Here is a 144,179-nt window from a genome sequence, read left to right on the forward strand (position 1 = left end):
AGTCTTTCACGTGAATAATGTTGAGCAGTTGGAGTGGAGCCATTCCAGTGCATGGCAATAGCAAAAACAGCTCGGAGGCATTGAGCTTCACAGATGTGCTGAATCTTGCTTGGCTGCACTCAGTCCATAGGGTCTGAGCATGCCCTGTCAGAGTTGGGTCAGTGCTCAGTGAAATGAGCCTAATGCCTTGTCTCTTCAGCCAGGGGGCATCATGCTGGGACAAAGCAAAGGGGCGGAAGACTAAAGAAAATAATTTTTTTAAATGAATTGTATTTTGAATAAATGAAAATGACATCATAATTTTTTTTCATTTTCAGATGCTTATATAGTTTTCTAGGTGTTAATATAGAATGCAATTGTAAAATATATTTCATGCTCAAACATGTTAAGTCTTAGTTGTTTGTTGAATTCAGAAGAATAACATCAATACAGCAGACTACTTGTGAACTTTTAATATCTCTCCATCTATGTTTATGGTTGTGTTATAATTTGTTATTTCTCTACAATTGTCAATTGTCCATGTGTCCATGTGCATCGCAGGCAATATGCACTGAATGGAAACCTACTTCTTTAGAAACACAGGCATGTGGCTTTAACATGGAAAGGAATACAAACTGCAAAGTACCAAAAGGAAGCGTAGAGATATGCATGCTGGCAATTATTACACTGAGGGACAGAAAAGAGAATGCTTGAAAACACAATCTAGAGACATTACATTGAATATTAAGAAAAGCAAGTGGGTTCGCCAGAGAGGATGTCCACTGCAGAGATTGAGCGATAAGATCAGTTGTCTGCCAGAGGTAGTTAGCCCTTGATGCATCGCAAGCGCATTTACGTTTGCGATGGTCTGGGAGGCGGCCTTTATCCTGCAGTGGATACGTCATGCCTTATGATGATGCAATGTAAAATGTATTTTGCTTATATTTACTACGACCACCGTTTGACATTTCATTGAATTTCTGTTTGGTGGTGTAAGCGATTAACAATAGCATGATTTGTAGCAGAATCAACATACAAAAATAAAAGAGGATCTCAACAGCTACGATTGCCTATTCTTTGACCAGCACAAGCAAGGCGTGCGGGGAAGCCAACACACACGTGACTCCCTAACAATGTAATGACACCGCTCCCACAAACGAGGCCAGCCAGCGAGCCGTTTGAGCATTAGTCATGCACACATTCTGCGCCCCGAGCATCATCTCCTCTCGCAGGATTTTTTGTTTCTGGAAAGAGAAAAAAAGACAGCTGTGGTGCTGCGCAATGTGTTTGGTGATTTTTTTCTTTCTTGGCAACAATGTAATGTTGCGGTCTGTAGATTTGGTGGCATTTATCAGTCAAACAGAATCAACTTTCGGGGGAAAAAGTTTCTGCCATCCATGAAGGCAACTATTGTAACACCATGATAAAATGTAAAATGAACATGAGTGCTATGGATCATGCAAGCCCAATACTTCTGAGAACCTAGCCAGCTAAGTATACAACTGCATTGTTAATTTCAATATTGACTTAGCTAATTGACTATTCAACCAAATATGGTATTTAGATTTGAGAAAACTATTTTGTTCAAATATTGTAACGGTTATCTTTCCGTACAAAAAAAAAATCGAAACTCTAATCGTGGCTACAGTACTTGCATTACATATGAAAAGCTTGCAATATTGATTAGTGGCAAAGGTTAAAGTAGTTGAGGGATTACATATGGACTTGGTCAATATGGTGCCAAAGGGGCCTGGTCAATATAGACAGGTAATTTGATGTATGTACCCTAAGGGTGACAGAGATTGCCTCAGGTTACACGAAAGAACTTGAATCTGTGCAAACTAACAACTGACGTGAATTATGGGTTTTTGCACGAAAAATGCATTTAAACTATTCAATGGACTATGTTAGCCCAATTGAATTCAATATTGGGTTGGATGTTTTAGTATATCTCTAGGCTTTATCTGCTCTTTAAACATTCTATGCAGTCTTTTCCACTTGCTCATGACACAAACTTTACGTATAATAAAACACATTTTAATATAAAATGTATTTTGAGTGCAGGCGTTTTACTTTGTACAAATTTAAGTCGGTGTCATATTTGGCAGAAACTGTAAATTAGCTTCTTGGGGATGACAAGAGAAACGTTTTCAAACAGTGCATTATCAGTGGATATTGGCTGCTATTACACGTGTATTGTAAACCTGGACACTGACAATGATAATGGAACAACGACTGCAATATACACAACAGACACACGAATGACAGCAATTACGCCGAGGGACAAATAGTGACACATGGATCGGAGAACTAACACAAACTAGAAGCATAATATTGACTGTAAATAAAGGTAAATGGCCATGGGCAGGATACATCATTTGAAGGGATAATGGCCAATAGACGAGACTGGTGACAGAATGGCAGCCAAAGGAGGGGGAAATCATGCACAAAGGGACGTCCACTTTCAGAGGTGAAGCGATGAGATCGGACCAAGTACAGGAGCTCGATGGATCGTGGCATTGTGAGAACGTGAGGGAAGGAATGACTTTGGGAGACCTTCATCCATGGCTCATGGTGGTGACATTTCGTTTCGATAATGAGATGTACTTTTATTGGAGGTGCTACCAATTATTCATTTTAATTGTATTCAACAAATAGCATGTTGTCTTTCTTAACGGTAATGAAATCCCACTCTTTAAATAGGTTACCATAATAATAATAAATCCCAATTACCATTATAACAAATTTAAATAATACATGTTTGCAGCTTGCATGATTACACGCCAAAGTGGTCACCGTATTTACATTTTCAATATGGCCATGCCTATACTAACACAGCCTCTGTTATCATCATCACCATCCCAAAAAGTAAAACCACCGCTTGACGAAGACCGAACCACATTGTCGCCATCTCTCATTGCCTTACAATATTATAATTCACGAGATAATCTCTTTCAATCACCTCTGTGGCGGTCATCCTCTTGGAGGCCCTCTTTTGGTTGCCGCTTCATCCCTACTCTGATCATGCCCACATGTTAAACTTTTTTCACACCGGACATAGCCAACCGTGCTAATCGGTTGGCTACGTACTTAAAAGTCAGTATGGTGTCTCTATATTCCATTTGTTTTCATATCCATGTGCTTCCCTTCCTATCTGTCATTGTTATTTCAAGCATGCACCTCTCCATACTTCTTTTGTTCCATTTCCTTTGTCAGTATCCACGTTTGTAGTCTACATCATGGCAGCCAATTATGCTATTGTTTAAAGCTTTACCCTTGTAATATTCAAAATAAAATGTACATATTCTACTAAATAGTGCATTGTACATTGTGTTGAACACACAATGGCTCTTATTCAAAACAAACATACAGATGGATGAAAGATTAACTGACTTGTATTTAGGGATTGGTTTATTTTGTTTTCATTTGTGGTAAGGCCCATTGAACTCACAAGACCCTTTTCAATGGTGTAGGGGAGGAGGGGTTCAGAGGTTGAGGATGCACACAAATTAAACAATTTGGAAAGGAAATCCACCAAAACTTTTAAACTTATGAACGGCCATTCAGACAGTATTTAATAGTGAATATATATACCATGGGTATCATACAAACAGGTATAAAACGCGTAGCACCTTAAAGCTTAAGACAGCTGTGAAAACATTCAAACTTGGCAAAACAATGCACAATGGCCAACAGATAGCGATATAATTTTTATCATGAATTTATCAGTTACATTTTTAGCGGAAACATGGAACAATGGACCGCTTGAAGGTGGCCAGCGATGGTAAAATTGACAAACCTACATTTTATTGACTATATTATTCCAAAACATAGGTGTTGCATGCGAAAAGATTTTGTAACCATATTGAGTTCTGCATCTGGGTACACGTAGTAGTCCGGTTGGAGGCACAGCGCAGGTTCCTTGGGCTTGGCAGCAAAGTTTATGATTCGCAAGTAGATATGTTCGTGATTGCTTTACAGGTATATGAACATGGTCCAATGATCGTCTCTATCGATAGTCGAGGTAGGGAGGTCAGCTGAGTGGTACATTTGTAGTGACGTCAGGGATGTCACTGTATGGTGCCGGCCCGGAAGGGCCGTGCCGTTCGATGTTCCTACATAGTGGACAGCACCGTGTGGGTGGCTGTGTGTAACACCAGCCCTAGCGTGGACAGCACCGTGTGGGTGGCTGTGTGTAGCACCAGCCCTAGCGTGGACAGCACCGTGTGGGTGGCTGTGTGTAGTACCAGCCCTAGCGTGGACAGCACCGTGTGGGTGGCTGGGTGTAGCACCAGCCCGAGCGTGGACAGCACCGTGAGGGTGGCTGTGTGTAGTACCAGCCCTAGCGTGGACAGCACCGTGTGGGTGGCTGTGTGTAGCACCAGCCCTAGCGTGGACAGCACCGTGTGGGTGGCTGTGTGTAGTACCAGCCCTAGCGTGGACAGCACCGTGTGGGTGGCTGTGTGTAGCACCAGCCCTAGCGTGGACAGCACCGTGAGGGTGGCTGTGTGTAGTACCAGCCCTAGCGGGGACAGCACCGTGTGGGTGGCTGTGTGTAACACCAGCCCTAGCGGGGCTTGGTGAGCACTGGGATAGTGCGGGCACCACGCACAGCGTGTGGTGGGGGCTCCCACGAGGGGGAGGGGTGAGCGTCAGCCCAGGGGCAGGGTTGCCCCGGGCCATGGCACTCTGGTTGACCCCGTAGACACGTGATCGGGAATGTTCACACAGGGGGCCCCAGGTGGGGGACTAGTGGGTGATCATGTGTCCAAGGAGAGCTCTTGAGAGGGATCGGGAGAGAACGAGAAGGTTCAAGAAGGCGGTCGGGGCCGAGGGCGGAGCGGCCCCGACCGTAGAGGGACCGGGGTCTCTCTTCGTTCTACAAGCTGGAAGCTCGGCGTTTCAAGCTGGAAGCGCCTCATCCTATGAGGGACCACGTGGTCGGAGACCCGAGTGAGGGTCCGATCCTTCGTGGCAGTAACTCCCCTGTATCGTGTAGTTAGCTGGGTGATCACCACCCTAGGTTGTATCTGGTAAAGGGGCAGTTACCCCTTTGTGTTAAGGTGTTACAAATACAGGTGTTGCCTCTAAAAGGAACAACGTCTGTGACTCAGTTGGACGCACTGCACATTGATGTGTTCTAAATGGTACATCTAAGACGAATTTCAATGCAGAATGAAACACTGTACTTAGCTTAGACAGCATGGTCACAGGAGCATCGTTATAAAATAGTGTATCAATAACTGTCGTGGAAGTGCTGTGATTCGACCAGAAATCAGACTTATATAAATTAAACAGATTATGTTCATTTATGAACTTGATAATGTGGTCCTTCACACATTTTTATATAATTTTAGGAAGAACAGAGAGTATGGATATCAATCTAGATTAATTTGGATCAACAGGAGTACCACGTTTATGAAAGGGCCTGATGGATACCGTTTTTCAACCTCCAGAAACCTTTGCTTTTAGTAAGAAAAGGTTAAAAATGTTGAATATGTGAGTTAAAGTTTGGCAGATGAATTGGGTTGCCATACTGAGAGCAAAAATGGGGAATCTTATCAGTTCCAGGAGATGAGGATTCTTTAAGGGTAAGGATTTCTTAGCGAAGATCCAATTCAGAGATTCCAGCAAACGAAAAGTGACCCTCGCGATCTGCAGGCATAGCAGTCAAACCATTAGCAAGTGAATTGGTCGTACCATTATGGGGAATGTTTTGTTATGCCAAATGATAATGCTGAGACAAAGTGTGTCTTAAGCCCATTGATCATATTATACCTTGTTTGGAATTGAGGCTTTTGTAGTAGGTAGAAAACAAGACTTTGGCCTACCCTCAATGGATGTTATAACATATGACATTCAATGATTTCTTATGGTTGTACTGTGATTGTGAAAGTAGATTTCAGAAATACTTTGGCTTGGAAATTCTGACCATTATAACATAACGGTTAGATTCCTTTCATATTTCTGCTCCAATTGAGCTGTTAAGCTAACGAAGATCACCCAAAGCCATGCATCTTTCTACGATAGAATTAAAAGATTTGCAATCACGTGGACTCATTTGTAAGTCATATACATGAAGCCGAAGTGGTACATTATATAATGTTGCCGCTCAGGGCACCACTTTTTATGCTGTCTTGATGAGACTTTATGAACTTATATATCCCTTTCTATTATGTTTCGGCCTTTGCTATCTATGCAACGTACATCCTTTTTTATACATTGATAAATGAAAGAAATAAAACTGACCGCAATTTTAAAAGTATGTAATAATACATGATCTGATTAATAGATTTTGAATCCGTCATTTGTGAAGGTTTTGTCCTCGTATATTATCTTACATCAATTTGAAAGCATATTTGAATATGAACTTCCCACACTACTTGCCTTACCATGCTACTTTTTAATGTAACTTTTCGTGAGCCAAATTGATAGAGCAAAATTATTTAATCAGTTTTACTGTTGTCACTGTTTTCATTTGATATTTGCCACTTTAAATACATATAGCTGGGCTCCCTGGTCCTAGTTTGAAGCTCTAAGTGAGGTATCATTCTTTGAATGTAAAATATATCTGCGGGATCTTGTCATTTCTGTGAAGGCATACATTTGTAGTGACATGGAATGGGTCACTACGTAGCATAGCGCGAAGGGGATCTGCAGTTGCAGCAGCCCTGTCTGTCAGCAGGTCATGTGATAAGCCAGAGAGAGGGATGTAGGGCAAAGGTGATAGAGGGGGCACGTGAGGTAAGCCCGGGAACCCACGAGTCGGTTCTAGAAGGGGGGCGTGGCCAGGGCAGAGCGAGGCCACGCTAGGAAGATAAAAGGGAATCCCATCGGGCTGCTCGAGTCTTCATCAACGTCTTCACCTTTTCTCGGCATCGTCAGTCAGGCAGTCTGCCAGCTGTCCTGACTGAGAGTTGTAGTTATCCCTTGTAACCTGTGAAGGCTTTAATAAATAGAGTGCCTCCTACTCCTAGTGTCTCTGAGTGCATCACTACACAATTACCCAGAGTAATGTCTTACTCTTTTGCTCGTTAATCGCAAACTCAAAGCTGAAGTGAAAATTATTCTTGTTTTATAAATGTAAAGTAATTACCAATTTAATAAATGAGTACCTCACCGAGTTCTTTAATTATTTAATAATGTATTAAATCTTGACTTAAAGCTTTCGTGACTGCAGAAATTGATATTCTTTGAGTCTTTTGGTAAAGCCACGTAGATAGAAAAAGAATAAAAAGATTACGGAGAGCTCAGTAGCTCTCCGCTATACTTTTTTCACCTGATGACGATTGCTTGTGTTGCAATCGAAACGTCGTGATATTTTTAAAATTACTTTTCTATCTGCGTGGCTTTACCGAAAGACCCAAAGAATAATAATGTATTGTTTTTATTAAAAAAATGCAGATCATACTGGCCTCTGATCTTATTTTTTCGACGCAATATTCTTTCTATATGTATTGTGGAAAAGCCATAAAAATTCCACTTTTTTGCAGCAATTGTTCCAACAACAACAATAATAATAGGACACTATATTGTTAGACCACTAGTCTACGGTGTATGATGACCATCCAATTTCATTTTTCCCTTATATCACACTATTTCCATTCCGATTTTGCTTTCTGCCTTGGAATTTGTCATTCTGTTCATTTCTACATCTGTTCCTTCATATACCCATCTCACTTGCAACCCACTCCACTACCCAATCACTTCCTCCCCATCCCTTTCCCTTTTTTCCTCTCTCCATGACCCCCCCCCCCTGCCCCTCCTTCCACAATCACACAATCTCTGTCACGTTATATTTTGCTTTTCCCTCACATCATTCACATTTTTATCCTGATACAATTCTTTTGAAACAAACAAGTGTTAAGATTAATTGTATTGGGCCGATATCAAGTTATTATTATTATTTCCAGTGTTTAACGTAGGGAAAACACAAAGGGATGATATTCTTGGTCTTTCGGTAAAGTCACGTAGAAAGGAAACAATAAAATAATAAAAAATATGAAACAATAAAATTCTCACGACGTTTCGACTGCAATACAAGCAATCATCATCAGGTGTGAAAACCACAACAAGAAAATTTGAAAAAGTGGCGGTTATTTACATGCCTGATGATGATTGCTTGTGTTGCAGTCGAAACGTCGTGAAAATTTAATTGTTTTATATTTTTATTATTTTATTGTTTCCCTTCTACGTGACTTTACCGAAAAGAACCAAGAATATGAACCCCTGCTGTCACGAAAGCTTTAAAACAAAGGGATGAATTTCACTTGAAAAAGAGTCTTCTTGTTCTTCTTAATTTCACTGCATTGAGTATATGGTTCATGCACAATTCCAGTGAAATTTACAGAATAAAAAAACCCAACCCGTTAAAAATATTATATGAAACGTACGGATAAAGGCCACACATTAAACACGCATATGTCACCTAGTACCATCAGGTCGAGTACAACCTATGGAGACATCCATGACCCCAGCACCTTCCACATCCTATCCCTCACTGCCTGTCGGAGTTCCGGAAGAGTCGAACTTCACCTTGTCCAGCCACCTCCTCCACGGTCTGCCCCTTATTTAAAACTTTCCATGACAAAAAAACAAGGCTACAAGACAAAGATCCCTCGTACAGCCTTAACATACTATCTTGATTTGAAGCTTTCGTGACTGCAGGAATCCATATCCTTTGGTTCTTTCGGTAAAGTCATCACGTAGGTAGAAAAATAATAGATCACGACGTTTAGATTGCAACACAAGCAATCGTCATCAGGTGGAACAACCACAGTAAGAAAACAACTGCTGAAGTAGGCGAGAGATCTGCCGTGGCACGAGGTTATATAGTAGGCCTCGGCAGTAGGGGGGAGGTGGGGGGGAGAGAGGGGGCGGGGCAGAAAGTGCTGTTATTGAACTTTTGGGGAAAGTGCTGTTAGAGTGCACCTATGAAGACGGGCACAGCGCACGTGGGGGTGGGTGGCCAACACCACGCCCGGCCGCCTTTGTTTCCCCAGCGGCGATGCTTACACACCGCGCTAGGTACTCATTTGAGGCTGAGTCGATCTAGGGTAGACCCAGGACCTGCTCAGATAATCGTCACTGGTGTTGGCCATGAGCGGGAATCAACATCGGGTCGTCGGGTTTGTAGCGCAATGTGCTAACCACTACACTACCGCTCTCCACTATACACAATGGGGCCAGTGTTTTAGGTCTCATTCAAACCATGATGCATACACACTGCATAGCTCTCGTATATAACCCAGTCTAAAATCAGGTTAGGTGAGCCATAGGTGCATGTTGAATTATTTTCTGTACTTTTTTGTTGCGTTGCTAAAAATAATTTCCAAGTCTCAAAAGTACTATCCAGTATGTGAAACATTATTTTGACTTGAAACTAAATATTGTGTTTTTGTAAGAATTTTCGCACAATATGTATGAATTTGATCCAAGACGTTTACATTTTATTGTACAGCAAAAATTAATATACAGTATACATATCTTGGTGTATATATATTTTTTTACAAAGTACAGCAACGTGTACTACAACAACACATTTAATTGTATTTATTCCAGTCAACAAAAAAAAACACCCACGTGAGAACACACCAGTGAAAAATCACTTTACGTTATGTTATTATAACATACATCAGAGGTACAAATTTGCCATCATATCCACACATTAATACAATAATAAATCAAACACTGCAATGAACTCTCGTAGGTTTAATCAATAAAAATATAATGCATGGCAACTTTGTGATGTATGGCACCATTAGTGACCACCTACATTGTGCTCTGTAAAGACAGAAACGGGCTCTTGTCCTTCCCCAAGATCGAGCCACGGTAGAAAGGGAACTGCAGCTCGCACCGAATACAGCCAAATCCATTAAGCTTTCACGGATACATTGACACTAGTTGTTACAACGTTGACATCAGCCTCTGCAATTACTCATCCTGTTTGCTGCATTAAGAGATCAAATATTACATCAAACATGCAAGAGAACAACGTTTATGACATGTGCAGTGATGGTAACATACTAGCCTCTCTCAGCTGATGCATATGTAACAAGCTCAAGTCACTGCATGGCTGCAGGCGTGAGGCTGACAGCGCAAGCAAGCTCTGTAATAATTTATCGCACGCTTGCCACATCTAACACATATCAGCACGATCATTATCTTTATCAGAAACTCTGTCTTAACAGCAATCAATGTACAAGATTGGGCATGCGTTTTATTTTCTATTCCAATTTTCAGTGCTAATTCAGTTTCTAAAGATGTGAAAATGCTATGTTATGTTACCCACAAGGTGGATATGAACAGTATATGCTGACTGTTCAGTATGTGTCACCAGGGAGTAGCTTAGAACTCATCTTATCCGTGGCGATGTGGAGGGCCGCAGGTAGGGGGATATCGCAAGTCCCATTATCCGCAATGTTATCTGCAAATTTACTCCAATTATCCGTGAAAACGCACGTTTAATTAGATGAATTTTGCTGGAGCAACGCCTCTTGCGTAAAATAAAATGCTGATAATCCAGTACAGCATACTGTGTAAGCAATGTTATCTGAGGCGTTGCAACCATTATTATCGTGAAAAAGAAGTTGACTTGGGCTGGAACAACATGGGCACTGCAATGACAATTGATGAACAAACTGAGTGATGGAAGAGCACTCTAGCAAAACCCCCAAAAATCGATGGAAAACCAGAAGATGCAGTGATTAAATGAAGGCACCCAGGAGGGCATGTAACTGGAGGTGATGGTGTCAGCAATGCAACGTTCGAAGAAGAGTGGATTGATGATGGTGGCAGCATCTTAAGAGCATCCACACCTATATGGTGAAGCGTACACATTGATGCAAAATCTTTTCCGTAAATCTAATTTCAAAACGAAAAGAACACCCACAGGTGTAAAGAAATGTCCAGAAATGCGATGGTTGAATTCGGTTGTGTACACGAAGCAATAAACAATGTTGAAATTATAATTGATGGTTCAAACAAATAAGTATGTACTTGACTTAAAGCTGTCGTGACTGCAGGAATTCATATTCTTGGGTCTTTCGGTAATGTCAGGTAGATCGGTTTAAATAATTTTTTTGCTTTGAACCTATCTACGTGACTTTACCGAAAGACCCAAAAATATATACTATCATGTAATAACTTGATTTAATTTGGTTGACGTTTGCTCTTTCAAGGTATCAACATCATTTATTATATAGTACGTTGTCATTTATTTTCCACGTACACCACAGTATTTTAGAGAATAACATGTGTAACTCAACACACCATGGTGACATTAATTTCCACATATAAGTTATTTACAACCAATTTACGAGTTTACAATAAATACGAGAGTACTATTATTTCATTAAAAAAATAACTCTTTCAATGAAGCTATTCACTGGGCTTACGTGGCAGCCAAAAGCACAAACACCAAAGTTCACACTCCTTTCAATACCCAGACTTCAAAATATAAAGATACTGCAGTTTATGGAATAACCAAAAAAAAACAAATGCCCATTACTAATTACAGACAGCTCGTCTAAAAGAAACTATGGCATTGTAGGGATGGGATTGGACTGGGGAAAAGCTTTTTTGAATGACAGTACAGTACAACAATTATATGTTCACTCATGCAGCTTTAATGACTAATGTATAAGTACATGTACAGACTGTTTGTCAATCCACTCCTGGACGAGGGTCTCCCCATGCCGTGCAGGCAGTGAGGGATATTTGACCATACTTCACCACACTGGTCAGTTGTGTGTTGGTGAGAGTGGGGGGTGTACAGAACAACATAGATTTCGGGGCACTGCCGAATTACAAGAGTACAGTATAGGATGGCTTAAATACTGGAAAATAAATGTTTTATGTACTTAATATGAATTCCACAAGAACTGTGTGCATTTTTATATCGGTTCAAAATAGATGATAAAATGTCATTGAAATAATTGGGCATGTACAGTGTATTTTTGACATAAACAGTCTCACTCGAAAAGCATTGCACAGTAAGCATGCCTGAAATAAACATTACTTTGATGGCTTAAATATTTGCTTAAACTGAGCTTAAAGTTCAGAACGGTGGTTGAAAAGATTAATACTTTGTTTCGTTTAAGAATCTGTAAATACTCTTGATTTTTTTCAAATAAGTTGGTTTAAAAATAAAATATTTTGTTACGAACACAATAATTTCCAAAACCTGCCATTTACACATGAAGCAAGTAACAATTGATTGACAAAACATTCACACTATGTGGAATACCTTATCATAAACATAGCATGTGTCTCCCATACAGTCAGGTGAAATTACCTACACATGTTTTTATATACATATATTCTACATTAAAGATAATGGCACTGCAAAGGTCAACTATTTTCAAACCATGCTATAAATATTCCATAATTCACAGTCTCTAAATCACAACCTTGTTATACTCCTGGTTAATTTGAGGGTGATGGAATGTGAACACACCTTTGAACATGGTTTTCTTATTTTATGGAAATGCGTGATTCCAAGCCAAAATTGTGGGAATATATTAAGTTTATTTCATAATTAAGTACCAATTAAAAATTTTCAACAACAGATTGAATTGGTATATTCTGTGCTTTTTCCTTCATATCTTGTATAATGGCAGTACATTTGATCATAAAGTGAAATCCAAACCACCGGGTGCATCTAAAACCTAAGCTTGAAGAATAACCAAACACATGATTAGCTTTTTTTCACATTGAGGGGATTTGTCATCGGTCTGTGATTTATGTATCAACTTTTAATGGAAATATGAAGTTCGACATTTGTTTCATGTAAATTTAAACTTCAATCAAAGCTTCAGAGCCATTTTAAATATGTACAATATGAAAAAAATATCAAACAATACAATTGCGAAATCACGTTAAAAACATGTAGGTTGTATAAGTCAATTTAAAAAGTTAAAGTTATTTCATGTTCGAATGAGCCTATTTACAGGCTAAATTCCCCATTCCTATGACAGGGTTGATATTATCCATACATAATACTGTTGACTTCTCCACAAAGTGGTACAGTACTTATTTAATGATCTCGGATAGCTGATGGGCTGAGTCATTCCCCAACAAGGATTTGAATCTGCAACCGTCTGACTGCGAGCCACTCAATTTGCCCATGAGAAACCTGGTCGTTAACCTTGTGCGTAAATATCTTCAATTGACAATGACTCTGGAGTAATTTGTCTCAAGAACATATACAATTACATTGCTGGAAGTCTAATGTACATCTCTTGTCTCTTGATGCCGAAATGTAGCAACGAATGTGGTTGATGATGCACATCCTGCCTTACAAATGCAGGGTGCAACAATGGGTGCATGGCAATGCTGTCATGGGTCAGGCCATGTATCGTGGGGCACAGAGACCCTATTGGATGGATGTTGAATATGGCTTGGCTGAGCGTGTTGGAAGCTGGGATGAAGTGCAAAGCAGGAGTTGCCACAATGGCTTGGTGCGGTGATAAAATTGCTGCCGGTGCAATAGAAATGCGTGCCACGTTTTGCTGAGGAATTGTGTGCAGTTGTCCCCAAGGCTGCATATGAACGAAGGGTTGAATTTGGTGTATATGCCCATTAGAGATCGGAAACTGTGCTGTATAAATCAATGCCTGATGTTGCAAGAGGGTTTGATTCACGTTGGAAAAGGACGCCGCTATTGTTTGGGGCACGGGCGCCTGGTAGTAAACAGGGTTGTGACAAGGTGCTTTGAGAAATTGCGGCTGGGTATTTGAAGCGATGTTCAGTCTGGGAAACAACTGTTGCTGAAAGTGGAGATGAGCCTCATGTCGCAAATGTCCACATTTTTCTGTTTCTTCAACGGTAAAGGAAATTGTGTCGGCAGAATATAAATGGGCATTCACGCTATGCTCTGCTTCCAGTGCTACCCTGCTATTTGTTTGGGCTATGGGGCGTGAGAATGAGTTGTTTGCCATTGCCAAATTATGTGAGATTGCATTTTGAATGGTTTCCATTTGAGCAGGCTCATTTTCTAAACAAGGGTTGCAACTTCCAACCCTGTTAGTTCCATCAGCAACGTAGGTATTCTTAGCTGGACTTAATTCAAGAGTATTTGTTACCCGGCATATACCAGGCTTGTTTGAAACGGTTGCTTTAGCGTCGGTCACGCTGCCTCTCTGGGACACAATGATGTCTGGATTTAATTCTTTTGTTGTAAGTATACTCGCATCCTGTGGAGTCCCAGTGGTCCTTTCTTGTCCAGCAACGTGTTGGATCAAATACGATTCTCTGGACATATCGAAATCCAAATTGTCTTCACCATGTGAAAGAGTCTGTCCACAATTTTGTCGAGATACATCCGTTAATGTAAATTGTGATTTGAGCATTGAGATTGTACATTTCTCATTTTCATTTGTATTATTGTGGGAATGCACATTTTTTGTCTGAATTGTCTCACAGCTTTCTTTGTCGATGATTTCCTGGCTCTCACAATTTATCTGTGGCACGTGGACAGACACGTTGGCGTTTTCCACGTACGGACTATCCACCTGAATGCTCTTCCTTTCGGACATTTTGTAAACTCCAAAATGGGAATGGGATTTGCTGTCATGAAGATAATGTTGTTTAAACAAGCTTTTCTTATTTATGCCGGTGTTCTTTAGATGATCATGACACAAACCGTTTTTTCTCACTTTTGAGGCAAGCTGTATTTGCGTTGGACACTGACAGGTGTGGCTGATGCTGCAGGGTTCCTGGCAGCCCGAGTTACAAACATAGCTCAAACTCTCAACTGTGGCCGTGCCTTTTTGCTCGGTCCTATTGGCAGTGACGCAACAATGCCGATTACGTTTGCTCCTCCAGAAATGGCTGCCGTAACATTCATTGGCGTCATGGGTTCCGTTTGATGTGTGGTGTTTCCTTCCGTATAAATTATTGCTGCATCGTACAGATGAGTTCGAGTAACTTACAGATTTGTAACTGCTCCTCCAGTTTTCTTGCAGCATTGAGCGAGAGCTGTCATTATGCAGAGAGTAGCTGGAGAATACAGAATGATGCATCATGCCATTGGGCCTCTGACAAATGACATCATCAAATCCTAATGCTGATCTACATGCAGAATCGTTGCATTTAGTTTCCACCTCCATAATGCTGTTATTACAGTTAATCTCAGCATTGTCGGTAGACTCCTTTGAATGAAAACTACAGACTATAGCCGTTTGATTTTGATTTTCAACTTTCTGCTGTGTGTTTTCTTCCAACTGTGATTCTGTTTTACTTACCTTTGATTTCACATAATGCTCCATTGATTTTGTATTCCCATTTCTGTGCTTGTATGCCCAGCATTCTTTAGCAAAACCCGATTCCTTGTCTCTGCTCTCCCCCAGGAATGTGCATTTTCTATCAAATTTTCTTTTAAAATTGTTTTTCAGCTTTGTACTATTCTTTTCTTTCCAAAAACAATCTGAAAGTCCATTTTGTATCAAATTACCTCCCTCATGCCACAAAGGGTGATCTTTGGCGCTGCTCGTTGTCCCGTTTGTCTCAGAGTCCTGTATAACGTATGGCTCCGGATCTAGGCTGTGGTCATGTGTCGTTTCAAGGCAGAGTCCTGTCAGCTGGCACTCCTTGCTGCCCTGTCGAGTGTGTGCTTCAATACTGATGTCTGTCATGACAGATGGATGCCATTGCTGACAATCGAAGGCTTGGCTTAACCTCATTTGTTCAGGAGGAGACTTGAAGGAAAGTGGATTACAGCTGAAAGAGAGAGATGGTTCTGTCTTAGTGAACTGTACAAGTTCTGCTGGCCACTGCAAGGTAGCGGATTCATCCGCATTAGTCACAGGAAAAAACATCTCTGGTACTTTTTTCGACGCTTCTTCCAGAAGGCAGTTCTTGTTGAGGAAACCTTTATCAGTGTCTAAATCCCCTGGGACGCCAGCTTGGCTTTCTGTCGGAGCTTGTTTTCTATGCACATTTTTGTTTCTGGCTGAAGAGTTTGCCTCAGGATCATTATTAAAATCATCTGTTTGTTTGATCGAATTTGAACCACTGCTTAAAATGTTATCTTTAGTTTTGTCTGTCAAATGTTCCTTTATTTTGATAATTTGTTCTGACGACGTCTTGGTAATATTCTTAACAGACAATGTATTCTGTATGTTTGCTGCCGTTGAAGAGCTCAAGACTTGACGCTTCTCTCTACACAGGTGTGCGGTTTCTTTTTGGTAATTTTCCATGGAATGTTTCTTTCTTTCTGAATCTGCAAACGTGTAATCCTCAGTTATATTTAATCTGCTTCCAGTTTTAATATCCGCTTTCACCAGCCCAGGCACTGATGTGAGTCTGCCATTGTTTGCAAGCGTCCTCACACCCCTATTTCCGACGACCTCCTCTGTATCTTCGCTAAACACGGCTGCCGACGATTCCAGTTTAGCGTTCACTTTTCGAGCAAACGAGAACGAGAGGCCGACCCTGTGTGCAGAGACCGCGGGGCAGCGCGTGACAGATCTCAGCAGCGGAGAATTTGGCACCCGCAAGCCCTGAACTGCGCCCTTTGATCCGCTCGCAGAATCATTCGTGGCTGAATCCCCCTTTCCTCCGAGGGCGCGGGTTTCTGCCGTCTCGTCCGTGCAGCCGATCCCTTGTGTGCCCCCAGCAGCTCGCGACTCGCCCTGCAGGACCGTCTCCTCACGTGGTTGTCTGCACTGGGCGGCAGAGTCGCTCCCAGGGATGCTGCAGTTGATAACAGCGGCGGCAGCAACAACGAAATGTCACCACACGTAGACGACGCGCTCTGGTCCATCGTCCGTCTTAACACGACTTGAGTACGCGAGCGATGACTGTGTCTATTTTTGCGCTGTATTTAAGGCAGACAAGCCAGCTTCGTGGAGGGGGGGCATTAATATTGTTGGTTTCAAATGTACAGACGTAAACAAATTATGGTTGAATCGCATAACACGCCGTTTAGAGACTACATGAACACGTATTTAAATAGGACCGTTCTATGTGAAGTCTTCTAACTGTTAATACAATCAAATAACACAGACCTATATTCTGAAGACAAAAAAACCACGTTATCCAATTAGCAATTTAATACAATGTGGATTTATAGAGAATCTAAACATAGCGATATCCGTCGCAAAGATAATTTAATCTGCAAATTGAACCATTCTCCTGTGATGAAAACAGACAATGCAAATGTTAGAAGACCCCTGTGGTTATGCAGGCAATATCTAATTTGAATACATCTGCACGCGAGTGTGTGTGCATACGCATTATGAACACAGCAGTTCAGTCTGCTAAAGCGTCAACTATTTTCTTCCTTCATGGCAGCAAAATAGTTTTATTTGTCATTAAAATTACTTATTTATTTTGTATTTAAACCAACGTGTGTATGAACTCAGAAGGAAAACTATTTAATACTATACTCTTTGGTTCTTTCGGTAAAGTCACGTAGGTATAAAATAAATTAAATTAAATCACGACGTTTCGGGCGCAACACAAGCGTCCGTCATCAGGTGGGACAACCACAGCAAGAAACAATTGCTGAAGTGGGCAAAAGGGCTGCCGTGACAAGAGGCTATATAGGTAAGAGAGGGGGGAGGAGCCAGGGAGGAGAGATAGAGAGAGGGGGGAGGAGCAAGGGAGTAGAGCTAGAGAAGGGGGGAGGAGCCAGGGAGGAGAGATAGAGAGAGGGGGGAGGGGCCAGGGAGGAGAGATTGAGGGGGGAGGGGCCAGGGAGGAGAGATAGAGAGAGGGGGAAGGAGCAAGGGAATAGAGATAGAGAGAGGGGGGAGGAGCAAGGGAGTAGAGATAGAGAGAGGGGGGAGGAGCAAGGGAGGAGAGATAGAGGGAGGGGGGAGGAGCAAGGGAGGAGAGATAGAGAAGGGGGGAGGAGCAAGGGAGTAGAGAAAGAGAAGGGGGAGGAGCCAGGGAGGAGAGATAGAGAGAGGGGGGAGGAGCAAGGGAGTAGAGATAGAGAGAGGGGGGAGGAGCAAGGGAGTAGAGATAGAGGGGAGGGGCCAGGGAGGAGAGATAGAGGGGGGAGGAGCAAGGGAGTAGAGATAGAGAGAGGGGGGAGGAGCAAGGGAGGAGAGATAGAGGGAGGGGGGAGGAGCAAGGGAGGAGAGATAGAGAAGGGGGGAGGAGCAAGGGAGTAGAGAAAGAGAAGGGGGAGGAGCCAGGGAGGAGAGATAGAGAGAGGGGGGAGGAGCAAGGGAGTAGAGATAGAGAGAGGGGGGAGGAGCAAGGGAGTAGAGATAGAGGGGAGGGGCCAGGGAGGAGAGATAGAGGGGGGAGGAGCAAGGGAGTAGAGATAGAGAGAGGGGGGAGGAGCAAGGGAGGAGAGATAGAGGGAGGGGGGAGGAGCAAGGGAGGAGAGATAGAGAAGGGGGGAGGAGCAAGGGAGTAGAGAAAGAGAAGGGGGAGGAGCCAGGGAGGAGAGATAGAGAGAGGGGGGAGGAGCAACGGAGTAGAGATAGAGAGAGGGGGGAGGAGCCAGGGAGGAGAGATAGAGAAGGGGGGAGGAGCAAGGGAGTAGAGATAGAGAGAGGGGGGAGGAGCAAGGGAGTAGAGATAGAGAGAGGGGGGAGGAGCAAGGGAGGAGATAGAGGGGGGAGGAGCAAGGGAGTAGAGAAAGAGAAGGGGGAGGAGCCAGGGAGGAGAGATAGAGAGAGGGGGGAGGAGCAAGGGAGTAGAGATAGAGAAGGGGGGAGGAGCCAGGGAGGAGAGATAGAGGGGGGGAGGAGCAAGGGAGTAGAGATAGAGAGAGGGGGGAGGAGCAAGGGAGTAAAGCTAGAGAGAGGGGGGAGGAGCAAGGGAGGAGAGATAGAGAGGGGGGAGGAGCCAGGGAGGAGAGATAGGGAGAGGGGGGAGGAGCAAGGGAGTAGAGATAGAGAGGGGGGAGGAGCAAGGGAGTAGAGATAGAGGGGAGGGGCCAGGGAGGAGAGATAGAGGGGGGAGGAGCAAGGGAGTAGAGATAGAGAGAGGGGGAGGAGCAAGGGAGGAGAGATAGAGAGAGGGGGGAGGAGCAATGGAGGAGAGATAGAGAGAGGGGGGAGGAGCAAGGGAGTAGAGATAGAGAGAGGGGGGAGGAGCAAGGGAGTAGAGATAGAGAGAGGGGGGAGGAGCAAGGGAGGAGAGATAGAGAGAGGGGGGAGGAGCAAGGGAGTAGAGAAAGAGAAGGGGGAGGAGCCAGGGAGGAGAGCTAGAGAGGGGGGAGGAGCAAGGGAGTAGAGATAGAGAGAGGGGGGAGGAGCAAGGGAGTAGAGATAGAGAGGGGGGTGTGGGGTAGGGGGAGTGGAGTGCTGCTAGAGGGATTAGAAAACGAACAAGGCAAAATGTCGGGGGGGGGGGGGGGGGGGGAAGTGGGCTGGGCTGGGAGTGGGAGGCTGAAGAAACTGGAGATGCGGTTACCCGTCCTAGTGTAGTGTGTTATTACAGAGGCGCCACACACTATTGTTTGAGGCAACGCGTTTCATAAACAACCTCACTAATCTTATTCTTAGCTCTTTCGGTAAAGTCACGTTTAAGGGAAACAATAAAATAACAAAATTTATATAAAACAATACAAATTCTCACGACGTTTCGACCATAACACAAACGGTCGTCATCAGGTGTGTCGGTTTGCATAAATTTATGAAAAACGTCGGCGCCACGCGCAGCGATTTAGCAGTTTATTTAGAAGGACTAGTCCATCTATGTTCTGAAAAGAGGAGGTGGGAGACGAAAAAATTAATGTATGCTGTCTGAAAGCCACTGTAAGCGTGAACAATCAAGTAAGACCTGAAATGGTTTATCAAATCTTTCCAATGATTGCTAAGCCAGAATCCATCTTCTTGGTTGAAATTGTCTCTGTGCTTGTATATGTGGATAGCCTCATGCACAGAGACAATTTCAACCGAGAAGATGGATTCTGGCTTAGCAATCATTGGAAAGATTTGATAAACCATTTCAGGTCTTAATTGATTGTTCACGCTTACAGTGGCTTTCAGACAGCATACATTAATTTTTTCGTCTCCCCCCTTCTCTTTTCAGAACATAGATGGACTAGTCCTTCTAAATAAACTGCCAAATTGCTGCACGTGGCGCTGACGTTTTTTATAAATAAATACACTGTTTAAAAATAAATAAATTTATGCAAACCGACACACCTGATGACGACCGTTTGTGTTATGGTAGAAACGTCGTGAGAATTTTTATTGTTTTATATAAATTTTGTTATTTTATTGTTTCCCTTCAACGTGACTTTACCAAAAGAGCTAAGAATATGAATTACTGTAGTCACGAAAGCTTTAAATCAAAACCTCATTAATCACTTAGTTCTACGGTTAAGTGTGGCTATACTGTTCCTAGACTGTTCGCTATGTGTGTGTGAGCTGAACGAACGGGCCAGCTAGCACATACGCTGCCTGACCCACGATCCCCAGCTAAGAATCTACGGCAAACGAGGAGCGAAGAGCGAAGACCCCTTGCGTTGATCCCCATGAATGAGCCCCGAATCCCCGAACGCGCTCCCCCTTTATTGACGGCGCCCCCGCTTCCGGTCACGTGTCCTTAACTCCTCCAATCGAGACACCGCTTCAGGTAACGTGCCCTTGACTCCTCCAATCGATGCCCACTTCCGGTCACGTTCCCTTAGTTCGTCCAATCGAGAGGCACCGCTTTCAGCCACATGTCCTTAACTCGTCCAATCGGACACCGCTTCCGGTCACATGACCTTAGCTCGTGGCTGGCGCGACCCACATAGACATCTGTGTCTCCATACTTACAGTAGTGACTTTATTCACGACACTACACTAGGACGGAAGCTGTAATATTTACGAAAATTTTTAGCAGAGTAAATTTAATGGCAGTGAATCTTGAACAAAAGTATGTCATCAAACACTTCACTGCAGTTCACTTTAGCACTGTATTAATGACAGTGATTCTTGACCAAAACTAAGTCATAAAACACCACTTCATGTCACTGTAGCACTGTATATAACTGAGCTTCAATTTGTTCAAATTCACTGCTCTGATACTTTATTCTCTTCTGCTTTCGGTCGCTGGGGTTGAAATAAATTGGAAATCGATACAATATCTGGAAAATCAACGAGAAATGTCTATTTTACCATAATGTAGAAGCATAAATTAGACTTCCCTTTTGTCTCAAGTACTGAAGAAATAAATAACGACACCAAATCCACTTTGTTGCTGCGTAGCATTATGTATTAGATTCACTTAATAAAGAAACGTCAAACTTAAAGCGTTATTGCGAAAAAACATGTCTTTCCGTTCGAGCTGCATGAGTGTAAAAATTCACCCGCTCATGAATATTATGGGGGTGGAGTGACGTCACGTGCGGGACAGACATTCTTGGCTCATTATAGTAGTAATACAGTACCTATAAAATATAGATATGAACTGCAATCGCCCAATACATTTTTATAGCGTGTACAGAAAATTGACTTATTTTATGACTGTTAATAGCATTTCATTCCCGTATTCATTACTAATGTATACATAGTGATTTTTGTCAACGCTACGCAAAATATTACCTAAATTCACAGTTGATGTTAATTCCCATGATGGAATGTATCGATTCCAATCAAAATTCAAACTAAGTTCTAAAGGGTAAATGTTCCAAGGAACATGTTTACGTGGAATATTATCTCCAAGATGGGAACATGCCCAGCTGCTAATGCTCCAAACGTCCAATTTCATTGGAAATAATGAGCTGTGGACATTTAGCAATACTAGTTCTGTTTATTTTGGTCATTGTGCTCGAACACATCCAGAAGGTTTCCCCTTTTTAATACTCTGAAGGGCAGAGTTCACATGGTCAGGTGTGACATCTGGAACGTCCACCTCTGCACACTCGTGATAACCTAGATGATAAGAGTTGTGCATTCATAAATGTACTTTCTGAATCTGGCCAATGGTTTAATCCCTGGGATAGATGGTTCCATCTATCTTCCTCTTTGCTACCATTTGTGAATATCCAATCCAACCTTGTCCTTGCCCTTTTCATGCTCCCATTATTTTCTATGATGTCTTCATAATACTGTTGTGTTGTATTCCCCTATTTTAACATTTGTTTCATAGTTTTACAGAGTTCTGTGTATTCAATATGTATTCAGCATCTTCATCTATTTTTATCTCTTCATGTTTTCAGATAATTTGGTATTTTTTTAACCTTTCTTCCACTTTTAATGCACTATCTATGAGGTTTCTAGTTTTGTGACTATTTCAACTGGTGATATAATGTCATCACTTTACTTCTCTTGGTATTTGATTCTGTTGTTTTGACAATGTAATATTGGTAGCCTCTTGGTCTAGGTTTTTGCGATTAACTGCAGTATATGATTATCTTTATTTTATAATTAAGTTATCTGCTCTAACAACAAACAATTACGATTAATAAGTTAGAACGAGTGTATGAAGACCTTTACCAATTATTAAAGATAAAATGCATTAAAAAATTTGAAAGGGTAACTTATGAAAACACTGTTAAAAACAAATCCAGAGATACAATGATTAGTAAGTTTGGCATTGGAGTGAAGAATAATAGAAGTGAGCATCTGCTCATGTTTGCAGCCACCAAGCCGATTGGGATACAAAAATATATATTGTATTTCTCGCCAGACCCAAAATTTGTAGTTTCCCTCTGAAGTAGAAACAAACAATCTTTACAAATATGACTTAAATCAATTGTTGTGTTTATAAATTCGATTTTACACCAAATGAACACTGATCCACTTTCACATTAAGAATAAAATAAAGTTTAAGTTCAATTTCAATATGGTGACAAAAATGTGTTACAACCTTGACTAACAAAATGTATTACAAAACTTTAATTAACCACTTTTACGGGGTGCATTGAGTTTTATCTCAGCCAGTGCTCATTGTTGCCTAACAGAGGAGTAATATTCTTTGGTTCTTTCGGGAAAGTCACGTAGATAGAAAAATAAAAAAGGGAATAAAAACGACATTTCGATCGCAACACAAGCGGTCATCATCAGGAAAAGGCAGGTTAGCCTCTAAAGGCAAACTTTATAAAGGTTTAAAATGGGCGTAGCCCAAGTGTCAGCAGCATGGGCGGGGCAACTAATGTTAACGTGAGTGAAGGCAGTGGTCGACAACGACGACGCTGGTGGTGGGTTTCCACCAATTAAAGGGCTGCCAGGTAAAGGTTTAACATGGGCGTAGCACAGGTGTAGCAGCATCGGCGAGGCAGCTAATGTTAATGTAAGTGGAGTAATGTTGCAACCTGCAGAACGTGTGTAAGAGGAGTAATGTAGCAACCTGCAGAATGTGTGGTAGCATGGGTGGGCAAATAATTCCCAGAATGTGAAGTCAAAGAGCATACTCTTTGGTTCTATTGGGTAAAGTCACGTAGGTAAAAAATAAAATAACAAAAATCACGACGTTTCGGCCACAACACAAGCGGCCTTCATCAGGTGAAGGGACAAGACTGTCTGGAGGACAGCGCTGGAGTGAGAAAAGCCACGTTCAGATCACGACCTTTAAGCTGTGTGAGAAGAAACAAAGCGCCTTGACAAAGGAATTAGCATATAATTTAGCATTGAAATGGCTGAGTGATTAGCTTGTGACTGGTCACAGAAATGGCTATGTTAAAGTTAAAGCATACACATCCGCAAAGGCACCCCTTGACAAAGGAATTAGCATAGAATTTAGCATTGAAATAGCTAAGTTAAAGTATACACATCCGCAGAGGCACCCCTTGACAAAGGAATTAGCATAGAATTTAGCATTGAAATAGCTGAGTGATTAGCTTGTAACTGGTCACAGAAATAGCTATGTTAAAGTCAGAGCATAAACATTCACCGAGGCACCTAGTACAAATCAAACAGGAGAATTTAGCGAAACACAGCCACGCTCAGACCGCGGACCTTTAAGCTGTGTGCGAGCAAACAAGGTGTCCTGACAAAGAAATTAGCATAAAAATTTGCATTTGATTGGCCGATTTTAGAAAAGAGGTGGTGTACATGCCGGTGGACTTGCCGTTTGGCCCGGGGGGAGGGGGCGAGGGGGAGTTTACCTATTGATGGTGTGAAAAGGGAATTTATAAGAGCTGCGAAAGTTTGGGGTACCACTACTTGAAAAATATACTGTACCATTGAAATTAGTTTAATATTTAGTTCGATTTAGAACATCTTTCCAATGGTTGCTTAATTTGAAACCATCTTCTCGGTTGAAATTGTGTCTGTGTTTGTAGATCTGAATTGCCTCGTGAACAAATCTCTGATAAAAACCCGTGGGTTTGCAAAGAACCTTGGTATCGGAGAAAATTATATCGTGATCACCCACAGCGTTGTAACAGTGATCAGCCACGGCAGAATAATTCGTTTTGCCGAGTTTCAAATCTGATTTGTGCTCGCGAATTCGGTCAGAGACATATCACTTTGTCTCTCCGATATAGCAATCACCGCAGGTACAACTCAAAGCGACATGTGAAGCGCGCGTATATTCAATCATAAACGATCGCTGAGGCTCCTGTGCGTATTTACACAGTGCATTTTATGCAGGGTGTTTACGTAGCGACGATCGCATCAACGGTGGGGCGTGCGTATATTATCATCAATACAGCCGTCGTTTTGCCCGCGTGCCTGTGCCCGCGTGCGTGTTTGCACAGCGGATTAAAAGCCGACCCACCGGCGGGAGGGGTGTGCATTAGTGGTGGTGTACGTGGGGAGTGTGTGGGATAACTCCAGGCGGTGGTAAGCCAGCCACTAGCCATGTCCCTCAGAGAGGACGCTGGTGCGGGGGGGGGGGGGGCGATCACTCGATCGGCAGCAGCCCGGCGATAGGGGGCCGAGGAGGATGGCTTAGAGGAGGAGGGGGGCGTCAGCCCCCACAGAACTATGAGAGAAGACACGAAGCTGCGGACTGTCGCGCAGGTGTTCTGCAGCTGAGCTAGCTTGCTGCGAGGATGTGCTCACCAGCGCAGCTGTTTGATTTCCGCCAGACAATGCACACGCCGAAGGGCTCGTCCCCGCCGTCTCTCCTCCCTTCGAGAGCGAGAGAGCACATTCCGCGCAAACTCCCGCTGCTTCAGCTCCTTCAGCCTCTGCGGTGGGGACATAGGCACCACAAGCAGAGCTTTGCCTCTAGAGTTTCAGAAGTGTACTTCCAGGGAACAAGAGGTTATGTTATCTGTCATGGTAAGACAAACACATTCCAAGTAATTCTACAATAAATGTTTACCAAAGTGTAAACTGCATACAAGCGCACCTTATAGAAACAAGATTCAAATAAAATAAAACATCCTTATGCTATATAACAATTGTATACAGCATATTGTTTGTCCCTTTAAGCCAATATTATTGCTGAACGTGTTGGATTTTTTTATAGTTAATTGCACCGGGCAGTATAATTATAGGGGGAGGCCGAGGGCAACTTCTGATATAAGCACACCATTTCAGATATTGGCCCAGCTTGCCTTGCTGCCAAGGGGTGAAACTACTGGACATCTGTGAAAAATAGTTTTATAGCTCATAGAATTCTTCCAGTATAAATATTCGGCTTTTTCTTATACTTTAATAAGTGAATCGCTATCTGGAGTGGAGCATAGTGCACAGTCAGTCGCCAGCTAGGCTGTAACGGACCTGCTTGTGTGCGTGGTCATAAGAGTTAATGTGGTTGTCGAACTCGCGGTGCTTGTAGTACTGCTTGTCACACAGCTTGCAGTAAAAGTTGGCCTTTAGGTCCTCAAGGGTCCTTGTGACCCCTTGCTCCTCACCCCGCTCCTGCAAAACGGAGAGGGCACTGGATTACAGGAGAAAGCATTTATGTAGAAGTGACCCTGGCGGCTCAGAGGTCGGACAGCCGTGTTGACATCTGACCCGCCCTTACTGGACATCCGTGAAAAAATTGCGTTATAACTCATCGGGTTTCTCCAGGATAAATAAAGATTCTGATTATGAGATCCTAGGTATGAATGCAGGCAACCAACAGCCTGTAATTAAACAGGGTACCTAAGTGCATTGAGATGGTGGTCTCAGGCAGTCACCAATGACTGCATAAAAAAAAAAACCCATCACATTCAATTTGGTTGATGCACTTTGGTTAAATTCCAGCACTCAGAATTCAAATATCAGCTTGACTGTCATGGACATTGCCCTCAGAAGTGTTTTTCTATACCACGTGAACAATAAGTAGCTTTGAAGTGACCTCAGAGGTAGCCATGTAATAGCCACTTCTGTGAGCTGTTCCCTAATATGCAGGGTTGCATTGCCCTACGAGAGATCAGAATGGATACGCGACGATAATCGGGATGAAACTGGAACAAAACAATACAAGAAAATGTGTTTTTTTAAAATAAATTAGATGAAGGAGAAGAACGAATGCGTCCAAGAATATAACACATCCCCTTATATAATTTACACACAGTGCAAAAGCAACATACAGAATTCCTAACTTCCAATAGGATGAAGTATTTTTTACTAATTCGAATAATAATGTTACAACCCCTTTGTTAATTCACTGGGGGGGGGGGGGGGGATAAAGGACTCCCCACGTGATATCAGCCATGATGGTTGTTGACAATATATCACCACGATGGTCAGTGTGGGTTGGTAAAGGTGCATTACAGGCTCGGTTCAGATATCACTGACCACTGATGTTAGCTGTGGCCAGGAAGCATACTTAGATGTCTGTCTTACGACAACAAATGCAGTGCTGTATAATAATAGTACTAAAATATTTTTACAGCTCTTTTTTAAACTCCAAATATACGAAAACACGCCCACTGACACAACACTGTCAATAATGGGGGTTTATTGACCATACTTCACCACACTTGTCAGTGCGGGTAGGTGAATGGTGGGGAGCACAGGATCAATTCAGATATCGGTCGTCACTGCTGTTAGTCATGCCTGGGAATCGATGTCAGGCAACTGGGTTCATATTACCACTCCACCACCCTGCATACCCTCTTCACGCAGCAGTATAGTATCAAACTCATTGAATCCTCCATAAAAAAACACACTTGCAAACTTTTACTGGGAATGTCCATCAAACAGTGCAGTGCTGAGACACCAAACATCTCAAATAAAAGACAATATCGAAGCAATACAGAATGTGGTGAAACCTTGCTGCTTGGGATACGTTTTAAAAAACCTGATATTTTTAGTTGTTCGAATATTGGCATGAAGTACAAGCAGTCCATCCACAAGACGCTCCCTAGAGAGCTGCATGCAGGTCGACACGGTGAGCAAGTGGCAGCCGGCAGCCTTGCACGGTTACCAACACATCAATCGTGCATACTATTTTTTTCCAGAAATGTACATGAATAAAACATTACATTCTTGTAGAATACGATGCAGATTCATGTTTAATAAAAGGAAGGAAAAAAATACTGAATTAAACATGTATAATAGATAACGGCACGAAAACTTACTTGCGTGGCATTGAGTTTTGTTTAATGATAGGGAGTTTGTTGTGGTGGGAACACATCAGGCATGTCTACAGCAGCGTGCCGTCTGCACTGCAGCACAATTGTAAACGTATGTACTTTGTACTGTGTTTACTTTGCGTGATAAGCGTTGCACACGTATCACGGTCATGGGTATACTGTTGTTTACCAGTTTGTGACTTTATAGAAAAAAACATTCTGCAGAGATATATTCAGATTTTTCTTGGCAAGCTCGGGGAAAATTTCATGAGAGTAGAGCATTTTATTTTCCCGTTTTATGCTTCCATCTGTAAATATACCCTGGATAATGGTTAAACATCGTATGCATAGAAATAGGAGCCCAATAAACATGATACTGCATTAAAGCAGCGAGTCATTCATTATAAAGTTTTCCATCGCATCAACTTTTTGATATAATGGAGAGCCGCGCTGCTAAACTCCACAGTGAATTTCTGTTGACTTCCAATGACAGTGGGGAAAGGAATGGTGTGCAACACATAGCTTAGTGTGGAATTTATTGTGCTTCCCAGTGCCTCTGAGTGTTTCCAGATAGGCTCAGTGAGATGCTTCCCGAAGGGACATTACCATAGCTGTTAATGGGCTTGTCTACAGAAACACTAGTTTAACACATAAACACCCCCAATCTATCCCTGCTGATCTCCAGAGTGCTCTAGATCTAAACAGCAGCAGAGCCCACCCCTCCCGCTGCCCTCTTTCCCGATTGATTTCAGGAGTTACAACAAAAAACTGCGTGCAGTATTCCACCAGTGCGTAGATGCTCCAATGCTATTCTATATTCACAACTACATGCCACCACACTGGGTGAGTTATGCAGCCCTTTCCCTATTTCCATACACTGTATTGACCTTTCACTTTTTGCATCTCAGTGCCGAGTGCAGGGCAGGTTTGACATGAGTAATGCTGTTATTATTGTAATCCACCAGTGATAAATACTCGCTTTGTTTGTAAGCAGGTGGGAACATGTAAAGGAGGCCAAAGCCATTCATTTGCGAACTCATGACTCAAACGCTGGGAAGACATAACATGCTGCCAAGTAATTACTTCGATAGAGACTAGCGCCACTTCCGAGAATAGAATTCGAATGGCTGGCATGACCACAGAGGCCTTGGGGTTTCAACGATTCAACAAAAGAGAATGCATTACAACGCCTAGCAAGGCAGATTTGGTCTCGGCCATAACCTGTGCTCAATGCAGCCTTGCTGTTATTCATATTCCACGCACACCTAACACACAAAGTCAAATATTCCCGTAAAGCCTTTAACAGACTGTTGGGGGAAGTGCAGTTACCAAGCACATACGAAGGCCGGCATGGCAGCACCACGCCCGGCCGCCTTTGTCTCCCAAGAGGCGATGTTTACGCACCCGCACGAAGTAGTCAATTGAGACTGACTCGACCTCGGGGAGGCCCAGGGACCAGTTCAAATATTTGCCACTGGTCGTGAGCGGGAATCTAACTCCGGTGGCCTGGTTTATAGCGCAGTGCGTTAACCACTTCTCCAACCACTGCACCTAAACATACACACACTGTCCACAAGCATGTACTTATGTTCATAGTTTGAAATTACACACATTCGCATTGACATGTGTTTATAAGAGCAGTCTTCACTTATTGAAGACATAACAGCATATTGCTCTCTGTGTTTAAGCGCCAAGGCCAATTTGTATTTTGTATTTATTGTACTATAACAACAAATGGACTGAAATCAGTACAAAAGTGTTGTGCGGCAATTCAGCATCCCCATTTGCTGATAATTTCCTTCTCATTACGTTGCACATGCGTTGAGGTGACGATGGCAACTAATTTATTTCTATTTAATTTTTTAAAACATCATGAGCAAAAAGAAAGTGCACTCTACAGTGACACAAATTGGCTTAATAAACGGACACGTAAAATATATTGAAATCGTGGCATGAATCAGACTTGAAAATACAGAGAAAGCCACTAAACACAATTTGCTTAATTGCGTTTTCTCTTGTCAATGTCAAAGGAACAAATGAATGGAGACACGTAAGAGTTATGCATTGTCTATGAATTTAATGTGTATGAAGAAGTCATGTACATATTTATCTATACTGTATGCAGTACATAGTATATTCATAAAAAATGTTATACATATTTTCTATGAATATGCTAATGCGTACAAATATTTTTGACCATTTGAAATTTAATTCCTCTGTCAAGCAAATACTGGAAAGCAGCATTAATTGCATTACATACTATGTATATTTGCAGAATTAGATGTTATTTGTGTGTATATAAGGATGTTCATGTTTTACTGCATAGACTAAAGGAATGGCTTTTACAAAAGGTCGTGTCGGAAACCCAACAATGTCAACTGATTAGCATTCAAATAAATGTGTTCAATGGCATACCTTTAATCATTTTAGATCCCAGCCTGATTTATGTGAATGCGTCAATAACGGATATCAATAAGTGATTCCGAGGGCATTGTTAACGTGCTATGTGACCAGACAAGTGGGTGCGTTTTTTTTCTGTTTGGCTGGAGCAACTTTTTCTATCCTGACAAGAATCTGGCAGGCGAGGTTGTGGTGTGTTGTATACTTGGCTCGCCAGGCCCTCTGCGACCACCCCAGTGGCCATGAATCAATTAACACGCTGCAGATGAGAAGGAGGTGAATTGATCTTCTCGAGAAGTAATAAATACTGCAGAAGAGACAAACAAGATAACCATTATATTCCATTGAACGGGTTGATTCATGCTACACTTTCTTGTGCATGCTAATGCATAGACTGTGTATTTGCACAGTGCATATTAAAGTGAAATTGCAAATGCAGTCGGGAGATTTCTGCCTGACATAATTAGATAAAGACAGATTTATAGCCTGGCTAGGCTGTTTGTTCCAAGCAGTAATAGGAAATATCTATAATGGATATTAGTGGCACCTGAGCGTCATTGGTTTATACATACACATGTATACACGTTACATATACTGTATAAGCATATACACATACAATATATGCATATTCTGTACTCACATACATATACGCACTATAACAATAACAACACAATTCACTCACGTACCTAGGAGTGTTCACGAGTAAACATATAACATGCACTGTATATTACATGCACACTTTTTACACCGTATATCACAGACAAATGTAAAGCCAGACAAAAAGATGCGCGTGCTCATATGTTAGTTTACAGAATGTAGAGTTGACCCCGGTGGTTCAGGAGCAGTGACCCCTGTCAGCTTTAATAGAAACATAAATCTGGTGGCCACCGGCTGTGACATGACACATGGCACTGACACCTGCGCTCAGTGCGCCCAAAAAAAACAAACCGCGTGGCCTTGTGAATTCCCGTTATATCCCTGGGCCCAATGAAAAGGTTTGTGTTGACGTTACACGTTGGCATAATTTATTGTCATATTTTACACCGCATGTGCATGGGGCTGTTTGAACAGCAGTAAAATATACTCTTTGTTGTATGAGGTAACATGTGCGTCGTGGGCAACGGGCAACAGCAGCAGCGATCCACCCTGCGAAGTCTTTGTTCCGCATCCTGCTAGCTCAGACGTGTGCACGTTTCACCTCGCAATTGTATCCATACCTTCGCATTTACTTTAATGCTAAAACGAGTGTGTTCATAATGCGTGGTGAGGGTGAGAAGCGTGGAGGTGATGCTTCTAGTGGCAGCGCACGTAACACAAGTTGGAAAGTGGTAACATTCGAGCAAAAATACATTTTGATAAAAAGCCTCAATAAAGTTGAATATTTGAGTAATTTGGAAGAAAGCGGTTGCCAAATCGAACGCTCTTTGAAAGTGAGGAGAAGTGTAAAATAAAATCTCATGCCTTCTGCACTCATCCGTTTTTTTATTCTTACGTTTTTCTCTTTCTCTCCAATCCACCCATCACAGTTTACACGCAGACACTACAGTATTTTTCATTTCAGATTACCTTTATCATTGTTTATTTTCCTTTTAAATGTTATTCGTGCATAAAATATACATGAAAAGCATTAGCCAAAATATAGTCATTATGAATGAGTAATAATTATACATTTGTCGATCGAATTGGGGGCTTGGAACGCAACATCCCCTATTCACATGATTTCTCATGGTAAATGAGTGTTCGATCAACATGATTTCACCTTACACAAAGATTTTCAAGAAGGAAACTATTGTGTTAAGCGTGGACTACATGTACATGAATATGTAGATACATGAAATCAGTAGAATGCAGAGATTATTAACATTAAAAATACTATCTTCTCTCGATACTGTATTTTGGTCCGTTTATTTTTTCTCCTTTGCAAAAGAAAATTTACTCAGAAGGCAAAAAAACAAAGATTGAAAATTAATTAATGGATGAACATTGGCTTATTTGTATATCCGTTAACAATCATGCAGAACAACATTCTAGGGCATCAAAAATGGTTGACTTGTGATACACATAATTTTATTTAAATGGGGGAGTAAAATATTCCTTATTATAATGGGCTAGATTGTTTACCCGTTCCTAGGACGGAAACTGTAATATTTACGAAAAAATTGAGCTGAGTATAATTGTATCTTGTGTAAATTTAATGGCAGCGAATCTTGCACAAAAGTATGTCATCAAAATTGCATTTTGCTGTAGCACTGTATAAATGGCAGTGATTCTTGCACAAAACGAAGTCATAAAACACTTCACTGCAGTTCACTGTAGCACTGTATATAACTGACCTTCAATTTGTTCAAATTCACTGCTCTGATACTTATTCTCTTCTGCTTTCGGTCGCTGGGGTTGAAATAAATTATAATTTGATACAATATCTGGAAAATCACCGAGAAAATTTTATTTTACCATAATGTAGAAACATAAATTAGACTTTCCTTTTGTCTCAAGTGCTGAAGAAATAAATAAAGACACCAAATCCACTTTGTTGCTGCGTATAATTATTTATTAGATTTACTTTCAATAAAGAAACGTCAAACTTAAAGCGAATTTGCCAAAAACAAATTTCGCTCGACCTTCTTCTGCGTGAGTGTAAAAATCCACCCGCTCATGAATATTAATGACGAGGGGGTGAGGCATGTGGAGTGACGTCACACGCGTTACACACAAACATACATTATTGGCTCATTATAGCAGTAATGGAGAAGCTTTAGTTTACATTCAATAAACTTGAAGAAAAAACTTAAACCACTTTATAGTATTAATAGTGCTAAAATGGGATCTGATGAAGAAATACATTTAAATATGTACTTTAAATATTTAACAGGTCTCAATGAAGTAAGAAAGTGAGAATATTATTGCGTTATTTTATTTTATCAATTTATTATTTTATTCTCATTCTACGTGACTTTACCGAAAGAACCAAAGAAGATGAATCCTTGCAGTCACGAAAGCTTTAAATCGGAAAAAACGAAAGTGTAAATTGGATATTTTGGATTACACCTGTTCCTGATCATAAAGGTCAACTGGAATTATTACCAATAAGAATGTGAAAAGCAAAATTTAATTTAAAAAAGCATTAGTTTTTAGCGGCTGTGCTATATATGTGTATGTGTGATTTTTAAATGTTATTTTTTTTATATAGAAATGTATTTGTGAAAAATGAGTAGGAGAGGCAACAGAGTATTATGGATTAATTATATTTTTTATTTTCTAGATCAGGAAATACGATTCCTCAACTCAACTTTGCATTCCTGAACCTTGAAAACGTTTCAGATTCCCTTATGACGGACTATTATAAGAAGACAATGGTACGATTGGTGAGAACAATCTCTAGATTGTATTGTCTTCTCAAAAATAGCATTTTGCCACAAACCTTAACTGTACTTGTCCATAAAATAGTTTAAATCAACAAAAAAGCAATGCATCATGTACGTCACAAACATTTTACTTCATTATAATTTTCCTCTGACTTGCATTAATTATCTGCTGGGCTTTGATCATTTTTGAAAATCTATGAAGCTTCAAGTGGGTTTGAAAGAAGCCACACACATTACCAGCCCACACAACGACCACATATGTGGTTACGTTAGGGGAGACACAAACAAACCCCCTAGAACTATGCTACCTGATAACTTCAAGTCTCCTGAATTAAAGTAAATAATACTTTTCAAAGTGCAAAAGTTGAATACAAACCCTTAAACTGTTCAGTAATTTCATGGGACCTCCTTGCCAGTACCAAAATATGAGAATAGGTTTTCCCCTTTTTTCCGGCAACAAAACAGGTGTTAAGATGTTAAAACACCAAACTGAAACCTTTTACAAGCAATCATGTCTGCATTAACCACAATACTTGTGGTCAGAATGCAAACAAAAAAACATGCTCTGATAATATATGCATTGCCTTTTGGCATCCTCTGGTCTAACACCGTTTTGAGACTAGGCTAAAAAAAAGCTGTCTCTGGTGTGGACCAATCAGTTTCAAAGGCAATGCATATATTATCAGAGTTTGTTTTTTGTTTGCATTCTGACCATAAGTATTGTGGTTAATGCAGACATGATTCCTTGTAAAAGGTTTCCGTTTGGTGTTTTAACATCTTAACACCTATATTCTTAGTTTTTTCGGTAAAGTCACGTTGAAGAGAAACAACAAAATAACAAAATATATATAAAACAATAAAAAATTATCACGACGTTTCGACCATAACTCAAACGGTCATCATCAGGTGTGTTGGTTTGCATAAATATACAATACTAGAAAATAAATATACAATACTAGAAAATAAATAAATGGCACATTTATTTATTAAATAAATGTGCCGTTTAAAAATAAATTTATTTATTAAATAAATGTGCCGTTTAAAAATAAATTTATGCAAACCAACACACCTGATGATGACCGTTTGAGTTATGGTCGAAACGTCGTGAGAATTTTTTTATTGTTTTATATATATTTTGTTATTTTGTTGTTTCTCTTCAACGTGACTTTACCGAAAAAACTAAGAATATGAATTACTGCAGTCACGAAAGCTTTAAATCAAAATCTTAACACCTGTTTTGTTGCCAGAATAAAAGGGGAAACTCTATTATCACATCTCATCGTCTCAATGTAATGATAGATCACTCAAAGTTTCATGATCCATTAGGCTCCTGTAACGATACCATTGTCTGCAACCTCTTATTTTTTGGCTTATAGTTCCAGAGCATATGGCCCACTGATTTTATACATGCAAAAACACAGTTTTCATCAAATAACCCGAATAAAAAATAATTTGAGCGCAAACAGATTGTTTCTGAGTATTGTATATCTGTTCTCGCATGCTCACGTCGCGGTACACTCATCCCACCAACGGACCAATTGGCCTCCATCCATCAATAACAATAACAACAACCGCCGTTCACCACTAAGTGGCCGTGCTGTCACCACGGCGCTTGTGCCATGCGAGGTGAACTTTGAGGCCTCGTGAAGTGTCGAAGACCCGCTGGCAGGAGGTCACGGAACAGACTCAGGTGCTATAAGTTGACTGATTGAGTTGACTGGCAGATCCACCACCTGTGCCCCTACTGTGAAAAATTTCTGCATTTTAGCCACTTGGCGCATTGTTATGAGCATCACTCCATCTACCTAGGTGCAGGATTGTAGGGCTAAAGCCAAAGCGGCTCATTTTCAGAAGCGACATGTCCATACTTAATAGCCCAACGAAATGGCTTATCATGGGGAAAGTTATAGCAGCCAAATACTCTAAACGCATGTTTTTAAATGTGGAGGGAAAACCCGGAGGACGCGGAGAAAAAATCCACGTGACCAGGAAGAGAGAGAGACACTGCAGACTCCAAATATACAGCAGTTATCAGGGTCGGTCTCATGGGGATCCACCAACTCTTTTGTCCAATTCGCACATTGCACCAGGTACACATTAAAGGCTAAATGTTGATTACGGAGCAAAGTTTACGATCTTACATTGACATGTTATCTCTCACAATACAATGGCCACCTCCGCAGCTTCATCGTCGTGGAGCTTTCTGAAGAGATGCCACGACACTAAGGTAATACCGATCGCCTTTACACTGACATCTGCTGCTGTCACTTCTCCTAATGCTAAACGGATCTTGTTCAGGGCCGGACAAATGTCTACATCAGATTGGGAACATGTAGATAACATGACTGCCTCGTCAGCCGCCTCAATGTCAGCTAAATGCAAAGATAACTTGTTTGCCAAGTTCAACCTCCTGTCCAAGAAGAAGCCAGATCCACACGTTAAAAAGTTAGACGGTGACAAGATTGTTATCAATCAGAGTAACAGCCCAATTTCTGACAGCCTAAAATCGGCTCCAACTAAAGGGTTGAATTTTGCAGTCACCCCTAAACACATCCCAGTTGATGATACCATTGCCCAGGTCGACGTAGCCCTTAAGGGTTTGGGACACATTCCTGCAGACGTGGCAAGATCAGAAATCGCTGCAATCCTTAAAAACGCGAAGACACCTATTAGCAACAATCAGTAAGGATGAGCGCTTTGAGCTTTCTCAACTAAAAAGAGAGATGACATAGTCATCCTCTCAGCTGACAATGGCAATGCTACTGTCATCGACAAAACCACATACAACAACATTCAGGACCTACTTAATGATGGTAGCTATACCAAAATCAATAGAGATCCCACCAACAGCCTGGTTACGTAAACCAACAATATCATCACTGATTCGACATCTTTAATTGAACCAACCAAGCAGCTCTCCTTAAAACCTTCTGCTGCTAGACCACCCAGATTTCATGGCTTACCAAAAATCCATAAAGAAGGTACTCCACTTCGGCCTATCGTCTCCACCATTGACTCACCCACCTACAAACTGGCCCGATTTCTGTCTGAGACCTTACAACAATTCACTGGTTATACCACCTCAGGTGAACTTAACTCAGCTCACTTGGTATCGTTAATTAAGGACATCTCACTATCTCCAGGTGATTTGCTTGTCAGTTTCAATGTAGTATCTTTGTGTACCAAAGTTCCTGTTCCTGACACCATTGCAATCATTAAAGATTTGGTCCAACACTATATATTTTTGCACCTGACAACGATTGCTTGTGTTGCGATCGAAACGTCGTGATATTTGAATTATTATTTTTTCTATCTACGTGGCTTTACCGAATTACCCAAAGTATATAAAAAATCCTGTTCAACACTTAACGTACGAAGGCAAAACAATTATTGTGGAATGCACGACTCCAATCAGCGCCATGTCCTCTCAGTGTTCCACACACAAAAGCCGCATAATTGCAAGCATTTTTGCCAGCTTTCACTTCACTATAACTCCACCACTTTGGGGCATTATGCCATTGTTGTATTGACAGTGACGCAATGGGTACCTTTTTCAATGGATTTGCCCTTAAATGTATAATTTCTGAATGAAACTGTTTTTATGCAAAGATGGCTGTCAATCCACCAAAATGTAATGGTAACATAATGGCCAACAGAGCTACATGAATTGGGCCCAGAACTTCATATTTTATACAAATGTACTTATACATTTTATTTTGAATGCAATAATACAGTACATTTTCAACAAAGTCACCAATATCACAGGTACATTCCAGTAATTCAAGTTGCCAATTCCAAGAAGGGTTTTAAAATTAGTTATGAAAAATGACTTGCGTGCATTTCAAATGGCCAAGACTATGGGGATATAGATTATTTCAAGTGTTTTTGCTACTGTGTTTTATCAGATGTTTAAGATGAATTACTCGTAATTCAAATATATTAGTCTATGGAAATGCAGAGTTTGTTTGCACTGAGTCAATGCTGCTGAAATGAATAGCTCCCTAAATGCCAAGGGGCCCGATGGGAAGTGTAAACAATATACTTTGATTTTATTACGTGCAGACATATATAAAGGAGATATTGCCTGCTGTTGTTTTTGGTTATGAAAATACAAAAAACCTTGACATTTCCACTCCTGCTTAAAAAACACATTTAAACGTTTCAACATATATAAAGGCTTGGTTTCAAACTATATATCCAATAAAGTGTTTTGTTAAACTTTCAACTCACTCTTAATGACAGGAGTGACCCTACAATATGCTCATTGTTTTTTTCTTTCCAAAAGCAATTATATTATGGTCTCATCCCAGTATATTTGGGTCTACGAATTACTTGGACCCTGAAACCATATCACTATAACACACAACGTTGCTTTGAGGCAAGCCATTCATTATTTAATTGATATAGTATTGTATTACGTACATTACCTGCTTGTGCGTTTTGCAGTCCAAATTCAGTTGCACTGAATAATTTCCAAAGGACTAATATTACATAAAACACTCTCATAGATATGACTAAGGGAGCATTTTAGTGGATCTGGTCAATCGGCCTACATTTTTCATTTAAAGCCATACATTGGGTTTAATGGCCTTGTCACGTTCTTGATTTTCTTTTGCTCATCCTTAAATGGGAGGTTATTTACTGGAGTCTCCAGGTCTGTGACAGTGCCATGAATCCAAAGTAAATGACACCACTGAGGCATGAAAAACAGATCTTCTGACAATTTACGATGCCATTGTGAATTGAAAATACCAGCGCGAGTAGGGTCAGAAATCTCAAATTCACGACAGCATTTAACTTACTACAGTAGTGTAGATGCATGTCACAAAATGTAATGTGTCAGCTCTGATGCTTAAGACGCGAGATCCTGCACTTGCAAAGGCCAACAATGTAAGAATTGAGGGCTCTTGAGTGGACCTGTCAAGCAAAATTTGTGAAGATATGATGTATAAATTGAAAAATTTCAAAAGCTATTACATTTTAACGTTGGCACATGTGTCAAATTTGCAATGGCAACAGATACGTTCAGAAAAAAATTAGATCAACAAAACGTTTTCATGTTATAAAACGCCACCTAAGAGGAGACTGAAATATTGTTTGACTAAAATGTGCAGTGTTCACAAACAGTTACATCATAGTATTCACTTTGTTTATTCAATTGATTATAAACCAGTAAAAAATTGTAAACAATATTAATCCAATTCCCTCTCAAATATATCATTATTAATTTCTATAAAACCGTATGTTGAATTTTATATTCTGACCTTAATTAGCTGACCATGCATATAATGCAGTTTTAAAAAATATATAATATATCTTCAGATAAAAAAACACACATACTTGGGTAAATTCCAATGAAAAAATAGTGTTCACACTGTTATGTATCAAGTATGATAATTATTTTTAATTAAATGGACTTATCAATGCCACACTTTAAACATGTAAGCTGTTTCAACAATTTTGTTTGAACAAACTAATAAAAGAGAATATGCATAACAAAATAAATAAGCAATGTCTCCTTCACATATTCGTCTCTCCACATAATAAAATAAAAGTATTTATAACACAACATCAGCTGCATGGCCTTCTGGAAGTGCAACATTTGGGCAGCACTGATTCAAAACAAGGAAACTTTGGACCGGTTTTGACATACATCAGCAGTCAGGCTTACTTGAATCAATGCTGGTGAATTGCCCGATCTTACAGGCAAGGAATCTCTCTCTTGATTGTATGGGTCCTAGTTCGAAGAAAACTTGTAATACACAGAAAACAAAAATATTCGTTGTAGAGGTGGAGAGTTTTGCTGGTCTTTAATCAATGCTGCTGAAATTATGCACTCTCAGAAGGCCGTGTGGGTGCCGAGTTGTGTAAGAAATATGCTTACTATTTTACGTGGATGGATGGATATATGAAGGAGACATTGTTTACTTATTCATTGTATTATTAAAAAATCTATGAACAACAGTAATTACTTTTTGACAGAGTTGTATTTTACGATATTTAAAATGTAACTCACTGATGTATTAAAAACCTTTATAAAATTGCTATTAGAATAACTCCAAATTGTACAAGAGTCCGACTTATGTGTTTTAAAATGTGTCACATTCTCAGAATGTAGGTACTAATATGACATAGTTACCATTTCTGTTAGATACTGTACAGTCTGAACATAATAGTCTAAATGGGATAGTTACATCATACACAGGTGGACGTTAAGATGTGTAAATTCTGTCTTGCAAAGGTTAATGGACTTGACACAGAAATCTGGTATAGCATCCAAGCAGATCGTGAGATATTGATGATGCAAGTTGTCAAACATGTGAAGTCAAAACACACAAAATCAGAAGGTTATGTATTGGTAAAGATGATCTGCACATCTCTGGGTAATCACCGTTGCTTCATTCAGAGTAGCAGGAGGACACATACGAGGTGCAGCCTGGTTTATCACAGTTCATATAAATGCTGATATCGATCTCATACTAATTCAAGTTTCATCCTAATAGAAAATATATCAAGTTCATGAGCTATTGGTTAATCACCTCAATGATACATGAAGGGGGGGGGGGGGGAAAGGATTTAATTTGATTGGTAATGGGTTGCCACAGCCGGTGTCTAGTTCATGTAGAGCCAGGGACAGATATTGATGTATTGATTTGATATCGTTTTAGTTCCTGTCCTGAGAATGGCCTGGTAAAAAAAAAAATCTACTTTAACACATTTTCTGCTCAGAGCAATAGTTCAGTTTACAGTCCTTGTTTTATTTAATGTATTTAACCAGACACTTGTTTTAGAACACACATTTTGAACAAGCAATAATAGATTTTGTGTTTAACATCGTGGGGAATATAGTGGCCACTGGTGGTTATAGGGGACACGTAAACCCATTACACACTATATATAAATAAACACTGATTTTTACAAAAGCAATTCGATTTATGTATCGCGAGTTTGAGGATTGATATTCATCGACACATTCATGAATTATTTCACTTCTGATATCAAATAACAGAAAAGGTTGTTGAGTTTCTAGGGTTTAATAATTACAAATTTGTACATGTTCATGCATGCACATGCAGCTACCTTGACAAGCTTTAGTAATTGATCTGTCTGCATGCTTTTTGCACAAAGCACATCCCATTGTGGAGTGATTGCTTGTTCTTTAGAGCAGCATGGATGTTTGTGCTTGTAAATTCTGTCTTCTTTTCCCCCACATGTACAGTTCATTCGAGAGTTATGTCCTGAGCTATCTTCACAAATTCCAGGCTTCTTCTACAGGGCAGTGTGGATACGCTAAGGAGGCCACTTAGCAGCTAAAAACCACCAGGTTCCTGAGAAATAGTGATGATAACTGTGCCAACCCAATCCTTCCACTCTCCATATACCCTCTCATGCCTCTTTTATGTTACTGCCTATCCCTTCCATTTGTCACCAGCCAGTAAGTCCCAGCCAGATTCAGACCGTGTACACCTCACTTACCCAATTCAGCTTCCTTATGCCAAAACTGATAGTGCACCTCCAAATAGCACAGTTGCGTACTTACGGTGCGAAAGAAGTTCAATATACTTACATGCTTAGTGGAACGATGCATCAAAACATTAATATTGATTCTTAAGCTCATTACGCATGCATAGAATCGCACGTCTAATGGGTTCACATCATCTCTGCAGCCACCAAGAGCATGACCATTCGTGGAAATGTAACAAAAAGTATCGAAGGAATTATGAAGACCATGAATCACAATTCATCACATAGCTGCAGGGGCAGGGGGGGTGGCCGGGGGAGAATCTTCACACCCTTGCCGAACCCTTATGGCTGCCACTCAGCCCTCCCGCTGATACTCCACGGGGGCTCTTTACCCAAAGCTTACTCTGAGCCTCACCTCATCTGCCCAAGGTCTTGCTTGCCCCAATGCCATTATTAGCCAGGTCAGGATCGAGTAGGGTTAAGAATAGTTTCAATTTACTCCGGGTCAAAAACGCACAGTTACAGGGCACTGCAGCCCTTGGGGAGGTGTCTTCAGTTTTGTTTTGTGATGATAAATATTTGCACAGTAATTACCGCTGACATGCGGTGTTTCATGAAATATGATTTAAACTGAACTCGGTTATGTAACCATGGTGCTGCATCAGCTTCTCAGTGTGGAATTACAACCAAACAATCGTTTTTATTTTACTCGTACTTGTGGGATCTGATGACTAACATGTCAACTGGCTATAATAAAATGGTTGGTTGTTATTTACTTGTGGCAACCATCACCATGGTTTTTCCTGATATTGTGTACAAGTCAAGCTTGACATTATGTATAAAAGTAATAATTTAGTACCTTACCCTGTGTGTTTTACTGAGGGTCACGAATTAACATTGTGTGCTTGTAACTGCAATGTCTCATTCAGCAGCTTTCCTCTACCACACGTGCATCAAATGTAAAACTTTACACGCATTATTATTCCAACGTTGTTCACATCAATATTCATGTGATTGAAAGAGCACCTCCTGGTCATATATAAAGATGAGCAGAAGCTTACATTGTGCCTGCTGTTTGTTATAATGCCACACCGTTCTTAAAAAGTAAAAATAAGTGTACACTTTCAAATCAATGACCTAGCATCGTATGTTTAAGGAAAATACGTTTTATTTGGAAATCCATGACTGCCAATCTTTAGCTAGCTGATTATCTTAGTCGCATGGTCACAGCCAAAAAAATATTAGTAACGGCATTGCAGTCAATGCAAAGCACAGCAAAACGAGAATTGAGGTCAAATCCATGTCTACCCAATTTAAATTTCAAACCTACTCAATTTCCATGAAATTTACTGAGACACCTAGCTTCATTGAAGCCGCCCTAGCGCAGCAATGAATACTGGGTCAAGTGCCCATTTAAGGACATTCGTAAACTTGAGGGTATATAGCAGTGAGGGTCAATTTAATCAAATTTGAGGTTACTGTGGTTTCAAATTTGAATTGGATTAGAATAGGAGATTGTTCATGCTGTTGGGCAGAGCAGCCTATCAGCTGTAATAAACAAGTTGGAACTCTCTAATTGCTCCCACAGAGTTATATTTCCACCAGCAATCTTCTTAACTTTAAGACCTACCAATGCAAAATAATTCCCACGCTAAATTGCAGTTAATAACCCAAACTTGCCATGACTGAAAAAATATATTCACAGCACTAATACTGATTTAAAGCTTTCGTGACTGCAGGGATTCATATTCTTGGTTCTTTCGGTAAAGTCACGTAGAAGGGAAACAATAAAATAAAATAAATTTTTAATATTTTATTGTTTCCCTTCTACGTGACTTTAGCGAAAGAACCAAGAATATAGCACTAATACTTTTAAAACAAAATACCATATTCTTGTATAGAGCTTGACCCAAACAAAAGGAAATTAAATTCATGTTCTGTTGGACTTCTGACTACACAGAAATAATCAACTTTTTAAATTGCAGTATAAATGTGAAACTATTAATGCGCTTATCATTTCAATCATCCCAGCATTAGAATACATTCTTTGATGTAAAGTATCACAAGAAATTTACCGTACCCCACGTAAATTCCCCTGTATCACACGTTGGGGGTATAGATGGATTAGGTCTGTTTCACAAAAGTCGTGCGCCTATTATCAGCGCAGCGTGCTACCCGTTTCATTATATATTTAAAAAAAAAACCTCCACTGAGTTTGGGCAGCAAATTCGAAAATAGCTTCATTAAATTCAAGCGCGCATTGTTTTATTTTCCAGCTTTAATTTTATTGCATTTTACTTTGTCTCCCCTTTGCCAAAGGTCTGTGCAGACTCACCTTTGCAGATGAAGCAGCTGCTGGTTGCATCACCGTGAGGGCCACGCTGTCCTCTCCACTGTCCCTATTCACAGCCATTCGTCACCTCCCCACCACTAAACAGCACAGCTATTGTTTCAGTCTTGCATGGCTCAGTGATGCGCAGCCATGAGCTTGATACGGTAATTTGGCAGCTGTAAAAATGCGTCGGCCTTTTTGTTCTAAAACTTCTTGTTGTCACCACCGCCCATGTACGTTTCATACTTGTCAAAATTTTGCAACCGACTTAACTTGAAAGGGGCTGAAGATTGCTAAAACAAACTAAGCAAATCGCGGTCATATACCCAACTTCTGGACTGCACATGATAATATTTGAGAGGCAAACGGTCTAACAATATCTTGTAAGGTTGGCAGGCTGCAGTGTCTTTAGCAGGCTAAGCTCATTTAAACAAGGATACGGATACATATGTTACAATAATACGAATTATATAAAGAGATATAATTAATATTAACGATGAAAGACGTATTAAATCTACAAAGTATAAGTGTATAGTCTGGAATAGTTTAGGCTTGACTGGTGTGTGAATATTGCCTTGTTGAGTTTTAGTAGGGTTATGTATTAGCGGGTGTCATGTACGTCATCATCATATGCTTGAAACATAAAAACCAACACCTGCAGTTTTATGATTAAAAAGATGTAATATATATTTTCCTTGAGCAGGTACATATTTGACCCAGTGGTTTGATAGAAAAGTCAATATTCATTTGCATTCAAATATATAGCATAAATACTCCTGCAGCACTGATACTTTATGATAATTAAAGGCGTTATAATTTAATACGGTCAGAAAAATAATTTAATGTTATTATGTAAATTATAACCGTGGTATAATATAAATAACACAAAGCTTATAGCAGGTTATCATTATTCCTTTATTATATACTATGAAAATGGAAAATAATAATTGAAAAGTAATCTTCAAATATAGTATCCCACTTTTAAATGAGTTACAGGAGAGATAATGTAGGTATACAATTGAGATAGGCTGGATTGAAGATATTTAAATTTGTAGCTGACAAAACAAAAATGCAAACTCAATTCTACATTTCTGCAGTGCTGATATTGTAAATCTGTACATGTCCTTGGGAAAAAAAAGATAATCCACAGAAGCAAAGCCTATGCTTTAAACATGATCACATTGACCTTGCCACATAAGGCGTTACTGTTTTATGCATCAGACAGCATATTAGGTGCCAATATGTGACATACACCAGAATTACTGAGTCTGGTGTGTATGACAGAAATGGTCGTTCATTAACTGGATCTCTGACACTCTTCCGGGATTAAACTGAAAAGTGTCCAGAATCCTCTATTGACTTAGATTTTATTTCAGGCCCTTTGCAAATCCACTGTTGCATGAAGGCTTTTCCATGCCACGTCAGTTACAGGGATTGTTTGACCATATCGACCATACTTGATTGGTGATTCAGATATCACTTGCCGCTGACGGTAGATGTGACCAGGACTTGAACTCAGGTCGCCAGGTTTATAATACGGCGCAGTAACCACGACGCCACCGCTACCCCCCCATTGACTTTGATGCCTAATGATGAAAAACAAACAGAAGCAATAATGAGTTACAGTGTAATTTCTTGTGTCCAAATGTTTTAATTATATCATACAAATTAAGGGCCAAACTGGGAATTATTTTAGAGTAGCAAATACAATTGAGGTTATTTTTACTGCTGGAAGTGATGCTTATAATTGTGGTATAGCTTTTCCATACGGACTAAGTTTATAAAACAAAGACATAAAATACACATAGCCTTATCATCTTCTGCTGATACGGCTACCATATTCAGGCTCTCTGCAGGGGAACAGCACAGCTCAGCAAGCCATCGCATTACATTTTTGCCTCACGGCCCTTAATTGAATGCACCGTTACATGGTGGTGTGGAGCTGGGTTTGCAAATATGGAGAAGAGTAATGTGACCGCACATCTATAGACGCGACATTGCTACTCCTTTGCACAGCTGCCTACGCAAATTTACTTGGTTTACCATTTTCTGCAAGTTCTCACGTTTCCAGTTTTGTTGAGCAAGGCTTTTCTAAGTAATAAAATGTTTGGCAATTTTTTTTTATGGATTCAATACATTCACACACAAAAAAAACATCTGTTGTGTCAAACCAGGACGCGTAGTCTTACGAAAGAATGCAGTTGAAAATTTGAGTTCTGACACAGCATTTTGGTAAAGCTTTCGTGATTGGAGGAATTCATATTCTTGGTTCTTTCGGTAAAGTCACGTAGAAGGGAAACAATAAAATAATAAAAGTATAAAACAATAAAATTCTCACGACGTTTCGACTGCAACACAAGCAATCATCATCAGGTGTGAAAACCACAACAAGAACATTTGAAAAAAGTGCTAACGTTAAAAATAACCGCCACTTTTTTCAAATTTTCTTGTTGTGGTTTTCACACCGATGATGATTGCTTGTGTTGCAGTCGAAACGTCGTGAGAATTTTATTGTTTTATATTCTTATTATTTTATTGTTTCCCTTCTACGTGACTTTACCGAGAGAACAAAGAATACTTTTGCGATTGTTAATATCGTACACATCGTCCTTTTACATTTCGACAATCAACACCAGTGCTGTAATCGTATATTGTCTCGTTAATGATGTTATTTATCATATTTTCAACTGATTTGCTCACTTAATACTCTAATTGCTGCCGGTTATAAGGTTACCAAGCAAGTATTAACGTAATAGCAACGCTGCTAACATTTAACTTTTAACACCACGCGATGCTGAAGAGGTTTGTAAGTCGCGTGAGCGAGCGGGTGGGGTAAGGACATGTTCATTGGTACATTGCAATGGATTAGCTTTCACTGAAGACATTGGGTCGTCTTGACTAATTATTTTCTGTGCTCGCTCCATCTTCTCATTTCATCCACTCCGGGTTGACTGTAAATATTTTGAGACGTAGGATTTTCACGTCAACTGATCTGAAAATGGTGACTCATTTAGCTTCACATACTCAGAACTGTTACGTGAAAACAAGCATGTTCCAGTTTGTTTTAAAATGTCATCACATTTAACATTCACTTCATATTTCTGCAAAAAGCTGATGTAATCTATCTTGAAAGGAATATTATATGAAACTACTTTAGTATCTTTTACTATCCCATGGCATGTGGAGGAGCGAACTCGATGGGCGTATAAAAGTGAGCAGATAGCAAGTTGCAGAGAATGAAATAGCAGTCTTTTCTGTTTGACATTTCATTTTTAGATTAATGTATTAAGATTCTAAAGCAAAAAATATCAAAATCTCTAGAGAATAAGCAGACCAAAGCATGTTTAATACAGGAAACAGCAAAACATGTATGGACCCCGTACAAGGCTGACAACTGCAATTATTATTTGCGACAGCAGCAATGTGCCTTGCATGGTAAGCGACCATTATTAAAAAATACCGCTGCAGACAATTCAGAGGTCAAAGCTATGACTTTCATTTTCGATATCCTCTGAAACGTCACATTTATCATTGTTTCAAATGGTCAGACATAACTTGTGAATGTCAATTCCTGTCGACTTGTTCTTAGGACATTTTCCTGCACTATTCGCTGGCCTTGTTACCCAGTGCAACCCAAAACAGTCTCCCTCTATCTAAGTGAATAGCATTTCCTCGTTGTTGCACCTGGTTGCTGGGGCTATACAGAGAACACAATGGTTTCCAAGTCTCCAGCAATGCTCTTCAACATTGCACTTGTCTGCTTTACAGAACATGCCTTTTCCATCGTTCCTTTTCGAACAGATTTGCGTATTCTATCAATGCTAGCATACGACTGCACAAGCACACACAGGCATAGCGAGCATCGTTAATTACCAACCAGTGCAGCCATATCACATTTAGTCTGGCCTTCAGTGCGATAGCACTGAGATGCCACCTTGTACCATTTTCACATGCCAGATACCCCCTAAAAAATTTGTTATGCCACCTCTGCAGACAAGTGTTTGGATTATACTGGGGTGGAGAGTCGATCAATCAGTAGTCGACTGAAAGTGGATAATGATGATGAATATAACGCACTTGGCATGGATAACCTGGACAACCTGCCACGCTTCACTGTAGGTACAAGTCAAGTGCTACCAAGGCTTTCATGTGTTTTTCGCTTTCGTACAAGAAACGTTTATTCTTATGGACACTGTTATAATCAGTTTGCTTTTTTACATTGTGCTCCTCTGAAGAGGTCTTGTCAGTGATAACATCTAGGCTTGAATAAATTCCGGGCCAATAAACACTTCTCGAAAACTCTGCCAAGATACACAATCTATTATGGTAAACTAATAAAAAAGCCAAGGCAGTTCAGTACATTTTATAATCCAAAATGGATTTATTGGCCAGACATACCAATGCATTTGTGAATACCACTGTCGAAGTGTCATTTTCAGAAGCCAGAAGACGTACAACAAGGTCACCTGAGGGCCCATAAATCAGACGTGAACAAAATGTATTGCTGAGGCATGATAAATGCTTCCAGTCTTCGACCGTCAAAGTCGCTTTAATGTGACCACATGTTTCTAAGTGGTGTACAGTAGGCCAGAGACATTGTGCAATTCACCATCAGTGCCTTGTAACACTGTCATTTATAAATTGGGAAGGATATTCAGTCTGATGGTCCACATTTTTAATGATCTGAAAAGTAGCTAATGCTCTTCACATATTTACATAACCATAAATCCTCCCCGACATTTACAATGTATTTTAATATCAATTTATTCTGTACACTTTTTTCCATAAGTAATCATTCTATTAGGCAGCTGATCAAACCCTTGGAGGAAAATAGTCGAAACAAATTGTGATACCTATGAAGAATACATGTTTTATATCTTTAAGCGTTTGCTACATAAAAAAATTGTACGCTGCACAGCAGTTTTTACATTTTCCAAGTTGTAAGATAAAAGGCTTGGGGAGTATATTAGCGTATATATATCATGATTGTCGATGTCATATTCGTGCCAGTGGGTCGGGAGATAGATATCTACCCAAAAGTGTATAAAAGTATTTTGCCGACTAGATTATTTCGACGATTATGACCGAGAGCCCTAGGACTCTAAAAATGGGACAACCTTAGCTCAGGAGTAATGGGAATGGAATGCAGCCTCACGTAATATTCCAATAACTAGGAGGAATAGGAGCACGGATAATAGGAGTTCCACAGACCCTGTAGGCCCCATAGAAAATATGAGTCGTGGGTAATACTGTCGTGGATAAGAGTTCTGTACGAAAACATTTGAATTATTAATGGAAAAAACATTTGTTCTTTTGAACTCAGAATATAAACAAACACAAAATTCATAATGGTCGAATTGTACACCCTCACCCCAGATCAGTAGATTTCCTTGCATGCAATTCTAATGCTGTCAGACAACAACAGCTAGCCATTCGAATGGTTTGGCTATTTTAGCCAGCAATGAACCCACTGAGTAACTGATATTGATTTGTAAATGCTCCATAGCATTAGAAAACGAAATTACCTCTTGGGGAGCACTTTTTTCTTAATTGGTGATGAATTTGCAGCTGATTAATTCTATGATTTGAAATCTGTGACTAAAATGTCGAACAAAATCACCAATGCGCTAACTAGTGCTGGGCACCCTTGCAAATCGAGGTGCTCCCTCTCACAGGATTTTTACAGGTAAAATATTTCAATGCGATTTCGAGTATTTGGCTGTTAGAAATGTTCACGTGATGCGCCACTTTGTTGAGCTATAATTTGTGGCCAGGTCGCTCAGTGGGTCTTACCTGGTAAAATAAGAAATGTTGTAGTTTTCTTTATTTATGTTTAGTGATTTGCTTACCTTCCATATACTTTGCACTCCTATCATTTTTTTGTATTGTTTGTTGTTGTGACTCTCTGACTCAACCCTACTGGACATCTCTGAAAAAGAGCTTCATAGCTTCTCGGATCTCTCCAAGATAAATAAAGATTCAGATTTTGATAAATAAAGAGGAAAAGGCGACTGTGAGAGTACAATCGCACAAAACTGGGATCCAACGATTTTATATAAATGTATACTCTACAGTTATAACATAGAGTGAGGCGTATTGGCTGTTGATTTATGTTGTTATTTATATTTCCACAATGACACAAATTATATTTGTGCTATATATTATAAGGGGAGCAGTAGTGCAGCGGTTAGATGATTGTCACCAACACCGGTGACGATTATCTGAACCAGTCCTGGGCCTCCCCTAGGTCGACTCAGTCTCAAATGAGTACTTGGTGCAGTGTGTAAACATCGCCAATGCAGAGACAAAGACGGCTGGGCATGGTGCTCTCCACCCACCCCCTGATGTGCTGTGTGACCTTCATAGGTGCTAGCTTACAGAACTTGCCCCAAAAAAGTATATTGTGGTTATATAGATGATCTTTGACTATATATTATAAAGTTTATGTAGAACCAGGATTCATATATAACAGGGAGCGTCCTTGCCTATAAATGCCTTTGCAGTTCACCAGCATTGGTTCAAGCAAGCTCGTCTTTGATGAGACACTGCATTCCGAATCCATATTCTGTGGGTCTTTCGGTAAAGCCACGTAGATAGAAAACTAATTAAAAAAGAAAAATATCACGACGTTTCGATCGCAACACAAGCAATCGTCATCAGGTGAAAAAATATAGCGAGAGAGATGCTGAGGCAGTAAACAATATAGCGGGAGAGCTGCTGAGGCAGGATGTTATATAGGTGTGAGATGGGTGTAGCCCAAGGGTAAGTGGGCGGCGCTAGAGATGGAATTTGCATGTAAATGTAAGATCGGAAAGCTGATATACCACCACTACGAAGCTGTAGAGGTGGCCATTGTATTGTGAGAGATTAGCATTTCAATGTAAGAAAATCACCGCAACGGTGGCTGTGTTAATGAGACATTTAGCCAGTTAATGTACGATTAGCATGTCAATGTAAGAAAACCGGGCGCCACCGCCACATCGAGGAAAACAAAGCTGTGGAGGTGGCCATTGTATTGTGAGAGATTAGCATGTCAATGTAAGAGAACCACCGCAACGGTGGCTGTGTTTTGAGCTTTCTCAACTAAAAAAAGAGAGATGATATCGTCATCCTCTCAGCCGACAAGGGCAATTCTACTGTCATCATGGACAAAACCAAATAGAATAACAAAATTCAGGACCTACATAATGATGGCAGCTATACCAAAATCAATAGAGGTCCTACCGACCACCGGGTTACGAAAACCAACAATATCATCACTGAATCGACATCTTGAATCGAACCAAACAGGCGGCTCTCTCTGATATTGGTCGCTTTCATGACCAATATCATCCATAATAAAGTTTTTTTTGGGTTAGATCACGTAAATATATAAATGTGTCATTACAAATCTGGCTGTCGCCTGATGAAGCTAGTTGTAATTACTGGCGAAACATCGTACTCAGATTGTAAATGTTGTGGCTTGGCCCTCCAACACACCGGTGTGCTGTACCAGCGACGAATTGGCATATTCTGTTTACGTGACAAACCTTACAAGTTGGCTGTGTCGGGTGGTGGCGGGTTTTAACGACACATTTATATATTTATGCGATGTAACCCAAAACAACCTCTATTATGGAAGATCAATTACGTTCACAAGCTGCTGAATGGATATCATGTTTTCATTTACATAGGTTCTTTGAAGCAACTGAATTTGTTTAGAAGTTGGTGAATGAAAAATAATAAAGTCTGGCACAAGCACGATTAAACCCCTGAGAGTGCACCGTCAAATGTAAGAAGAACTTATTATTTTGACATGCCATATTTGTTTAACAATTTACATAATTTGTTAAATTAACCATTGCAATAAATTATCATGCTCCCTGTTTACTTTAAAAGTCGTTCAAAAGAGAACATAATAAACACACGTTGCAAGTAACAACATTTTATCTTGAGCCATTTCAATGTTTGAGCCATTTCAATGCTAAATTCTATGCTAATTCCTTTGTCAAGGCGCTTGGTGTTTTTCTTCTCACACAGCTTAAAGGTCGTGATCTAAGCGTGGCTTCTTCCACTCCAGCGCTGTCCTCCAGACAGTCTCGTCCCTTAACCTGATGAAGGCCGCTTGTGTTGTGGCCGAAACGTCGTGATTTTTTGTTATTTTATTTTCACCTACGTGACTTTACCCAATAGAACCAAAGAGTATGGATCCTAGCAGTCACGAAAGCTTTAAATCTAGAACATTTTATCCATTTAAGAAATATATGAATTGTCATTTTTGGAGAGCTTGGGCATGCTCTTCCTTTCCATTGGTGCTGTCAGATACTGGACTCAATGGGGGGTGCAAAGAGTAATTGGCGGTTGTCACTTTTTGTTAACGCATTAAAAAACGTTATTATGAATATTTCCTGAAGTTGTGATTGTTTAATTAAACATGTTTTCGTGAATAGAATGGTCAATGTGAATAAGTATGTTTGAAGAACAAATGGCCTGCGCGTATATTCCTTCATGTTTGAATCGGGCTATTTGGAATGCGAACTACAGCTTTTATTATTAGTTTTAAGTCCAAATGATGAATACATAAGTCACTATTTGGAATGCGAACTAGCTGTTATTATTAGTTTTAAGCCCAAATGATGAATACATCAATCACCAACCATACATGTATAAGCCACAGGATATCTGTGACATACGAACATGCATAGACATGGGATCTGCACTCAACCTGCAAGTGTGTGCCTCAGTGGTGTGCGGTGAGGTCAATGGCTGGGGAGGCACTGGCTAGTGTCAGTGCCAGATTCACACACTTAGGAGGGCGTGGCCTCATGGAGGGGGCGTGGCCTCACGGAGGGGGCGTGTCCTCACTGAAGGGGGTGTGTTAGACACGTCCCCCTCAGTGAGGCAGATGTGATAGCTGCCTCCCCTGGTGCTTTTTCATTGCAGTTTTATGACGAAACCAGCGAGCCTAAATATATTTATACACATATGTAAAATAAGTTACTTGGAGTATGGAAGGCGAGGACATGAAATGAAGGGGTCTACAAACATTACATCGGTGACATACTGAGATAGTAACAGGCACACGCTTATTGCCCGCGCTCCATCCAGTTACTGAGGGGTTGCGCAATCAGAGGGGAGGCTAAGCTCGTCGCTGCCTCACCTCTCGTCTCTTCCGGTATTTGCAGCGGAGCTCCGCAAATTTGGCGATTTTGACCATAAAAATGATTGGAATCGTACAGAAATGACATTTATAACACAAATCAGTAAAAAAAAATCTTAATTCTTTTTATTTGATTATTCTTTTTTTACTTTTCGTAACAGCTATTTTCATTGGAGTATGACAGGTGAGGCTCTGCCTCCCCCTGCCTCCCCTGACCGCACGTCCCTGGTGAACTGTGGAGTTAAGAGGAGGACAAACAGGCGCGGTTCGTCCACTAGGGGCGTGAATTTTCTCATGAAGATAACATTATCAGTTGTTCGTAATAGAAACCGCTGCAAAACCACAGTGTGTTTTGTGCCTCGGGGAGGTCTCGGGGCGGCTGTGAAGGCGTCCGATTGAGAGATGTCCCTTCTTCATTCGTTGCGATGAGCTTCTAGCATTGTAGCCACGCCGTTCGAGACCCATTCAGGGCGGTGAAAAAGGCGCCCGTGGCTGTAGTGAGATGATGTCACGAAGCTAGGATGCGCTGTGCAAGTATCACAGCTTTTGGCAATGTCAAAGGGGTTGTGTAGTGTGGACTTGAGGGTAATGGGGACAGCTTTTGAGTGCTTTGTTGTTTTGTTGTCGTATTGTTTAGGAATGCCTCACCGTTGGTAGATTAGACAGTTATATCACTTTCACGGGAAGGCCAATAACATGACGAGGTTTTTCTTAATTATAACCCCATATTTTCAGAGGTCATTCACAACAGCCCCACCTACTGGAAATGTCACGAGCCGCTACTGATGTTCTCTCTGCCTGTTTGCGAGAGAATACATCAGTGAAGTGGAACAACAGACCAATAAAAAAAGAGAGCGTTAGCATTTCACGAAGCCCCATCCAAACGTGCAGTGATATATTAGAGTACACATGCACTACGTGTGGTTTTTGTTCTTCAAAGCGCTTGTTCACGTCCACATTCCTAGTCATCACAACAGGTGCCATCAGCCACATTTGAACAACTTTTAGATGTCCACAAATTTAGAAAACGCCTTACACTTCCCTCAGACAATCGGACACCCGTATTTATTTCAAGAATACGTTAAACACATTCAAACGCCGATGACTTACTGCACCTCATCGTCCAACAGCACCCACCATCCAAATGCATTCATCTATCAGAACTATTTGAGGACTCTTCTATTCTGCGTGTGCACCTCGATATTTTCCAAAGAAGGTTAGTGGGCCAAAATGTCAAGATGTTCCTTTCAGCCTCAATGATGTATAAAAAAACATCTTTTTTTAGTTTTTGAGCATTTGCTATATTATGTATACTTCCAATGAAGCAACAATTAGTTAAATTTTGATTTAAAGCTTTCGTGACTGCAGTAATTCATATTCTTAGTTTTTTCGGTAAAGTCACGTTGAAGAGAAGCAACAAAATAACAAAATATATATAAAACAATAAAAAATTCTCACGACGTTTCGACCATAACTCAAACGGTCATCATCAGGTGTGTTGGTTTGCATAAATTTATTTTTAAACGGCACATTTATTTAATTGCGTCCTTTCACTGGAAAGACCACCTCTGCGGTACAAAATTCTACTCACCTGGTATCAACAATCAAGGGTATTTCCCTGTCCCCAGACGACCTGCTTGTCAGTTTTGATGTAGTTTCCTTATTCACCAAGGTTCCTGTACCTGACACCATTGCAATCATTGAAGACTTGGTTCATCAAGGACTAAACACTGAGGTACCCCCCCCTGGTGAGACACTGTTTAACCAATACATACTTCACTTGGAATGGAACTTTCTACAAACAAACTGAGGGCACCCCAATGGGCTCCCCCCTTTCTCCAGTTATAGCTAACATTTTCATGGAGAAATTTGAGACTGACGCCATCCAGACTGCCACTCTGCGCCCAACCTTATGGAAGAGGTACGTGGATGACACTTTTGTCATCTGGCCACATGGCCGGCCTGCTCTAGACCAATTCTTCGACCACATCAATTCCATACACCCAGCCATCAGATTTACCATGGAAGTCGAAATAGATGGCAAGATACCTTTTTTGGATGTCCTAATTAAAAAGAGACCTGATGGTTCAATGAGCCACTCTGTCTACAGGAAAGCTACCCATACGGATGCTTATCTGAAACCGGATTCCCACCACCATCCATCACAGAAGAATTCTCTCATCAAGACTCTGTATCATAGAGCCCAATGCATATCCGACCAGGAACACATAAGCAGTGAACTCAAGCACGTACACCAAGCTCTTAGGGCTAATGGTTACTCCGACTATACAATCCGCAAAGCTATCACTCAAACCATGAAGAAGAACCCTCTTGAGGAGCCTTTCAAAACCATCACTTTACCCTACATTGCTGGGATCACAAAAAAGATCTCCAAAATCTTGAATAAACACAAGATCTAGGTCCGTTTCAACACATTACATAAAATCCGTGATCTGGTTCCATCTGTAAAAGATGTGATTCCGGACATACAATACCCTGGTGTCTACAAACTAAGTTGCCTCTGTGGTAGTAGTTACATTGGAGAAACCAAACGCCATGTCTCGGACCGCATTCGTGAACATAAAGCAGACCTTAAACACGGTAGGACCAACACCTCGGCCGTAGCAGATCATTGTTCTAATTCAGTAGGCTCACATGCCATTGACTTTTCCAAGACGGAGGTTCTTTGTAAGCCATCTGGCTTCCATGAGAGATTCGTTCATGAGGCTATCCACATATACAAGCACAGAGACAATTTCAACTGAGAAGATGGATTCTATCTTAGCAATCATTGGAAAGATTTGATAAATCATTTCAGTTCTTGATTGATTGTTCACGCTTACAGTGGCTTTCAGACAGCATACATTATAAAAAATTTCGTCTCCCCCCTCCTCTTTTAAAAAAAAAATAGATGGACTAGTCCTGGGCAAACTGCCAATCGCTGCGCGTGACGCCAACGTTTTTTTATAAATAAATAAATGTGCCGTTTAAAAATAAATTTATGCAAACCAACACACCTGATGATGACCGTTTGAGTTATGGTCGAAACGTCGTGAGAATTTTTTATTGTTTTATATATATTTTGTTATTTTGTTGTTTCTCTTCAACGTGACTTTACCGAAAAAACTAAGAATAACAATTAGTTAATTTGTACGTTGTGTATAGCCAATGACGCAGCTTAAATGTGGTGGCAGTTTGAATAGTGGTTCCATCACTGTATTCTGCTGATGGCTGCATAAACATTTATACCATTCCTGAGATACGGACACATTTATATATCTTTAAGAAAATGGCCATATGGACACATTATTACCTATCTTGTATCATAGATAAAGCATTGGAAAACTCTTCATATGAAACATTCACAAATGTCTTCTTCCCAAGAGGCTCCATTTCATTACTATGCCTGGCACAATTTTTGGAAACCTTGGCTCCAGTCTAAACTTGAACTGTAAGGCTACAATGGTCTATGTTGTGGCCCTTGAACTCTTACAATGAGGGAAACATTCTCGAAATGGTTTCTTGTGAGAAAAAAAACATATACAGTGTCTTTTCAGACATTGAGGTATTGGGACTAGACACTTTAGTATTGCGGAAAAGCACCTTAATTTCCTTTAAGTGAAATAAATATATCATCAGGTGAACAACAACTGACCTTAAAAACAAGACTAAATAGCAATTATTATATAAAAAACGAATGTTTATTTTATGGTCAGTTAAAAGGTAATTGTAAAAAGACGTACTGCCAAACGTATTTTGCTCATTTATGGACGTTGAGACTAAATTAAGGTATTAGTTAAATAGTCGTCGTGATGCGTCATGAAATGGAAGAACATTCAGCTGGGTACCGTTTTTTTACTTATTGGTAGAACAAAATGAATCATCATAACTTGCAATATTTGAAGACAGAATGTGTGCATGCATGTTAAGTGTTTATAATATTCAAATGTGGCAGTTTTCATGCAATGCAAATACGTAAAACTATCACGTAAATATACAGCAATAGAAAATCGTATGTACGTGTGTGTTGGCACTGTAATTGCAATTGTGAGGGCTATGAGCCGTGAGCGATTCGCATGGAAATTTTAAAATCTTCATTATGTAAAATATATCCTTTTTCATTTTTGTTCCACTTCAAGTTCTTTTAACATTTAAAGCTGTGCGTCTCAAACAGATAGGGAGCAGTGACTAAGAAGGTTTGCACTGTAAATGTCCTATAGCCTATGATTTTAGAAGCCATGGGGAGTACCCATAATACAACCCAACGCACGCGGTTCACTGTGGCGTTACCCATTTATATACAGCTGTAATGACAGTGCGGAGCGATAGCGGGACAGTGTGGTTCCCCGGGACCAAGGTTACTAATGCACGGGCTAATGATGATTATCGAGACAAGCATTGACATGGTCACGTGAGGGGGAGCACGGGATCCCATGGTGGGAAAGTGTAATAAGGGCAGGTTTCGACAGGGCCAGGTGCGATGAGGATAATTTGGGAATCAGGGCGTGGGGCTGCTTGGTGTGGGGAAATGTCGTCGTAGTAGTCGCGTTGGATCGGGTCGTCTCCATCGTCTGCGAGTTGTCTTGAGATTGGAAGCTATGTTGTCTCTGAATAGAGTTGATGTCACTACTCCAATTGTACAGAGTCACTCGCGGTCACGTGTTGAGTAGTCATTGGACTTTATTCTTAATAAATATACAGAAGACAAGACGGTGTCTCCGAGAGCTACATTACACAGCTGTTATGTCCAGCTGGGTGGATAGAGACGGGGACGTTTGTGAAACCTTATCCACTGTTGCAACTGCCACGTTTGTGAAACCTTATCCATTGTTGCAACTGCCACGTTTGTGAAACCTTATCCATTGTTGCAACTGCCACGTTTGTGAAACCTTATCCATTGTTGCAACTGCCACGTTTGTGAAACCTTATCCATTGTTGCAACTGCCACGCTGGGAGATTGAATGGGACCGGTGACCTCTGGATTGCAAGTCCAGTGAGCTAACCATGACACACTAAGGGGCAGTCTCGCCCAGCGAGTAGTCGCACCCTTTTACGGTTTTCACTGTAATTGGTTTAGCTTTGCCGCTCTGTGCACAAGGCCAACATTTTTTTTAAATCTTTGTGTTCCTTTGATTATCAAAGGTCGAGTGCCAAGCAGGGTGCAGGTTAAAGCTAATTACTTTGGGCACCTTGGCCAACACAGACACATTTTTTTTGACTGAGCCAGAGTTGGATGCTCAATAGGTCGCTACAGACTTGAAATGTTACTAGATTAATTCATTATCATACATGAATGGGCAAGTCGTGTAAGTTCTGCAAAATGGCTTGGAACAGGCAATGTATTTTCTCACGTTTAAGTTTTTTGCTGTGTAAGGCATTTTTCATAGAGATACTTTACTGGCACCGGTTACTTCCATTTCAGATCTTTGAAGAATGGAATATAACGATTTGCCATCATTCTTTGACTATGTATTATAAAGTGTATCTAGAACGAGGATTCATATATAACAGGGAGGGTCCTTGCCTATAAACACATTGCAGTTCACCAGCATTGGTTCAAGCAAGCCTGTCTTTGATAAAACACTGCATGCCGAAATCAGTCCGGAGTTTGCTTGGGTTGAACCAATGCTGATGCTATCCTCACATTTTTCATTTTTGCTTCGTAAGACATTGTTCATAGAGACACTTTATTGGCGTATTGGTTACTGCCATCTGAGATCTTTGTTGAAGAATGGAATAGAAAGATTTGCCATATTGAAACAAAGAAAGGAAGTTACGTAATTCACAGTATAAATAGTATTCATACAATTGAGTCCAGTGCGTTTTTTTTGTTATTTTCATTAATAATGAGACTCATGTATCTGTGTACGTTGCAGTCTTGTCCAGTATATACAGCAGAAATCCTCCCATTTCAGGTGAATTGTAGAGACATCGGGAAGTCGATGCCTATTTTGAGGAAAATGAGTCACCGTGCGCTCCTAGCTGCGTGTACCTTCACAACAATAATCTGCATGAGTCTGTGTTATAGTGTCCTATTTAATGAAATATACTACACTATTGTGTTCCCAACTATAATTCTGTAAAGCAGATGACAATTGTCTTGGTGAATGCTTCAATATATAATACTACTGTTACATAAATTCAGTAGACCTAACTTTCGTAGGATTACACATTTTATTTATAAAGTTTATTTCTGATATGTTGAAATATTTAAATGACTTTCTGAAACACTTGAAGATCAGAAAATGTATGTTTTTGTCTCAGTAAAACTAAATCCTTGTGTTGCCCCCAGGAAAATTGTTCTAATTAACATCAATCACTCACAATCACATGTGTTATGAATATCCAAATTAGTTTTATTGTGAATCACCTCAAAACATAGCCTATCGACCTTGTTGTATGTAAACTCTTCAGCATATAAAAATCTGTAGATTGTCTCAATGTCAAAATCATCAGCTTTTCTTTTATCCACTACTGAAATGAATATCTCCCCGTGCTGGCAAAATCTCTCACGGTCCTAGGTTGCCACTATTCATCTTACTCAGTCTCTTAGCGGCGTTCCCCACCTTTGATAAGATTCCTTCACCTTATCTTGGCCTTCAGCCATCATCTTTTGAAGTGGTCTCCTCCCCAAGTTCACACCATATTCTTACTTGGCGACAAATGCAACACTTTCCACTTCTACATTTTGTTAAGGTAGATGGGTAAAAGATACATTTAAATTAGATTTCATATTTTAATTGAGGTCTCCAAAAAGATCAAGTAAACTGTATTGATATATGACAAATATATTGTTTGTTTTTTAGTTTTTCAATATTCCTTAAGTACCCTGTACTTGGTATCTGCAATATTGATGCTTTTGCCTTTTGTTGTTGCTGAGCTCACGGACCACGCATCTGCCTTGTAACATTGCCAGGAAACTGGCTAAATGGGATTATCCATGTAATAAATAAAATAAACGTAATCTCAATGTATTTGCATGAACTTTTTAATATGCTGCTCATTATATTTAAGAGAGGGGAAAAAAACCTTTATTGGAGGCTGAACAAACATATCCTTCTTCTTTGGTTCTTTCGGTAAAGTCACGTAGAATGAGAACAAAATAATAAAATAAAACAATAAAATTTCATTGTTTTATTTATAGAATAATTTATTTATAGAATAATTCTGTGTCCATTTAAATACAAGGATATGTTTCGATTTAAAGCTTTCGTGACTGCAAAGATTCATCTTCTTTGGTTCTTTCGGTAAAGTCACATAGAATGAGAACAAAATAATAAAGTAAAGCAATACAATTTTATTAAAACAATATTTTATTATTTTGTTCTCATTCTACGTGACTTTACCGAAAGAACCAAAGAAGATGAATCCTTGCAGTCACGAAAGCTTTAAATCGAAACATATCCTTGTATTTAAATGCACAAAGAATTATTCTATACACTAAACATAAAGCATCTCAAGGTTTAATTCAAGAACTCTGATATTCTATTCACTAATAATGCTATAACAGTGCACCTGATCCCTATCCAATGTTTGGTAGTTAAATTAAAATATATATCACCACATTGAAACATGTTTAATCTGCTGGCCAGACATTTGTGTTCTATGATAATGTAAAATGTAATTAATTCTAAAACTGAATTGTGTTAAAGTTGCGAAGTGCATTTCTGGCGTTATGAACAGCAGCGTTACCTGCTAAGGATGTTATTTTAAATGTCACAGTTATTTTTAAATTCGTATATCGACATCACAAATGCTGCACATCTTCCGTGAAGTAATTTAAACCCTTCTTCACACAGGACTTTACTTCTAGAAGTAATGAAAGTAAACTCGGTGATTATTACGAACTCAATTTGTAATATGTAATTTATGTAAACTAAGTAAGACAAAGGTTAAAAATCAGGTAAGAATGGACAACACCGGATGAACCTTTATGTATTATTAAACATTCCTTTCAACTTCAACTGTAATTTGTGCTACAAATGGGAATTAATTTGAGTTTATTTATGCATAACATCAGGTTCGTTTGCATTAAGGAATGGACATGAACTACTCAGAGTCATTTTCATAACACAGCGATGTGATTTTTGCTTTAAATATAATGTTACTCAATTCCATCATTGAAAGTTAAACTTAATTTGTGCCAAACTATTTTTATTAAATAAAATTGAAAGTCATTGATAAAAGTTGAAATATGCTGGTGATGCTTTCAACTTCTAATAATGTAAAAAATAAATAAAGGACCAACAAATATTTAACTGTGCATTCAATACAATTTGAAGGCTCAATGAATGCCCTTGTGAACGTAAATTCTGTGACTGTGCCACCGAATGTGCTTCAGACCATTAGTATATAATGTACTGTATTGTATGAATTCCATTAAATTGTTGAAGAACCTTCATCGAACATAACTGCTACTTCCTACTTTGAAGCCTGGTTAGACCATTGTTAATCTTCAATAAATTAATATGTAAAAGTTAGTATATTTAAAATCTGTGCATTTCCTTACTTGACTCGACGAACAAAGAAAACGTTTTGAAGGAATATATCTGGAAAACACCCTAGAATATCTAGATCTGATGCAGTTATTGAAGGCAGGTCATGATCAAACTTATTGCATATAGAGCGTTGAGCAGGAACAAGTTGGAGTGCTTTTGTAAAATATCATTTAATCATGAAAATCAACATCAATTTTGATTTAAAGCTTTCGTGACTGCAGTAATTCATATTCTTAGCTCTTTCGGTAAAGTCACGTTGAAGGGAAACAATAAAATAATAAAATATGTATAAAACAATAAAAATTATCACAACGTTTCGACCATAACACAAACGGTCGTCATCAGGTGTGTCGGTTTGCATAAATTTATAAATTTATGCAAACCGTTTTCTTTGTTCGTCGAGTCAAGTAAGGAAATGCACAGATTTTAAATTTATAAATTTATGCAAACCGACACACCTGAAGACGACCGTTTGTGTTATGGTCGAAACGTCGTGAGAATTTTTTTTGTTTTATATATATATTTTATTATTTTATTGTTTCCCTTCAACGTGACTTTACCGAAAGAGCTAAGAATAAAAATCAACATAGTAATGTGCCGAAAGAGGAACATTTTCAATTGGGAACATTTACCTGCAATATATAGCTCAGAAATATGGACAAGAAGACAGCTGGACGGTGCACAAAGAGTCACGAAGATAATTACATTTAGCGACGTGAAAGAGACGCGTGAATCTGAGAACAAATGCAAATAAGAGATTTTATTGTGACTGTTAACAACTCTCGATTCATATTCACTCGAAGAGATGCAGGCCAATGTATGAGACTGGAGATGGAGTGGTAGCCAGGGGAGGGATCACGCCTGGGTTGGATGACCGCTGGAAGTAGTCATCCAACCCAAGAGTGTGATGGATTGTGACAGCGTGTGAGATCATGGGGAGTGGAATCAGAATGTTTATTTAAACTGAGGAATCCGATGAGCTATGAAGTTATTTTTTCATAGATGTCCAGTAGTGGCTCGTCAGCGAGTTACATCAACAACAAAACATAAAAAAGTTAAGCAAGTCACTCATAAATAATTATAAAGAATGTGAGTGCAAATTGCACTCGTACATAAATACCTGCAGATTTGTCAACATCAACTGCAAGCTTGGGCAAGGCAAAACAACAACAGTCCAAGACCAGACCAAGACAATATAATCCCTCGATTACCTTTCACTTGCAAACGTAACTATAGATAAGTGAGTAAGGTCCATAGTTTAAAAAAATTTACTCATTAAAAACATATTTACATTAATTAAAAGTTTCCCAGCAGTATATAGAACATAGCTCATGATGATGATGAACAGTCTATGATATCCAAGATATTGTTGGTCAGTCACATTTTTGCAAATGGCAATGTCATCAGAACTCACATAAACCCCAGTTTCACTTAAAAAAATGTGCACCCAGTAACAATTTTAACCATGTTTTTTTTCTCACAATGGGAATGTGGAATTTCGACTACTTACTCATAGATACAAATGGAGAAGACCCCCCCCCAGCCTTCACTGAGTAAGAAAATACTTTTTTTCTGTACATTTTAAAAGAAAAAAATATCAACACAGTAGCACCCAATTACTGTAGACAATGTGCAGCACGTAACATGACATGTCATGTCATTAATCCCATATCTGGAAATCTGTAATAAGAATACTCATTCCCCTGTGGCGTGCACAAAATACAAACACTGAAATAGTACATTTATCCATAGAAATGCAGTACTTTCACACAACATGTGTTTGAATGATTGACCATGGACTTTAAAATTACATTGAATTTCCTTTGTTGCCAGGTACAAGATATTCTACTGACAACACCACACACAACAAATGGGCAGTGGGCTTATCGTGCTACCATGGTCAGAAGAAGCAATGGACAAAATACATTTTATATTTATGATAGTCCCAAGCAAGTTACGTTGAATAATTCATTTTTGTTAATGTTTTGTTTGCATACATCAATTGTTTTAAAAATGTAAAAGACTGAAATTTGTGTGCTTTGTTCTGCCACAAAATTACTCTTCCTAGAATTTTTTGCGATGAAAACAATTTGAGGAAATTACGGTTTCTTTCCTTATCAGAGCAATCCGCATACAGTGAGCGAAAAAACATATTTGATCCCCTACTGATTTTGTACGTTTGCCCACTGACAAAGAAATGATCAGTCTATACTTTTAATGGTAGGTTTATTTGAACAGTGAGAGACAGAATAACAACAACAAAATCCAGAAAAACGCATGCCAAAAATGTTATAAATTGTATTTGACCCCCTCTCAATCAGAAAGATTTCTGGCTCCCAGGTGTCTTTTATACAGGTAACGAGCTGAGATTAGGAGCACACTCTTAAAGGGAGTGCTCCTAATCTCGGCTTGTTACCTGTATAAAAGACACCTGTCCACAGAAGCAATCAATCAATCAGATTCCAAACTCTCCACCATGGCCAAGACCAAAGAGCTCTCCAAGGATGTCAGGGACAACATTGTAGACCTACACAAGGCTGGAATGGGCTACAAGACCATTGGCAAGCAGCTTGGTGAGAAGGTGACAACAGTTGGTGCGATTATTTGCAAATGGAAGAAACACAAAAGAACTGTCAATCTCCCTCATCCTGGGGCTCCATGCAAGATCTCACCTCGTGGAGTTGCAATGATCATGAGAACGGTGAGGAATCAGCCCAGAACTACACGGGAGGATCTTATCAATGAACTCAAGGCAGCTGGGACCATAGTCACCAAGAAAACAATTGGTAACACACTACGCCGTGAAGGACTGAAATCCTGCAGCACCCGCAAGGTCCCCCTGCTCAAGAAAGCACATATACATGCCCGTCTGAAAGTTTGCCAATGAAAATCTGAATGATTCAGAGGACAACTGGGTGAAAGTGTTGTGGTCAGATGAGACCAAAATGGAGCTCTTTGGTATCAACTAAACTCGCTGTGTTTGGAGGAGGAGGAGGAATGCTGCCTATGACCCCAAGAACACCATCCCCACCGTCAAACATGGAGGTGGAAACATTATGCTTTGGGGTGTTTTTCTGCTAAGGGGACAGGACAACTTCACCGCATCAAAGGGACGATGGACGGGGCCATGTATCGTCAAATCTTGGGTGAGAACCTCCTTCCCTCAGCCAGGGTATTAAAAATGGGTCGTGGATGGGTATTCCAGCATGACAATGACCCAAAACACACGGCCAAGGCAACAAAGGAGTGGCTCAAGAAGAAGCACATTAAGGTCCTGGAGTGGCCTAGCCAGTCTCCAGACCTTAATCCCATAGAAAATCTTTGGAGGGAGCTGAAGGTTCGAGTTGTCAAACGTCAGCCTCGAAACCTTAATGACTTGGAGAAGATCTGCAAAGAGGAGTGGGACAAAATCCCTCCTGAGATGTGTGCAAACCTGGTGGCCAACTACAAGAAACGTCTGACCTCTGTGATTGCCAACAAGGGTTTGCCACCACGTACTAAGTCATGTTTTGCAGTGGGGTCAAATACTAATTTCCTTCATTAAAATGCAAATCAATTTATAACATTTTTGACATGCGTTTTTCTGGATTTTGTTGTTGTTATTCTTTCTCTCACTGTTTAAATAAACCTACCATTAATATTATAGACTGATCATTTCTTTGTCAGTGGGCAAACGTACAAAATCAGCAGGGGATCAAATACTTTTTTCCCTCACTGTATATGTTATTTTACATTTTGTTCTATTTCTTTCAGGGTTTTTCCAGCATCACCAGTAAGCAAATGGAACAGGCTGCACACAACACAGCACTGTACAGAATGCAGCAACTATGAGATCAAAACATGTCACTATCAAACACACCACATACATGCAATTGTAATCAGACTAGCAAAATCAAAAATCTTGACAAATAACATCCAAGACGAAGAGCTGCTGCTTCATAACCGGACAACTATTACACAATATTGCTCCTATTAAATATACAGGGAATCCTAACCAAATATACAATCTGTGTATATCTTTTGAAACTCTTGAAGATACATATGATGCATATGATGGGAACAAAAGCAGATTGGACCACTATTGATAGACTTGATTTAATCATGAAAAGCAGCATATATATGTGCCTGAGGAGGACAATTTTCTATCAGTGCATATTATCTGCTATAATATATTCTTGGCTCTTAAGGTAAAGTCACGTAGAAGGGAAACAATAAAATAATAAAATAATAAAACAATAACATTCTCACGACGTTTCGACTGCAACACAAGCAATCATCATCAGGTGTGAAAACCACAGCAAGAAAATTTGAAAAAAGTAGCAGTTTTTGCTATGATATAGTTAAAAGAAATTTACAATTTACAGGGAAATAAAATTAAGTCTGATATGTGTGCAAACAAGTATACGGAGATGACAACCTAAAATGGTATTGAGAGGCAGAAAGCGATACAGATGAATAAGAAAGTAATTGCAAATTGGAGGCATATTGACCGTAGGTTTAGGAAGAATACAGCACGTGGATGGATGATCGTCAATGGACAAGACTGGTGACGGAATGGTAGCCAAAGAAAGGGAGGATGACGACAGCGGAAATTGAGGGATGAGATCTGCTGGCTTGCAGAAAAGAGGTGGATTATGGTATCGCAGGACCATTATCCAGCAGTGGATCATGGCTGCTGCTAATGTATAGATGTAGTGGAATAAATAGGCGCATGGGGGTAAATGGTGAGATCGCGCGGGGGGCAGGACAGTATAGGTCATATTGGGACAAACAGGTGCGATGGTTGGGACGAAGAGGTAACGATTGGGCCAATTAAGCTGGGGAGCCAGGGACGGCTGTGATTGGCTGGTGTTGTTGTCAGAGCTGGAGTGGCGTCTTGAAGTCTGGCGAGGTCACAGGTGCACGGGCACGCGGAGCGTCGTTGGGGACGCGGGTTAATTAATTGGGGTGTAATGATAGCGGGGATAAATTGGGGAGACGTGAGGAGAAACGGGGAGTTGGAGTCGGAGGCTGGACGAGGCAGGACGTGGAGCAGCTGAAGAGAGAAGCAGCTAGCAGTGGAGAGAGCACAGTGATAGCGGAGAACGGAGAGAAGAGAGAGAAGCAGCCAGCAGTGGAGAGAGCACAGTGATAGTGGAGAGCGGAGAGAAGCAGCCAGCAGTGGAGAGAGCACAGTGATAGTGAAGAGCGGAAGACAGAGACGAAGCAGCCAGCAGTAGAGAGAGCACGGTGAGAGCGGAGAGCAGAGACGAAGCAGCCAGCAGTGGAGAAAGCACAGAAACATCGGAGCTGACGGAGAAGTGGAGATTGGAGAGACAAAGGCGGCGAGCGAGTCGAGTGAGGCACGGCGAGTGAGCTGTGGCAACAAGGGAAGTGTGGAGCATTGAGGACGTGTGGAGAACTGTAAATAAAGTGGTGTTGGAAGAAAGACAAAAGTTGTCCGAGTGAAATCAACCACTACATATGCAATAAGTTTAACACGTAGGCTTTCGCTACCAATATTATTCATAATAAAGGTTTTTGGGTTAGATCGCGTTATTTATAAATGTGTCGTAACCCTCCACCACCCGACACGGCCAATCAGCAAAAAAGTGTCACGTTGACAAAAGACAAATAGTTCACTACTTTAGCCCACCGGTGTGTTGAAGAGTGAATCCACAGCATTTACAATTTTTGAGTACGACGTTTCGCTGGTAATTACATCCAGCATCATCGGGCAAAAAGGTTTGACATTGATATGCAGGGATGTAGTCACAAAATCATTTTCAAAAGAAAAGAGGTGTTTGAGGGAGAGCAAAAGGGTATTGTAGGTTTTTGTTAATTGCAATATTTACTAAACGCAATTCTTCAAACCTCATTGATGTGTAATGCACATATATAAATTAAGGTACATATATATCATCAGCGCTGAACATGGATCGCGTACAGTCAATGAATTATCAACTCCACTCGTTCTGAAGAGATGAAGGCCTCGTGAGGCCACAACAATCTGTTTCCAAATTGCTTTACCGATTTGCAGCCATCCAAGGTTGTTCCTCATTCACAACAGGGCTCTCTGCATGAAGGCAGCACACTCAGCTCTGAATGGAACAAATATTTGATAAAAATCCAACCTCAGGGCAAACAGATTGAGAGTTATAAAAAAAGTCATTTTTCATGCACATTATACAAATATCATCACCACCATCATCATCACATTTTGGATTTGTGAATGAAGGTCCTATTGAACTTTTCTTGTTATGTGCAGCTGCTATTAAGTGAGTCATTGGTGTTTTTTTTCCTTCAGAAATGTACATTGCTGACAACTTTCAATATTTTTTTTGTTAAACGATGAGCGTAGTGCTTCAGATTAATATATGTTCGCTGATCTTTGTGTTTTCTTGTGACACAGATGTATCTAAACTTCATTACCAAAAATAATTTAATTCGTAACTTAATTTATCTGCAAAATCACGTTTATGATCGTTAAACATGTCTTCATACTGTACTATGTGCTGCAGAGGGACTTGACATTTATCTAGTGCATTATTAGGTGTACTGTATTTAATGTTAAGTGTTTAAATATAGACAGTAAATATAGATAAAAACAACTGATATTGATATATGACACTAGGAATAAGCTTGATAGATGAAAAATTGTGAATTTGTTGTTACTTTTCTTGTGGATAAGCATTTTTCATCTGCCAACAATGATGTTCCATAAAATATTATTTTTGATCAAACGAAAAGCATTTCCAATGTACAGTTGAGTATGCATTATACTCTTGTATAATATAATTATTGGTTGAATAATTTGTAAAAATTGTACATAGTACTGTATTAACAGTAATCAGTGCAATATTATTAACGATTATACTGTCTTATACTGTATTACATTACTCTCGTAAGGCATACAACATATTATTGCATCTTAATATTTTATTAGGGGCCATACATTTAGTACGTATGTAGATGAGTAATATGGGGACGTCACGTCATGTGCGCTGGGCGGGGCGATGACGTAATGGGAAGTGACGTCATGTGCGCTGGGCGGGGCGATGACGTCACGTCTCCTCTAGGTACGTAAGGGGGGGCCACGTGACGGAAGTGGGGTCACCGTGGGAGCCCGGGATCGTGAACGGTGGAAGAGTCAGCCAGGGGTAGGGCTCAAGGAGTCTGGAGAGAAGCTGGCGGGAGCCATAGGAGGTGCTACTCTCCCCGGTCGGTCGGTGTTGGCTGAACCCCCCGATCCGAGTCGAGGGAGAGAGCCCTGGAGCTAACCGAGCGAGGAACAGACAGAGTGCGGGGTCGTGTAAAGGATCCAGTATACGACCTCTACCCCTGGGGAGTTTGTAAACCCTTAATAAATATCCGGCGCAAGCCCTTACCTAAAGACCTGCCTCAGCGTTGTCATTTGCACCTCAACTTGTACGCAAAAGATCTGTCAAAACTTGACCCTTTTCCCCCACCCTGTACGCACGCGGACTTTTTACACCTCCCCCCCACCCCCCCCAGCTGCGTATGTACGCTTGACGCACCCCCCCCCACCCCCGGAACCTATAGAAGAGAGAAGGATGGGAGGAGGCGGGGCAGAAAGTGTTGCGGGGTCCACTTTCTGCCCCGCCTCCTCCCCCCCCCTTCTCTCTTCCCCCCTACTGCCGAGGCCTACTATATAACCTCGTGCCACGGCAGATCTCTCGCTTACTTCATCAGTTTTTTCGTGCTATAGTTGTCTCACCTGATGACGATTGCTTGTGTTGCAATCGAAACGCCGTGATCTATTATTTTTCTACCTACGTGACTTTACCGAAAGAACCAAAGAGTATGGATTCCTGCAGTCACGAAAAATTCAAATCAAGATCACAGGAGTACTGTACCCGTCATTCAACATTTGATTTAAAAACTTATTAAATACTCATCACTGCATGTATAGCTTTCATTTTTAAACTAAAACTAAAGACATTTTGTTAAAATCTTACCAGGTAAGGCCCACTGAACTATATAGCTCTTTTTCAGAAGCGACCTGGCCACAAATAATAGTTCAACGAAGTGGCTTATCACATGGACATTTATATCAGCCAAATACTCTAAACGCATGTTGATTCTAAATGTGGAGGGAAAAACCAGAGGAGCTGGAGAAAAATCCACATGACCACGGGAAGGATGTGCAAACTCCAAATATATAGGCTTCAGGGTCGGGATCAAACCCACAACCTCCTGTATACCAGGCGAGGTAGTTGACATATCACCACCGTGGCGCCCCATATTTACCTAGAGTACAAGCAGACAACTCAGTGGTGAGGCTCAAACTCGTCACTAAGAAGGATAACGCCTAGACTTGGGATTTATAGTCAAAACGCCATACAATTTCCAGACACCGCAAAGGGAAAAGAGAGAGAGAGAGAGCTGGGGATCTGGCTGTACGTTATTGTTTTTGTAAAACGCGCGACATTGGGTTTTTATTTGTTTACAGGCTAGCATGCCCAATGGTGCACAAGGTAATTCCCTGCATAATGCCACATTTGTGCTTCTCTGTACGCAATACGCGCAGCACAAAAGCCTGGTTTTTGTGCCTGCATTTTACTGAGAAGTATGCCTGCAGTTGGGCTCGCATAATTACATTCAAACAATTGAGAGTGCATGTAGTCTTCATATAGTACTCGTAATCTTTTATCAGTAAATATGTACATGTACAGCCCTTTGTCAATCCAATCGTGGTTTTAAAGCCTTCTCATGCCATGCTGGTGATGGGGGATTTGAACATACCTCCTCATGCTTGGCAAAACAGGTTGGTGAAGGGCAGCATATTCACGGGAACATAGAACTACTGTTCAACAATGGAGTATGCTGCACTGTTCTTTCCTGCCCACCATATAGCTCCAACAGTCTATAACACCTGTTATGCACGCCAGTCATCCATCAAAGCACTATCCAGGCTCAACTCCACTTAACTTTGAAGATCTGATTAGATTGGTTGCATTTTGAGTGATTTGGTCATATATGTATATACATGTGTCGTGTAATAGCGCCGGCTGGTGGACAGCAGCGGCAGCTGTGGTGGACAGACAGCACACACGCCGGTGAGGGTGTGCACGGGTTGTGTTGGCAGAGAGGAGGAACTAGGGCAAGGGTCACGGAGGACCCCATCTGGAGGCCCCTGGAACCTGCTAGTGGGTTCGAGAAGGGAGGTGCAGTCAGGGTGGAGCCAGGCCGCGCTGGTAGCATAAAAGGAGCCGAGAGCGGGGAGCTCGAGGCTGCCGGTTCTGGGAGTGGACTCGTCTCGTCGCTGTTGTCGCTGAACGTCTTCGCTAGATATTGCGCTACAAAGGAGAGTAGTTGGCTATCTCAGTCAGCGCCGTCAGTGTTAGATGGATAGTGTTGTGTACAGGCTTTGCTAAGCTACTGTGGAGAGTGTGTGGACGAGACCGTGGAAGTTGTTAATAAAGAAGGTGCCTCCTATAAATTCTGTCTCTGAATCGTTGACACTACACGTATCATTCACAGTGACATTAGAATATACTCAAATGGGTTTGGGCGACAGTACAGTGGTTATCACACTGGATTGTGAACGCCATGATATTGTTCATTCCTTGTCACAGCTAACGTCAGTTGTGAGTGATATCTGAACCGGTGATTTCCCTTTCCTTCACCAACCCAACTTGACCTTCGTGGTGAAGCATGGTCAAACAATCCCAGGAACAACACGGGCATGATACGGCCTTCATCCAGCAGTGGATTGACAAAGGGGCTGGACATCAGTATGATGAATGTATAGGGTATTAATGATTAACATATGCATCCAGTGGTGCACATTGGGCTGTATAACCACTGCTGGCTGACTGCCTCCCACATTCGAGGGGAGTTGGACCTACCGTGGTCCAAGTGTAAGAACTAGGAGCGTCCACACTTTGTGCCATCAAATGCGATGTGCGAGTTGGTTTTACCTATTTACTACTGGGTGAACAGATGCTATGTCGGAGGAAAGGTAATATTTCAACTACTTTAACCAGAAATCAGGAATCAAACCTGATACGTTTTTATATTCTTAGTTTTTTCGGTAAAGTCACGTTGAAGAGAAACAACAAAATAACAAAATATATATAAAACAATAAAAAATTCTCACGTCGTGAGAAAAAATTCGTGAGAATTTTTTATTGTTTTATATATATTTTGTTATTTTGTTGTTTCTCTTCAACGTGACTTTACCGAAAAAACTAAGAATATGAATTACTGCAGTCACGAAAGCTTTAAATCAAAAAATCTGATACGTTTTGTTTAGCAAGCCAGCTAACATGTCACTACACTCTAGTCATGCATAAGTGTAAGTAGACGTAATTGAAAAGAGAATGTACCCACCACATACAGAAATTATGTCAAAGTATTTCGATAATTACCAGTAATTGTGAAATTATTTTTTAATTAAGGTAATGACATTTTATCATGCACACTTAAAATCAGAATGTGGATTAAAATGTGTAATTTGAGTTTGTTTTCCTCATGACAACATTAAGACCTAATTATATATCCCTACTTTCAGATTATTTCCAAGTCTTTATAATACGAAAATATGGATAACATTTTTCAACCAGCAATGTCAAATATATACTTTTTTACGACAAATACACACAACGCATCCAAAAGCCTTGCTGATAAAAAAAATATATAAGCATGTAGACTTTAGATTGTCAGATGTAGAACTAAATTATGATCCTTATACAAATGTTCCATACATGTGTTGAAAAAGAGAACAGTGTATTACCATTTCTTGCTATTTACCAAATACATGTATTTGGGTATAATATGTAGAATACATTAAGGGGACGGTATCATCAGTAAAGAATTTCATAATTAGAGCTAAAGTGTTAGAGTTATTTGTGTGGAATGTATTCATTATGACATGACTCGTTATGCAAGCACACAGGTGACATGCAAAGCTATAATGTTTCAGACAAGGCATTCCACACTGCTTTGATAAAAGTGGTTGCCCCATTCCTCCACGGGCCAAAGCAGAATTGAGAACTACCGAAGGCAGGAAATATTTAGTGATACCAGTTTATGTATATGGCTAATAAAATATATTTATCGTAACAACATACTTATTACATAATTCACTGTTATCGGTGATCTAAATGAGTTGATAGTACTCTAGTGTAGTTATCTCAGGCGGTACCAACAAAGCAGCATTTGTTGTGTGCCCATGGACTATTTGGAAAAACTGGTGATTACCACCGTGATTGCATCTTCATCTCCACTCTTCAAACTCTTCTCAAGAGTTTTATTTTAAAGAGGTCACTGCCTGCTTTGCAATGCACTACAACTTAAACAAATAATTCTGCAATATAAAAAAAAATTGTCAAGATGATATAGTTCATTATAACAATCCACAGATGCTGTTGATGTGGTGTGCTGTGGATCCTTGGGGAGGAGGTAGAGATCCATAAATATATTTTTGCGGATTTCAGGATCAACGGTCCCACAGATTTCTGGAGGAGCCATGAACCATAGGTAATCTGCGAATAACAGAAATTCACTGATTATTGGAGCATCGAATTTCTGCTGAACTTTTAATTTAAAGGTAGAAATAATTTATAATACTGGAATGTTAGATAGTTCAACACATTACATGGCTTCCAAATTTAATTTAACTATGTACTATATACCTACCTAAACTAAAATAAGTACACTTGGCATGCTATGTTTGTGCACAATATCTGTGACGTCAGATGCTGAAGACCATCACACAAGAGGACAAGGAAACTATTTTGACGAAAGTGTTTTTCGTTCCAACTTACTCTACTATTTTAATTGCACGTAGGTACTACATAATAGCTATTTACATGCTATGTAGAAGGGCCATTATTGCCTCAAGCATCACCTATTGTACATTTTTCTTTTTCAGGAAGTGTTATAGCTGAATGTGTTGGTTTTTGTTGTGCTTCTCCACTGCCAATGCAGTATGACGAAAATAATGCATTGAATACTCTTCTCATGTATGGCATTCCTTACTTTAACTGTGATCCTCTGTGATATATCACAACGCAATGCATGTTATGGCAGTTTCTTATACAACATGCCATGATTAGGGAGAAATTGTTAATTGCACTAGCACAACAAGAGACTGGTAAAATGAGTTGTACTGTATATTACTATTTGTTTTATTCAACATTTCTATCAATATATTTCTGGATACAAATAATTAACTTTATAATATGAACAGTTAATGTAATATCCGAAAATATTTTATCTACACACGTTAGTTCATGTGATATTCAAATGATCAAGTAGCCGAATAGAATTCTGTAAAACATCAAATATATTTTTTTATTGAATATGATAGCCTCGTCATTATCATCCATCATGTTTTATTCACTGTTGGACGAAGATCTCCCCACGTGATGTTGATGTCGCAATCTATCTCACTCCTGCACATGAGCTGATCTCACTCGATCACTGGAGTGGTCATCCTCTTGGCTGCAATTCCTCTATTGGTTAAACATTCCGTCACGAGTCTCATTCAATGGCCACCGTCGGTGAATTATATTTCCTGCCAAAGCCCGCTTACTTTTGTCGTAATTCAATATTATCTTCCTAATGTGTGTTGGTTCTCTCATCTGTGTGTTCTTCTATCTCTGGCGACATAGTAAGAGTAATTATTCTTTGGATTCACAAGATGTTATTCCGTGGGCTGTAAATAAATCACTAACAGAGGTATTGTTAAAAACTGAGAAAATAAATAACTGGGACCAACAAAGAAACACTCTTCTCCGTACACATAAATAAAAATAGTACAATTACCAGCATCCTTGCACTTTTAGCAAAATACATTATCAGACTGTTTGAATTAAATATTTATGGCAATAGTTTTCTTCCGCCAACAACCTCGTAACCTGCAATGATTGGCCCGACTCCGTCATTAGACCAAATGTCACTATGGCATCTTAATGTGTGGAGCTGGCCAATTAAACAGAGCGGGTGCTAATGCTAGGTTCTCTCGGTCCATGGTTTTTAATGAGCGCCTTGGTGTTCATTGAAGCTTCAACCCTGAAACATTTTTTTGTGTGGGTGGCAGAGCATGACATCAGCGAGATACGATCAGCGCTCAAGCTACTCTCTGTTAATTTGTCATAAAGGGAGGCTGTGGTGCAGCACCTGATTGCTGCCTTCTGTACCCGAAGAAGGTGCTCTGCTGCATTAATTACGCCTAGAAGGCAACATAGATGATACATCTACCTTAATTAGACCCTGAAAGCCAGTTAAACTGTGTCAGACAGTCTCTGTTCATCCTATTAATGATGCACCAGAGGCAAATTGCTACATCTTCCCATTAATAAGTGTTTCTTGTTTTCTATTCTTTATTTCTTATTTATAAAATTTATTTTCAATAGTTTTTTGTTCTAATTTTCCACTTCATAATTTTCTTCTATTAGAGAGTGAAAAGAAGCTCAAACAAAATAGTTAATAATAAATGCAAAAGTGATTTGGTAAGATTGGCTGTTAGAAGGAATGAAAATTGATGCATAAACAAGCCAGTGATTAAAGCAAGTTTATAGCCATATATGTAATGTTTGGTGGTGGCTCTGTGGATAGATTACCATCCAGCAGTAGACTGAGAATGGCTGATGGTAATACTTCAAAATTAAATCGACTGCCTAGTTTACTTGCCTATTTTTTGTATCTCTGTCTTGTAGCCAGCTTACAACAGTTCATATGAATATATTAACATGCAAAGGATTTTTCATTTTAAATCTCATTACACAAGCAGTGATTGCCCACCACATGTTACACAGAACTGTGCAGTGCAGATAAGGTGCTGTGTGAATGCACACTACAGCGGGACATTGATCAAATGCAGCTTCTCGAACCGTAAGGAAATAAAGTTGCAGTTTTATTACTTTTTCCTCTCCCTAACGATTCCTCACAATATTACAAACTAAATTGCATTTTTGGACCTTTGCACCAATGTTGAAAAATTGCAGAGTAACACAGACCTCCGAACGAAACAAAACATTTCAAAGGAATAGGAATTGTGGATGTTCTGCTTCATGGTCTCTGGCAGTGCCAAAACAGTTGCTGATGCGGACCGATTAACTTGTGCAAATACATTGTGTATCCATCATGAACCCTAAGCATGGTCAGTGCGAATCCCATCTGTGAGAAGTCACTAAAGCAAACTAAATAAAGAAGAGCAAGAAGTGCTAATCCCTTAATAACACTGCCAGCGAGGCTGGGAAAGCGATAAGGATACCTGGGATATATTGAATGTTTTCCTGAGACATTGATCTCTCTTTTAAAAAACCTACTGCAAAAGCCACTATTATCTGCTGGACAGAGATAAGAGGAGTAATGTTGGTGGCTAGCCTTGTGATGTCATGCGATTCATTATTTTGTATTGCTGTCAAAAGCAATTACAATTCATAACACACTCTCTTCTAACTAAACACGCAAACATGGCAATTAATTGAGCAGTATTTGTCAAGATTTTATATCAGCCATTAAGAGGTGAGCAATAAAAAATCCCTCCCCATAATTAAACAGTAAATTGGCAGGATAAAAATGAAGAATAACAATTTAATCAAGTTTTTTGTTTTTATTAATTCATTGTGTAACAAAAAATGTTTTGTTCCTGGGTAGTAAGTGTTATTTTATAATTGCTTATGCCTCAAAAGTACAGAAAATGGCTATTATTTCCTAAAAACTTTGCTTTTCTGACCAGGACACAAAAGCAAAGTTAATAATCCACTCCATTAATAACACTGTGTAAATTTCGATTTAAAGCTTTCGTGACTGCAAGGATTAATCTTCTTTGGTTCTTTCGGTAAAGTCACGTAGAATGAGAATAAAATAATAAGTTGATAAAATAAAATAACCAATAATATTCTCACGACGTTTCGGCCACAACACAAGCGGCCTTCATCAGGTGAAGGGACGAGACTGTCTGGAGGACAGCGCTGGAGTGAAAAAGCCACGCTCAGATCGCGACCTTTAAGCTGTGTGAGAAGAAACAAAGCGCCTTGTCAAAGGAATTAGCATAGAATTTAGTATTGAAATGACTGAGTGATTAGCTTGGTGCCTCTGTGAATGTGTATGATCTGACTTTGACATAGCTATTTCTGTGACCAGTTACAAGCTAATCACTCAGCTCTTTCAATGCTAAATTCTATGCTAATTCCTTTGTCAAGGGGTGCCTCTGCGGATGTGTATGCTTTAACTTAGCTATTTCAATGCTAAATTATATGCTAATTCCTTTGTCAAGGGGTGCCTCTGCGGATGTGTATGCTTTAACTTTAACATAGCCATTTCTGTGACCAGTCACAAGCTAATCACTCAGCCATTTCAATGCTAAATTCTATGCTAATTCCGTTGTCAAGGCGCTTTGTTTCTTCTCACACAGCTTAAAGGTCGCGATCTGAGCGTGGCTTTTTCACTCCAGCGCTGTCCTCCAGACAGTCTCGTCCCTTCACCTGATGAAGGCCGCTTGTGTTGTGGCCGAAACGTCGTGAGAATATTATTGTGTTATTTTATTTTATAAATTTATTATTTTATTCTCATTCTACGTGACTTTACCGAAAGAACCAAAGAAGATGAATCCTTGCAGTCACGAAAGCTTTAAATCGAAATTTAACTGCCTCTACGGAGAGGGATTCCACACAACCTTAAGATCATTCAACAGACTCCGGGATAAGAAGGCTCAACTAATCGAGTCTCTCACCTTTCTGAAGAGATGCCGCGACTCTAAGGTAATACCAACCACATTTACACTAACCTCTGCTGCTGCAACTTCTCTGAATGCAAAACGAATTCTAGCTAGAACTAGCTTCGCTCTTATCTCGGAAAAAATCAGACTTACACGCACCGAACTCGATCAGTTAAACAAGACACTCAACAAATCACACTTAACATTGACAGCAACAATGTCTACATCGGATTGGGAACATGTAGACAATATGACTACCTCTTCGGCTGCCACTATGTCGACCAAATGTAGGGACAATTTGATTTCCAAATTCAATCACCTCTCCAACAAAAAATCGGATCCACACACCGAAAAGATAGACGTCAACAAAGTCGTAATTAATCGCAGTAACAGTTCCATTTCTGATGGTCTGAAATCTGTTTTAGCTAAAGGTCTAAACTTTGCTGTCACACCGAAACATTTACCGGTTAATGATATCATTGCCCATGTCGACGTTGCACTCAAGGGCTTGAGTCACATCTCTGCAGACGTAGCAAGATCTGAAATCGCTGCAACCCTCAAAAACGCTAAGTTGCCACCCAGCAACATCAGCAAAGACGAACATTTTGAATTATCTCAATTAAAAAAGAGAGATGATATTGTCGTCCTCTCAGCCGACAAGGGCAATGCCACTGTCATCATGGACAAAACAGAATATAACAACAAAATTCAAGAACTACTCAACGATGGCAGCTATACAAAAATAAAAAGAGATCCCACCAACAGCCTGGTTACCAAAACGAACAAAATTATCTCTGATTCAACAGCATTAATTGATGAGACCAAACAGTTCTCGTTGAAACCCTCTGCTGCCAGACCACCAAGATTATATGGCCTTCCAAAGATACACAAAGAAGATACACCCCTTCGTCCCATCGTCTCTACTATCAACTCCCCCACCTATAAACTGGCACGTTTTCTGGCTGATATACTGCGACCTTTCACTGGAAAAACCACCTCTGCGGTACTAAATTCTACTCACCTGGTATCGACAATCAAAGGCATTTCCCTGTCCCCAGACGACCTGCTTGTCAGTTTTGATGTGGTGTCCTTGTTCACCAAAGTCCCGGTACCTGACACCATCGCTATCATTGAAGACCTGGTTCATCAAGGACTGCATACTGATGTACCCCCCCTGGTGAGACATTGCTTAACCAACACATACTTCACCTGGAATGGAACTTTCTACAAACAAACTGAGGGCACCCCAATGGGCTCCCCCCTATCTCCGGTTGTAGCCAACGTATTCATGGAAAATTTTGAAACTAACGCAATCCAGACTGCCACTATACGCCTGACCTTATGGAAGAGGTACGTGGATGACACCTTTGTCATCTGGCCACATGGCCAGCCTGCTCTAGACCAATTCCGCAACCACATCAATTCCATACACCCAGCCATCAGATTTACCATGGAGGTCGAAAAAGATGGCAAACTACCCTTTTTGGATGTCTTAATTAAAAGGAGACATGATGGTTCAATGAGCCACTCTGTCTACAGGAAAGCTACCCATACAGATGCTTACTTGAAACCGGATTCCCACCACCATCCATCCCAGAAGAACTCCCTCATCAAGACTCTATACCATAGAGTCCAATGCATTTCCGACCAGGAACACATTACCAGTGAACTCAAGCACGTACACCAGGCTCTCAGGGCTAATGGTTACTCCGACTACACAATCCGCAAAGCCATCACTCCAGTCATGAAGAAGGATCCTCTTGTGGAGCCACTCAAAACCATCACCTTACCCTACATTGCAGGGGTCACTAAAAAGATCTCCAAATCCTGAATAAACACAAGATCCAGGTCCGATTCAACCCAGTACATAAAATCCGTGATCTAGTTCCATCTGTAAAAGATGCTGTTCCAGAAATACAGTACCCGGGCATTTACAAACTAAAGTGCCTCTGTGGTAGTAGCTACATTGGAGAAACCAAACGACATATCTCGGACCGCATCCGCGAACATAAAGCAGACTTGAAACATGGTAGAACGAACTCCTCTGCCATGGCAGATCACTGTTATAATTCAGTGGACTCACATGACATTGACTTCTCCAAGACGGAGGTTCTTTGCAAACCAACCGGCTACCATGAGAGATTCGTTCATGAGGCCATTCACATATACAAGCACAGAGACAATTTCAACCGAGAAGATGGATTCTGGCTTAGTAACCATTGTAAAGATGTTTTAAACCATTTCCGTTCTTAATTAATTGTATTTTACGATGACCTTCAGACGCGCAGCTCTTTCTCTGGCATTGACTCTTAATACCTCTCACACCACGGTTAATGGTATGGTTTACAACATGGAGTATAACAGCGCCTCGCAGCTGTCTCTCTCCCCCTCCTCTGTTCCGACCATGGATGAACTCGTCCATCTGAACGGGGCCCGTAGCTATCCGTGTTGCTAAAGTTGAGGGTAAGAATCCACCCATTTTTTTTCGCCATATAGCATTGTGATATATAACTACTTGTTGCTGGTGGCTTAGCTGATTGGAGAATATATAGAGTTTATTGATAACATTGAGGTAATTTATATTTTAGTTTTTTATTGGTTCACTATAAAGTATTCATTATATATTGTAGTGTATACCCAGTTACTGTGAATAGCTCAGATGTATAAGCCTTGACTTCAACATAGCCATTTCTGTGACCAGTCACAAGCTAATCACTCAGTTATTTCAATGCTAAATTCGCCGAGTTATTTCAATGCTAAATTCTCCTGTTTGATTTGTACTAGGTGCCTCTGTGAATGTGTATGCTCTGACTTTAACATAGCTATTTCTGTGACCAGTCACAAGCTAATCACTCAGCTCTTTCAATGCTAAATTCTATGCTAATTCCTTTGTCAAGGGGTGCCTCTGCGGATGTGTATGCTTTAACTTAGCTATTTCAATGCTGAATTCTATGCTAATTCCTTTGTCAAGGGGTGCCTCTGCGGATGTGTATGCTTTAACTTTAACATAGCCATTTCTGTGACCAGTCACAAGCTAATCACTCAGCCATTTCAATGCTAAATTCTATGCTAATTCCTTTGTCAAGGCGCTTTGTTTCTTCTCACACAGCTTAAAGGTCGCGATCTGAGCGTGGCTTTTTCACTCCAGCGCTGTCCTCCAGACAGTCTCGTCCCTTCACCTGATGAAGGCCGCTTGTGTTGTGGCCGAAACGTCGTGAGAATATTATTGTGTTATTTTATCAATTTATTATTTTATTCTCATTCTACGTGACTTTACCGAAAGAACCAAAGAAGAACACTGTGTAACTGTGTAACAATTTTTTAAATCGTTTGTTCCTGGGTAGTACGTGTTATTTCTTAATTGCTTACGCCTCAAAAGTACAGAAAATGGCTATTATTCTGCATAAACTTTGCTTTTGTGATCAGGATATTGATTATTTAAAATTGATCTATTTTCAATGAGAAAACGTGTGCATTTGTGTCATTCCTTCACGTAAAGTCATGGTCACAAAAGCAAAATTTGTGGGGAATAATAGCCATTTTCCATACTGTTGAGGCATAAGCAATTAGAAAATAACACTACCCAGGAACAAAAATCGTGTTACATATATAATGATGATCAGAATCTAAACGTGTCATGCCCACAGTACTTAGCTCGCTCATGAAAAGGGAAAACGACTCACACGTGGGGAGCCAGTGCCAAGTTCCACCCCCCCCCCAAGCTTTTTGGTCCTCTATATATGAAGGTGTTATCGACCAATAAATGAATGTAATGGACGTTTATATGTAGGAGGAAACAGGAGCACCCATAGAAAACCCACACGCGTGAGGGGGCATGTTGTGTAGGTTGGTCTTAATAATGTATTATTCTTCCTCATCTAAGGATATGGTTTTATTTTATTTTATCAATCATAAGACCCAGTGGCCATAACTTAATACATCTCATCAGTAGGATACAGATTCAGCATTAAGTAACATAATACATGTGTAGTGGAGTATGAAGGTGTGTTGTGGAAACTGCGCGATTGCATGATCACACGGACAGTGTGGGTTTATCTTGGGTCAGCCTGTGGAGAAGGCGTAAACAGTGTGGGTCGTGTTAGGACAGCCAGGTGCAAAGGCTGAAATGATGAGGTAACGGTTGGGCCAATTAAGACAGAGGATCAGCAACGGCGGTGATTGGCTGTGGCTGTTGTCAAGGACGAGGAGGCGTCGGGATGTCTGGACACGAAGCTTGCGGAGGCACGCGGGCCAATTAATTGGCGATAATGAGAATGGGGATAAATTGGGGGAGACACAGAGAGACAGAGGGTGGTTGGAGTTGGAAGCTGGACGATGAAGATGCAGAGTTAGGAACGGAGTAGAAGCAGAGTCTAGAAACAGAGTTTGGAAACAGAGTAGAAACAGAGTTCGGAACAGAGTTGGAGACAGAGTGAGAAACGGAGTTGGAATAGCGTTAGCGGAGCTGAAGCAAGACGAAGTAGTTAACAGTGGAGAGAGCGTAGCAATAGCGGAGCTGAAGACGCTGTGTGCGGAGCTGCTGAACGAGGACTCGCTGTGTGCGAAGACGCTGTATGCGGAGAAGTGAAGTGATAGTGGGGAGACAAAGGTGGTGAGCGAGACGGGCGGAGCACGGCGAGCGAGCCGTGGTGACCAGGATACTGTGGAGTGTAGAGGACATGTTGAATGATGTAAATAAAGCAGTGTTTGAAGAAAGACAGAAGTTGTCCGCGTAAAGTCAAACACTACACATGGATGAAAAAAACAACACAAAATACCCAAAGTCGCTTCTCAAATCTACGTAAATCAAAACAGAAAATCTCAATCAGTATTTCAGATTAACATTCGGTACTTAACATACACGCAACACACGCAAACACACACGCAACAATGGTAAGATAGTAGCGTCCAAGTTTGTATGAAGTGGAGGTGGCAAGACACCAACATGTCCTTCAGTGAGATGGTTAATTGAAGGATACAAGTTGTGATTTGGTGATTTCGTAGGTATAGCAGAAACCTGCTGGGATTAGGAAGTGATTCCTTTGTGTGTGAAATCTCTTTCTCTGCTGTTTGAAGACCATGACCATCCATTGAGGCTACAGTTGGCCACTCTGTCCCCGCCTGTGATGATGGATGGCTGTTTCACATCTGTCCGGCTCACAGTGCCTCTCTGTGTTGCTTCCGGTGTCACGCACAGAGATTCCTTTGTCACACTCAGTTAGACATCACATATTTCTGACCAAATGCCAGGTTCGCCTTACTTCAGACTGGTACGTTCAAAACAAAATCGGTCTCGTATGAATGGCGTTGAGGTATGCACACATTAATGTGCCACGCTCATTGGTAAGCATGCCAATCGCAACGCCACTATTTACAGAAACTTAATAACATGCACACCCTGTGATGGTAGAAACCAATGGCTTAACGTTCCTCAGCTGAGACCCCAAGCGTGGTTCAATTACCAGCTCGCCGAAAGGGAGAGAGGTGCTCAAAGCCCAAAAGCGTTGTTACAATTACTGTTCAATCAGTCTTAAGGTAAGGGACGCCTCAGTTTGAAGTCAGCTTAGAAGGAGGCTTTCAGATAGAGAAGCATGAGTTGGTATAAAAGCCAAGTTAGCTTACGATCAGTCTTGCCCAGAGCTTCACAAGGGCAAACAGCTGAGTTTACATATTCTTAGCTCTTTCGGTAAAGTCACGTTGAAGGGAAACAATAAAATAATAAAATATAATCAGCGGTTTTCACACCTGATGATGACCGTTTGTGTTATGGTCGAAACGTCGTGAGAATTTTTATTGTTTTATATATATATTTTATTATTTTATTGTTTCCCTTCAACGTGACTGTACTGAAAGAGCTAAGAATATGAATTACTGCAGTCACGAAAGCTTTAAATCAAAAGCTTAGTTTACCTCACTAGCAATGCACTACATGTGCTTGTGAGCTATTACCCTCTGAAGTAGCCTTTGACAAAGTCTTATTTTACGAGCAGAGCAGCTTGGAGCTTGTCTGATGCAAAATTAAATTTTTAACTTTTTCTAAGCAAGTGTGCTCGGACCCTGCCTGGTAGCAAGATGCTGAGTTGTGTGCTCTGGGTTTAAGCTCAAAACAGGGTCTCTGCACTTCAACCTCCCAACATGTTTAACTATTTACTTATCAATCTCGATTTGAAGCTTTTGTGACTGCAGGAATCCATACTCTTTGGTTCTTTCGGTAAAGTCACGTAGGTAGAAAAAATAATATTTCACGACGTTTTGATTTCGATCGCAACGCAAGCAATCGTCATCAGGCGGAAAGAAAGAGGGAAGCTGCTGATGCTGCACGCTGCTTTTAAAGGTGGGCAGAGCCCCAGAGTCATAAACGAAGTGGGGGGGGGGGCTAGTGATGTTAAAGTGAGAAATTTGTATGTAAATGTACTGTGTAAACGTGATTAGCATGTCAATGTAAGCATGTAAACACGAGATCGGCTCGCAGCACGCTGTCACATCGAGGACTGCATGTAAATGTAAGATCGGAAAAAGCTCGGAAAAAACCAAAGCCACATCGGAGCAAGCAAACAACGGTGGCTGTGTTAGTGAATGTAACTCAGAGAGTCACAAATAACTGCTAACATAGGCAGGTAGGAAGGAAAAATCACTGCCAGTTATGATCTAAACTGGTTAATAACGTCCTTCCAATAATTGCTCAGTTTGTACCCATCTTCTCGGTTGAAATTGTGTCTGTTTATATATCTGGATGGCATCATGAACGAATCTTTGGTGGTAGCCCGAAGGTTTGCAGAGTACCTTGGTCTCGGAAAAAACAATGTCGTGTGAGCCCATCGCGTTCAAGCAGTGATCAGCCACGGCAGAGGTATTGGTTCTGTTGTGTTTCAAATCTGCCTTGTGTTCACGAACACAGTCCGAGACATGTTGTTTTGTTTCCCCAATGTAACTGTTACCGCAGATACAACTTAGTTTGTAGACACCAGGGTATTGCATGTGAGGAATCACATCTTTCACAGATGGGATCAGGTCACGGATTTTGTGTACTGTGTTGAATCGAATCCAAATTTTGTGTTTGTTCAAGATTTTGGAAATCTTCTTTTTGGTAACCCCTGCTATGTATGGCAAGGTGATGGTTTTGATTGGGTCCTCAGATGGTTCTCTACCCATGGTTGGGAAAACAGCTTTGCGGATTGTGTGGTCCGAATATCCATTCATCTTGAGGGCTTGGCGTACGTGCCCAAGCTCACTGGCTAGGTGGTGCTGGTCGGAGATGCAATGGGCCCTGTGGTGTAGTGTTTTGATGAGGGTTTTCTTCTGGGCTGGACGGTGGTGAGAATCAGGCTTTACATAGGAATCCGTGTGGGTGGCTTTGCTGTAGAGAGTGTCTTAACGAGCCATCAGGTCTCTTCTCGATCAAAACATCCAGGTAATGGTAGCTTGGCATCATTTTCCACTTCCATTGTGAATTTGATAGATGGATGTATGGAATTGATGGGGTTGAAAAAAAATGGTTCAGTGCTGACAGGCCATGTGGCCAGATGACGAACATGTCATTTACGTATCTCTTCCACAAGGAGGGACGTAGGGTGGATGTCTGGATGGCATCTGTCTCAAATTTCTCCATGAAAACATTCGCTACCACTGGTGATAAGGGGGAACCCAAGGGGGTACCTTCATTTTGTTTGTAGAATGTACCATTCCAGGTAAAGTAAGTGTTGGTAAGGCAGTGCCTCACCAAAATTGGTACATCAGGATTCAGTCCCTGTTGGACCAAGTCTTCAATGATTGCAATGGTGTCAGGTAGAGGTACCTTGGTGAACAAGGAGACTACATCGAAACTGACAAGCAAATAATCTGTAGACATTGAGATGTCCTTGATTAGAGAAACCAAGTGAGCTGAGTTAAATACAGCTGAGGTGGTCTTGCCCGTGAAAGGAAGCAGGGTCTCAGACAGAAATCGGGCCAGTTTGTAGGTGGGTGAGTTAATGGTCTATGTGACAGGGGACCTGCTTCACTGCATCACTCGTTGGTGCAGAGCTCATTTTATTTGTGCATATCTTTAATAATGAGCATCGAATGCATCTCTTGTCACCTGCTTAATTAGGTTGTGTGCGAACAGCCTAATGCTTTGTATTAAAGGATGAGTCACTTTGTGCCATAGAGTGTTACTGCACTGAAGATGCAAAACGGTGTTGTAAACATTGCAAATAGCCACAGTTACAAATAATACCTCAAGTATGAAATTGAAGGTTACATAAAATACCTGTCTGTTTCGCTACAAACCAGCTCAGTAATGGCATATTATTTGCCAAATTCACAATAACTACAACTGTTTTCAAAATAAGTGGCATTAAAACAATATCCTAACATTTATTCAGTTGATCGGTGCATTCAGTGTGCAGCGGGTGTTCACTATTCTGTACAGTGTGTATAGCAAGAAGATTCATCCAAGTTAAATGGTGCAATAAGTCGATGGAAAAGGGTGTGCAACAGATGCACGTATAATCGTTGGTCAAGCTATTATGCACATAACGTTAAGGTTTTCTGGGTTTTGGAACACCATTGCCTTTTAGAAAGGTAACGGGTCCTGTATGCATTGAATGCTACCTTTGCACATGCTCTCAAAACACAGTTGAAGGTTTCTCTTGGAACAATCATGTACATTGTGGGAATATTGGCGGCTTAGTAATTTACCATTGTGGCCAATTCCCTTGCTGCTGTTTTTTTTTCTTTTTTAGAATTGTCCTTCTGATTTATGATGCACTGTAGTGTTTATTGACCTTTTTTAACAATATTTTTGGTGAGATCCCAATTTGGTGAGATCCCAATTTTGGCAATTATGTCACAACCTACATTTCTGTTTCGATTTTTGTTGCGAAATCATTGGAAAATACTTATTTTGGATTACAAAAAGTACTCAACCTCAAAAGCCTTTTCTGAATGACTTTTAAAAATAGGACAACATCTCAGGTGTTATTGATTTTGCTGACTTATAATTGAACTAAAGGTTGACGACAAAATATAAGCAATAGCAGTAATTATGTTTTGTTGCTGCACAATGCACTTCCGTGAAGCTAAATAAATGAAAAGCAATTACTACAGCAGATACCAAAAAATGAAAGCAGTCCATTGTATTTATATACATGTGCAATATAGGAACATACTGTATATAAAAATACGCAACCTCAAGTTTGTTAAAGACATTTGCACAACATATAAGTATAAATACTCATTGTTTCACCATAAAATAGCCAACATGGACACAAGGACACATTTATTGTTTAATTATTCACAACATAATTAAATGAATGTATCTGTAGTTTTTTCTAATAGATAAGACGATATAATTTAGATGTCTGCTTGTGAGAGCTCTTCAATGAAATGCAAGTTAGGTTAATTCCGTGGACTTTTTCATTTATTTTGACAGAACTGGGATATCGAAGGTTAATGGTTTTCTCCTATTAGCCTGGTCACTGGAGCTGGAAATTGATACAGATATTCACAGTCTCGTCTTGGAATTACCCCCCATATTATCTCCATGAAGACAGTTTTTTCACAAGTGAAAAATTAACAGTAACATGACTTTAAATGCTAGCAAGAAAAAATGTAAACGATCATAATCGCATGTATGTATGTTGAACTTCTTTCGCACCATACGTAGCCAACCGTGCCAATAATCGATGATGAATTAGAATTCCGACAACTGTTATTATTATTTCACCCTTGAATCTTACTCACTGGTCAATATTATGCCTCAAATGTGTGTTTGTTCCCTGATCCATTAAATGTTCTGTCTCTTAGTGTAAATCCATGCATGCACTTCTCCATGCCTCTTTGTGAACTTTTCAGCTTTTAGTCCATTAACTCTGTCAGTATCCATGGCACCAGCAGATAAAAAAAACATTGCCAGAATCAGAAGATGTTCTTTTAAAATAGCTTTCACACCAAGCAACATTCATCGCGATCACTAACTCAACTAAATAAATGATGAGTACATCATCATCATTAGCAGGTATGTCATGTTCATTTGTAAATGTTTTTCACACAAAGCAAAATATGATTTCAGTGCAAGGCAGCTCAATTCTAACAAAGCAGTCAGTGTGGTACTCACGAACAAAGTGCAGCACTTTATCGCACCAAATGGTACCCAGTGCTGTTGTATGTCTAAAATACAAAGGTCCCCCATATAGCCATAGCAGACTTTTTTGGGCAAGTGCTTTCAACGAGCACCAATGAAGGCCGGCACAACATACGAGGCGGTGGGGGGGGGGCAGCACCATACCCGGTCACCTTTGTTGTCTTTGTCTCCCGAGTGGCAATGTTTACACATCGCACCAGGTACTCATTTGAGGCTGAGTTGACCTTGGGGATGCCCAGAACCTGTTCAAATGATCGTCACTGGTGTTGGCCATCGAGGGGTAATCGTACTCGGGTTACTGGGTTCTTATCGCAGAGCGCTTACCGCTACGCCACTGCTCCCTACACAAACACTAAAACAGGCATAAGACCCAGGGACAAAACATAAATAGAAATAATGTTCTTTGATCCAACTTAAAAATAATAATGTCACTGATGTTTCCTCTTTTACATCAGATACATGGAATTGCCAAGCAGTCAAATATCATTACTTTATGGTCGAGCTGAGGGAACAGTGATGAGTCACCTCCATATTCTTGGGTCTTTCGGTAAAGTCACGTAGATAGGTTCAAAGAAAATTACAAAAAGATAACAAAAAAACTACGACGTTTCAATCGCAACACAAGCGGTCATCTTCCTGAAGACGTCTTCCTGAAGACGTATGCCCATAAAGAACATCGACAAAACACATTCCACCTCTGCTGTATCAGGCGCATCCTCGGTATCAGATGGCAAGATCGCATTCTCAATATCTCAGTGCTCAACTTGGCCAACATTCCCAGCATGTACTCTTTACTTAGTCATTGGCGCCTGAGATGGCTTGGACAGGTGCGCCGCATGCAGGATGGCAGAATACCCAATGATGTCTTGTACGGCGAGCTGGCATCCGGCACACGGGCCACTGGTCGCCCAGTCCTGCGCTTCAAAGATGTCTGCAAACGGGACATGAAGAGCTGAGACATCAACCCAAATGACTGGGAGAAAACTGCCGGCGACTGACTCAGCTGGCAGAAGGTTGTGAAAACAGGCCTCAGGAAAGGCGAGGAGAAATACACACTGCTTGGCAGACCAAGAGGGAGCGATGTAAATAAAGAGCAACAAACACCTCTGGAGCTGCCACCGCATTCACTTGCAATTGCTGTGGCAAGGATAACCACTCAAGGGTTGGCCTACTAAGTCATTCTAGGCACTGCAAAACCTACTGCTGACCTCGTAAGGTGCAAAAGAATTGTCTCTCGAGACACACAAGCCTATTGAATTTAACCATCTTGTGAACATGAGTACAAGCCAAATGATCGCATGTCCCTCTTTTTGCCATTTGGATTATTTTCCAGAGAGCATTTCAAATGACAGTTTGGTCAATGATACCATTTGTTAGTATTGATTATGGTTTTAGTGTTATTGTATTTGAGGTATACAAAAGTACGCAGCACAGTATGTCAACTTCTGTACCTTATTTTTATGATATGGATATATCTATTAAGTACCTATTTGGTAATGAAAATAAAGTAGTTTTGTGATCATATCACAGATGTATCTCGAAAGCATAATTGAGATATATTTTCACCGTTAGAATATTGATACAAGCCGGCACTCATTCATTGTATGGTGATTTAATATCAGCGGTCAATGCGAATAGCTTGTGGGAATTATATTGGAGAGGAGAAAAAGTCATAAAGGGGTGATACATTATAAACCCCATCAATTTGTCATATCTGACGCAAATATAACACTTCCATCTGTTCTGAAATTATGTTTGATTATGAAACGTTCCACAGGGATACGGCTCATCTGATGGATGAATGGGATACATGTCACAGTTAAAACACTTAACTTTTGAAACGTATACAGAACATGAATGAATGTTTTTTCAATATTATAATATACATTTAACCAATATCAAGAATTACCAATAGTGCTGTATTCATTGCATTGCAGACCCTTGACGTAATGTCTGGTCAGTAATATATTGTGTGCATAATATGTGGATGAAATTAATTACAGGTGTATGCTTCATTGGGCTTGTCTAAAAGCATGGCACAGTGCATCTGGAAAACTAATGGGATTTGGCATGCCTCATAAACACAATGACTTTTGATGAAGAGTATATTTTATGCATTGAACTAAGGTTGAAAGCATTAATGCTTTAGCTTTGTCCATCTGTCTCTGTCTGGAACATAGGATCATGATAACTTTCGTATTAATGATCCAATACAAATTCAATTTTAGTATAAAGTTGTGTTACTATTCAGGACTTGCCTTCTAAAAAAATGACCAAATTAATCAATGGGTTACCCAAAATCTGGCGATAGACAAACAGCATTAAATGGGTAAGCTTTTTCAGCCAAGACAATGATGTCAAATACCATGCCTCCACATGACATCAGTAAGTGGGATGCCATCTCCTGAAGTCACACGTCACACGCCATATGACATTATTTTGTGTGGTTTGGAAGGAAATGTTATTATCACTAATTAAATATGACTGTGGACAAACGCATATTGAAAGCATTACAGAATCAACATGCTCATGCATATGCATTATTTTTCTTTTGTTTTACTTGTCTTATTGACATGTAAAATTAAATGTATGTAATTCCTTATATTATACTTAAATTGTTGCAAAATAGTAAATACTGTATGCCATTTTTGTTGAAAGTTGCATAGCAAAAAAACACAAATATGGATTCTAATTCACAATATTATACGACTACATTCAAGAAGAGGACTTAAAACAATGAATGGCATAATTTGTGGATTCCACAACTTTTACCCACGTTTCACAAGCACGTATGTAGTACATATGCCAGTAGATAACAAGTACATATGCATACAAACCTCCACAAATGGTCTTGCTCATATTTAAACAGTGTCTACAACAAGTAAAAGCTTTAATTAAGTGAGCTGCAGTGTCTCACACTTGTTTGACTGCAGATAGATTATACACACATTTATGTTCAAATCACCTCTGCGAGGTGTCAGTGTAATGGCTATAAGCCACTGGCCCGTAGCAAATTGCTTGATATGAGCACACAATTATGTGGGAAATGCCTGCTTGTCCTCCGACTGCCAGAAAAATATTGCAGAGTTGCAACAGTGCCGCAGGCAGTCTCATCCATGGCATCTGTGTCTTATTATCACTGCATTATGAAATATGGAGCCAACACTCCCTACTGAATAACAACATGCGGCCTCACTAGATTAAACTTTTTCATATATATCACGCTGGTGGTAATGCAATGTGAATCACAGGCACAGCACACGCCAGACCAATGTCACTTCCTTTATATCACTTTGCGCCTTAAAAGCGGACAACAAACTTCAGTTGTTCAGCCATTTCATTACCTTTCGCCTGCTCCGCTGATGTCACGTAAAATGCGGTTTGTGGCAGCACTCTCTTTTCCGATGCACGCTGAAGTGCACTCTTCCCGATCGCTCAGTGCGAACAACTTCAACTTCCAGGAGTAGAACTACACTGTGTAACAAAAAAATTTTGGTTCCTGGGTATTAGGTTTTATTTCGTAATTGCTTATGCTTAAAAAGTATAGAAAATGGCTATTATTACCCACAAACTTTGCTTTTGTAACCAGGACAGTGATATTTTGAAATTGACCTATTTTCAATGAAAAAACGGGCGAATTTGTGTATTTTCGTTCACATAAAGTCAGAAAAAAACAACATATGAATCAATATTAACATGCATTTATACTAAAGTAATACGAAAATGACTACAAGAGATTTATACACCAAGGCGCACAACCACAGGTGGGACTGGCCACAGCGGACCGAGTTCTCTGTGGGGAGGAACAACGTCAAGTGGGAGCCACAAGTGGACACTCGGAAAGTGCAGATGGCAAATTGGGCCTCAGGAAACAATGTCAGAGCTGTAGATAAGAAGTTGGCAGCTTTCAAGTACCTTCAAGACTTCTTCCCTAAGCTGTTTGAGGCAAATGTCAAAGCCAGTGTCTTCGTCGGACCACAGAAAAAGAAGATCCTGGAGTGCAATGAATTCCCCAAGAAGCTCACTAGTAAGGAGAAAGCGGCTTGGAACAACTTTGTCGCAGTGGTTCGTGGCTTCCTGGGCAATCAGAAGGTCGAAAACTATGTGGAGCTGGTTGAGACTCGAGTGAAGAACTTCGGCACAATGGGCTGTAGGATGTCCCTCAAAGACCATATCCTTGATGCTCATTTTGATAAATTCTAGGAGAACATGGGAGCATACTTGGAGGAGCAAGGCAAGCGCTTCCACCAGGATATACTGGACTTTGAACACCGCTATCAAGGACAGTATAATGAGAACATGATGGGAGACTACATTTGGGGGCTGATTCGTGAAAGTGATTTATAGTATAATCGCAAGTTTCGAAAAACAACTCACTTCTAAATCTTTTGTAGTAATTTTTATATTACTTTAGTATAAATGTGTTAACTTATATTCATATGTTGTTTTTTCTGACTTTATGTGAACGAAAAGACACAAATTCACCCGTTTTCTATTTTCCATATTGTTAGAAACTCCTGCTTGTTCATGCTCAAAGTCCCCAAACGTGAGAACCAAACTTGGTTTAGATTCCTTTTGTGTGGCGGCCTCTCATCTCAGGAATAACTGAGCGAAAACGTTTGTGATTAAAACCTTACTATGCTCGTCCTACATTAAATCACTTTGGACCTCACATTTTCCTTCACATGTATGTGCAATTGACCGCTCAACTTTGCAGATTTTATGTTAGAAATATCTTTTTTGTATGTGATCCGTTCTCCCAGCTTTGTTGTATTCTTTATGCTGGTTGTGTTGTGCTAATGCACAACCTTGGAATTCAAAACTTGACCCTGTACAGTTGTTTTTTTCTAGTATTTACACTTACAGCCCTTTTGTCAATCCAGTGCTGCTAGAGCTTCCCCATGACATGTGGGTCGTGGGGATCATTTGACCATACTTTACCACACTGATCCTCTGCAGGTTGAAGGTGGGCAATGTAGACATTGAAGAACAGTACATTAGAACAATGGATTCTGCTGCATTGCCTTTTGCTGACAATATGGCCCCAAAACAGCCTACTATACCTGTTTTTTAATGCATGGTGGTCACCTATCCAGGCTCAAAATTGCATTGCTTCTGAGATTTTATTAAATCGGCACATTCTAGGTGATTTTGTCACTGGTGATTATACGGTAATAACACTGCTGGCTTATTCGAGTTGCTGAAAATGTTTTGCGAAGGGCGACGTGACCCATTGCTATTCAACAGCAGCACAATGTTGTGAAAAAGATGGTGTGAGAATGTCTGAATTATAATTTAACTCGGTATTGTTTTTTTTACTATAATTGTAAGGGACTTGGCAACACTCTGTGTTTATAGAATCTTAAGTGATTTACCTGCTATATAAAAATTCCTGGAACCAAGAGCGTCAGCACAGGCAAATCAAGAGTGCAATGATTTATGGGATGTTGCTAACTTATGAATCATGCACTCTTAATTTACCCATACTGGCCATATTGTGCATGGGGAATTTTGAATTATATCAAATGTGTCTGCCTGGTCAAACACCAGTGTCTATGGGACCCTTTTGCCAGTTTCAAGACATTGGTGTTAAGTAGGTGTTTAAACACCAAAACCTATTACAAGGCATCATGTCTGCATTAACCACACATATGTATGGTAAAACATGCAAACGAATTTGCTTTGATAATGTCCCTGAACAGCCGTGTTTTGTTTAATCTCTGCACACTTTTAGAAGACTGCATTTTCAGTGGTGTACAAACGTCAATCATACAAAATATATCATCATCACCTATTTCTAAAGGCTAGTCATTGCCCAAAAGTTTTTACCATTTACACATATTTTCAGTCATATGGCTGTGCTAATGCCGGTGGTGGCACGGTTTTTTTGTTATTTTTGCAGCATATGTTAGTTTTTTGTGCCTTAAATATCTTCTGGTAGTACAAATCCTCACATGCAGTATGCAATTTAAGTAATAGCATGATGCAACTATGAGCCTCAAAATGTCAGTTGGATTTTGTTGAGAAGGCACACAGAACTCAATTGATTGGCTACAGGCTTAAAAAAAAGTGACATGAATTGTGGGCCTCTCTTGCCGCTTTGGCTATTGTGGCTATCACACAGTGAAAGAGTCTACACTTTGAGAAAGAGAGGAGCTGGATGGATGTGCTCTTTTTGACAAGCTGCGCTCATCCACGGGAAGATGAGTGAACACTTAAGAGGGCAGGTTTCATGGGTGTCCCATCAAGCATCTGCCATTCAACTCTTGGGGCAAGCAGTGCCTAGCATAGTTCATGACAAGTCAATTTAGAATACACTGTACCAATATCAAATCCATCACGCCTGCTGGTGGCCTTCACGTGACGTGGCTACACCTACTATATAATTTTTTTCCATTCATGAAGTGATGGTGGCTGTCAGAACATGTCGTGTTGTGCTTCATAAACATTGGGCAGCTATTCTCGTGAAAATGACTAATACTACAGAAGGTGGTGGTGAATCTCAAGGCTGAAGTTATTCTCTTTATTGAGGTCATCGTGGTTGTTTTACTAATCCTGGCAATTTCCTTATCCATACATTGCCAGCGAGTGAAAAACATGACACTAATAATGGTGTATTTTTTTAAAATATATTTCTCATCACTAAAGTAATGGAAAAACTGATTATACTCAAGGGAGTAATGATATTAATGTTAAGAGCTAAGACTGGATTAGATAACAAGAGGAGCCAGGATGTTGATGCTAATTGTGATGGTTTTGATGTGTGGTAATAACTTAAATAATAACTTGAAATATCTTTCAATTGGTATTAACATTGTTATTGGTATGCACGGCAGGCGGCATGATTTAGAGTAGAATTATCAATGGTAAATTTGAAAAAAACTGCTCTGTTTAAAAAGCAGTAGAAAAGACAAGGCTAAAAACACTGGCTCACAGAATGCCTGCACCTCACAAAATAGAGATGCAGAGAGACAAATTAACATATTTCAGAGCTCTCTGTAAAGTGAATATACATTTTAGTGACTAAATATATATATAAGTAATGTATTAAAATTTAAAACAATGATCATCTTAAATTTGACTCGTGAATTAAAGTGCAATCCAATGTAGTCCTTATTCAGTTATTGTTATTGACGTAAATATTGTCCATTATTACATTAACATAAAGTAAATGTAATAGAAAGCACAGATCCTTATAGCGGAGCACCTGCCATTGTGATAATTATGGATTAGTAAGCTCGCTGGAGTGGGGTAGGATTAATTTTGTTCCTTCACCTTGGCACTTGTGCAAAGCTGTGCCTGCAATGCAAACGACATACCTTGCCAGAGCCACTATGCTAAAAGCAATGTAATATACATATATTGCTGCTGAAGCATTAATTTATTGTGACGCTGTAGTGCAGACAGTGTAAATAATTCAATGTCGGTGTGAGAGTGTGTCCGTAATCACCAACCATCAAGTGTCTATATCTACAAGCAATTACCATTTCACTGGCAAGCATCATCAATGGCATGGAAGAATGAAACTGATTATTGCTCCAAATTATGTATGAAAATATTTGTTGTGATGATGCAAGCATCGTTGGTAACAGTTTTCTCTCCCCCCCCCATCTCATACAAAAACTGGTATTAGAGCAAATGGGCTAAGGAATATTTTCCAGCTGCATTCTGATTCTCATATCGGTGTCAATCAAATAGTATGATTTGAAATTATCGCCATGCCATCTTTATCTTCTTCCCTTCCACCAATGCGGCTACCTGGTTGAGAATAACTATTATTGTCCGATGTTGCTGAGGTTCTTCGTGTCTTTTCAATTAATCTCTCTGAGCCATATACGGTAGGCACCCTAGCTGTTCAGAAGATATGTGTATTTTTCTGCCTCGGATACTGTTATTTATACCTCCAGAATTGATTCAATTACAATTCTTGGATGGACTTTTTAGTGCAATCATTGTTGAGTAGACTGCGACGATCAACCTGGTTACACACGAGGGCACCTTTTACTCTGACCTTTCTCATGAGCCTAGTAAAACACCATGTGCTTTTATTGCGTACTTGTGCATGGCTCAGCAGACAAGGTGGTGTGTGCCCACCAATGTGCGCAACTGTGGATCGTAAACACAGAAAAGCAATACAGCAATATTTGCTCATTCGCACAGAAACCAATTAAAAAATCTGGATGAGTGAGATTGTTTGCCACACTTAGCTGCGAGGTCAGATACTCCCTCCATACATCAAGGTCAGTATTTGTAAGTGGATTAACTAGAAATGGTATCTTTGAAGCACGCATTATTGAACTTTGTCCACTAAGGATTTAAGATATGCTGGGTGCAATAATTCATCACACCCACTAAGGCAGTTTTATTCTATATTTGCACTCCATAACTGCCGTATTAATTATGTGTGTTCTCTCAGATATGACTTTCACACATCTGCAGTGGCTATAATTCCACATCTACTGTGTGTAAACCATATTTGTTTTGAACGATTTCCAATATAATCACAAGGAGGAAAAGTGAAAGTTTTGCGATTTAGTATGTGTGACATAGGTACACGTACAAAGTGTACTCAATCCAATGACGTAACAATAAAATCTTCCAAGAAGTTCCCACAACAGCTTAAATTGAGTTTAATGTGCAGCATAAATAAAGAGAAGATCTGGTCTGCTCAAGGAATCAACTGGGCATCAAACGCATCAGCACCAACAGACAGTCTCGGAGATGTGACCATACATTTATATGTAGGTGGAATGGAGATAAAATTAAGATGGGCCATGTGGAAAAAAGAATACCAAATGTAATTGAAGGATTTCAAGAAATGTATTGCAGCAGAATTTGCTTATAATACATTTTAACCCAACTTGTCATACAAATTCAATAAACATAATGCAATTCTCAAAATTTCATGAATTATTTTGTATTCATTAACATACTGTGAACAATAATACAGATTGCTACTGATTATGGTGGAGTGGTTAGCATGTTTTTTGTTATATCACAATAATGCTTTGAATCAAACCGGTGTTGTCTCAACACCAAAGGGTTCCTTACGCATCGAATTTATCATGGATTATTTGACCTACTGTAATTAAGCCCCTGCCATCCGTTGACATATGCAAAACAGTAAATGTACATATTTAAAGATAGACCCATACATATGCTCTTCGTAGCAGCAGTAACTTGTGCACATTTCCGTATTGTACTGAATCGAATTCCAGACCTTTTGAACATTTCTACAAAATGAGATTTTTACATGTTCACTAATTTCTCATGTCATACAATTAACCAATAATTACTTTCTAAATACAGTATTCTATGAAGAATTAACATATGTATGTCTATATTAGTTCATACCACGCTGAATGTGCACTATACAAAAAATAATTTTATTGACTTTAAATGTGACACTGGCCATAAAAATACGTTATCTTTGTGCATATCACAGTCAATTCCGTTGATATGTGTATTTATATCATTACCAATTATAAAGAGACTTCAATGCCATAAGTATTCTAGATATGCTCGTTCATGGAATTTATTTACTCATGTACTTTCATATGAGTGTATTTTTTTACTGTAAAAGTAAAACCAAATCATAAATAACTATTCTATGTATTTTTCGAAATGCATTTTAATAATGCATTATGTTTAAATTACACTGTCTTTCAAATAAAAATAATTAGAATAGACACAGCGATGGCATCAAAGCAGAGTTGCATGGATATTGTATTCCGTAATGGAATTGAACTGTATCGGTGATGAGTGTGAGTCATTGAAAATAAAAATATAAAAATCCACATCTGTGTGGGTTCTTCTTTTTAAACACAGTGTGCCCGGGATTAATATATTGTCTCACAGAGATGATATCGGACGCAAAGTGTTAAAGCTACAGTTACGATGTGATATAAAAACAAAATACATATTCTACAAAACTTGATGTAACAGCTGTTTATATGCTGAAATGTTTTCCATCAAAAATTTAAATTTTTTAACCGTATAGCTAATCCAGTGAGACATAAAATAGCAATGCATATGAAATAAATACTCAATTAATGGGATTGAAATTACGTGCACAATTCTATTCTATATTTTTGCTCAGTAAAACAGGTATATTTAAGGAAGGCAAGTTAGGAATTTAATAAATGCAAGTTACATGCTTCATATCAGGAATATCAAATAGATTGTTTCACTACTCAATGCACTGCACCCTACATCTCGGTAATAGTTGAATGACAGGCCAGTGAAGTATGTCCTTTCTCTACTGCTAACGCAGAAAGCAAAAGGTCTAAAGCATAGACGTGAATGCATCGAAGTGTTATACAACAATAGATTTTACTGTACTGTATTGCCTATAACACTTTTGCTGTATTAGCTTCTGAGATCTGATGGCATTAGGTGCATTCTGGGTGACTTGGTCATTATTTGGTTGTCTCCCTTCCAAGTGTGATTAAAAGGGACCAATGGTAAGACCGCCCACCTCTTCCCCTTCCTTTTAGACACTTTAAAATAGCAATTAATTTATTATTCAATTTCAGCGGCTATAATTTATTACTGCTGGAAAATGGGCATTACTGCAGTGTTCAGGTCCCTGTCACCATTTGGCACTAGGAGGTACCCTCAAAGTGGAACGTCACTGCATGCAAGCTATTTGCAGCGTGAGCTCCTGGGTAGTAAGGCTGAACATAACCGAAGATGAATAACCGTATTCATCTTTTATTGTTACAGACATTTTCCATAATGTGTGGCATCTGGAATAGAACCTGCCTAATCATCCCATAAATGTTACACAAGCATGGAATGGGCAGCAACCAGCTTGTCGTCTGAGATCTTCCAAGATGCTGATATGGCTGAGGGCCATAATTCTCGGCAGTGGATATCATTTAGTCGCCACCGATAATCCACCGAGTTGTTTAAAATATTTTACGTGCTTGCTTAATGATACATGTACATGTAAATGTCAATCCACTACTGGATGAGGGCCTCCCTACACCATGCAAATGGTGGGAATTATTAGACCATACTTCACTATGTTGGTTAGTGCAAATTTGTTGCAGATGTGGAGCTTAGACATGGGAGTACACAAGAGGCGTATAATAAAACATGTTTTCTGCATTACCCTCTGCTGTTATGCATTGTGGTTGGCAATCCGAGTACTATCTCGCTTCTCTGGGATCCAATAAGTACAAGAGTAGAGTGATTTGGAGATAGAAGTAAAATTACACGAACAAGATAAATGATTAATACTGGTCAAAAAGTGTGAATTATCTGCCAGGACAGATTGTTCTGCAGGGAGATGATTGTTGCAGCTCTAACACCTAATCGCAGACTTAATTGGTTCCCTATCGGGACCTGAGAAATTGGTGTAATTTACAGCTTCCAAGAGTCACTATTGCATGACCACTTGCTCAGAATAACACATTAAATATGAATTGGGATAAGGTGGTTGGTGAAAATAAGCATACAGATGTCATGGCTTTCGTAAAATGCCCAATCAGAAATTATTTAGAAGGGAAAGCTTTACCTTTTCATGATAAGATTGACGCATCACATTGAGAAAGTAATCACCATGACAATGATTTACCGTGGTTCTGATTGAACAAGAAGAGCTGAACATGAGTTTCACGTTATTACTATAATTTAAGTGTCTCCAATTCCTCTAAAATCAACTTGTGAAATCCTTTTGTGGGGGTATTGAGTGTGTTTAATTTAATTACAACCGATTTTGCCTTTAAGTTACGATGACTGTATTCATTATTCACAAGTGGCATTAAATGAGTGCTTCATATACTTCCGTTCTGCATGAATAATACATTATCTTACGTGCCCCTACGAGTTTTATCTGCAGATATTGTTTCAACAACATATGTACAATGCATTCGACAATGTTCTTCTACATACAGACCAACAACTACCTATTTAAATTATTTTCCATCACTTAAACACATCTTACAACATTGTCATATTCAAGTAATACAATCCCTGACTAATTTATATATCAATTATAATATATAAAATATGTTACAAAAATTCACACAATGTATGTTGAACTTCTTTTGCACCGTACATAACCAATCGTGCTAATTTGAGGTGGAGAAGGCTTGTAAATTTGATAATAAAAAACAAACTGGCACCAGTGTGCCTCACACTCAGTGTAATACACACTGCTGGATACAGATCACTGCATTAGTTTTAAAATAAATGATTAACATACTCAACATTAACGTCTAACCATGTCGTGATTGGCTACTTATTTTAATGATTCCCGACTGCGTAAAGCCAGGGTGTTTACTTCTAACATATTTTGTGCAGTTTACTCCATTAGCTTTCCTCGTTCCTCGTCACTTTCCCTTTCTAAAATTAGCCTTATTCACATTGTACCGTATCAATGTATCGTTAAATTAGTAAAAAATTGTTAAATGTTTACGTTTTAAAACTATTATGCACCTAAATAGTTATTGATTTCACCCAAGTCGCCGTTGCAAAAGAGACTGCTGTGACACGTGTCTCAAGAGGTTTGTTTCATCTCTTGGTTAAATGAAGGCTAAGTCACGTAGAATGAGAATAAAATAATAAAATAATAAAATAAAATAACACAATAAAATTCTCACGACGTTTCGGCCACAACACAAGTGGCCTTCTTCAGGTGAAAGGGACAAACCTGTCGTTCTGACAGGTTTGTCGTCCCGACAGGTTTGTTCCTTTCACCTGAAGAAGGCCACTTGTGTTGTGGCCGAAACGTCGTGAGAATTTTATTGTGTTATTTTATTTTATTATTTTATTCTCATTCTACGTGACTTTACCGAAAGAACCAAAGAAGATGAATACTTGCAGTCACGAAAGCTTTAAATCGAAATTTAAATGAAGGCTATAACAAGAATAGGGTTCATAAGCTAACGGTCTGCTTGCTCTGGTGCAGATGTTCTTGCTGACATTCATACACAGGTAATACATTCCTACGATTTTTTCTTCTTCCAACACTTGTTCTACTCTCACAGATATAATCAGGCTTTAACTTCTTACTCAATATTTTCTGGGTCGCTGGTATACTGGAATAGATGCGTGACCAGTACCAGAGCCGTAGCGAGATGTCCTATGGACGTTGTATGCCGTGTGGAAATATTTTATGGAAATTACTCCTACATACAATCCTAAATGAACAAAAATATATCAGTGCTACAAATCCACCGCTGTATCAGTTTTGGGGACTGTTTGACCATAGTGTTTCCACGCTGGTCAGTGCGTGTTGATCAGAGACGGGTTGAGATATCACTCGCCACTGAGGATAGCCGCAAATGTATATCAAACTCAGGTGGTCAGTTTCATAATGCAGTATGCTAACCACTCCACCATTGCTCCACCTCAGTACAGAAATATTTCAAATATATAATATTTTCAACAGAATATAAAACAATTGTTCAGTAAATGTCTGCTAGTGGCATTAAATGTTATGTACCTACAGCATATATACACGTTTAACAGAAAGGAATACTTTCCGAGATGGTGGTGCAGTGATTGAGAACTTGAGCTCAAATTGTAGTCTTAATTTGACTCTTGGCCATAATCCTCCCCCCCCCCCCGCCATAGGAATTTTTTATTTACCACAGACGTTTGACTTCTATCACATTTTCTCAAATATACTGCATAACCATTTGGTAAATAACTAATTGTGATTTTGTCAGAACAATTACTTATGCCTGTATAGTGACATCGTTAGATGCCACTGTGTGAAGCCGGCCTGGGAGAGGCACGGCGCGCGATGTATTGACATCGCAGGCACCACTGAAGGTGGATGCAGTACCGGCCCTAGCGGGGCTCAGTGAGCACTGACTGACAGTGACGGAAGGCACCATGCTCTGCGTGCAGTGCCAACCCTTACAGGATAGAGGGCGAGAGTGCCGACCACGGTATGGGGTTACAAGGGGGCCATGGCACTCTGGTTGAACCCGGAGGACACGTGACCGGAGGTATCTACCCAGGGACAACCAAAGGGGGGCTGGGGTGAACACGTGTCCAGGTGGAGATTCTTCTCGAGGTTTGGAGGTGGGCGTGGCTAGGGGCGGAGTGAGCCCCGCCACACAGGTTATAAGTTGGAGCCCTCAGCGGCACCGGCTGCTGTTGTCATCCCGAAGACTCCACGTTCCACATTCTACTGAGTCTCCAGCACGGGGACCCTGACCCAAGCTGGGGTCCGGTCTGCTGTAGCTAGTTGCGTGTGATAGTGTAGATAGCCTGGTGGTCCACTACCATAGCGTACTATCTGGTGAAGGGGCAGTTACCCATTCGTAATTACGTGTTAATGTTAATAAACGTGTTGCCTCTAAGAGTACGTCTGAGTCTCCGTTTGAGCCCACTACAACTGGTGTCGATGTTCTTTGGTTAAATAACTACCATAGGTTATGGATACTATGAGGAAAGTATGTAACAAGATGTCGGATGAAGAAGACGACGATCTAACAGCCCCGGGGATGGCGACCCCGGAGGAGGGAGGCGAGGCGCCGCCGATGGAGCAGCACGCCGTCCGGCCGCACGACGGCTCACCGCCATTCAAGAGGGTGCTCGGGGCTGCACACTCCCGCCTTGCTGAGCTTCTCCACGCCATGACATCCATTATCGCGGAGATCCACCGTGGGGAGCCAGCGGCGGAGGAGAGAGGGATGGAGCCACGCGGAGCTGTGGTTCCCGTCGAAGTTTCTGCAGTTCCCGCCCAAATTTCCCGCCAATCGGGAGCCTCCGCGGCACAGCCCGTTCATGCGGACGCCATCCTATTGGCGGAGCGGAGTGAGGAAGCCACGCCACAATCGCCGGTGGACATCCCATCTCTCCGGCGACGGCTGCCCTTCATTAAGGAATTTTCAGCTGCTGGAGGCGACTGGGTGGCCTTCCATTTGCGATTTAGCACCGACAGCGACTTGGCGGGGTGGACAGAGGCGCTGAGAGCGCTGCCCGCCGCCCTGGATGACAATGCCTTGGCAGCATTTTTAACCATCCCGCCAGAGGAGAGGGCCACGCTGCAGCAGGCGTTCACGCAGATGGCGGCGATCTACGGACCACCGTCCAACATGCGCCATCGGTTCGCTGCACTGAGGCGGGGGGAAGCCGAGACGCCTCTCACCTTCTGCAGTGTGCTGCTGGCGCTAGCCAAGGCTGCCTTTCCCAGGATGGACCATGACGGTCTCGACTCCCTCGTCCTGGAGAATCTGCTGGCGTTGGCAAGAGACCTCCAGATTGTCATCCAAGCCGTCGACGACGACGACGACTTGTGCTCTCTAAAAGTTGAGAGGTGCATCCAAGCTCACCTACTCTTGCAACGAGAGAAGGGGTTGGCGGCATGCACCGCACCTTGTGAAGGTGCAGGATACACCTGAAGAAACGGAGCCAGCTCAAGCATGTGCATCGACTCAGGGCGGAGGTTGGCGAAGGGATGGCATGGCGCGATGGGACGACTTCCAACACCACGGGAGGACATTACCTCGTCCGGTGGCGCGACCTCGCCGTGTGTTTTAACTGTGGTCTGCCAGGACACCTCTCGTCAGGTTGCCTCGCACCACGACGACACCTCTTCGGACTTCCTCCATCATCCGCCCGACCGTCCTCCTCTCCAATGCACCCTAAGGCGAGTCGCGACACATCACACACTCGGTCCCTGAATCCACCTCACTCATCTCGTTCCGCCGGTTCTCGTTCCCGTCGTGCGTCGGTAAGAGGGGGTTCGGAAAGTGACCGGGCCGACTGGCTGCTCCGACCGGGTCAGTGGGCGATTTGGCCCATGGAGTAGTTGCCGCGACCGCTGATTCGTCTGTTGTTGTTGGTTCGATCGAGGGGGTCGACATCAGGATGCTCGTTGACACTGGTGCGTCGGCGACCATCATTTCCCGGCTAATTTATAACATTTTGCTCACTAAATGTCGTACCCTATGCCCCGTTGACGTTCCGTGCTTTGCCGCAAAAGGTTGCTCATTGGGCATCATTGGAAAAAGTATCAGCACAGGTGTGTATTGGCGATGTTAAATTAACAGGACTGGTTCTCATATCGACATCTCTTGCGGTTCCATCCTTGCTCGGGACTTATTTTTCGGGTTAAATGCCTGTAAAAATTCTCATTGATCAAGGGTGCATTGAATTGCCATCGGGCCGTCGTATGCAATTTTTACCCTCTCTCGCTCAGATGTGTACGGCCAATGCCACTGTATAAGCACTGGCGTCTAAAACATTTCCGATTCCCTCTGGCGCGCAAATGTTGTTCCCCTTACGGTTGCACAAGCCACTAGATTGAGCGGCGACCGCAGGAAGGATCCTCTTGGGACCTTCCAATAAGGCCGCCAAGGGATTGACATTAGTTGGAGCCCAGACTCTATTGTATAACGACCAGGAACCTTTCATCCAGGTTCTGGGTTAGACACATCCATTGTTCAGAAAGGCACCGTGCTAGCCCATGCGTCGCTCGCACTTCGAACACGCCGCCGCGTAAGAGTTGAGTTCGGATGACAAGTGGCTAAATTAGCTTTGTTCGGAGATTGCGGATTTGTCCGAGTCACAGCGGGATGAGTTGAGGGCACTCTTGCGGGAGTTTGCTGATGTTTTTAGTACGAGAAAATTTGACATCGGCCGCACTGTTCTTCTAAGCCACCATACTGTTAAGACGGCGACAGCGCCGCAGCAGTTTGCTGCAGTCCCGTGTCGCTCCCACTGTTTATTTACTATTACCTCGTACCTTACCCACATACTTCTTCACTATCCCCTACTCTTCTTACTTTCATCTTTCACTCCATCTTTCTTAACATTTATTTTGTTTCATTATTTTCCTCATTATTACTTTGGCGGCGCCCGAGCTTTGGGCAGTGGCAGATCCCCTGCCTCCAACCCCGTCTGCATCCGTGCATGCTGCACACGCCTCACGGCACTGCAACAGCTGACAAATGCCGGCTGCAGTGTTACACAGCCCGGCTTACCTGCCGCCTTGCACAGCTGAGGGGCTGTGTGGGTGAACAAGGCCTGCTGCTGCCAGCCACGCACGAGGCTGGAGGATGCTGGCTGCACTGTTCATGCAGTGCGGCTTAACAGTTTCCTGCCAGCGACGTCCTCACAAGGCACCTCTTCCACTACTATCAGTGAGTGGGAGCTTGGCATGCCTCAGCATCGCCAGCAAGTGGGAGCTCGACGTGTTCCAATCACTGTTCAACACCACCAGCGAGTGGGAACGTGACGCAGACTGTCCACTGCTCAACACGAGAGAGTGGATTTGCCTGCTGCCCAGCACCACCAGTGAATCTGAGCTTGGCATCGCCTGTGACCTGGAGCATAGTGTGTGGTGAGCTACTCCACTGGCCGCTCCATTGTACACGCCGCGTGCGTGGTCGTGTCCGCCCGCTTACGTGCTCAACATGTGTTTATGTGGGCGTGTACGCACCCGTCACGTGCAGGGAAGCGCGTGCTGACGGTGTGTATCTTGGACACCACTACCTGGACTTGCTGCTCCGGGCAGCACAGCCGCTGATTGGAGTCCACCCGAATCCTGGCCCCACCCATCACCACCATCGGTACAGCATGGGCTTATAAAATAGGGCTTCGACATGCACCATCTCTTCATCACCTGCACCTGGAATCCGCGCTCCTGAGGACGCTCTCTGGCCTCGGGCTTCTTCGGGGTCAACATAAGAGACTACATCGGCACCGTGGTTGCAGAGGTGGTAGCGGCCGCTGTTCACAGGTCAACCTTTAACCAGCTATTTCCTCTGATCTCTCGATGCCACGCCTCTTCGGATCTTCACATCCACCTTTACCCATCCGCCTCGGCCTACTTAACTCACGCTCGATTACCAACAAATCAGCCCTAAATTCACGATACCATCTCGGACCACCAGATCGAACTTTTGCTTATTACCGAGAACTGGTGCAGGCTAGACTCCCCGCCAGCCATCTCTTTGGAAGTCGTGCCCCCTGGATACAAGGTTCTTCACAAACCTCGTGCAACTAACCAGCGGGGTGGTGGCTTAGCGGCCGTCTACAATGCACACTTGCAAATTAAAGAGCTCTATCTACCGATGGCTCCCGCCATCTTTGAGGTCAAGTCAGTGTCCCTCACTACTAACATCGAGTGCTTTTCCCTCATTTCATATATCGCCCCCAGCTTTCCGAATTTCATTACCTCATTCCTAACCCATCTCACAGGCTCGTGCTTACTGGTGACTTTAATTCCCCCGGCAATACCCCAGCCTCCATTGATAGCCACCTCGAGTCAACCTTGGCCTACCATAATCTGATCATCACCAACTCAGGCCCCACCAGAGCTTCCTCAACAAATGTTGAGAGTATGTTCGACCTGGTTCTGGAACCTGACCAGGATCGACGCATTACTGCACTGGGAGTTTTCCAAACTGGTTACTCCAACCACCACCTCATACTATTTTACCTTCAAATTCCCAACCCAATCACCATTAAAATCACCCACCACTCCCGTAATTTCAAGGGTATCAAGTTTTCCACTCTACAGCACCTCCTCGCAAATTCGCCTTCAATGTTATCCCCATAATCTGATCCAATTGTCTGCGCTCTTCAACTAGAAGCTTACCTGAGGGCAGCGCTGGACATGCTGGCACCGTTAAAACCACGAACCACTAGGCAGCCTTCCCACAACACTCGCTGGCTCTCAAGAGACGCCATCCTTGCTAAGCGAATCAGGAGGCACCTTGAAAGGATCGAGTTCCACAGTGGCCTTCCTGCTGATCGAGTTGCCTACAGAGCTGCCTGCAGGAAAACTAACGAACTCATCCGTGCCTCACGTTCCTCCTACATTGAAGAACGCATCAAAGCAGCTACGGAAAACCACGCATCCTTTGGAAAACCCTCAAGGATCTTCTACATCCTGGTAGCATCATGGTCCCTCACCTTAGCGATCCCCTGGCCTCACTGAAACTTGCCACCTCTTTCAAAACTTACTTCACCAACAAGCTGCTCACCATCACAAACTCCTGCACGTCTTCCCTCACATCGCACCATCGTACCCCGCTCCCATTTTCTGAAATTGTAAGCACTCGCCCAAACACCTTTCTAACCACGTTCAAGCCAGTGTCTTCAAAAGCAATGTGCTCTGGAACTCGCCATCATGATCAGGAACATCGCAAATGCCTCATTTTCTATGGGGTGTTTCCCTTCCAACCTCAAATCTGGCCTGGTTTCCCCCCTGTTAAAGAAACCAAGCCTCGACCCTGATGACCCATCTAGCTATCGTCCCATCACTAATCTCTCGAACCTCTCTAAACTCCTCGAAAGACTCGCCCTCGCCCAGCTAAAACTCCACATCACCTCTTCCCAAAACTACTGCTCCTTCCAGTGAGCTTACCGTCAAAACTACTCCACAGAAACAGCACTCACCAGAGGGCTCAATGACATTTGAATGATTATTGACTCCGGCTCCATCATTGCACTTGTAAGTCTGGACATTTCATCAGCCTTTTGACACTGTCAACCACTCGCTTCTTACTTCCCTCCTGAAATCCGACTTCGGTATATGTGGCTCAGCACTCAAGTGGATACTGTCGTACTTTTCTGATTGGCAATCCTCAGTCAGGGTGGGCTCGTCCATATCTCCTGAAACAAAAGCATTATGTGGCGTCCCCCAGGGCTCCGTCCTCAGTACCCTGCTGTTCACAGCCTACACTTCCCCGACAGTCGCCTCATCGCAAGTTTCGGTGTTAAGCACCACTCATATGCGGACGACATTATTCTGTTCACCGCCATCAATTCTACAAATGCATTTGGATTTGAGAGGCTCTCGGAATGCACCACTGACTTACAACAGTGTTTCTCCGCACACAACTTTGCCCTTAATTCATTAAAGTCAGTGGCCATCATGTTAGGTACCAGGCAACGTCTCAACTCATCCGCGCTCCCAACACACATATACATCTTTGGTCACAGCATCAGGTTCACCGATCACTTCAACTACCTCGGTGTCATCCTAGATTCAACTTTATCTTTCGACCGTCAAACCAATCATATCATTAATTCATGTAACTTTCACCTGAAGGCTCTCAGACTCCTCTGGCAATCTAAAAAAACTTAAAAGACTACAAAACAACCTGACATGCGTTGTCATTGGCCACACTCATCCCCGTCTCAATTCACTTGCCTGTCTCCGTGCCCTCCACTGGCTACCCATTACCAGCAGGGTCACATACAAGATTGCCTGCCTCTGCCACCATGCCTTCACATCTGCCTGCCCCCCATACCTCTTTTCATTATTATCGACTTGCAGCACAGCACATAGCAGATGCCTTCGCAGTGTGACTCACGACCTCCTCTTGATACCAAGATCCAGGACGGTCACGTCTATGTGCCGCTTCTCGGTGGCTGCCCCAACAGTCTGGAACGCAATCCCTCCGCACATTTCAAGCATCACCTGAATTGTCTCCTTCAAGTGACACTTAAAAACTCACCTCTACAAACCACGCTTTTGAGTGACTCTGAGCTTGGCTCCACGCCTCTGAGTTGCGGCGGTTGTGTCCGCAAATCTGCACGCGTTATAAATGTCATTATTATTATTATATCGATATGGGGGATGCTGCTCCCATCCGGCAGAACCCTTACCGGCTGAGCCCTGCAGAGGAGTTCGTTTGGCTAGCTGTTGATGAGCTGCTAGTCGCAGACATCATTTCACCATCCACCAGCCCGTGGGGAGCCCCTATCATTCTTGTTAAAAAGTATGATGGTAGCTTGCGCCTCTGTGTCGACTTTCACAAGCTTAACAATATATCTGTGGCTGATGCGTATTCACTCCCTCGGATGGACGATTCCCTGGACGCTCTAGCAGGAGTCCACTACTTCTCTACTCTTGATCTCCTGTCCGGATTTTGGCAGTTGCCACTAGACGAAGCCTCAAGGGCCAAAACAGCCTTTTGTACACCTCAAGGCCTATTCGAATTCAATTGGCTTCCGATGGGGCTCCACTCCACGCTGGCTACGTTCCAACGATTGAAGGAGCTGGTCCTGGCTGGCCTTCAGTGGGACTCATGCTCGACGATGTTATCGTCTTCAGCCGTACGTTCAAATAACATCTTGACCTGCTGTCTTTCTCAAGATGCATGCGGCCAATCTCAAATTTAAGCCGCAAAAGTGTCACCTCCTTCGAAAATCAGTTCGGTATCTCGGTAACATCATTAGTAAATCGGGAATTGCGATGGACCTGGACAAAACCACGTGTGTTTTAACTTGGCCGACTCCCACGTTGGTGGGGGAGGTGCGGAGTTTTATAGGATTCGCGTCTTATTATCGCCATTTTGTCGCCGGGTTCGCTACCATCGCAAAAACCTCTCCACGCCTTGACGGCTAAAGGTTAGAAGTTTAATTAGGGGGCGGAGGAGGAGGCCGCAGTTGTTGCAGTCCGTGATGCCTTGGTGAATGCCCCTCCCCTCCATTACCCCGACTTTGCCTCGCCGTTCGTCCTTGATACGGACGCAATCAACACCGGAATCGGTGCTGTTTTTTCGCAAGTTGTCAATGGTGTGGAGAGCGTTGTTGTATCTGGCAGCAGAGTGCTGTGGCCGGCCGAGCAGCGATACTGTGTCACACGCCGGGAACTCCTAGCGATCGTTTTCTTCGTGCAACAGCATCATCCCTACTTGTATGGCAGACGCTTTACGGTGCACTCTGACCATGCAGCGCTACAGTATGCATTGCATATTGAACAACCATCAGGCCATCTTTCGCGTTGGTTGAAAGTCCCCGAGGACTACTCCTTTACGGTCTCCTATCGAAATGGCACCCAGCATACGAACGCGGATGCCCTGTCGCGATTGCCATCAAGTGACAGGTGCGCGTGTTTTTCGGGCTCAGGGAGCTGTAAAACGCCGACCGATGACTCGTTCCCATCCCTTGCGGCGGCAGCTGAGGTGGACGCCGCCGATGGAGCGGATGGTTCGATGGCGCATGACGCCTCCCTTGGCCTAGCCCTCGCAAAGTGGGGGTGCCTCCAGGTTGAGGAGACATCCCTGGTTAAGCTGCACTGCCGCGTCAAGGAAATGGGTCGGGGTAGGGATTGTGGCGGTGTAGCCTCTGTTGTCCTGCGGGATGGGCTTTTGATGTGTTGGGACGGAGGCTTGCGCCGTTACAATATTGTTGTGCCCACTGCCCTACGGGGTAAGGTTGTTTGGGCAGTACATGAGCGACTGTTGTACTTGGGTGTGCACAAAATTCTTGCCACGCTCCAGCTTCATTTCTTCTGGCCAGGCAAGGCAGAGGACGTCGCCGATTTGCTGAAGGGATGTGTACAGTGTGCGCGGCGGAACAGCCCAACCAGGCCCTGTTGTCCGCTGTTGCAATCAATTCAGGTCTCCCGCATTAATGAGTTGGTCAATCTAGATATCCTTGGGCCGTTTCCCACCACCCCGCGGGGGAATAAATATTTGTTGGTCGGCGTCGAATATTTCTCACGCTGGCCGATGGCCTGGCCGCTCCCCAACCGATCGGCGTCGGCCAACACCGAGGCGTTCCTCAATGGATACGTATTGGACAAGGGTGGCCCTGAGCGTGTCTTAACTGACCAGGGCAAGAATTTATCTTCCAAATTGCTGCGGGAGGTGTGTGACTTATTGGGAACTAAGAAAATACGGATGTCGCCATATCACCCCAGACTGATGGAATGGTGGAAAGGGATTTCAGGTGTTCGCGGTTCACTGCATTTTTTCTCTTGTGTTGTGTTCTGCACTTACTTCCTTTTTCTTCTTGTTAATGTACATTTGTAGGTAGTGTATATATTGTATAGGTGGGCTGGGATATTTATGTGTTGTTGTATTGTTACTGTTGAGGCATACGTTTTTGTTAAATTGTTATTAATTGCTGATTGATTGCTAAGGGGGAGTTGGCAGCAGGGACGGCTGAGTGCTACAAAGGGGGGGGGGGGGTGATGTAGTGACATCGTTGGATGTCTCTGTGTGAAGCTGGCCTGGGAGAGGCACGGCGCGCGATGTATTGATATCGCAGACACCACAGAAGGTGGATGTAGTACCGGCCCTAGCGGGGCTCGGTGAGCACTGACTGACAGTGGCGGATGGCACCATGCTCTGCGTGCAGTGCCAGCCTTTACAGGATAGAGGGTGAGAGTGCCGAGCACGGTACAGGGTTACAAGGGGGCCATGACACTCTGGTTGAACCCGGAGGACACGTGACCGGAGGTATCTACCCAGGGACCCTCAAAGGGGGGCTGGGGTGATCACGTGTCCAGGTGGAGATCCTTCTCGAGGTTTGGAGAAGGTGGGCGGGGCTAGGGGCGGAGCAAGCCCTGCCACACAGGTTATAAGCTGGAGCCCTGAACGGCACCGGTTGCTGTTGTCATCCCGAAACTCCATGTTCACGTTCCACGTTCTACTGAGTCTCCAGCATGGGGACCCGGACCTGAGCTGGGGTCCGGTCCGCTATAGCTAGTTGCGTGTGATAGTGTATATAGCCTGGTGGTCCACCACCATAGCGTACTATCTGGTGAAGGGGCAGTTACCCCTTCGTAATTACGTGTTGTTAAGAAATGTGTTTCCTCTAAGAGTACGTCTGAGTCTCCGTTTGAGCCCACTACACCTGCAACCCACCACATAACTGTGCCCTTGGTACAAACCTACACTCAATTAGGTAAGAGAGAATATGTTTCATAACATTCTTCTGTTAAGACTGGACCTTTGAAAAGACAACTGCATAGCCTATTGCACTGCCATTAGTTATACTCCATTAAATATTGGTTGCTTACACATACTCATTTAAACAAAAACTATAAGTCCATAATCTTTTCCCTCGAGAATGACCATTGTTTTATCAATAGATTATTATTAAACTGCTTAAATGATTTAACGGAATTTTTTTAACATACCACTTTGATATACTAATACTATTGTAGTGACGTCGGGGATGTCACTGTATGGTGCCAGCCCGGAAGGGCCGTGCCGTTCGATGTTCCTACATCGTGGACAGCACCGTGTGGGTGGCTGTGTGTAACACCAGCCCTAGCGTGGACAGCACCGTGTGGGTGGCTGTGTGTAACACCAGCCCTAGCGTGGACAGCACCGTGAGGGTGGCTGTGTGTAACACCAGCCCTAGCGTGGACAGCACCGTGTGGGTGGCTGTGTGTAGCACCAGCCCTAGCGTGGACAGCACCGTGTGGGTGGCTGTGTGTAACACCAGCCCTAGCGTGGACAGCACCGTGTGGGTGGCTGTGTGTAACACCATCCCTAGCGTGGACAGCACCGTGTGGGTGGCTGTGTGTAGTACCAGCCCTAGCGTGGACAGCACCGTGTGGGTGGCTGTGTGTAGCACCAGCCCTAGCGGGGCTTAGTGAGCACTGGGATAGTGCGGGCACCACGCACAGTGTGTGGTGGGGGCTCCCACGAGGGGGAGTGGGAGAGTGTCAGCCCACGGGCAGGGTTGCCCCAGGCCATGGCACTCTGGTTGACCCCGTAGACACGTGATCCGGAGAGTCCACACAAGGGGCCCCAGGTGGGGGGGGGGCTAGTTGGTGATCACGTGTCCGGCGAGAGCTCTTGAGAAGGATCGAGAGGGAACGAGAATGCTCGAGAAGGTGGGCGGGGCCGAGGGCGGAGTAGCCCCGACCATAGGGGGATATAAGGCAGGTCCCTGAGAGGGACCGCAGTCGCTGCATTCTACAAGCTGGAAGCTCAACATCTGGAAGCGGGAAGCTCTACTTTTCAAGCTGAAGCTCTTCGTCCTACGAGGCAACCACGTGGTCGGAGACCCGAGTGAGGGTCCAACCCTTTGTAGCAGTAACTCCTCTGTATGGAATAGTTATCCGGGTGGTCACCACCCTAAGCTGTATCTGGTGAAGGGGCAGTTACCCCTTGTGTTACGTGTTACAAATAAATGTGTTGCCTCTAAATGGAACAACGTCTGCGACTCAGTTGGACTCACTACACTATTTTATCTACTTTAGAGCCCTTTGTCAGTACACTATTAGATGAAGGCCTTCCCACACCATGTCCATTATGGGGCTTATTTGGCCATACTTCACCACGCTCGTCAGTCTGGGAAGTGAAAGGAGGGGGGGGGGTCCAGAGCAGTTGAAATATCATGTACCACTCATGTTAGCTGTGGCCAGGAATTAGACTCGATTCACTGACTTCAAAGTGCAGTGTGCTAACCACTGGACCACCACTCATCCCACTGAGATATATTTCATCACTGCATAAATAAAATACAATTTTCTATACACACGTATACATATTCTACTTCGTGTACCTACTGCGTACTTTTAATTCAACCATTCTGGCACAGAGCTCAGAAGTTGGCATAGTAATAAGAACCGTTTAACCTATATTCATATTTGTTTGTCCCATTGTTTCCTTTTGGTATGCACTCACGTGAATAAACTTGCAATGCTCAAAAGTCTTTACTGAATTAATGCTTTAATTACTCCTGATACAGATCCATTTGTTGTGTAATTATTTTCAATATTTGGTCATATGAACAGTACAACATGTATTGCATGAGTAACACGTCACCAGAGATAGCACAAGCACACATTGGAGATACATAATGTGAAAATGGCACAACGCGATAAATCTACGCTTTCAGTTTTTTCATTGGGGTACATTCATGGCTGTGCTTCAATACACTCTAAATGCATCATGTTTGATCCACAACACACTTTTATCACCACTACTTTGATGAAAACATTTTCGTGAAAATGTAATATTGCAGCACAGCTTTAGCCTGGTGGAGCTATCGTATTAATTTCCTGTCCTTTGTGCAGAGCTGTTACGTGATTTTTTTTCGTTTGGAGGCAGAAACCCCTTATTGACATGCTGAGGGACAGACGGTGATTGTTTCAATCTACCCGCCAATTCCTTTATTTGTAATTCATGCAACGAGATGTTACGTGATTTTTTTTAGTTTGGAGGCAGAAACACCTTATTGACATGCTGAGGGACAGACGGTGATTGTTTCAATCTACCCGCCAATTCCTTTATTTGTAATTCATGCAGAAACATTTCAAAATTACCCACAGAGTAAGTGCTTGTAAAAGAGGGGCTTTGTATTAAAGCAAGATCATCCAATAGGTGCTCCAAGCTTGGTCTCGATGGAAATTTTCTGCTGAAAATCCATCATCACCAAATTCAGCCATTCACAGCCAAACAAATTAAGACATGCTCCTCTTGAGTGCTCATACTATATTCAGAACATTAGGATTACTGTCAATGAGATGCAATTATATATAAACTATAACTATGTAAACTATTTTTTCTATTTTACCAGGTAAGGCCCACTGAGCTATACATTTATTTTTCAGAAGCGACCTGGCCACAAATGATGGCTCAACGAGATGGCTTATCATGTGGAAATGTATATCAGCCAAAAACTCTCAATGCATGTTTCTATGTATACTGTATATATACTCTACACTGTAATCATAATATTTTAACTATAGTGGATCTATACATCTCTTGCCTTAAATGTATCAAATTGTATGAAAAGTTAGAGAGAAATCGTACACTGTGTTGAATTCAACACGATCAATATGTATCCACGTGATGTCCAGTATACCACGAATGAAGGAGTACCTGCACACCAGCGTGCACACAATCACCAGCAGCCAACGCCACCTGCGTTTTTACGATAAGCATGCTGAAAAAGATGCGCGGCAACTGGGTAAAGGTGCACCCAGAATTTGTCTCAATCTCTTGCCATATGAGTCTCAGTAATCAGAACCTGGGGGGGAGGCGCACCCCCTCCACCGCCACCTCATTTGGGAGCGTTGCCCACATTGGAACCGTCACACTACATCCTCGTGAGTGGGTAGAGCCATTGAAATGTTTTCCATCTGGGACTGAAAAACCATCCAAGTAACTGCTTGACATTGAACCTAACGTATTCCTCCCCTTGCAAAAGTGCTCTTATGTGCGTATAATTAGGTTGCAGCTATCACCTCTGGAATGCAAATGCACTGTCAAAAGCATAAGACACCATTAAAATATATTTTAAATCCAGTGAATGTCCGCCTCTGTTTAGTCCCTGTAACTTCAATAAGGTGTCTGTGCCAGGCAAGTTGAACTCTTAAGGCCAAATAGTGTGGTGACAGCTTGCTGAGAAGGGGTCACAGGACAAACTCAGGTCTTGTAGACTTACACGGTGATGCAGCTGCTATATGCATGAACTTAGCCCTATAAAGTATTCATACAATGTCCCATTTGAGAAGTATGGCAGTACGTTCACTAGTGTAAGCTTCGCTTATATATTTTCTCCCGTGGCTGCTGGAGGCAAACTGTTGCCATCATTTCAGTGGTATCACTCAGAAGCCTCTAATGAACAAGATTCTGCGTTTAGAAGCCAGCAACAGTAGGTTCCTTAATCTCCAACCCCACTTCTTCTGTGTCTGTCTTCTACAGCCCTTTATTGTGTTCCCAAGACTAAAAGAACACATACACTGATGCTTATTTCTGTTGGGAGTACCGAACGGCTGGTGAAATCCTGCATTCTTATATTGTAGTGTCCATAAGACAACAACTGTTGACTGTCAACAAAGTAATATCCATTTTAGAGGCTTCAAAAGGATGATCGGCTGAGTTGATCCACACCTGGGATTTGAACCCATGTAGTTATGATGCCAAGCTGAGTACGCTGCCACAGTGCTGTTATTTGAGCCCCTTTTTTGGTCTGCTCGACTGAAAAAGCTAATTGGGCAAGTTGTAAAAAATAAATAACGTTTCAAAATGTATTACCTCAGCGGATAATGTATTTTATTTTTACAATATGTTTGTTACTTTTTGACATAGTATGTAAAATGGACCTGTTGTTCTATAAATTAGATTTTTGTTCCAATATAACAATTCCTGTATCAGTTTGGACAGGGAGCAGTGTGCCAGGTCATCACCACACAGTTACTTTCATCAGACTGTATTTATTTTTACAGCCATTTGTAAATGCACACATTGGTCATGGGGCTTGTTTGACCATACTTCACCGTGCTGGTCAGGGTGCTTTGCTCAATGGCTGGTCGGCCCAGGACCAGGTAACTAAACGAAACTATTTTTAATTTTACCAGGTAAGGCCCACTGAGCTATGTATCTCTTTTTCAGAAGCGACCTGGCCACAAATGATAGCTCAACGAAGTGGCTTATCATGTGGAAATTTCTAGCAGCCAAATACTCTAAATACATGTTTCTAAATGTGGAAGGAAAAGCCAGGGAAAAATCCACGCGACCAGGGGAAGAACATTAAAACTCCAAATATACAGCAGCAGGCGCTAGGTCAGGATCGACCCACGACCTCCTGTATACCAGGCGTGGGAGATAACATCTCGCCACCGTGGCGCCCCTGATTCCAATTGTCACTGATGTTAGTCGTGGTCAGGAGTAAAACTTCTGTATTTTTGGTAAATGAGCACAGATTAATATTTCGCCAAAATGAGTGAATATTCAGTGATACAATGTTTTTTTCACATTGAATTGTATCATATGTAAAATGGCAGATAAGTTCAATGTATCGTTTAAAATTAAGTGAAATGAGAATCTTGCTAGCAGGGGTCATGTAAAACGTCACATTTAATTACGGAAGCTCTGCGACATTTACGAAATTCTTTAACGGCATGTTATGCCATTGAGTAAATGTTCATGGCAATGAATGGTTCATTATCTGCAGCAAACACACGCATTTAAACTATTTGAATGAACAATGCATGGGTCACTTTATTTAAACTGTAAATATAACGGGCCTTGGTTGGTAACAGAGTCCTTTTGACATCTGTCGGGACAAACACAAGCAAAATTGTTAATTATTTTCTGTCTGAGTGATCTGTTAGTAGATCAAATAGCTGAAGATCTGGAGAGGGTGTTTTGACAAAAGCTATAACTACTCTTAAATAATATTTACGCAGAGTTTAATTTGTCTCAGGCAAAAATGTGGTACCAACTGAGACACCCTAAGCAACACATGTTCGGCGGTGAGAGAAATGGAGTATGAAAATGTATTCACAAACACATAACGCCATTTGCAAGCTGATCTTAAGGAAGTGTCCTTCAGAGAAAACTGTGCTCGTTATTCACTTTTATAATGTACTTAAATGCATTACATATTTCATGAATATCACATCGATAGTGTCTGATTTCATAACAAGTCTAAGTCTCTCCCGCTGCTATGAATGTACGATGAAGGTGCTTCAGTAAGTGTTTGGACCTTCACATCCTGAGCAAGTTACATATTGCCAATCGGCGTGGCTTTAGCTCCTCTCGAATGGGGGGGGGGGGGGGGGGCAGGAGAGCTATTGTGAGAGAGGCTACCCATACCAATGATCGCCGATCTGCATTGGCTTCCAGTTGCCGAACAATAGGTAAGGTCGTACTCATTACACACAAGGTGCTTGCCACAAATGAGCCACAATACCTTTATGATCTCGTCAAGGAACATAAACCATAATACGCAGCGGATCTTTGGCTAGTCATCTAAAGATGGTCACGGAATCGCGCGCTTTCAGATGTGTTTCTGCGGCCGTCTGGAACGCTCTTCTGATATTCGGAAGCCACTGGAGCTATGCACTTTTAAATCTAGATTGAAAACTAATTTATTTAAAACTGTTTGTTGTGTTTAGTTGGTTGTCCTTCCTCAACAACTATTATTAGCACGGTTGGCTATGTACGGTACGAAAAAAGCTTAACATACATACGAGTGATAAACCGCTTAGGAGAGTGAACTTGGGTGTTCCAGAGGGGGAATTTGGATGGGGCAGGGAGCACCCCAGCACCCCTTCTAGCCAAGCACTCTCCCTGATTGCCAATACAGTCGTCACATATTCCATATCAAGATGTTGAAACGTGGTGTGCTCATTCTGCAGTTAAGCGATTACCCCTAATGCAAGCACCGACACACTAACCGTGCATAACAATTGACTCGAGAGTACTCCGAAATTAAAGCGCCTTTAATATCTATCATATGCAGTATTTATTATCACCTTGGAAAAAGTTTACACCAGTGCTTATAATTACATGAACACTGTGTGCAGGACAGACGCATTAATAATTAATTTAACAATCCCCTCCACCACTTGGTTTGTATATGTACATCTTATTTTCTGAGTTTCTGTCCGCATTACCCCCACGAGTAAGTGCCACCATATGGCATTACAGATTGCATCAATTGTGCAAGCTGTTTGCAGTGTTGAGTAGTGGTACTTGTATAAAAAGTTCCTCTCTGTTCACAAGCTGAAATCCATTCAATTAGCATGCAGATTACCAAAGTCACGCAATGCATGTGGATCTCTTAAATCAAAGCACTTTTTCATCCACTGTCCCCAGACTGCCAAACATTATATCACACCCTTCGCAAACCAATGTATATCAAAGTTAATTACATGAAAGTGTCACAGCTCAAGGATTTGCAAGGTTGTACACAAACTCATTTGATTGTTCTATCTTCATCTACATTACTTTGATTTGTTTACTCGAGTGGCATTGCACCACGGAACATGTACAAGTACAGCCGTTGAACGATCCACTGCTGAGTAAGGACCTTCCCGGCCCATGCGGAGTATGGGGGCTATTTGACCATACTTCACTGTACTAGTCAGTGGAGGTGGAGAGCATAGATGTACAGGGCAACAATTGATTTTGCTGCACTGCTTCTGCTGCCAAAAGCGTAGCCACGCAGAAGCCTATAGCACCTGTGTTATACACGGTGGTGGTTGCCCATTCAAGCACCGTCCAGGTTCAAAATCGCTTAGCTTTCAAGATCTAATTAAATCGGGCATTCCCTGGGTGATTTGGCCATAGGTTCATCACTTTACTTCGCTCCATAGTGATTGTATTGATATGAAATTTTGCATTGGGTAGTTTTTTTTTTAAAATGTTCTAATAGCAAAACGTACAAAAATGTAACGTGAACGATTTATTTCGAAATAAAATTGTACCTTTTCAAACATTTGTAAGAATGTGCACATTTGTCTTAAACCTTCATTTGTCTAAAAAGGGTTAACAGCACGTTCGACCAACCTAATAGTATAGGTACAATATTTGAGCATGCAGCAAAAACTTTGATAAACATCTCACACACTTTTCCATTCATGAATATTATACCATTTTATTTGCTTAATTTTGAGCTCAATTGTCCACGCACTTACTGTGGCCTTTATTAATAAAAACAGCATCAACACATACCCAATATCTCTCAATAATGTAGCACTCACACACGCAGGATCTCAACAATTATTAACACGCACACGCGCGCGCGCAACACAAGAGTAGAGATCGTCGCTCGAGCGTTTACCGGCTCTGTGTTGCCACCTCTGCAGAGGGGTCCACGGAACACCCCCTTGATGTTGCGGAAGTGACCATTGCTCAGATGCGGGGAGCTGATGACAAGGTAGTAGCAAGCCATGCTGCAGGCGTGATAAGGAGCTGAGAAGACCAGGAAGGGCTAAGAAGCACCTGGAGCGTCACACTTTAAACACAGTTCTGTACTTTGCAGCCGACGGCGTAGGACGTAAAACATCGATCGCGTGAATCCGTCAACACTGACCGAGTTGTCCTAAATTACATCGTGAGCAACTATTACGGATGCATGCTCAAAATCCATTCTTCGTTAAGCCCCTATTACTTAGCACTAATGCTTCCCAGAAAGTGACGCTCCCTCTCTCAGTCGCACAATCCGGCTGTGAGCTGCCTCCGACTGGCTGTCTCGGGGACAGCCGGGTCTCCAGGCAAATCGAGACGCAGCTGTCGATGTTACACGTCTGCATTCCCTTCACACATCCTGCTGCCAATCCCTTCACTGTCACTCAAGTCAATGCGTTAACCGTACATATGCCGGTAAAGCGAGCAGCTTCTCTTGCTCTCAGAAAGCTGATCTGCATACACTTAAACGCCCCACAGCAGTTTAAAGTAATAACAGTCTCTCTACCGAAAGGGCAATGCGAGACATTAAAAGCACGTCTGGAAAAAAAGTGGTGAATCAAAGGCATACTCGCTTGGAATTCTAACGCTGGCTATTTTGCTCTTTTAAACAGGAGGGAGAGCTTCAGACAGCCTTGCTATCTGCAGTGGCTCCCTGCCTCCGTCTGTCCGTTCTCCGTTGCGCGTGAATCACTGTGGAACGCACGCTGCAGGCTTCTTCTATAAGGGCTGCTGGGTTTTTTTTTTAGGACCGTGAAATCAAGTTGCCTCATTTGCTGTAGAGATGGTCACATGGGAGCAAGCCCAGCTCAGCTAAACAGCCAGTCTGAGATACTGGCAATGCGTGGTCTGGGAGCATGCTGCTGCTGCTGCTGCCTGTGAACGTCTGCACGTGGCTTTCTTTGCGTGTTCGCCGTGTATGCGCGTAATGTGCGTGCGTGATTGCGCGCGCCGGCGTGCGCGTGCGTGAATTTCATCGTCGACATAGGGCAACTTAGCTCCGATTCAATCAGATTTTTTTTTATAAAGGTTAACCTAAATCTACTGAGGCGGGGGGAGGGGGGATAGAAACCAGAGCTTTTATTTATACAAATGTCTTGATTAGCATCGAATAAATTACGAATTGCAAATACGATTGAAATGTCATTATCATCACATGGTTCAACGCATAAGTGGCAATCTCCAGCATGACGCACTCGACAATGTGAACAGACAACCGCACCACAATGTAGAAATGTAGGAAGCGAATTTGCCAGCTGCCTCAATCATAACAATGAGACACATGCTGCCCAGTAGTGGAAACTGTGCTCAAAATGAACCTGACGTGGGCACAGCGTGAGCTCCATCACATTACTGCGCAGATGGGGTGGGGAGGGGGACAGAGCAATGGAACGCGCGGCATATGCATAATGTGGTTATTCTAGTAAATAACTTTCCGCTCGGTTCGATAAACCAGTTGTAAAAGATGGGTGGAGAAGTAGCATTGTTGGAAAGATAGATAATTCCTAGAGCCTTGCCTGACAGACAGTCTTATACGGAATGGGGGGATGACAGAGAGAATGAAAGTCAAACAGACTGAAAGGCAGGCAACCAAATAAACAAAACAACACACACATGTCCAAGAAGCGCAATTGCATACTTGCGTTCGCACGTGCACACAAACACCCTGTGCGGCAGGCGGCACGGCGTAATGGGAAAAGGTGGCGTTTCATGGCAGGGTTGAAGCGAGGGTGGTGACCAAAGCAGCCAAACCTGTTAAGCCCAGGTAATGAATTACATCCCAAGCCTGCTCATCTGCACCCACCCACATCTCCACTCCATCAGCCAAGCAAAGGCAGCCTCGCATACATCTTTGCTGTCAATCTCCTGGCCGTCTCACTCTAAATCCTTGAAGGGTGGTGTCGGGGTGGGGGGGTGTTTTACTTTAGCGGGACAAGGGGTGGGGAGCAAATCATAGAGCATGTGTGCGGGGCGAAAAACAGGTCGCCACTCCGATCATTAGCAATCCCTTACACGAGGACAGATATATTATCGACCAATAGTTTGGGCAAAGGTCCTTCAGCTGAGAAAGGCCGTTGCCGAAACATTGGCCTTCTGTATTGTCTTTTTGTTGTAAGGCAGTGTAAATGATGAAGGTTTAGGGGCATTTGTTTTCGCCCGTATTTGTACATCACTGCTAGCACAGGCCCTGAAGTTCCATACGTATGTCTGTAGAATTGTGTACATTTGGCAAAAATGCTGGTTTAAACATGAATTTGAGAATTTTGCTTTGAACAATTTCAAAAAAAATAATTCCACGCAGATCAGATAATCTGATGAGTGAACATTGGTGATACATCAATCCTTAACCACTTACACATTCGAACTTGATTGCATTTCAAAAATCCTGCTTTAAATGTGTCAGCCTACATTTAAAAATTTCAAATTGTAATTCTGTTTCCAGAGAATTCACCATATGGTGGTGCACCATATAAACAATGATGAGGATACGACACACAACATCCATGTTCCAATGCGACCAGCAACTGTATGCAACATATCGAGTATTGCTTCATGAAACTTACCTGTATCTTTGCAACACTGGGCGTATGTGTATTTATATAGTGAAGAAAATCTATACCTTACACAGGATGAGGAGCACCAATTGCTTCACTGGTGTAAATGTTCCCACTGAGATAGTACACAGCTTGCTTGGGTTTAAAGTGTAAGGTCCAGGACTTATTATAGCACCTGGACACTGCACTTCGTCTTGGAGTGGGTCGAGTAACAAATAGTTTGTGTCACTGCTACACAGACCTCCTGTCACCACATATTGGCTCGGCATTGGTAGATGTTTGTTTGCTGGTCTTGTGGATGTGCGACACTGTTGATAGACAACAATTTATCTCCAAAATTATTCAGGATGGCTTTTGTGTAAAGCTTCGGTGTGATGTCTTGCCCGGTATATCGTTACATTAATATACAGCACACAGATACGGTGCAACATTATTAACATTAATAGAAACACGGTGACTTTGCAAACGCGTTGCTATAAATTGTAACCTTTGTTTTGGACATGAATTCCCTGTTTAAATGTCAAGCGTGAGTGTGGAAGCAAATGGGAAAGTCCATACAAATGCTGCCCATGCACTCTATAAATTGTGGCGAATTCATTTATTCAGGTGCTTTTTTACGTACTCGATCAGAAATACCACGTTTCCTCCACAATTTACACAATTTAACATTCCACTAAAAATAAGTAAATTACATTAAAATTATTTAAATAGATTATTTATACTTGGAAACATGTTATACCGGTGCCGAAAAAAATAACACCTCCGATTAGTACGGTTCGCTACGTACGGTGTGTAAGAAGTTCAACATACATACATACAACAAGTAATAACACGTGAACCTAGTGAAATAACTAACAGTTCACAAAGTGTGAGTAACATATGGTGGGCCACTCCTTCAATGTTCTGACCTGCATAGCATATGAACCAGCTAAATGAGGGATGTAACATTGTCAACAAACTGCAGAAGAGATGGAAATTTAAAGCACCTAACTACAGCACTTAAATGTGAACCGAATGTACGGAGCACTTATTAAGTAGCTTTACGTGTAACCGCTTAAATGACGTTTCAGAGCCACTGCTTGCAGGACATTTACCGGACAAAAGCGACAACACAAATATAATATTCAGGATTTGAAGTTTTCGCGACTGCAGGGATCCATACTCTTTGGTTCTTTTGGTAAAGTCACGTAGGTATAAAAATAACAAAATAAATCACGACGTTTCCATCGCAACACAAGCAATCATCATCAGGTGGGAAAACCGCAGCAAGAAAATTTAATATTGTGAATGTTTGCACGAATAATACGATGGCGTGAGTATGAAACGCTTGTTAAAATATAAAATACAGAACCTTCCATTGACGCATTCTGCATGAATTATCAGCCAATTACGTTTAAGTTTCCTTCACATGTCCACCTCCCCACCCACCCCACCCCCCTCACAGCAGATGTCACAAGGACCTGTGCCATCGCACGTGATGAGCCAATCGCATGTGTGGCCTTTTTGACCCTATCGTTTGCTTGTGGAAATGATTGTCCTGCATAAAAAAAACCGAGTAAGCCGTCAATGTGCCGCCTATTTATGAAACTGCATTTTCATTGCATCGCTGGAAAAGATAATTAATATTCAAAATGTCTTGACAAAATATGTATAATTTTTTTGCAGATACGCCTGCAGACAGATGCATAATTGCCCTTTACCTCCTCAAGATGATTGTTTACGTTGCATATTACAGGTTGATTTTGAATTGAGCCTGTAATAAATTACACATCAGCTGTCATCGGGATCCGCTCGTGTTCCACTGCGGTGGCAACGCTCAGCTCTGAGGCAAAGGGGCAGCTGCCCACCCTGAGAAGAGCACCGACCCCCTGTCACCTACCCCACTGAAGGCCTTTTGATGCAGTACTTATCATTTTAGAGACATACTGTGCTCCCACTCTAGTCTCAACAACAAATAAAGCTTGGCAGAAGACAGGCCGAAGGCACCATGAGGTTCAGTGGACATACATAAAACTCACTGGGCCAGCCTAAGGCATCCTGAGGAATCAACATGCCAAAGGCACACTGAAGCACCTTTTGAATTCTTAAGGTTCACTGACGATGTCCACGTTTCATAGAGCCAAACTGTTCAACCCTTGGGCTTTCTGGGAAAACAAAAATGCACAATGCATGGCAGTACAACTATGCAGAACATTTATTACAAAAGCTCGGGATTATATTCTTGCCATATTATGAAGAGTAACAAAAATGTTGTATTGTGCGTCATTCGTGTGTTATCTGTTTGCTTAAAATAACCAACAATATTTTCTAATCATACTGTAGTATACATTTGATATTTATGTTTCTATTCTTTGTCAATGTCTATGTTTCTTTCATGATGCAGTTTATTTTTTCCAAAATGCGCCCCAAATGTATCTCATCCGCCTCTTTATTTAATTATAAATCAGCTTGTGTGCACGAAATACACCACGGGTGGTGGCAAAGGCTAGGAGAGGCCTTCATCCAGCAGTCAATATATCATGGCTGCTGATAATCATGATTATTATGCTTGGTTCTTTCGGTAAAGTCACGTAGATAGAAAAAAAGTATAAATTTAAAATAATAAAAGCCTGATGAAGACCGCTTGTGTTGTGATGGAAACGTCGTGGGTTTTTTGCTTTTATTATTTTCAATTTATATTTCCTATTTTATTGTGGTTTTTTTTGCTTTTATTACATATTTTTTATTGTTTAAAATTTTCATTTTCCTTTATTTTATTTTTTTAATTTTAGTTTTCTATCTGCGTGACTTTACCGAAAGAACCAAGAATATGAATTCCTGCAGTCACGAAAGTTTTAAGTAAAAAAAAATGATGATTATTCTTTGGTTCTTTCGGTAAAGTTACATAGAAATAAATTCAATGAAATAATAATAGAATACGACGTTTTGATTGCAACACAAGCAACCATCATCAGGTACAAATGAATGAGAAAACAAACAGTAAACTTGGAAATATAATGCAATACAACACAGAGAATCGGCCAACAGAACATTCAACACCCCACCTGGTTGGTTACGTTCTTCCAAAGATTGATAAAGTTGAGAGAGAGAGACAAAACATAGACACGGAGACACACAGACAGACACACAAGCAGAGAGAGACTCACACAGAGACAAACAGAGAGAGGCACACAACATAGACACACAGAAAGACAACGTCTCCGTGACTTTACCGAAAGAACCTACGAGTAATTCCTGCAGTCACGAAAGCTTCGAATCGAGTTTGAACCACCTCTACGGGGAGGGTTTGCCGTGATTGTTTATGAGTGCATTCTCTCCTCCGACCTCTATGGGCAGGAATTCCACACAACTCCCCCTCTGCCCCCCCCCTCTCTCTCTATTTAAGGCACAGAGACGTTGTCTATCTGTGTGCCTATGTGTGTCTCTCTCTGTTTGTCTCTGTGTGAGTCTCTCTCTGATTGTGTGTCTGTCTGTGTGTCTCCGTGTCTATGTTTTGTCTCTCTCTCAAATTTAGCAATCTTTGGAAGAACGTAATCAACCAGGTGGGGTGTTGACTGTTGTGTTGGCCGACTCTCTGTGTTGTATTGCATTATATTTCCAAGTTTACTAGGTTTGTTTTCTCATTCATTTGTACCTGATGATGGTTGCTTGTGTTGCAATCGAAACGTCGTATTCTATTATTATTTAATTTAATTTATTTCTTCGTGACTTTACCGAAAGAACCAAAGAATTATTCTTGCAGTCATGAAAGCTTCAAATCTAGTTTGAAATGATGATTATTATACAGTATTTGAATTCGTTATTTTCCTTCACTAAATAGTTGGCTATATTGAAAGAAACTGACAAGCAGCCTTTAAAAAAAACACTCTCATAAACAAAAGAAGACATTACATGCATGCAGCGGAGACAGCAGCTAACTGGGATCGATAATAATCAGCGAGGATTCATGCACAATCGATTAATACAATTTTCACACGGCCCTTATTATATATTCGAGTTAACTTTTTTTTGCAAACTTGCATGTCATTTGAAAACATTTTGTAATATATTTACAAAATGAGGTATATATTTTAAGACAAAATCTTTTACGTTTCTTAAGCTATTTGTAAGCCTCTTGGTTGTACTAGATTTACGATTAAATTGCTTGTCATACTCGATCAAATATAGCAATAATGAACCACTTATCACGAACCTTGTTTTTTACCTTACAAATGTTTAATGTAAAATAAAATGGTATTCAATCTACTCTACTTATTATTGTTCTATTAATCGGGTAGTGTTTAAGGGGTAGTCAAGAAGCTTTGATAATTAAATAACAAAAGTAAGCACAAAGTGGAATGGGGTATTTTATTTTGGTGCATTTCTTAAAATCTCTATTAACACATTACATGTCATTTTAACATGAAGATGAAGGTTTCAATTAAACACAGTGTTAGTTTGGCAACTTTAGTACTTGGCTCCCAAATATTTTGGCAAAGCATATTACAGCCACTAACATTTAATAAGTTGTTTTTCAAATGTTTTCGAAATTATATTTTACACACACACACGTATATGCGTACGTGTGCGCACACATTCCTGATACCGCTTGCCTTTTCACAAGGTCAGAAATGTAGAAAAAAAGAGGGGGGAAAAATCTCATTATGCTATTGATCAGTCAAAGTGAGATGGAGGGCACGGTGAGACCGCGTCACCCGGAATGAGAATGTGAGCTAAGATATCCCTTGCGATTCAACACTCTCTCACAGGGATGCGTTGCCCACCCAACTCTCCAGTGCTGTTCTCAGGAAATAAAACGCAACACAGGGTGGCACCAGGTGGTGATTACAAACTACTCAGCTCGCAGCCGACTGCCACCGTCATGTTTAATCAACCTTTTGCTTGGCATCAGCAGTCCCTGCAGCCAGATGACCACATGGAGTCGTATCAGTTTACCGCTATCAGCAGCAGTGCACGTGAATAACTGCAGGCGTCATTAGCTCCCATTCCTTGAGGGACGAAAACGCCTATAAATGTAAGGTCCATGCATAAATCTCCTTTGAAACGCACAGAAAGGGTGTTAAACGCAACAGCGCAGCCAAAGAAATCGACTTCAATTCCATGCACTCCACATCCAATTACTGAAGCACCCCTACATTTATAGACAAAACTTAGCAATGTGTAATCAAAGCCATAGAAGATGGCAAACAAATACTGTAGTACAATTTATGAGACAATTGTGTGAAGAAAAAACTATATATTCTGGTTTTCTCATACGAATGAGAAAAATTGCCTCAAATAGTATTTTAGTAGCGACACAAAATGCCGTATGATGGCTGGGTAGCACAGAGATTGTGTGCTTCACTCAGCGAGTTTACACGGGGAAAGCAGTTAAATACCGATATCTGCTTGGTAATATCTGTAATACCATACCATAGTGGGCATTAACAGAGCCAGTGACATTATTCATAAAAATATGTTGTTGTGTGTTATTAACATGACTCACATGAATTATAAAAACGAGCTACATGGGAGCTGGATGTCTCTGTGAGATAACCATATCAATATTATCTGCATGTGTTTCATTTAATACCACTGGAAATGAAATTAAATAGATGTTTGTATTTCATTAAAGTGCTGCAAAAATGTACGTGTTTTTTGCTCATATGTCATGTACAATTATTACAACGCTGGATTAGTTTTTTTCTGTAAATGCCAAAAAGTAATATTGCATCCACATTCTACTTGCTTTGATGTATATTTATCAATGACCGACCTAGTTTTGGCGTACGAACAAAATTAATGTCGTTAAAATGATCGTTTGTTTACATTTATCTCCTGCAGAAAGATAAACAATCTTGACTTACTAAACGTCCATCCATCTGCCATCATCGTATTCTAAATGGGAAAGCCTCTTGGTGCAAAGTGATGTGAATGCGTGTGAGGTCCCCTGGGAGTGTGGGCCAGCCATGTGAGCTTGAGGGCAAGTGCTCACAAGGTCCCAGGTGGTCTTGGCAGATACCCAACATCATAAATTGTGCAGCAATGAAAGCTAAATAAGGCACGGTTATAGTTTACATGCAAAATCACACACACGGTATAGTCTTTTGTTCGGACTTTCCACCCCGTAAAGGCATTTATGTGCAAAAGTATTCAGAATACTGTTTTTTAAACTCAGAAACTACGTATATTTTATTAACCTTTATGAAGCCTAGGAGAGAGATGAATTGTTTTGTTCACGGTAATTATCATTTAATATCAATTCGTCAAAAATGATTGCATGGAATGCGGACACATCGTGTTAGTAAATAATTTAACATAAACGGGAAGAAACATATACAGAAGGCAAGCAGAACATAATAGAGCCTTTTAGAGGAAATGGGAATCTTGTGTAGATGCTGGTGGAAGAAAATGACAGAAAAATGAATCACTGTGTTCTTCCAAGTGCATCTATAAAAAAAACGGGCGTGTGACCATTACAAAAATGGTGTCAAAATTGAAAGCTGCGCCTGTGGGCGTTCCGATGAAACCACTGTGCCTGGCTGCTCAGCCCACTCAGTGATGGACACATTTGTCATCAAGATAGCGAGTGAAAGAAAGGGACAAATCAATAAATCATCTGAGGTAGGGGAAACAGTGATGTAGGAGAGCACGACCTCATAGATTTAGCTACGTACAGCAGAAACCCTCACAAAAAAAAGAAAAATCAGGTATGAATGTACAGCAATGACCCAAGACATTCATCACTGAACCAAGACCCGTCAGCAACAGTTAGGTTGCACGTATTAGCATTCCACATAAAAATAAAGAAAGCAAGATACATTGTCATGGAAAGAGAATTTCAAAAATCCATATTTTATTTTTTATAGAAAATCTACCAATGAATAATACATATGTGTGAAAACAACACAAAAAATGCTACTTTTAGATTGGCAGTCACATTCAGCACTGGCATCCACTACAGAGAGCAAAGCCCAGTGCGCGGCTCTACCTTTGACTAATTATCTTGCAAAAAGATAACACAATCCAACCCTGACATTTTTTTTTACTGAACAGTATTACAGTTGAAAACCATCACTGAAATGCATATTACATGATGTGAATAAAAATCGCAATGAAATAAGTTCATGTCTGACACATTATTTGTGATTGATCATCATCATCATATTCATCAGCCATGGTCAATCCACTGCTGGATGAAGGCCTCCCTAAGCCGCCACCTCTTACAATCTTGCGGTGTAACAATTCACCCAGCACCTGCACACCAACTGATTTCATTGCTCCATCTCCTCGGTGAATGTCCTATTGTTTACGTTTCACTTACAAAGTAAAAATTGTACGTGAGTGAGTTCTTAACAATCGTTGTTAAGATTTACCAAAATTATAAACTCCAATCATTGAAAACTCCAATAATATGCATGAGCGAGTTCTTAACAATCACGCAAGTTGCCAGTGATCGTTTCCTTTGTAAATGTCTGACACGTAAAAAAAATTTCGAAAAAAATATACCATTGACAGCTTCATAGAACGAAAAATGATACGTCAGCTAATAGTGTTAAGATACACGATGGAAGAATTAGAGAGTCTCTAAATTATATCACATTTATGGAAGAAATGTGTATCTATGTGCACCAAACAACAAGTTCATGGTACAATCAATCACCACTGACTTGAATTCAATTCTCCCTTGGTTTTCTTTTCAGTGTGAAATGTTCTTTCACGCAGAGCAATTACTACGACTATAGAAGCACAATTCGGCCGAAGTTGGAATTCTGCCGCCAAATCTGTGGCGGGCCACCAAGTTTTTGCCTCACTGTACGCAATAGAATTCAACGCAAAACAGTCTGGTTGATTGATGATCCAGCACTCATTAATTCACCCCGGTCACTTGCGCACCGGTGCTCAGTTGCCTCCCTATCACTCTTCAACCGATACGACTGCTATGGTTACTGTTCACATGAATTCCACTCATTAATACCTCCACCCATGTTGACGACTCGGTTAAGAAGACTGGCTGTTTCGTTCGTCCACACTGTTCAACCACAACACTGCAGATGATTCGTCCCACGCACTGCTCGACTTCACATCGTCTTTTTTCTCAAGCTCTTATAACCTTTCTCATTAAAAAAAAAAGCGACAACTCTTACCTATTACAACTTTGATCATGCTGATTGTTGCTGGCTGCTTGATTTTTAGGGCCTTTGGGCCTATGCCAGGCAACTGTGTAAAAAATATACAAATGAATCATTTGGCGGGACCCTGGGATCCCGCAAAAATCAGGTCAATAATGATTATTTTTCAGTCCGCCCACTCGTGACCCCGACAGCAACGCGCCGCCCGCCCAAACTCGCGCCAGCAGCAGGCGGCGATCGACACGATGGGCGCCACCCCACCGGCCAAACGCGAGCCCCGGGGGGCGTCCGCCGCAGTGGCGCGCGGCGACGACGCCCTCCGGTCAGCCGTCGATCCTCGGCTTCTTTGCCAAGGCAAGCCCGCCCCCCAGGCAGTGAATTGAACGTGTTTATGTAATTTTTCAACTTTTTACGAAACTTAGTGCCCCGAGTAGCTCTCGACGAGGCCAATCGATTGACACTAGTTTTGTTGTTGTCGGTAAGGCAAGACTCGTGTCGCTATGCGGTTTTTCCCACCACGGGGCAGTGATGGGACCCCGGGGTTCCACCAATTGCTTCAAATGTAAGAATAGATGAAAAGTACACAAGTGAACAGGGAGTCTCGCATTTTTGGAATTGTAATGAGAAACACAAAGAGAAACACAACGATCAGAGAACACACACACACTAGAGAAATGTACCGATAATAAAAATAAGTAGCCGAGGCTTGGGCAGGACACATTGGAATAACATTTATGATAGAATGGCAGCCAAAGGAGGGAAATCCACTAAAAGGATCTCCACTGTGGAGATGGATGACATTAGCTTATGTGCAGGAGTGAGATGAATGTTGGCATCGAATGACTCTGAGGGATGGCGATGATGTAGTGAGGCCTTCGTCCATCATAGGGTAGATCATGGATGATGATGAAGCACCATGAATTACGATTTGAAATGCTCATTCTCAGGTCACGAAAATGAGCTTCATTAGTATTACAGGATTAACTGCTGCATTGATTTAATCAGATATTGAATATTGTATTGAATTGTAAATGCCCATAGTTTATCCAGCACTTGGTACTTTGTGCTGGGGTTTCCACACTTTCAGCTGAGAATGTCATTCATAACTTCAAATGTGTCCAAACAATTACATCTCAGTATAATACCTACATACCAATTACAGTGTAAACTATTTCATTCGTGTAGTAATACTCTCATTAAAGATTAGCGGGGTGAAATCTGAGCTTTTGCGCTCTCCCGTTTTGCATTCTTGAAACAGAAAATGCATCCTGGCTACAAAGGTAGTGTTATCAACGCGAAACTAACAGTATTGTGACTTTCATCAAATTACGTACTTGTTCAAGTACGTGAATAATTAACACCTATCTGTAGCCCAATTTAGGCAGATCTGCAGTGTGATTGTTGATATATGGCCATATTCACGCGGATGTTCTTATTTGTCTGATTGTTGATTAAATATGCTAATGTTATTATTAGATAACAAAAGGGAAAAAAGCAAGTCAGTTCGCTTCAGCCTTTCCATCTCCTGTTAAATCTGGTCAAGAGAATACTGCATAGTCTGCAAGCAATCACACTTTTCATGAAGATTAAATACTCACAAGGGGTAATTCTGTTAAAACAATGGCTGAACTCCACACAGTGATGGCAGATTATCAATGTGAGCCATTTGTTGTAAAATTTACTTAGCAGATGCTATGATATCATTAATGAAAACAAGAAATTGCAATTCCTGTACATATAATGGGTTAAAAAATCACTTACCAGTGTTAACTGCTAATTATGACAATCAGACAAGAAAAAAAGAGACCATCCCAAGCTGGAAAAGTTATCACTTTGTCAAATTGCTGCAAGGATATATTGACATATAGCTGATGAGATTAAATCAAAAGTCTATACAGATCTTATTAACCTACCCAATCCCTTAATGCTAATTAAAATAGGTTTAGGACTTGGGATTTTGATGTTAAATTGTTACTGAATGTAGTGATTATAGTGATGAAGTAATATGTTCATTCACACACACACCAAGGAATATTTAACCGCTGCAGGACCTCATACCTTCTTCTGCACAACATATCCTGCCCCTATCTTATCCTTACCATAGCTGCACTGTAACTCTTATTGATACTTTTATCACATCCCTACCCCACTATGGCAACCCTCTCCTCTTAAACCTCCCCAAAACCCTTATCTCCAAACCCCAGAGGATTCAAAATGCCACTGGCAGGCTCCCCTATCCGCACCCATAAACAAGACCCAATACTCCAGTCCCCTTCCAATGGCTCCCAATAAAATCCCCGCTTAATTTTAAGATCGCGCTCAACATATTCAAGATCTTCCATGGATTCCGCGCTACCTACCTCTCCTCTCGAATCCCAATATACTCGCCCCCGTGGAATTTCCATGCCAGCAACCAAGGTTTTCCATCAAAGCCTTCAATCAACCTTTTGGGGGCATTGCTCATTCCCCACCCCCTCCACTGCCCCCTTATCTGGAATTAAATTACCTCAGCAGTCTGTGCTGCTGGTTCCCTGACTCTCTGCTCGTGTTCAAGTCCAGGTCCAAGGACTTCTTCTGTTTTCCGTTGCCTCTGACCGACTATAAAATAAATATTCCCAATGTTTATCTCCAGTATATTTAGATGTGACCACATTAAGCCACTATATAAATCCAAATTGTGTTGAAAAGAGTGTATTTAATAAATTACGTGTGTCAAACGGGCCATGAATTTTATGGCAGGCTGCATTGTCTCTGCTTCATAAACTATATACAGATTGATTAAAGTAAATGTATAAATATGATTTTCCCTCTCTCATTAAGAGTAAATGTAACTGTACACTTTATTGCCAGACGGTCTTCAGGAAAATTACTACAATGAAAGTATTGCTTAATATTACTGAAATCTTAGGCCAATCAGCTGAAACATCATGATCTCTCTTCTCAGTGGGAAACAAAAAAATAATGTTAATGAACTTGCTTAACAAAATGACTTTAAACCACAGCAGTGGCCAGCACCGAGTGATAAAGGTTTTCACTTTGGACTTGGCGGCAAAGAGGTCCTTCATGTGAAGCAAAAGTGCAAGGGGGAGGTTTAGTGCTGCAAGGTATTGATCTTTGACGTGGAGAATCTGTAGGGCAATAGGTCTATGCATCATCATTGTGCTTCACCTCCAATGTTTAAACTGCTTCCACCATCTTTTAAACTGGCAATGTCAAGCACTCCGGTTGACCAACTTTCAAAATATAGAATGCCAATAGCTTCCAATTACCCTTAACTACTTCTATGGCAGGGGGAGGGGAAGGTTATGTAGATACTGTATTTATTGAAAGAATTGCTCTTGAACAGCACTAATAATGTAGTTTATATGGTAATGGTGATTCTCGTGTTATATATATCTATAAAATCAGCGTTTAATAAGCAGCACTGTAAATTATTGCCACTGATATTTCCCCAAAACGTAATACATATTATGTCTTGCACTGCGGCTAAATCTGGAATTGAGGGAAACATTTCTAAACTTAATTTTATTTTGCCTCGTTTCATGAGTACAATGCAATTCATGACGAAGGCCTGTGAACCACGGTAATCAACACACAGCTGCCAAAAGTGCATTGTAAAAAAGGCAGCGTTTATGGACATAGACATTACTGCATGGAGAAACAGTTGTTGCTATACAATACACGATGACAACGCCTGAACGTGTCAATAAAATCCCTTGAAATTGCCTTTGCTGTAAGTCAAGCTGCCCAGACACATGGTACTTGTGCAATTGCGATCAGTTACACCAACACATTTCACATGTGTAGTGTTTATAATGACGAATAAACTTCTTATGAGGCACACTCTGTTTATTGTAATACTTCTCTTCACACAGTCCTTAACACACAGAGGGGTATACGGTCCCCTCACCTGATACCCTAAGAGGGCACAGCCTCCGGACTTAGCGTGACCTACACACAGGTCTCTTCCTAACCTAAAGAGTAACAGCCTCCTATCTTGGCAGGACTTACTCACACGTCTACCGCTATCCTAGAGTCCTCCGGCTGGGACCTAGGGGAGGCTATCTGACCCACCGCTGGCCCGGCGGGTCTTGACCACTGGATATGCCAAGCCTTAGCCCTCAGAAGGGCTGGAAGGCTGGGTCCAGGGTCCTGGCTATTTTCAGCCCGGGCTTCGGTCTTCGTGTAGGGAGAGAACTCCCCGCGCTCTGCGCGGTCACCCTTCTTATACCCGTTTGTGGCTAGGTGTAACCAATCCCACATTCCCACGTGGAATTGTCTGATTGGTTCTTACCAAACTGTGGCTATGATCCACTTCACCTCGTCTGACCCCAACTGTTATGTACACAGAGGTAACACTGCACTGCCCCTTTGATACCTAGTGGCAATGCAGGTTACCGAACAGTGAGTAGTTAACACCTCTACACATGCATAAGATTGTTCATATAATATCATATTGGCCATACGTGTCTTCAATTGTGCTGTTTGATATAGTGTGGAAAGAAGTAGTGATTGCATTGTATCAATGTGTAGTGAGTTCAACTGAGTCGCAGACGCACTTCTTGGAGGCAACACATTTATTAATACCAATGTAATGAGCGACTTCCACGACATGTCGTGTTAAGGGTACTTCTTTTATTTCTTATACGGGCACAACACAGATCAACCTTATTCTTCTCACTCTGAGTACACCGCTTAGATATTAACGTATCTACTGGCTACACACACGGCCAATCACTCGGCGTGGTCCCACCGCCCTCACTCGGCTACGCCACTGCCTGGCGGCGTGACGAGGATGGCGATGGAAACCCCGCAGGAGATCTTCCACGTGGCCAGACAACGGAGAGAGATGACGGCGAGCAGCGACGCAGTCCGGACCCAAGAATCCACCCACGAACCACGAGCCCTGTTCCGCCCCCGTTTATATCTCTCCAGGCGTGGCTAGGCCCCGCCTCCGGCCACGCCCTATCGTGGAACCTTTGAGCAGGTTCCCGGAGCATCTAGGCCAACCCCGCCCATTACCTTTGCCCCAGATACCTCTCCCTTTCTGATTGGATGTTGTCTTAGCGGTGCCCATACCCATGCTTCCCTTTCCCAGCCAGCAGGTGTCATCATGTCATTACACCAACACACGGGGTAACTGCCCCTTAACAAGCTAACAACCTATTGTGGTGGACCACCAGGCTAACTGCACTAATTACACTGTAACTAGCTACAATGGACCAGACGACAGCTTGGGTCCAGGTCCACGTGTTCGAGACTCTGTTGGACGTAGAACGTAGAACGTACATTCTTCAGGATGAACAACAGCAGTCGGTCCCTCTGGGGGACCCGGCTTATATCCTCTGTGGCGTGGCTGGCCCCGCCCTTAGCCACGACCACCTTCTAGAATTCTCGAGCAGGATCTCGGCCCTGACACGTGACCACCCCTAGCCCCCACCTGGGGGCCCTGTGTAGACTTTACCGGTCACGTGTTCTCTGGGGTCAACCAGAGTGCCACGGCCCATAGTAACCCCATTCCCGTGGCCGACACTCTCACACCCTCTCCTGCGGGGGGTCGGCACTGCACGCCGAGCGTGGTGCCATCCAGCGCTATCAGTCAGCGCTCACCGAGCCCCTCTAGGGCCGGTACTGCACCCACATGTGAGTGGTGCCCGCGATGTCAATACATCGCACGCCGTGCCTCTCTCGGGCCGGCATTACACAGTGACATCTGTGATGTAACTACAAATGTAATTTCCGCTACACCAGGTAGCACGTTAACAATTTATGAGATGGCAACAATTTGTTTCAGGAACACAGCAGTGACAGCACACGAACAAATCTTGATTCCTCCCACGCCATTCTCATCTAGTATCTCATCAATAGTGAAAGGAACTTTATCATTTTACGGGACATTGTGCAGTGTATGTATGAACACAAACACAAAGATCATTCGTACAGCCTTTATAGGCTATTAGAGCGAGTGCCATTAGCGACAACATATTAAGGCTAGAACAACGACACGATGGGGTGGTGTGGCAGGCACCATGCTTCGCCATCTTTGGCTGAGAATCAAATTCTGGTCACAGGGTTCATCGCACTATGCGCTAACGACTAACCGCTATGCCACTGCTCCTCACCTAAAACAAACAATACATGCACGATACAGTAAACAATGTATTCCTTTTTACGTGTGGTGGAAGTAAGAATGTCTACTCGGTATTTTGGGGTTGAACAATTCACCTTGCAAACTCAGGGATTGCATGAAATTCTACGATTCAGATTTGCGATTTAATGGAACACTAATTTGTTTTTAATACATTTTTACATTGCAATGAGGTGGAGCACCTTTAGCGGTTGTACGGGTGATATGATTCCATTGTAAAGAACATATAGGAATTGATCATTTTTCATTCGTACACATGAGATTTGACAGATATTTCTTAAGCTTAATAATTGATATTTGCCGATGAATTGATGGATCGTTCTACCCCTATTAAATATCCCGCATATAAAGGACTAGCGTTACTACCCGGCTTTGCCCGAGACTTGTATTCTTGTCTAGGATTAATACATGGCCTACGCGGAGGGTGGGGGAGGGATGCGTGACATCAGCAAGCACACTGCGTGACGCTGCCGCATGCGGGTGACATCACAGATGTGACGTCACCGCTCACTTGCCGTGCAAAATATATGCATTATTGCGCCCCCCCCCCCCCCCCCAAATACAAAGTCTATTTTTATACTTTTTGCATTGTGTTTAGTCTGGAAGCTATCCACATGCCAAATTTCAAGTTTGTTGCATGTTGGGAAGTATGTTAAACATTTAGAACATACACACATTCACAAATTTCCCTTTATATATACAGTATAGATAAATAAAACTGTAACACATTTTTATTTTATCTTTGTTCCTGGGTAGTAAGTGTTATTTCCTAATAGCTTATGCATCAAAAGTACAGAAAATGGCTATTATTCCCCACAAACTTTGCTTTTGTGACCAGGACATTGATATTTTTAAATTTACCTATTTTCCTGAACATTCCAGATAGATTCAGTGCTGAGTAAACTTGGAGTAACTTCTATAACATTCTAGAACTTTCTAGTAATATAAATAGTAGTATAAATACAGGAACCTTAAGCCCACCAGTTCAGTTTAGTTCCAGCTGCCTAACTGGATACATATCTGCATTTTTCTGAGATGGCATCAAGAGGCTGCAAACATCCGGCAGACACATTTGCTATATCTGCGGCCAATTTATCAAGACAAGAGCGACAAAGTACTCTGTGGAAGCATCTGCTAAGATGTGTGAGGCCTGCAAGACATATTTCGGCATTCCTGTCACACTGCCATGAGCTTCCCGTACCCACTCCTCTGGAGAGAGAGCAGCCGTCTTTAGAAGAGAGCAGCAAGTTATAGAGCGAGGAAGGCGTTGTAGATCCAGATGACAATTTCAGAGGTGGAGCTGAGAGAAACCCATACTACCCCAACCAAAAAGACCTCAACGACTTGATCAGAGATCTTGGTCTCACCAAGTCCAATTCCAGGTTTTTTACATCTAGGCTCAAGCAGTGGAATTTGTTGGATGAAAGTGTTAAAGTCGCAGATCAGAGGAAGCGTCACCAACCTGTTTGCAGCTTCTTCACCCGTCAAGATGGGCTCTGCTTCTGCCACAATGTAACCAGTCTGTTAGAGGTAATCGAAATCGCCTGTAACCAGAATGAGTGGCGCCTCTTCATTGACAGCTCATCCAGGAGCCTCAAAGCCGTGCTGCTCCAAAATGGTAACAAGTACCCGTCTCTTCCCCTGGCTCACTCGGTGCACCTCAAAGAGGATTACAACAGTATCAAGACCTTGCTGGACGCCTTGAAGTATGATGAGTACTGCTGGGAGGTCATCGGAGACTTTAAAATGGTGGCATTCCTAATGGGTCTCCAAGGAGGTTTACCAAGTTTCCCTGCTATCTTTGCCTTTGGGACAGCAGGGACACCAAGGCGCACTACCACAGGCGGGACTGGCCACAGCGGATCGAGTTCTCTGTGGGGAGGAACAACGTCAAGTGGGAGCCACTAGTGGACCGTTGGAAGGTGCTGATGCCACCACTGCACATCAAATTGGGCCTTGTGAAACAATTTTTCAGAGCTGTAGATAAGGAGTCGGCAGACTTCAAGTACCTTCAAGACTTCTTCCCTAAGCTATCTGAGGCAAAGGTCAAAGCCAGTGTCTTCATCAGACCACATATAAAGAAGATCCTGGAGTGCAATGAATTCCCCAAGAAGCTCACTAGTAAGGGTAAAGCGGCTTGGAACAGCTTTGTCGCAGTGGTTCGTGGCTTCCTGGGCAATCACAAGGTCGAAAACTATGTTGAGCTGGTTGAGACTCTGGTGAAGAACTATGGCACAATGGGCTGTAGGATGTACCTTAAAGTCCATATCCTTGATGCTCATCTTGATCAATTAAAGGAGAACATGGAAGTGTACTCGGAGCAAGGTGAGCACTTCCACCAGGATATACTAGACTTTAAACGATGCTACCAAGAACAGTATAACGAGAACATGATGGGAGACTACATTTGGGGGCTGATTCGTGAAGTTGATTTACAGTATAATCGTAAATCTCGTAAAACTACTCACTTCTAAATCTTTTGTCGTCATTTTTGTATTACTTTAGTATAAATGCATGTTAATTTTGATTCATATGTTGTTGTTTTCTGACTTTATGTGAACGAAAAGACACAAATTCGCCCGATTTCTCAATAGGTCAATTTCAAAATATGACTGTTCTGGTCACAAACGCAAAGTTTGTGGGGAATAATAGCCATTTCATATACTTTTTAGGCATAAACAATGAGGAAATAACACTTAATACCGAGGAACAAAAATTGTGTTACATAGTGTAATAATTCTGGAAATTACAGGACATACATTTTCAGAAAATTAAATAATTGCAACCGCACTGTATCTATAACAGAGTTTTGTATGTATGTTGAACTCCTTTTGCACCGTACGTAGACAACCGTGTTAATTGTAGGAGCGGAGGAAGGATAACAATGTATCAGTGTATTTCGAACTGCTCTAAACATGTCTCCATTTAAAATTGTACATTCGGTTATCTAATGCGTAAAAATATACATCACATCATAAAAAAACATATACAATAGAGCTTTAATAATTCACGTATAATTGAAATGATAAAAAAACAGCTTATTCATGGTTCATTCTGTTCATGGTTTTAAGCATGGACAGCTCACTCTTGTAAATGTAATCGGCTCTGGGACACGGTTCGCTGGGACCCCAAAGCACCTATCTCACTGCCGCCCAAGCTGCCCTATGATTTAATTCCTGAGCACCTTCGAGCTAAAATGCATCCTCACACGAATTAATCCAGATGCTCCTCAACCTTCTTAGCAAATTTAAAAAATAAAATGAAAAGGTACTTGATCCTTGTGAAAATAATCTTTAATTTCTACGTCTGCTGCTGAGAACAACAAATATTGAAAAATAAAAATCACATTTAATACCGTTTAATGCCTTATTATCCAAGGTACACTGATGGTGTGTCTAAAAATATGGACGTGTTTACATGTGCTAAACGAACCAGAGAAAATGGCTCAACAGCAACACGCTGAGATGTATTGCCCAACTGAGAGACAATCTAGAATTCAATTTTTTCGCCGGAGACTCCACACCATTACAATGATTGAACAAAGCCTTGAAAACATTCCAACCAGCCATCAATTTGAACACATTTCAATAACAAGTGAAAATAAGATTTATTTTCAGATTCAAACTTAAAAGACATTCACATTAAGTTTCCAAGGGAATACTCCGTTTTGGTAAGCTGTTACTGTGAATGTAATACATTTTTGTTTATGAATTTGTTTAATTTAATCAGCGGAAAGAAGGATTAACATATATAACCAACAAAATATGCAGTTTGTCTTAAGGCAAAAATTCATAGTACACAACAATTGTATTATTATGTAAGTAAAAAAACCTGGTATTCCTTTTAACAATTTTGCCCACGTAATTGTTCATACCGTGCTATGTTGAAATGCAATATATTCCGGATTGTTTTGTTTCTGTGCTATGTTGAAATACAATATATTCCAGATTGTTTTGTTTCTTCCAGCAGTTGATCCTTTTGTAAACGCCTCTGTCTATTTTAATAAAATCGTCAATGTATATACGAGTTTCGATCCATATTTGAAACCAATATAAATCAATCCAAACAATTCAGCCACCATGGTGATTGGGGATACTGTGCTTCTAATTAGATATATTTCACTAAAAAGTTGCTGGCTATGCGCACGCCTGTTATCCAGCATTGTGGAGACAGCGAGGGTTGGTGTAACGCGGAAATGTTGTGAAACTTCCCTTCCATGGGCGTCGAGGGGGTGCTACACCCTGGCCTGCCAGGAGTAGGCAGTACAGCCAGTGAACAAATCGACATCTAAATGGGGATAGAGTGTTGCTCCCTCGTACATGCATGTTTTCTCCAGGTGGTCCAGTTTCCTTCCACGTGTATAAACACTGATCAATTGGCTGAAAACATCTTAAAATAAAAGCCCAATGTAGGACCCTCCTGAAAAAGAGTCATACGAATCAGTGTGGCTCATCTGGTTAAACAAGCCAATTATGATGAAATAATTAGATTTCGCATGCGTGCACACACACACACACTGGATAGCCTTCAAATACACACATGCTATAATTCACACAATTCGAAGTGAAAACAATAGAGCTCTCACTACATTAGTAAACAATACCAAAATATTGCAAATAATACAATAAGAAAAGTAAAATTCATTGTACCTGCGAATTATTCAGAAAATTTATTAAGCTGGAACAACACACGCACAATGCATTACTGCATTAATGCTCAGATAATTGTTACGTACTTTTGCGAAAAAATTATGTTACCAAATGACAATTCCTATGACATTTTACAAAGGACAATTGCCAATAGGAACACTGCTGGTAACTCCATTAATTAGCTGTTCTGACGTGAACACGGTAAATATAAGAACATGTCATTGGTTGATAATTCCACAGCAGGGTATTAAAGAGACCTCTAGACGTTCATTAACTGCATTGATCATGGCATCATGTTGTAGTTCATGACATAAATTATGCTATTAAATGTCACAATACAGCTGGATAAGTTTAACAAGCAATGCATTATTAGGTAACATTGACATATAAAATGGATCGAAAATAACAACATAAACCCATCAGAATAGGACATATAATAATCTAGTTACATGATTATAATCTAATAACACACTTGGAGAACAATACAACATTGCCAGCCTTGATATATTCATTCCGAAAACTTTGGAGTAGTGGAGTTTGTTTCCCTATCCATAACAAAAAATATATTCAAAATCAGTAAAATAACGTACATAAATTAATTCCTTGTAGCAATAAAGGATTGCCAGAGATTGCGAGACAGAAATACGAATCAGAAGAGTACTGTATGCTTATAAACTGGCTTGGTCCGTGGTGAGCTGTATTGGGAGCACTCCATACGCACCGCCACACTCATTTCATTTGGCAGAGACTCAATGACACTGGGCCTACATAAGCTGGCATAGGGACTGGCCTCAGAAGCCAAGTGGCCCATCCAAGCGAGTGAAGAGAAAAGTATTACCGACGTAGCGGCTTGTACGTATGTTGGGCTTCTTTCACACCACACGGAGTCAACTGTGCTCATCGGAGGTGCAGGGGAATAACATCAAACAAAACACAACAATTCGTTCTCAAGAACTGAGTTTAAAATTTAGATTTAAAAGTGCATAGCTCTGGCGGTTTCCTAATTTCGGAAGGAAGAGCGTCCCAGACGGCCGCTGAAGTGCATTTGAAAGCGCATGATGCAGTGGCCGTCTTTGGTCGATGGTTATGCAAAAGCCACTGCGAGGATGACCAGAGTTTGCGTTATGGTTTATGCTCCTTGACGAGCTCATCAAGATATTGTGGTTCATTTGTGCCAAGTACTTTGTGTGTAATGAGTGTGACCTTAGAATGTATTTGTTCATCAACTGGAAGCCAATGCGGCTCGTGGGATCTTGCAGTACCTGTCACCACACATGCCAAATAATTTGTACATGCTGCAGCTTGCTAATGTTTTTTTTGCCAGAAGTCCCGTAGAATAGTGAGTTGCAATAATCGAGCATTGTCGATACGATGCTACACCGCAACCGTTGTTGGCTACGTCACGACTCAATAGTGGCCAAATGTGTCGTAGACCCCTGATGTGAAAATTGCAGGACCTGACTATTTTTTGCACATGGTATTCGCACGACATGTTCTGTTCGAACATGTGCCGATGCTCTTGATGAGTACAAAACTGAATCGTAGAGTCTGCGACCACCACACCTGATCCTCCTACAAATATTTTCACCTCAGCCCAAATGCCAACCAGCAGAACCTCTAATTTTACCTGGATTAAGCAGCATTTCATTTTGTGCAAACCACAGGAGCACCCCTCACGTTTAATCTTTAAGGATAGGCGCTGCATACAGTATATAACTTTGACTTCATTGCGATTAGCAACGGTTGGCTACGTACAGTGCAAAAATAGTTCAACATCCATACATACAATTGGGTATCAGCAGTAATTTGATGAAACTTCATGTCATGCGATGAGATGACATTGGCGATTGGCTTAACTGTCAAACTTACCAACTCGAGAGATAAGAGATAACGTCGTAACCTCTCATAGTACAGTATGGAAAAAGTAAAATGCAATTTGAAAAACATAAACACCCTGTAAATTACGTTATCCTTAGGGCCAGATTAAGTTCAGAGGGGGCAAGCCTGTTAAAGTTTTTTGGGAGGCCCTCTTTAAATATTCAGTTCCTCCCGTTCACTGTTTTACTACCACCAATGCCCAATGCCAATACTCGATTGTTCATTCCCTTAGTAATTTAATTTTCGGCTTGGAAGGTAATGCGTGAATTCTAAAGTAAAATATAAAATAAAAACTAAAAAAATAATGGTTTTGTGCACAAAATTGGTGGAATACACAAAAGTGATGCTATGACTTTCATTACCAAATTACCATCAGGATTTAGTGTACTTTTATTAAAATAACTTATGAGCTTATATATACTTTTTACATATCTGCTTTGCGATTTTTTCCGTGCTTTCCGTTTTTTGAATGCCACTTTCCTAGTTGCTTTGACCACTATTTTTACAGGGCCTGAAGGTCAAGTACTGTACATCCTGCTATATGGCTCTGAATGCTGAAGGGTCGTGAAAGCAGACGTGAAAAAAGTTGAGGACTTCCACAATGGATGCCTCATAAATATCTGCCGTACATTTTGGCCAAACAAAATTTATAATCATGAATTGTACTTGAGGACCCGAAGCCGGAACATCACAAAGAAGATAAAACAACGAAGACTGCGATGGCTATAGGCGCCATCTCCTAAGAATGGAACAAACCCGCATCTTTAAAATTGCCCTGAGATGGACGCCTCCGGGCAAAAAGAAAATGGGGGAGGCCAAAACCACCTCGTGAAAAATCGCAACTGAAGAGCTCGGTGAGATGAATCTCTGATAGGGAGAGGCACAGTATGCAGCCAGGAACAGGAAAAGATGTAGATAGCTCATTGTAGCCTTATGTCCCATAGGGGATGAAGAGGAGTAAGTAAGTAAATTTCATGACGTTCTCCCCAAGCGCAAAAGTGATACAATCAGTTGGCCTGATCCAGCTGAATAACAGCAAAATAGGTGTGTTGTTGTTGTTGTTGTTTTGATCAATGATGTCAGAGTATGCTAAATGGTACTATATATTTTGGGGGGAACCTTAAAATTCCAAGGCTTCAGGGTGGCCCCCTAAAGTCCCTTCGTATGACACATGCATAACATTTGTTCACAAAGATTATGGAGATCCGTATGTGCAAGCTGGATTTATAAAGATGTTTTGTTTTCTACCGCTGACCACGAATACGTTAAATACTCAATGAGATCCTGGAAAAAAGACAAATTAATTATTAAACACCATGATATCTGGCTTTTATAAACTATGAAATGCATTTAAGTCATTGAAAAGCGATGCAGGAATCCAAGCTCTCACAAACAGAGATTTGAATGATATATATACAAATGATCAATACCATTAATAAGGACTGAAAAGCCACACTGAGGTTGGGTGAATAAAGCAACAAGATAACAATCAGAATTGGACAGATGCAAGGATATTACGCTCCTACGAACATTATTTTTTACAACAATATTAGAATATATACTGCAAAAATTGGATAAAAGAAATAAAGGCATTGGCATAAATGGAGGAAGTGTTAACCATCTCATATGCTGGTGACATAGTCATTTATTGAGATAACCAGTGAAAATAAATAACGTGCAGTGTTGGAAAGAATGCTAAGTTGAGCACGAGATATGCATAACAGAAACAAGTGTCATGTACAACAACGTTTGAGGGAAATGACTGAAGTATGGATTCCCAAGGCAGTTATTGATATATATGAATAAAGAGGTGGACAAGAGTAGGATTGAGTGTTATTGGAATGTTGAACTTCGCAATGAAAAACAACATTCAAATTTGCTTCAAGGGGAAGTGTTTTGTTTCTATTCAGTGCATATTGCCTGCGATGAAATATGTCCAGAAGCATTCCCACTGACAAACAAAATGGAACAACAGCTGAAAATTGTGTATAGGGACATGGAGAGATGCATGATTGGAATTACAATCAGCTCACGTGGTGTTCAGCAAAGATATCTTCATTGATGACCCACAGGTAATGTCTTAGAGCAGGTAGCAGCAATTGGGCTTAGAAGGGATAATGCTGGTGGACGAGATTGGTGACAGAATGGCAGCCAAAGGAGGGAACAACGCCAGCGATGATGATCACTGCAGTGATGGAATGATGAGATCAGTTCATGCGGTGGAATGAGATTGATTGTGACGTAACATAATGGCATAGGAAGTGGACAGATCATAGCTGATGATGATAAGCAATTATTTTGTCTCAGGAAACAGTTTCACTGATGAGATCATTTGTAACATAATCAATTGTACGGTCATTTATCTTAGAATTCATTTGAAAAAAAGCAAAGCGGTGTTTCTAGAGGTTGTTGTTGTGGTGCCTTTGAAGTATGATGGCAGTGAATCATTCCTAGAATCCATACTGTTGTGCTGTAGCATACCACGAAATGGAGGGTAAATAATCAAATAAAGGGGTGACTTTGGCAAAAGGTGGGGGTGAGGGAGGAGGTGGATATTAAGGTTGGTGAATGAGTGTGTTGAGAAATAAAAAGTTGAGTTATTTAAATTATCATCAAGGGTGATGTAAATTTTTAAACATTTCTTCTCGAAGGTTTTCAATATTCATCACTCAAAAAAAAATACGCGGAAAGCAGTCTACCACATTTAGAATTTCGATCTATAATAGTTTCAATGTTCTAAAAAGTGCTATGTATTGCATCAACGAGACCATGTATATTTCATAAGAAATATACATAAAGGCGTGTATAAAAATACGATTTAGAGACAATTCTAAGATGTAAAAACTAATATTAAAAACCAGTGTAACGAAAAGTGATAATTGCAGCTCAAATTCAGCAAAACATGTCATATATAATGGAAACAATGGTGTACATGGTATTGGAATACACAATATATTAATGTAAAATGCATTACATGGTAATGACCTACGCTTGTATTATACATTGCTGTCAGTGATGGCTATCCTGAGCTCAATAGGTTTAAATCCATTTTAATGCAACAAGAATAGTATTGTTGACTTTATTAAAGTGTTGACTTAAAGCTTTCGTGACTGCAGGAACCTCCTTCCCTCTGCTAT

General features: G+C 41.3%; 2 long non-coding RNA genes across 5 annotated transcripts; both read right to left on the minus strand.

The window, feature by feature from the left end:
* Positions 1-10,255: 10,255 nt before the first annotated feature.
* On the minus strand, positions 10,256-118,603 carry LOC116938737 (uncharacterized). 4 transcript variants are annotated; one of them, XR_012930867.1, is made up of 6 exons: positions 117,577-118,603; positions 89,676-89,805; positions 87,127-87,262; positions 25,551-25,691; positions 24,885-25,012; positions 10,256-16,674 (listed from the first exon to the last, which is right to left on the minus strand). It is a non-coding gene; the product is annotated as an uncharacterized LOC116938737 (long non-coding RNA). The 4 variants fall into 4 exon arrangements; XR_012930865.1 differs by lacking the exon at positions 117,577-118,603 and having other exon boundaries at positions 89,676-98,909; XR_012930864.1 differs by lacking the exons at positions 87,127-87,262; positions 89,676-89,805 and having other exon boundaries at positions 117,577-118,602.
* On the minus strand, positions 29,649-45,219 carry LOC142907199 (uncharacterized). The gene is made up of 2 exons (XR_012930870.1): positions 34,335-45,219; positions 29,649-33,887 (listed from the first exon to the last, which is right to left on the minus strand). It is a non-coding gene; the product is annotated as an uncharacterized LOC142907199 (long non-coding RNA).
* Positions 118,604-144,179: the final 25,576 nt, after the last annotated feature.

Source organism: Petromyzon marinus, chromosome 4 (genome assembly GCF_048934315.1).
Source record: "Petromyzon marinus isolate PM22_M1 ecotype Great Lakes invasive population chromosome 4, UKy_Petmar_22M1.pri1.0, whole genome shotgun sequence".
NCBI classification, from domain to species: domain Eukaryota; kingdom Metazoa; phylum Chordata; class Hyperoartia; order Petromyzontiformes; family Petromyzontidae; genus Petromyzon; species Petromyzon marinus.